The sequence below is a fragment of the Pelobates fuscus genome, chromosome 13 (assembly GCF_036172605.1).
Source record: "Pelobates fuscus isolate aPelFus1 chromosome 13, aPelFus1.pri, whole genome shotgun sequence".
NCBI lineage: Eukaryota > Metazoa > Chordata > Amphibia > Anura > Pelobatidae > Pelobates > Pelobates fuscus.
Window position 1 is genome coordinate 9,447,180 of NC_086329.1, and position 144,179 is coordinate 9,591,358.

The following is a 144,179-nucleotide window of genomic DNA, read 5'->3' on the forward strand; positions in this document are numbered from 1 at the left end:
CTGAATGCAGCTAAATCGCTCATCTAACTACACTGGATATCCTATCACCTAGTCCGAATAGCTAACTACAGCTTAGACAAGATCCAAAATAGAAGAATGGATGGCCCAGACGGACTAACTGGCACCGTAGTCATAAAGGCTGGATTCCATTTCTGCACCATCTCCTGAAGATTAGCCAGCCTCCAAAAGGGTTTCTGCAAGCCATTCTGTGCACGCACTACCTCTTAAACATTCTATCTGACATGTAATAGAGAAAAAAATAGAGAAAGTCCCCGAGAGGGACTGAAACGTTGATCTCTTTATTTTTAATTGTGTTGGAATAAACTTTGGACTTTTACCAAGAACCTTGAGTGCAGCCACCTTTACATTATGTTTGGATATTAAAGTTCTGGTTATATTGCACCCGGCCATTTTATTTATAAAAAAAATAAAATGAAAGACCTCCTATACAAAAACTTTTATTGTGTTTATTTACACTTAGATGTATAAATGTAAACATGTCTTTAACTTGAAATTTGTTGCAGATTAATACTGTCATATTACATTACAATTTGTGAAATAATTAAATTATATTCACAGAATATACATTCACGTGCATTGAAAGGGTGGGGGCTCTAGGTCAGAGGTATAGATACTGTGCCGTTTGGTCTGCTGCGACTCCGCGTGTGAACCGTCGATTCTGCGATCTCCTCTGTGTGTTCTTCCGCCTTCTTTTCCTTTAAACTGTTGATGAATCGAAGGGTGACCTCATCCCATTCTTCGGGAAGAAGCATAAGCAAGAAACCAATGCAAATTATAGTGGTTGCCCCCAGCCTTACAACGCTGAAAATGACTTCATGCTTGAGAAGGTCGATGGCTGTAGAAGGACATGGACCATAAAGATTTTAAATTAGGATGACTGAAACTGGTAATTATGGAACAGCAATAAATCATACGGTTATAGGAAGTGGAATTAAAAACACATAGATCAATTTCCATCCACATTTAAGGGCAGCGGAGTCTTGCGCTATGAAAAAAAAAAAAAAAAAAAATCCAAATAAAAAAAAAATAAATAAAAATGTCAAGACTTGTTGGAATAGAATTCTTAGCGGTTAACTAGTAAAACCAGAGATTATAGGGTCTCTGGCTAAATGATCCCAGATTGAAGCACTTTGATTAAAAGACTGGACTCATAATGGACATCCATCAAGCTTCCATTACTACATTCAGACAGCTATGGTTTTACAATCTAACCACTGGGAATTGTATCCCCATAGGTTGTTGGCTTTCTTTTTATATTTGCTTTTGGGAGTATTAAGTGGTCTCTTTATTTAACCTTTGGCCATTTTTCTATTCTATCTAATTTATGTTTTATTGACACACTTCATCCATACTACATTGATTTCTGTTCATTTCTATAATTGCCTTTATTATGGTTTCCCTTTGGGGTCTGTGACCTGATAGCTTGGCTTTTTAGCAAATCACTTTTCAGTTTATCGACCCCATCGAATTGTTAGGTTTACTGGTTGTTGTTTTGTTTTTGTTACTGAATATTGCATATATATATTATTTTTAATTAGATACTCCATTTTCTGTTTACTTTATACTAAAGGTTTGGCTAATTTTGTCAAAATCCAGTTCAGACAAGGCACCGCCTCCTTATTGTTTCTCTCTCTTCCTTAATTTGTCACAATGTATTGGAATAATGTTTTTCACTGTATGCCATCTGAAACCATTCACCCTCACTGCCAAGCAAACGATATCAGGCCGTCTGGCTATGCTGTCTGCTTTAGCCTTCCTTGTGATAGAGGAGCCCTTACTCAGAGACAAAAACCTACAAAATGTCAGATTCCGGCCACACGGCCCTTTCCTGAGCTAGCTCTGGTAAATAAACTGGTATCTGGTGCTGAATTGTCTCTCTAGCTCCTTGTCTTACCCAGATAGTAAATCTGACACAATGAATGCAGCAGATTGTACAGAAAATTAGCTTCAACCTTGAAAAATGGGAGAAGGACGCTTGGTAAAGCCTTGGTGAATTATTAAAAAAAAAAAAAAAATACCTGCATTTCCTGGAACACTTAGAACCGTTCCAATCGATATTAAAATTGGATATGTGAGGACGACTCCAACATTTACTAAAATATTGAAAGCTGCAAAAAATAAAATAAACATATAATGAGATATTTATCATTTTCATTATGTTCTAAACATTTTGCTCCACTATATATCACACTTCATCAAATACAATTACTGTTAATATTCTTAAATGCTCCCAGAGTAATTCCAAAAAAAGGTTATCTACTAAGCAGCAAGCCTAAATCCAGACCTTATATCTGAACAGAGTCCAAACTTTCTGTTTGTGAACGGTAATTGGATGCACATTCAGAGCTTGGCTCAGGGTGGATACATTTACTTTAGAGGAATTCTGTGTCTGCTACAATATGATTTCAATGCAAGTTGAATTGATAATTGATGGAACACCCGCATCGAAGCTGAATTCTAAAAAAATATCCCAGGTGAATAATAACTTGGCACACCAGCTGTATAATTAATAAAACCATTTAAATATCCATGTAGGGGGGTGGGCTGGTGGAATGACACCCTTAAATGTTCCTCGAGGCATAGCAGGGTGTGCGTTTAAATGACAAAGTGGAGGATCCCAGGAAACCAGAATTATTCAGGAGGGGGGCTGTAAGCTTCACACTTTCACTCCTAGTCCCCCCCCCTGCTGTTTATAGTATTAAACAATCAATCTGTTTTGTTCTATTGATTTGGACACCAATGGAATAGTGTGGGAGTGTGATGTTGGCAATGTAGGTAGTGTGTGGGCTCGCAGGAAACTTCTGTTTTCTAACTTGTGCTTTTTCTAGGCCAACATTGACATATTTGCATGTGGAGAATTTGTCAATAAACTATATTTAAAAAAATAATTGTGTTAAAGACCATAAGAGGAGTGTTTTCCAATGGATATTATTACAAAATGTAAAGGGATACTCCAGGCATTAACACAAATTTAAAGTGTCATGTTAATGGCACTCGTTGACTTGGGGGGGCTGAAACACCAAGCTAGTCATCCGGGGAAATAAACCAATGACCCCTAGTATTAGAATCGATTTGCATTTGGCGCATTAAGCAACTAAACTATATAATTGATTCTTCTCTCATCTCTCCTATTTCCTATTTTATGTTAAACAAAGGTTTTCATTGGGCATTTTATTGTGTGTCTCAAGATTTCTCAACCATGAAGTCAATTAGAATTTCTAATTCTTATTTTGATGTAGAGAAGATACTGATCTTGATTATAACAAGTACAAACAATGAGTGCATTCATTAAAAAACAAAAGCCTACCTAACCAGAGGCCGGCAACTCCGCACAGATAGCCCCATGGCAATGAAGATAACGAAGACCAGTACTCCACTTTGGTAAAGTAGAGGATGATGGGTGTGCATGAAATAAAAATGAGATTGAAGAATCCTAAGGTGGAAAAGAAGTGTGCAGCCTCACCGAAGTTTGCCGTCCCGAGGAACATCTTAAACAAAACCTGTAAAAGAAAATGGAGTTAAATTCTGTGCTGGCCACGTACATTCAGTATTGCGTACTATGTGTATAGTTTGTTGTCGGGCACAAAACAGAGAAACAATGTATCTGTTCTGACAGTTTTGGCATTTGCCAAATCTGCTGACCATACTGATGTGCTTGCAAATGAAAGAGCAGACATTAGGTTATATTATCCAAGATTGAAAGATACAGAACCAAAGGAATCAACTCTAGTTCCACTAGGGGGCTTTCCAATGGGGTTTTGGGTGATGCTGGAGTCCCCATGCATAGTGTGAGGACATCCAGCGTCAGGCGACCAAAAGTCACCCAACAGCCCAGAAGGCCCTCTAGTGGCTGTATGGTAGACAGCCATTAGAGGTGGAGTTAACCCTAGATAGTAATTATTGCTTAAAAACGGCAATAATTAACCATAGTTAGTAATTATTGCTTAAAAACTGCATTAATTACTGTTGCAGGGTTAAGGAACCTGGGACATTGCACCTAGACCACTTTAATCAGCTGAAGTGGTCTGGATGCCTAGAGTGTATAAAATGTATTTATATAAATCTTTAAAATCGATGTCGACTATTTTGAGAATTTGTGGCGCTATGTCAATAGCTAGCTTAATAACGGTTGACAAAGTTTCATATGGGCACGGCATGTGTGTTCTGCTTCACTGTCCGTCATTCTCACATTCATTTTATAATGTGGATTAAAAATTAGAAAATTGCATTTCAGGACTGTAAGCAGTGAAGTCTGGGATGTTCCAAAAAAAGCATGGTATGTTGGTTACTGAACTACATGTGCAATAATTTAATAGGTTTGTTTTTAGTTCTGTTAATTGGCAAGGAAGCAATAGCCTGAGCAGCAGTGAGTGGCTGTGATTAGCTGAGTGTCAGCTGACCGATTCCAGCCTATCACAGTGCCCATTGCTGGTATGAATTGGTATGGCTACAAGGAAGTGTGTAATCTCTGCTTTAGCCACACCTTCAGTAGGGGCTGGACTGTGAGCAGACAGGGAGCCTTATTTAGTGTTAAACTGCTCGAAAATGGAGGGACAGGGACAGTGACAGACTTCAGCCACTAAATAACCACTCCAATGAGATTAAATGGTTTTAGTGCCTACAGTGACCTATAAATGCCTTTGTTTACAATTTATGGCTACACGGAAAGCTTTATGAGCCTTTAGCAAGATGTGTTGTGGACTCATTTGAGATATCCCAATTTCAAAAATGTGCGTCTTTTACTGAGCAAACCTCCGGAGATTTATTTAAAGGGAAACTCCAGTGCCAGGAAAACGATCCATTTTCCTGGCACTGGAGGGTCCCTCTCCCTCCCACCCCCCAATCCCCAGTTGCTGAAGGGGTGAAAACCCCTTCAGTGACTTACCAGGGGCAGCGACAGGTCCCACGTCGCTGCTTCCTCCTCCCCCGCCGGCCGAGGAGACCTTATACGCATTAGCGCACCCCATAGGAAAGCATTGAAAATTAATTTCAATGCTTCCCTATGGGGAATAGAGCGACGCTGGAGGTCCTCACACAGCGTGAGGACGTCCAGCGACGCTCTAGCACAGAAAACCTGTGCTATGAAGCAGGAAGTCCCTCTAGTGGCTGTCTAATAGACAGCCACTAGGGGAGGACTTAGCCCTGCAAGGTAATTATTGCAGTTTAAAAAAAACTGCAATAATTACACTTGCAGGGTTAAGGGTAGTGGGAGTTGGCACCCAGACCACTCCAATGAGCCAACGTGGTCTGGGTGCCGGGAGTGTCCCTTTAACGTACCTTGAGCAAATAATTACAAAACCTGTGTCTACATGCTTTTGAATAAGAGTTGGCTAAAAGCAGTAAAATGAGGAAAGCTGGATGTTGTATTAAATATGAGACCTTCGCAGCGTTTTGAGTTCTGATTCTCATTTGGCAGATTTTCAATGTAAAATTTGATCGCTTATGACATTAAATCTCAACGAGATCATAATATTTAGCACTTGCTGAATTAAACATCATTCACCTCTAAGCATTTGTGTTGTGCACAATATAAAACCTGCTGGGAGAATTTAACATGCTGAACAATTTGCATATTCATTTTAAAGTCAATGTGTCAATATGTCAAAGCAGAATTTCAATAAAGTGCATTTAAAAGGCAAATAGGCCTACAAACAAATATTGTATTTAGTCAGTGAAGCGGTGATCTGAAAAAAGGATAAAAATCAGTACCCTGTAACTGGGTGTCCTTTTAACCCCTTAAGGACCAAACTTCTGGAATAAAAGGGAATCATGACATGTCCCACATGTCATGTGTCCTTAAGGGGTTAAAGAGATGTCATCAAACAATGACACTTTTAAAATGCACAGAATCAAGTGGCATATTTTGTAAGGGCAATCATAATGAATAGACCACATTACCATGACAACATCATTCAGAAGAGGGCAATGTGTAATTATGGCACTAGACTTATAGGGCACACAGTGTTGGGGGACTATCCACATGAGATTAGGGGGTAAACCAGCACCCAGAATACAGAGACTGGTGTTCTCATCAGTCCATAGTAGCTACAGTGTCTGTATTTGGTCATTGGACCGTCCATGTGATTAGAGAGTTACATAATGTGCTTCTCTACAAATGCGTTTACAATGGCTGCGCGTTTACCATGTATGGGTGAATGGGTGTTTACCATGGATGAGCGTTTACATTTGATGTACATTTTGCAATGGATGCGCGTTTACGATGGCTGCGTGTTTACCATGGATGGCGTTTACATTTCATGCGTGTTTACCATGGATGGCGTTTACATTTAATGCGTGTTTACCATGGATGGCGTTTACATTTCATGCGTGTTTACCATGGATGGCGTTTACATTTCATGCGTGTTTACCATGGATGGCGTTTACATTTCATGCGTGTTTACCATGGATGGTGTTTACATTTCATGCGTGTTTACCATGGATGCACTTTTTGCAATAGATGTGCATTCACAATGCAGTGGACACTAGACTTTTGCAGAACACTGATAGGAGCATTCTCATGACATTTGGTTCACAGATCAAGTGAGTAAAAGTAACCAATAGTGGGAAATTCGGGAGGAGTGGTAAACATATATAGCTATATATCTCTATTGGTCACTTCTCACTCGATATGTGAATAAAATCATCATTCAGTGGCTGTCCCCTAGTAAGCAATTAAACTAGCATGTTTTGGCCACCATGCTAGTAGTTATTTGCTCGGTTATACATCCGTATGGCAGTTTTGATATACGGAATACGACCGAACAGCCAGTCGGTCCAAATTCGGCTGAATCGCAATTTGGCTAAATCAGAACTCGGAAGTCAACTGGACACCACTGTATCCTGTGCTTCAAACATGTACGGCTAATGAATATTCTGCTTTTACAATGCTACAACAATGCCAGGGTTATTTTATAAATTCAGTTGCTTTACTAGAAGAGTGGCTGGTCTAGGAAGGGCACTTTCGTTTTGGAGTTTAGAATCTTCTTTAGCAGAAGTAACGAGGGATTAGCTTTGCCCTGTGAGAGTGGTGAGAAAAATCTTTTGCGTGATTTTCCCATTCTGCAAATTCTAAATTACGTTTGTATTTCCACCTTTTCATAAAATATTTTAGACTCCTTTTTATCTCACTGGTTAAGCAACAGCCAACACCTGACAATATGACCAGGCATGTGCATTCTCCGAAGCCGTGTATTTACACTTTAACCAGCCGATTGGACAACTGGTCTCCATTATTTATTTACAGTAAAAATGCTCATTTTACTGCTAGGCATGTAACAGACCCAGCTAGCTAGACCGTCCCTGCGTGTATATCCTAAAGAAAGAGAAGATTAATAGCTTAATTTTTTTGGTTGTGCATCATTGAGGTTCTAGTGCTAGTTTGTAAACTAGAAAACAATGGTGAAGCCATTTCAAAGCCCCGTCTTTTTGGTACAAGTCACTTGCCAGTTTGTCCTATTTTCGCACATAGCTTTATAATCCTTTTCTTACAATCATCGTTTGGTCAGACTCTCTGGGAAAATGTATCAAAATGTTCTGAATAGTGGTGAAAATAATGTAAAATGAGAAGAGTGACCAAGAGCATAGATTGACTATGTCCACTGGTTTCCAGGGTGATTTTTCCCACTTTTCAAATTTCAGATTAGTTTTTAGAACAGAGCAGTGTAAGATCTCTCGCTTGCTTCTTTTACTAAACCGAATGAACGTTTTTACATTTTGTGTTTTAAAACATAGGACTAATGTATCCACTTCAATAAATGCCTGGCACCATCATGTTGCTTCTTGAAGATGGCCGTTCTGGTTAACACATCATATGTGACATTAAGGTGCATTGGGCAGCCCTAGGATTTGTGAAATAAGTTTGTAGTTGCTATTTATGTATTTTTGTACATGGAATAAAATTGCCTTTTAGGCTAAATGTGCGTGATAGATCATGAAATATAGATTACCTTGTACAACGCTGATGCCGAGGCAGACCCAACAGCCAGCGCTACGCCAATGATTGAATCGCCGTGGAAACCATCAGCATACGCCATCATGACAATTCCTGTTATTGCCATTATTGTAGCCACTATCTGCACCAATAAATTAAACAAACACATTGAGTCATTGACATTGAATCCGCTATTGTAAAGCAATGGAATGTATGGAAAATTATGCACTGCGCATGTGATAAAGTAAAGAATTCCAATTACGCAGGTAAATTGCAAGTGCAGCGCTATCCTATACCTTCAGCCCCCCAGATGTTTTGGACTACATTTCCATTAATGGTCTTGCACCCATAATGCTGGCAAAGCATCTAGGGAGATGTAGCCCACAACAAGGGCCAAAGGTTCCCCACCCCAGTTATAAAGGGACACTGCAGACCCCTAATGCAAGAATGTGTTTTTTTTTGGTTTTTTAATTTTACAAAAAGTGCAGATTTCAATTGTCACATTAATAAATTATTACCCCCACAGACTGTCATTCAGCCACCCAGTCCTGTTACTTCCTGGTTTGGTTAGCTCAGTGGAGATAAACCCAAGAGGTAGCAATTGCCTAGAGCTCCTGCCTTGTAAAGACTTCTCATTGAGCTTAATTGTGTGATTGGACAGCCACAGAAAGTGTGGGTGGAGTTAGAAGGGGAGGGCATTAATTTAATGGTTTTTGTATTTGGGTAGAGTAGTTTACCTTTTTTTTTTATTTTTTTTGATAATTCTTTATTTTTGTAGTGCATAAGCTTTGAACAGAAGCATGTGAGGTACCCCAAAGGCAATCCTCCAGCTGATACTTAACAGTTGAACATAAAGGTACAAGTTAAATCTGGCACATTTTTTATATAGGGGTAGGGTGGGTGCTAAACAATATATGTTTTCGTCGCTTAGGGTGCTTAGGTATGCTCAGAACACAGTATATCAGTGCTTTACTATCTGGTTATGGTATTAGTATGCTGTGTCACAAACTGGTGTGTGCATATAAGCTAAGTGTAGGGTTAAGAGTTTACAGCATTTTCAGGTACATGCAAATAGGCTATATGCTGCAGGGTTGGGACTCGTAGTGCTATATGTTTGCTAATTCCATGCTTATGGCAGGTAGGTGCCTATATCCATGTATACATTGCAGCGTTATAAGTTTTACCATGCTTGCTTTTTGCCATACTATGCTTAAATGACCATGCCTACCGGGCTTGAGTTGCGAATGTGTTATTAGCCCTCAAAGTTAAGGCAAAGGCAGGGATAAACATGGTGAAGCGGGAACACATCGCTAGCTATGGCATTCTGTATGTATAATAGGTGCGAGGCAATGTTAAAGCTATCGCCTATAGTATGTCGTCAGGTGAGTGAGATGAGAATTTTAGCGCCTCAACACCGGCTACTAGTTAAGAGAGCCTCATCATCAAAAAACAATATCACAATTTTGGACACATTAGGCGCTTTCGGTATAATTACATTTAAGCTGGTTGCAAACGTAACTTAGACTGTGCCGGTTAGGGTTAGACTATAGATTAGTCTAGGCACTGTATTTGAGAAAAAATTCCCGAGGGAGGCTCCCCAGGTAAATCAAGCTAAAGTCTCTCTAGGAGAACAACATAAAATAAAGGAAACATGCTAGTAAAGTTAAATTAAACATTTGTTACTCAGTCCTTGTGCTCAGTGCTGCGGTTAGCCAATGCCTCTCTGAGGTGCCCCACTTTCCTGCCAAGTTAGTCTCTGGTGCTGGCCTTGATGCCTCGCCGAGATGGGTCCCGCGTGCATGGTTTGGAGTGTAGGCAAATTTGTTGATATTTGGATGCATCTCCTGTATGACCTCGGGATCCGATATGAGCTGTGCGTCTGGTTCTTCGTTGTGGTCAGAGCTGGTTGTGGTGAGCTTCTTGTTGTGTCTTTCTTTGCCTTTCTTTTGTTGGGATGTCTGGCAGGGTACCAGTGGACGGTGCGCTGTTGTAGTAAACCGGGTCTTTTGAGCCGCCATTTTCGGGCCCCTTGTGTCTTAAGCGCCATGCGTTTGCCTCGTGGTCGTGAAGGCTGCTTGTGAGGTAAGTTTTCTCTTACTTCTGGCGACTGGGCCTGTTGCTGCCTGAGTTCCAGCTTTCTCCAGAAGGCATTGAACAGGCTATCCAGTCTAGCTTTGAGGTCCCAGTTTGCTTGTGAGCACTTGGCATCCGCCATTTTCTGTTTCGTCGTGACTGTCTGCAGCTCGATCGGTGACTGCTTATATGGCTTGAGGAGCAGGGTTGCCTCCCTGGGGTGGACCGGGATCACCCCCGCCGGTCCCTGGGGGGGGGGGGTAGAACCCCGAGGAATCCTCACCGCCACTGGCAGGCCGAGGAGAGCGGCCGCCTCTCCCCCTGTCTGCCATCCGCAGGCCACGATTGCACATCTCGGGCTCCCGCTCCCAGAATCTCTCGGGTAAGGTGTCTAGGGGTGCCCCAGAGCCCCCTTAGTTTGAATTGAGCTAAGTGGTGCTTATTCTAGCGCTGCAGCGTCGATTTTCCTCCAAAATCCCCTGAAGTAACGGGAGCCCTGTGAACATGCGGCCGTTCGGCTTGCCGGACAGACTCCGCCCCCCCCGTAGTTTACCTTTTGAGGTGATATACTATACTTTTATAATTTTAACTTTATATGTGCTATGAGAATATCCTCCACTATAAGGACTGCCTGATGTGCCATCACTAAACTATATCCCTAGGTGGGGGATCATTCCACCTAAGTGCTTAAGTTGGAGCTGAATTGAAGCTCCAAAAAAGTATACGTGTACATCTCGCCTATTTCATTTCCTCTATAAATATCATCTACTACACTATCAATTCCTATCTGTTCCTGTTTTTACCGTTAAATACACCTTCCAAGGAATATCAAGGTACCCAGTCTGGAGACAAGTCCAATTTAGCTGAACTTTTCATATAACTGACTCCTATAAGCTATTCATCGGAGATATCCAGCAAATTAGCTAATGATTTACAACAAATCAAACTATAATAAGCCGAATCCACATTAAAACCATTACCAATCTTACTCTAAATAACAATGTTTGTTTTGTGTAGCAATTAGCACTAAAATTGTTGCACCATTGACGTATTTATTAAATTACTGCTAAACTGTTACTTTTTTTTAACCATAGTGTAACAGTGGTTTGATCCAAAAAATATGCTAAGCTAATTCTTTTTTCAATATTCAAGTCCCAGCAGCCAGTGGCAGTATGTGCGTATCTTGCAGAATGTCACTTGGATATATTGCTTTTCTTGTATCTACTTATTATATAATTATCAACTTATGACCTTGGGCATGGTTGCTACAAATAGCACTGAACATCCATTCTGCCAATTCAACACATTTTATAAAAGTGGTAGTATGTGTAAATAAACATGCACGTTTATCTACATATATAGGTTTATGTTTAAATATATTATGTTTAAATATTCTGATTTCCAAATTTAACGTGTTCCCTTCGGACTCGACCTTCCATAAATCTCTACCATTACCTCCTTACTAATGGCCTTTCCACGTTTAGGTTTAATACCGCAGTCCCTCACTGTTGTGACATAATTAATCTACTTCCCATGCTATATTGACATCGTCATAATTCCTATCTCCCAAGTTGTATTATGTAAGTAATTCCATAACGTTAATGTAAACAAGGCCCCAGACATCGATGGTACACACCCGATGATAACCGGGACCTTAGTACAGAAATGGCCAAACCACAGTTTATTAATCTTTCAGGATTCTATTCTATTAGGAATTGAGCTAAATAATTATATGTATAAAAAATATAGATATGGAGCCCTTATTTAATTAAAAAAAAACATGTTAGAACCTCTTACAGATCACAACCTGTGCTGAAATTTCACGTTTATTTTTTTCATTTAAAGTTCTGTACAGCTCTGGATTTTTTTAGAATATTTAAATTTTTTTTTTTTTTTTTTTTACATTTCTTTATTTTTACGAAAATGTTCCTAAATAAATATAGCAGTCTAGGCAATAAATAGGAATTAATTTCCTCTATTCTGCCTAACCATGACAGCTCAGTTTCCTTCCAAGCCCTAAGCTTTTTTAAATTGAGTGGCAAGTGCTGAGTAATTGAGCCTATTGATTTTTGTGCAGTCCAGAGATAGTCTTACATCCAGATAAGTTTTGTTCTTTGCCTCCCAGTCTAGTTTGCATTTCTCCTTTGTTAGATTTGTGTCTCTTTAATATTTGCTTTATAGCCGGAAGGTTTACCAAACTCCTCTACTAAATGAAAGAGTTTCGGTAGTGATCCGGAAGGGTCCGCAAGCACAGGAGCACGTCGTCAGCATAACGTGTGATCTTAATTTCAGATGTATTAATAGTTATTACTTTGATATCTGTGTTCTGTTTAATCACTATTGCCAGAGGATTAATGGAGAGGACATACAATAGTGGGGCTACAGGACAACCCTGCCTAGTCCCATTCCGAATTGGAAACCAGTCTGAATGAAACATAGGACCCAACACTTTGGCTTGCAGGTCCCCATATAAAGCCACAATGTAATCTTTGAAGGTGCCCCAGATGCCAAAGAAGCCCATGACCTCCTCCAAATACCTTCAGCCAATGCGGTCAAAGGCTTTCGCTGCATCGAGGGCAACCAGAGCGAAGGGTAACGTATGCTGACTTGCGTTGTGGATAACATTAAGAATTTTCCTAATGTTGTCCGACGTGCTCCTACCCTTCACAAAACCAGACTGATCAAGATAAACAATATCTGGTATGACCCCCTTAAGCCTGTTGGCCGAGATTCTGCAGTACACCTTTATGTCTAAGTTGATGAGTGATATTGGCCTATAGCTGAAGATCTGAGCAAGGTCTTTGTCTGGTTTGGGGATTGGTATAATGGATGTCCGAAGCATCTCTGGTGGAATTTTTATAGATCTTGCAAATGTCACGTCCCCCACGCCTCCATACAGCGTGGCTGCATCCTATCGATGCGGTCACGCTGTTAAAAATAATAAAAACTTACCTAAGGCAAATCAGCTTGCCATTCAGCACCCTCGTGGAGCGATCCCCGACTGGTGGGGCGTTCTAATGAACGCTGGCTGCTGCGGTCCCAATCAACTATGTAGCCCCGCCTCCGTCCTCAACAAAGAATGGTGCCGACGTGCGTGTGACATCACGCAGACTACATGCACGCACGTTTAGGGGTCAAAGGCTATGTACCACCAATCATAGCCTTAGGAAAGTTATTTAAACTCAAAATAGCATTTGGTCAGTGCCCTGTCGTAGTTTCCACTAGTTGGTTAACAGAGAGTGCGTTCCTATTCTAGTTATTTTTGATATTTGACTTTGGCTTGTATTTTGACTTCCCCGTATTTCTAGTATCCTTGACTTTTGGCTTTTCTCATTGTGTCTCTTTCTGCGTCCCTGACCTCGGCTAGTATTTTGACCATTCTTTATTTACGTTAAGTCCGGCCATTCTATGGCCCGGTATCGGGGCCGGACTGGGAGAAAAATTCGGCCCAGGCATTTTTTTATCACAGCGGCCCACTAAGAAGGGGGCAGGGCAGAGAGGGTGTGTTTTGTCATCACCAATGACAAACACGCCCCCTCTCAAAGTGAGCATGTTGGTTCAATGCTCTTCCAGGGCAGACCATGCGTAGAACTCTGCTAAAGAGCTCTAGCGTGAGAAAAAAAGCCCTGTATTTGTTCTGCACAGTGCAAGCAAATTTAATAACATGCTTGCACTGTGTTTCCTTGCAACTTGTCTCTGGTGTCTCTATAAATGGATACCAGGAGACAAAAGGGCCAGGAAAGAGTATTGTGCATGTGTTTGGAGCCTGCTTGAGGGATTGTGTATGTGAAGAGTGAGCTGATTGTGGTGTGGTATTGTGTAATAAGGTCGGTTTTAGTCATGTTGTGTTTTTGGTGTAATGTAATGCATATGTGGCTAGGGGCTGTAGAGAATGTGTGTATAGGGGATGTAGTAAGTGTGTGCATACAGGCTATAGTGTGTGTGTGTATAGGTGATGTAGTGTTTGTAGGGGTTGTAGAGAGTGTGTGTTTAGGGGTGTAGTATGTGTTTGTTTAAAATGAATCTAGTGTGTTTTTATAAGGGATCCAGAGTGTGTATTTTAGGAATGTAGTGTGTGTATAGGTGGTGCAGTGTGTGTGTGTGTGTGTTTGAAGGACCCAGAATGTGTAGGAGATCTAGTGAGTGTGTGTATATAAGGATTCAGAGTGTATAAAGGGATCTAGTGTGTATATATGATCCAGAGTTGGGTAAGGGATCTAGTGTGTGTCTGGAACGTAATGTGTTTAGGAGTGCAGTATGTGTGAGGGGTGCTGTAGTATATAAATATATTTATATATATATATTATAAATATGTTCGGAAGTATTGTGTGTGTGTTTGGTGCAGTGTGTGTGTGTGTGTGTGAGGGGTGCAGTGTGTGTCTGTGAGAGATGGATGCTGTGTTTGAGTGGTGCTGTGTGTGTGGGTGCTATGTGTGTGAGGGTGATATGTGTGTGAGGGTGATGGGTGCGAGAGTGCTGTGTGTGATGGGTGCGAGAGTGCTGTGTGTGATGGGTGCGAGAGTGCTGTGTGTGATGGGTGCGAGAGTGCTGTGTGTGATGGGTGCAAGAGTGCTGTGTGTGATGGGTGCAAGAGTGCTGTGTGTGATGGGTGCAAGAGTGCTGTGTGTGATGGGTGCAAGAGTGCTGTGTGTGATGGGTGCAAGAGTGCTGTGTGTGATGGGTGCAAGAGTGCTGTGTGTGATGGGTGCAAGAGTGCTGTGTGTGATGGGTGCAAGAGTGCTGTGTGTGATGGGTGCAAGAGTGATGGGTGTGAGGGGTGCTGTGTGTGATGGGTGTGAGGGGTGCTGTGTGTGATGGGTGTGTGATGTGCGTATAAATGTTCGAATGGATTGTGTGTGTGTGTGTGTGGAGGGGGGGTAAATAAACAAATACAATTAAGTAGGCATTACATTTAGTCTGGGAGGGGGGGACCAGCGCGGTGGTATATTTGTAATGTTAGAATCAGATCTGAGAAGCGTCTTATTCAGTCTCCAGTTGTTTCTAGTTTTATATTCAGAGTTGGTTTTTATCTCTAATAGAATTGGTGCATGATCTGACCATGTTATAGGTCCTATTCCCGAGCTATTCCAAAATGTCTGCCCTGTTCAGAAAATAATCGATTCGTGTATATGACTGGTGGACGTTTGAGAAGAACAAATAGTCTCTCTATCGTCTGGATGCTGTGTTCTGCAACAATCGTGTAAGCATTTTTTAATCAAAAAGTTCTGCATCATAGATGCTCTGGCCTTCTGGGTTGCATCATTTAACAACAATTTATTACTGTTCCTATCCATTTTACAGTCGGTAATACACGCGGTCAATCTTCTGAATAAGACTCTCGAGAAACCTATGTGGAAGTTGGTTAGGAGCATAAACCTCATCCAAAGTGTATAACCTGTCGTTAATACGTACTATCAGTATCAAGTATCTTCCCATTGGATCACTCCCCTCATATACAAGCTCAATCTTCAGAATACCTGAGAAAAGGATAACTACCCCTCTTTTTTTATTTTTCCTCTTCAGACTAGAACTATATATGTTTGAAATCTCCACAGCCTAGAAGGAGATCGACCCAATGGGTCTCCTGAATGAATCCTATATTGATTTTACTATCCATCAACAATTTATACAGATAACCTCTCTTCTGTCCTGAACTTGGGCCCCTGACATTTAAAGACAGTATTTTAAGTGACATTTGGCCAGTTTCCCACCCCCACCTTTCTCCTTCCCAGCCGCCCATCACAGTCATCTATCCAAACATACCCACTCATTCAGTTTCCAGAAGACCACATTCTTGGCCTCTGGGAAAGCAACAACTTCCTTTAGTCTAACTGTATGGGGGGGAAGGAAGAAAAAAAAAAAATAAATATATATATATATATATATATATATATTCTCCCTTCTTTTTTCCCTTCCCCTATATTTTGCAAGTTAAATGTCCCACTCATTTAATTTCTCCATATTTCTGATTTCTTTAAAAAAAGTGTGATTTACAGGACAATCAAAGGTTTACAAGAACCATATACGTAACTTGCCTGGAGACACAATGTTCTAATAAAAATATCTGTGCAGAACCATGCACGTAACTGATTGGTATACCCACATTATACAATGGATAGTCTTTAATTCCATGCAGAGCAATGCGTGATCCTAGCAGTATCACACCTGCAATTAATAGTATATATGGTCTCCATATAGTCTTTATATAGCACTGCATTAGCAATATCAGCCTTTATTCAGAGGAAAAAGAAGGGAGGGCTTACAAACGCTGCAGATAGCTAGTCTGTAGCTTTTGCAATTTTTTTTTTTTATATATACCCCGATCGAAAACATGTAGGCACAAATACATGAATTGTTTATTTTGTGTTATATCTACTAAACAGTTAAAAGAAAAAAATGGGAAAAAAAATCAGTGGAGTGTTCCTTTACCAGAAATATTATACATTTGCTTTTTTGTCACGTTAAGGGGCAATTTTTCACCTCTTAACTGTTGCTAAACACTGTGGCTGAAATGTTACATTTCGCCTACCTTTTATTACTCCTCAAAATCTACTTGCTGTGAATTAAATAAACCTATTTGGAAACAAAAACTGAATTTGCATTTAATTTACATTTAGTAAATACTCAAACTGGGTGTCGTAGAATTCACATCTCTCATACAGTTTGTTCCAATCACAAGCAATTGATAATAAGTAATAATATTAAAAATGTATTGATCGGCATAGGGGCGGCCATGGGCTTAGAGAACGAGACTTCTCATTCTTTTGTGCTATTGTTTTAAATCAAGCATTTCAAACTCAAAGGCTAACACGGGCCAAATCAACAAGGTTTAAGTTTATGTGGGCCGCAAAAAACAAAAAAAGTCTTCTGTTTTCATAGAAATGTAGGTTTTTTTAGAAAAGTACAGTATAAAAAAAGTCGCCTAACTGACATTGGATGTCCTCACGCTTGTATGGCTTAAAAGTAAACAAAAGAGTGAATTAATATTAAGGAGACGTGCATTTGCATATAACCAACATTTCAGTCCAACTACATTGACATATTAAAAGTTTGGTAATGGGACTGAAATGGTGAATGTATGCTGATGCACAGCTGTAAAAAACCAAATGAAGTTCTCTTGTTGATTTTGAAGTCCTATGCGTGTGTTCTTCACTTTGGCTGAGATCCCTGATGATCTCAGCCAATCCAATGCTTTCCCATAGGAAAGAATTGGGAGGCTATTGTACATGAGTGGCATAAAGCTGTGCCACCAAACAGCATCTCCATGGGGAACGTTCAGCCCCTCCATGCCGACCCAATCTAATACACTGTCCCCTCCCCCCCCATTCTAGTACATTGCCCCCAAACCCAATACACTGTCACCCCTCCCTCCACTCTAATACACTTCCCCACTCCCACATCTCTAATACACTGACCTCCCCCAATTTAACACACTGCCCCATCTCACCACTCTAATACACCACCCCCCACCACCACTCTAACACAATGCCCCCTCTATCCCCAATTTAATACACTGCCCTCCCCTCAATTTAAAACACTCCCCCCCACCACTCTAATACACTGCCCCCCTTCCTCCCCAAATTAAGACACTGCATCTGCTATCACCACTCGAACACAATGCCCCTTCCTTCCCCCAATTTAACACACTACACAGAAAGGTCCGCCAAGCCCCTCTTCCCCTACCTTACGATGAGCCAGCTCTGCAGACTTTTTAATTAAATATGCAGAGAATGCATTTTGAAATATTTATTTGTGATGTCTGTCTTTAGCTTGCTATCCCAAGGCTACAGCAACCAGGAAATGGCTTAGGCATTTCAGCCAATCCCTGATGTTCTGTTTTTACCATTGGGGAATTACTAAATGTGAATTATACCTCCTGACAATCATTCTCGGTGCTTTAATTTTTAAGCTCTTCAAAATGTCTACCGTGACATCTGCAATTGGTTAAATAAAATGGAACAAGAGTAAAGACCTTTCATTTTCTCTCTCTGCTAGAAAATGTTGCAATCATCTAGAGATTTTTTAAGAATTTATAAATATTACCTTCCAAGGCTAAAACAGATTTCAGTAACTGACTGCCGTTTTATAGCATTATGTAGATATTGCACTAAAATAACTCCTACAGGTAAAAAAATCAATAAAAATACATAAACAGATTTACCTTGCATCACCTGCCAGTATGCTCTTTTACAAGTTCTTTCATTATGCTCAATGCAGCAGCAACAAGGGAAGGCTAAACAATGAATCTGATCCTATTTCTGGAAATCTCTGTGCCGTAGTTTTATCAGTTTCCTAATGGAAATTTGAGCTGGAGGAAGAGCTTAAGTCTGCAGGTTTCACCAGCAGAATTGATTTATTTATTTGAAATGCAATATCTGGACAATATGCAGCATTAATGGACCACTTTAGGCACAGAGACCACTGCATTGCAGGAATACGTTTTCTGGACAGCCACTAGAGGGTGCTTCCGCTGCTATAACAGTCAGACTCTGTTATGTAATGTTCGACATCCTTATACATTGCATTAGGACACTTACCATCCTTTAATACTTCACTATGAGAAACATTTGATTGGACAAGCGAAGAAAGAGCTTCTCGGCCCAATGCTTCTCTTTGAGATGCATTTTAAGGTTTCTCTATGAAGCTGCCTAATTCACCTTTACTTCTTCTTCAACTGAACTTGCATAAACCACATTCTAACCTTATGGTATTCCGTGCTTCTTGTATAACCGCTTTGCCATCGAGGGAACATTATTTACCACAGAAATAGTTTCCCTGAAAGATACTCCTGTTAAAGTCTGCTAAGATGACCAGCGTTGGGCTCAAATTACAATTCCTTAACTTGTGTGTAGATGTACACTGAACAAAATTATAAACGCAGCACTTTTGTGTTTGCCCCCATTTTTCATGTGCTGAACTCAAAGATCTAAGACTTTTTCTATGTACACAAAAGGCCAATTTCTCTCAAATATTGTTCACAAATCTGTTTAAATCTGTGTTAGTGAGCACTTCTCCTTTGCCGAAATAATCCATCCATCTCACAGGTGTGGCATATCAAGATGCTGATTAGACAGCATGATTATTGCACACGTGTGCCTTAGGTTGGCCACAATGAAAGGCCACTCTAATATGTGCAGTTTTATCACACAGCACAATGCCACAGATGTCGCAAGTTTTGAGGGAGCGTGCAATTGGCATGCTGACTGCAGGAATGTCCACCAGAGCTGTTGCCCATGAATTGAATGTTAATTTCTCTACCATAAGCCATCTCCAAAGGCGTTTCAGAGAATTTGGCAGTACATCTAACCGGTCTCACAACCGCAGACCACGTGTAACCGCACCAGCCCAGGACCTCCACATCCAGCATCTTCATCTCCAAGATCCTCTTAGACCATCCACCCAGAAAGCTACTGCAACAATCTGTTTGCATAACCAAAGAATTTCTGCACAAACTGTCAGAAACCGTCTCAGGGAAGCTCATCTGCATGCTCGTCATGCTCATCGGGATCTCGACCTGTCTGCAGTTCGCCGTTGTCGTAACCGACTTGAGTGGGCAAATGCTTACATTCAATGGCGTCTGGCACTTTGGAGAGGTGTTCTCTTTATGGATGAATTCCGGTTTTCACTGTACAGGGCAGATGGCAGACCGCGTGTATGGCTTTGTGTGGGTGAGCGGTTTGCTGATGTCAACATTGTGGATCAAGTGGCCTATGGTGGCGATGGGGTTATGGTATGGGCAGGCATATGTTATGGACACCGAACACAGGTGCATTTTATTGATGGCATTTTGAATGCACAGAGATACGGTCACGAGATCCCGAGGCCCATTGTTGTGCCATTCATCCACGACCATCATCTCATGATGCTGCATGATAATGCACGGACCTATGTTGCAAGGATCTGTACACAATTCCTGGAAGCTGAAAACATCCCAGTTCTTGCATGGCCAGCATACTCACCAGACATGTCACCCATTGAGCATGTTTGGGATGCTCTGGATTGGCGTATACGACAGCGTGTGAATAATATTTGAGAGAAATAGGCCTTTTGTGTACATAGAAAAAGTCTTAGATCTTTGAGTTCAGCTCATGAAAAATGAGCGCAAAAACAAGTGTTGCGTTTATAATTTTGTTCAGTGTATGTTTCCCCAATCTACAAAGCTATTGGATACAGAAGCAGTCGATCCACTGAGAAGCATTGGATGAAATGCTTCTTTTAAGTAGAATTGGCCACATTAGTTCTCATGTTGTGTATGATGACACTGAATGTGAAGCCCTTCCTGGTTTCTCTAATGCATGGCTGTCATTAGGTATGAAGTGGTTTCAGTGCTAAGTGTCCCTTCAAGAGTCACAGTGCATATAAGCTTCAGTAAAGGGGGATTCTTATTGTTGTGCAATGTTTTAGAAACAAACTAATGAGATTAGGAGACTCAAGCTGTTGGAGAAAGCTTTCAATCCTGTGTAGAAACATTAAATTCTATATCTGCGTGACTGTGTATATAAGTGTGTGTGTATGTGTATATATATATATTTGATTACTCGAAGCACAATTCATAAAGTCAATACTTAGAAATATAGCAAAAAATGTACATCTTTACCCGTACGCCCATAAACTTGTCTTTCAGGACAATCCACGACAGTAAAAACATAAACGCTTTGTTGCAACAGAAGAGAGCGGAGACATCTGTGGCCGTCAACTTTCTCAGAGCCAGTAAATAGAGGTAATTTGTCAAAGTCCATAAAATGGAAAAGGGGGCAGTTCTTTTAAGAAAAAGTTTCAAAGTCAGGCCGTCTTCGCCAAAAATACGGCTGCATTCCCTAAAAAAGTAAAAATAAAATGATCAAACAAAACACATAGTAACACGAGTTTAAATGTATACAAAGAAACATGTCCGTTGTCCTATTTGTATCGCTAAATAAATATAGGGCTTAGGCTTTCCAGACCCAAACATCATTTTAGCTTGTGAAGTGGTTTATGTGTGAAGAGTGTATCCTATTTTATTCATTTTACAAAAATGTTAGACTTCAATAGAAATTGGCACTTGTATCAATTAACCCTGTTACATCCCCTTGGCTGCCAATCAGACAACTGATTCTGTTACTTCCTTTTGTTTAGCTCAGTGGAGCTAAACTCAGGAGGCCGCACATGCCCAGGGCATTGTATTGCATTGGCAAGTCTGTGATTGGACAGCCACAGAAAGTCTGGGCGGGGTTAGAAGGGGAGGGCTTGTAAAGGCTGCAGACAAGAGATCTACAGCTTTTGTAGACTATTTTTAGATAGCTACGGTTGTTTTTGTGACTACAGTATCTCTTTAAACTCCTGGGACCATAACCACTTCATAGTACTGTAGTCGTTCTGGTGCTTGAAGTGTTCCTTTCACTGTTCTATGAAATGTCTCAAAACGTAAAACCTGATGAGCACGGTTTTATTTATTAACTGGAATAGAAATGGAATCCCAAGAATTGGATTGCCAGCACAATATTTTGTACTTCAGTACGGTTGTGTTTTTGTCCTTGCTTGACAATGAAAGTATCCCTAATGAAAGCACACGCTGAGTAATAAAACATGTGTGGCCAAACAAACAGGAGAGCCTTTTGAGAATACTGGTGAGGATGTGAGATTTGTTGCTATGGACCGTCCGCAATGCCTTTATCTACTATTGGCAGACCAATGATAAAAACATCCTTCTCTGTCGAAATATTGACACAGTAATATGTGTTATTATACACTGAATAGAAAGCTTCCCACAAGCAAATACTCCAAATCATGTGCTCACTGTAGTGAATATAATACTTTGAAAATCAGCTCATCTGTATTTGTTTTTTTTATTTTAACACAAACTCCAATGTGTAGGGCAAGATATTTGTGGGAAACATTTAACCTGTTCTGTTAACTTACAAAAAAAAAAAAAAATTATATCCTCAAAAATTGCCTTTCATACAGTAACGTTGTGCTACAGATCGAGTGAGAGCAGAGGAAGCAATGTAGTCACCTTGCTTCCAGCCAGCCAAAATAAGCCAATATGAGTTTGGAAACATGACCTCATTCTTAATTATATAATGTTATCCTTTGATATATGGTATAAAAATTGCAATAATATTTAAAACACATGCACCATTTACTCTGCTACCAAAGCAGTATAGAACGTCTTAGCACAGCGGTACTTTTACAAGTTTTTCAGATTAATTTCTAAATCGGACAATTTGTACAACTGATGTCTTTGAAAAGATTGTGTGACATTTAGGATGTCTTTGTCCTTTCTAGAATTACTCAGAGTCAAGAGATCACAAATAATTCTACGTATGTAAATATGGAATAGTGCTACATATGCAATCACAGACTGGTTGTTATGGTCCCCAAGGGTTACTAAAAATCTGTTGGTTTTTTTTTTAGATATAAGATTGTCTAAAGACTTGCTGCAATCTCTGCTCAGAAGGTACAAGGTAAATACTTTTAACAGATTTCAATATAACCCGGGTCTCGCTAGTTAGAAGTATTTGATGAATGTGTTAAAAACTCTTCCAAACGAACATGTTAATAGAATGTAAGAAATGTTTGACATTCCGTGAAATGGGCAGCCAATCAGGAGAGAAAGGGAGCAGGTGCATGCTGGGAAATATTTATTAAATATACAAACCTTTTTTGTAAAATTTTAAACTTCTCAAAAATGTTCAAGATAAAAATTAACAAGTATGGCAATAATAACAATGTATCGATTTCATTTTCTCCTAAATGGATTGAAAATGTTTTTTCACGCTCATGGACGTAACGTAACTTCAGCGTATAAACTTTTTTTTACTGTTATACAACTTAGCGGCGCTTGTCTTACGAAATTTGGGAAGAGAGCGTTTCAGAGTTATTTGCTAAAGTGTAGAATTCCAAACTAATTCAAAGAGAATTTCACATTTCAGGCAAAAGTAAGCAAATATGAAGCACAGCTGATTTAGATATTTTTTTTTTCCAATTTAGCTACTTTGGCCTTAGATGTGAAATTTACTTTGAATTCTCACTTAAGTTAATAGCCCTGTTGTCTCTCTTGCCCGGGACTAAGCCTACGACTTCACGAACATTTATGATGACACGTTTATTCACTAAACTCCAATCTTTGATTGCCTGTACATTGAATAGGCTCCTTGCCATTGTTCAAAATGTATAGATTGTATTCAATATGACTTGGACTTGCAGTTATCCTGTATTCAGCTATCATAAAAATAGAAATAATTAAAAAAAAAAAAAAAACACCTTACCTGATTTTTTGGAGAAGAGATTGCTTTTCTTGTGCTGTCGCTAGGTGTCCGGAATAATATACAGGAAAAAACATAATGTTCCAATTTGTTGAGAACCAGGTCATGAAGAAAGGGCAGTAAAAATTTTTGTATGTAATTTTGACGATCTGTGTGGTTCCAACCCAGGAGAATGAAACCGACAGAATAATAAGGAATCCCCAGGCGATTTTTAGAAATGTTGAGGTACATGACTGGCAACGGGACTTTTCGTGATTTTCTGGGCAGTTTTCTGTGTTGGCCTGTGCTCCTTCACCTCCTGAAAACACAACATCAAAACAAAACAAAACATTTTAATTTTCAAAATGTAAACTAATCTGTAGGCAACAATCAACAATCTTCCTAAATTGGCTAATTATAGTTATGGAAATTAGATTAAACATCCTGAGAAAAGCTTTACTGCTAAGATGCTCATAATTAAAGGAACACTCTGAAGTAGTTATGGTAATAGGACTGCCCTGGCATCCCCTCCCCCCATTGTAAGTAGTCAAACCATTTTTCAGTTATTTTTTATTTGTTGTCTGCCGGGCGCCTCTCCCTGTCTCCACTACTGACAGCAGTGAGCTGAAAGTTCATAGGAAGAAGCTTTCCTTGGCTCTCCTGACTAAGCCCTGAACTGCAGGTTGTAAAATGGTTTGACCCTTTTTGAAAAATTGAAACTTTTTTTCTTTTCTTTTTACGAGCAGATAAATTGATCCGCTTTGTGTGCGTTTTTGTAGAATCTGGCACTGTTCTCATCAGCGGTCTGTGAGCTTGGTGTAATAGAAGGGAACATATTTCCTGTGATCATTTAATTACGCAATCATGTTGTTCAGCAAAAGTCAATAGCAGGGTGATACAAATACATAAAATGTTTTCTCCAGAGATGCAAACACGTGTAGCTGCCCACATAAAGATATGTTTTTTCCAATTGTGTCCTAATAAAGTGACTATATAGTGACTCCAGGCAGAGATTCTGTGATCATTTTCCAGATAATGTATAGAGGGCGAGTTATTCTTTTTATCACAATCGATGTTCACAGACCCAGTAAGCTAACATACCATCAGATATACTATTTCTTTATTTTATTTGTGCAAGGGTTCAACAAGTCATGCTTATCATGCCACAACAGCAAGGAAGACATGTAATGAAACATCATGTTACAATAGTCAGGCATTAGAGGGTTCTGCACATTTTATATATAATTGTCGCTTATCAAGTAGTTTGTCAGATCGTCTTATCTGAGAAGGTGTGATACAGGGTTAGGTCAAACATTACAACTTGAAACAATAACAGGTTAATATCATAGATTAAGTTAATGATTAGCTATTTAGTAACCACTGGGTATTTACTTTTATAGAATGTAGAAATAGCTTATTTGAGTGGCAGTAGCAAGTAATATGTTTACATAACATGACTGGCATAAGTTAGTAACAGGACATTGAACAACATCAGAACAGGCTGATATGTCTACCTATACATGAGTTGTATGCTAAGTTAAATTGCAGGTACCCAGCGCTAGTAGGATATTGGGCATTGGGGTCAGTACTTAAGATGTACTTACATATACAAGGCAGATATAGAGCAAAAAACAAGAAAAGCAACATATGTAAAATCAAAGAACTTTGCTCTGTCACTGTAAATAGAGTCCAAAGTAGGTGTTAGACTCCGGTAGCCAATTTAAAGTAGTCCCCTAGCCGACTCCAGATCTCAAGACCCGCTGCCTGGTTGCAGGGATCTGCTTGATGGTATGCTGTAGCCAGTAGCTCTGTATGATGCATGAGGTCTTTGCGACAGCGGGATCGGAGCTCCGTTCCGGCGAGGTGGACTTGCTATCGTGGGGTAGCCTGTGTAAGGTGTTGTGTTGCCTCCAGGATCTTCCCGGGTGAGGGCACGCTTCTGGGTGCTGTCGGCGGAGGAGTTGCGTCTGCCTGTGATCTCTCGGCCGTGTCCGGTTCTTATTTGACGCAGTGTGCCGCTGGTGTAGAATCGCCTTTTCATGCCTCACAGGTGAGTTTAATGTCACCGGGCATTTGCTGTGATGGGTCGCGGCCTTCAACCGTGTTAGTCTCTTGGGCTTTCGGGCTCTTCGTTTCTGCCGTCCACAGTGCCGTTTGAGGGCTTTATTCGCATGAGGCGGTGTGCACTCTTGTTGGGACTTAACCGGCAACACTGTGATAGGTTTGCATGCCTTGGCCTGTCGTTCCCTGGTTGTTATAGTCCTCCAGAACCTGGCGAATAATTTATCTAGCTTGGCCTCGAGGTCAGGCTTCTCCGAGTCTCGAGTACACGTGGCGGCGGCCATTTTATCTGGCTGCGCTGCTTCTCGTTGCTCGCTGGGTTCCACCCTTGGGGCTCGGGCAGGAAAATTGCCCCTCAGGGCTGGACCGGGATGACCCCCGCCGGTCCAGGGGGGGGAGCAGGGCGTTGGTGGGTCTGTACCTCTAATGTTTAGGCGAGGAGAGCGGCCGCCTCTCCCCGGTTCCGCCATCTGTAGGCCGCAGCTATCCACCCTGGGCTTCCGATCTCCAAAACACTCGGTTCAGGTATCAGGATTATCACCAGGTCACCCCTGATATAGGCAGTGCACCCCGGTTTGCTTAATGTCTCGAGTTTTGCGAATATCTAGATGAAATCGGCAAGTAGAGCAGGAGCCCAGCTATCATGCGTCTGCTCAGCTTGCTGGCTTGGCCCCGCCCCCCCCAGATATACTATTTGCCACTTGCAGGAACTATTACATTACAGAATCCAATTTTTTTCTCCGAAACCTCATAAAATGTAGTAACTAGACTCTGTGATTTGTTTTGTTACGAACAGCAATTTTTCCAAATTTGGGTCAATTGGGAGATCGTTAGAATTCACAGTTTCTGTACCACTGTATAGACTGAACATCAAACAAATCACTTGTGCCATGGACAAGCATGTTCGTTTTGATTTGTGATTTTAAATTCTGCTACGGGTATCAGAAAAGCGACCTACTTTTCTACCCTACCCTTACCTTCTGTGTCACTATACCCCACTCCCTCTAGCATGTAAACTCACAAAGCAGGGCCTCAATCCCTCTGTTACTGTGTCACTATACCCCACTCCCACTAGCATGTAAACTCATTGAGCAGGGCCCTCAATCCCTCTGTTACTGTGTCACTATACCCCACTCCCACTAGCATGTAAACTCATTGAGCAGGGCCCTCAATCCCTCTGTTACCGTGTCACTATACCCCACTCCCTCTAACATGTAAACTCACTGAGCAGGGCCTCAATCCCTCTGTTACTGTGTCACTATACCCCACTCCCTCTAGCATGTAAACTCCCTGAGCAGGCCCTCAATCAATCTGTTCCTGTGCGTCAAACTTGTCTGGATACAAATACGTGTCTGTTAGTCCACACATTGTACAGCGCTACGGAACTTGTTGCCGCTTTATAAATAATAATATTGTGGAGGTGGGGGGTGATGAGCAGAAAAAAAATCAAATATTTAAAAAAAAAAAACTATATATATATATATATATATATATATATATAAAATTTAAATGGAAATCTATAGACTCACAGACCACTTAATTTCAATGAAGTGGTCTGGTTGCTGTATTTGTCGAGAGTTAACCCTTAAAACATTGCCATTCTAATAAATATACAAATGACCATCATACATGCATGGTATTTGCTGAGAGTATTTCAGCATACTAATTCAGTATTTCAATACTTTATAAACCCAAATCACATTGCAGAAAACATAGAAATTACGATTTATCATGTATAGTGCAGCTCAGGCAAGTGAATTATCCTCGTTCTTTAACCTCATATCCTAAAGGGTAAGAGGTACTAGAGCGTGTACAAGCTCCGGTTACAATTAGTGAAATTAACAGTTTCGTTTATTGAGGTTTGGACTTTATCTGTGAAATATATTTTGAATAACATTGACCCTCCGGCTGCTGGGCAGCAATTTCTTTTATATGAAACACACACTCGAATGCAAGCACTAGCTCCTTTTAATATAACTGCAGTTTGTGGTTGTAATAGTTTTTTTTCATAGCTGTTGCGATGCTCAACCGCTTGGAACATATGGTTAAAAGGAAGACTACAAGAATAGTCAGACAGAATACTGAAAATTAGTGGCAACAGCAAGAAGTCGCACGCCTTCATCTGGTATTTTAGATAAGATGAGATTGTACATTAACTTAATCCCATTTTCTTTCAATTTCAATTTTTGTATTTTTTTTTTACCACTATGTAAACTTAGATTAATGTAGATTTTGCACATCAGCTTAATATAGGCGGTGTAAGCGTAACACGCCATTCAGTTGACTTTATGAAATAATGCTGAACGCATTTTGATTATATACAGGCAGGGTCATCAGAATCATAATGTATTGGTTTGTTTATTTCTACTAAACCTTAATATAAGCCTAAATCAATGTATAACTCGGAACAACCAAGTTTACCCTTCCAGACACAGAACTTAGAACCCCGAGGTTTGAACAGGTACTAGAATGGCCATGTGTTCTCCCTGACATCCCCTCTTCATGGCACTGTTTTTAAATTGCACATATACTTTTTTTTCAATTAAATCCCAGCTTGCTCGATTGCGTAATTTCCATTGTGACCCACTCTTCCCAGTTCCCAGGTTGGTGTAATTTGCAATAAATCATTCATTCAATCAATCGTACTTTCTAGAGCCCAGAGTGATGCAAAGTCATTAAGCGATAACCAGCCATCATATTTCCATATTTATATCCAATAGATAATTAAATTCTCAGAGTGGAAAGGTATTATCCAGAATATATACTCTATCAATATGATTTGCAGAATAATTAGAGGTTCTACAATGTGTTTATTTTTGTAATGGAAATTGAAGGGAAAATTTGCAAAATACAAAATAAAATAACAGAAAATAATGAAGATCTGTCGGAGATGGGATTTTATTTAAAAAAAAAAAATATATATATATATATATTTTCCAGGTGTCGACACCCTTTGTCTAGGGGTTTAGTCTTTATATCTGTGTTCGGCATTCAATGAGAAGTTACTTTTTTTTTTTTTTTGTATAAATGAAGGTTTTATTACTGTGGGATGGCCAGGCCATCCCAGAGTTTGAAATCGGGAACTTGCGGAGAGATTTATACGTTTAGGGTGAAATAATGGTACAAGCAGAATGAAAGCTCTAGGATCCTTCCTTCCATCCTGGATGGAAGAGATGGAACATGCAGGAACTGGATTTGACTGTAACCGAGACAGAATATTTATACAAAATGTAACACTCGATCACGGGTCCTGAAAACATTATAAGATCTCATGTCTTAATATAAAAGTAGATGTAAATGTGTCCTCTTCAAACACCGGCTGTGTGATCATCTGTGGAATCTGTGACCTCCTAAACAGATATCTTATAGTGTCATCTTCAACACTGTAGACACTATAACAACTTCTGATTTACGTTTTTTATATTGCCATAAATACGCCCCCTTTGTTATTTCTTCCACTTTGTTTTTCTTTTTTTGAGGGATTGAAAGCACGGCTTCTAGCCATGCCCGCTGATTTGGAGAGTCAAGAATTATAATTCTTGGCTCTTATGCCCACTCACACCATGATTTCAACGCGCTGAGCATGCTGATATAGACAAATTGGGGCCTGAGCTCATCGAGAACGAGGGCCTATAATGTGCTGTGCACTGCACACTCCTGTGAGAGCAGACCACATACTCGTCATTAACTATCCATCATTGCCACTGTGAATTGCAGGAGAATTGCTGGAGATAATGATTATAATCTAGGCAGAAATTGAGTGGCAAGTGAACAGCTTGCGATGTAGCGTTCACTGGTTTTCATAGAGAAGCATTTGGCGGATCATGGTATTTGCCACTCATGCGCTTTTTATCCACAATGCTTCCCTATGAAGCTTTGGATTGGACCAACATCCTCAGACTTGATGACTTCACAGAGGGCAGGGCTGAATGCTGCAAGAGATCTGCTATTGGTTACTGAATAAAGATGTGTAAAAGTTTAATTTTTGGAACTATGAATTTAAAGGAGAAGCAAAAATTATATTTACTATAACTGACACACGAGAGACACATAGCTGTTTTATTGTATGTTACACCATGTCGAACTACAAACCCCCATACAGCAAGGATTAACACCGCATTAAACCAGAGAAATAGTATTATTGTTTTGTCCCTCTTGTCACTAAGCCGAAGGTGAGTATGACCTCTTATTGCCAAATTATTTAATATGCTAGTCTGTTTGTTCAGAAATAAAATTTAGTGTTTTATTGCACGAGGACAAATTGACCTTCTGAAAAACCAATTTGTTATGAACGGCGTTCTGTTCATTAAGCTGAATGTGCTACCCAACAATATGCTCATGACCCCAAATTACTAGCTTTATAGAGTTTGGGTTATGAAACTGACTCTGGTGATTGAAATCAAGTTCCACAGTAATCTGTCTGCATTCCAAATGGCTAGAGGACATTATCGTAGTGATTTTGCTATTTATTGCTATTTTTTTTTTAATAGTAGTAACAGCTTTGGCAGAAGATGTTCTAAGAGTCTTGGATGTTCTATTCTAGAACACAGAAGACCTTTGGACACCTGATTTTCAGATGCAAAATGGTTGCAAAGATTCTTGGTCTTTGAAGAATAAATTAGACTAACAGTGTACTGGAGAGCAAAAGGTGTTTTTGGCTTACTGTGATATTTTCTCCAACTACAACAATATTCTAGCATTGTGTTCTTTGTGACATTCCAGAGCTTTGTCCATAGTTCATACAAGAGTCTAATCAACAGACCTACGTAATTATAATTTGAGTCTTTTGAATGGTTTAAAAAACGAGCTTGTGAAATATATCTTTTAAAAAAAAATCCCTAGATTTATAATATGTATATATGAGTATTTATGTGATTTCTGTAGTCTTTCTGTGAGATAGAAGCTTCCCTTTTGTTTGACCACGTTTTACTGTATATTGACTTCTCTTTGCTCCTACCTATTTATTTGATTTTATTGAATAGAGTTGGAATGCCAACACAATAAATGCCATTGACTCTGACTCTTTGACAATATAAGGAACTATTTAGAACGACAAATATTAGACTGAATATACTGCTATCCCCAGTAGTTATTTTGTTTATTTATTTTTTAATCCTACCTGAACTGATCTGCCCCATCTTGGATGTGTTGTGCTCATTATTCTCGAGGGTATGCCTACTTTCCATCTCAAACATAGGAGTAGGGGAATCTTCGACTGATGATAAATGGCACATCTTCTTTGCGGTGCTGTTGCATGAGTTGGCATATGGAATTCCAGACAGACACCGTGAAACAGAAGATTTTGATGTATCTGAGAAGAAAGAGTTGGAATGAAATTGGCCCAGAACATTATGAAACATCCTTTTCATATCTGAACACTCTTAAACAAAGATGAGCATTGGTCTCCCATGTATATCATCTTGAATACACGCACCCCACCTGTTAGGACGTCTAATATGCTCTTGTTATATTTTTACTTTCACTCACACAAGTCAGTGAAAGTTTATTCTTGTCCAAAGGTGAGAAGAAATGGTTATTAGATAGTTGGAAGAGTTTGATGGACTTGTAGACATTTGGAAGTTGGGAATTTTATCTTCTCAGGCTTGGGCACAAATCAGGAGTGTATCAAGAGCCACAAAATCTCACAAGACGAGTGTGTCAAACTTCACAAACTTCAGTAGAATCCACATCAATTTCATGGTGTTTAAATGCCATTATTATACAATGTTACAACATTAAACAAAATAGGTTGCAAAGAATTGCACGTTTCTTCAAAATGTCTTCTTAGTTTTGTTGTGGTACAAACAAGGTTCTTCAGAATTTTCAGGTGCGGTGTCTAAAGATGCAAGCACTCACATATGCCATTTTATTTATGAATTCATTTTTTAAATTTCATATTTAGGCTTATTTCGGCATCTGGAATTTTTTGTCGTCTCAAATAAGATAAATATTTTCGGTCAGTTTTGCTGATTTGTCTATTTACATTTACATTCGTTTGTGGTGAAGAGAAAACTGTGGAACTTTTCCTGGACTATTGCCTTTATAAATATCCTATTTATTCTAATATCAGAATTTTGAACATGGCCTCAGTATGTGTATTGGTAAACCATATACTGCATCTCATTGTGGTGTGTGTATATATATATATATATATATATATATATATATATATATATAATTTTATTTTTTTTCCCCTAATTAAACTAAAAATGTAAACCTAGCGTTATATATGGGATCCCAAACCGTTTGCTGCTGGTGTCCAAACTCTTCCGGGATTTTTTTTACTTCTTTCTGGTGACGGATCTGCTAGAATGTTTGAGTTTCTGTAGTGAGTACCTTAACTGTGATGTGCCAGCATTCTTCAAATGCCAAATATAATTGATGAGTGGGCACAGCCAGAGACACTTGGTTCCCCAATAGGCCAATACGTTTAGATTAACCTGTCAATCTATATTTAAACAATGTCTAAACGTGTGAATAATAGTCATATTATCATAAAAATATATTTGTATAAATAATTTTACAGCTTTTTGTATTTCCCCATTATGTGCTTAAAAGTATGTAATCTCGTAAAAAGGTTATAGTGATAGTAGACGTTTTGAGAATAACAAAGACTATCTTTTGTCTCTATACAATTTTAATATTATTTCCTACATGGTTTGTGACATGTGATCTGTTCAGCAAAATTATTATAAAGGATTCAGTTACTGAACATATATACTTAATACCTATTTTTTAAAATGTTTTCATGAAAATGATTTATAGATCTACTTGTATCAAAAATGTTTTTTGGTTCCAGGATGCATTGCCAAGAGGAATACCCCGGCCCTCACATTAATTTTCATTTTTTAACTCTTTCCTCTTCTAAGCCATCCTTCACCACAATGCAAAGTCCAATGCTACTGTCCCTCCTGGCAGGAAAATGTTTAAGATTCTAGAGGCACGCAATTCAGTAATCTATCAACGCTCTTTGATACTGATGTTGCTAGAAGCCCTTTGGGAATGTCATTGCCTGCTCTTGAAACAGTAAATTTGAAGTCTGTATCTCTACAGAATAGGTGAGCAGACATGCTTGGTCTAATCTATGCATGCAAAACACTAGTCGCAGATGTGAAGAGGCTGAAAGTATGCTAGACGATTGGGACAATTTTTTTTTGCCACAAAGGAACTGCAGAAATATCAATTTAAATATTAAAAGTAAAATTTAAATGTGGAATAAAGTATATTCTCTAAATGGCGTCTGCTTGAAACTTCAGGCAATTCCCACACTTAAATCTAGTTAACCTGCAAGAACTGGCAATGCAAGTTGAGCTTGATCTATAAATTATATGAATGGGAATTAATTAATATTGAGCAAACTTTCTCTCTATCGGGGTAGACAAATCCGACCAGTAGTTTGCCTCCTGTAAGGCTCAACTTGACTACTGAAGGGACCAGTTTGTCAAAGCAAACTCTGTGATACCTCTAAAATATTGCCACCACCTATGCATCCAGCCCTGAAGCAAAGCAGGTATTGGTAGCGGCATATAAATGTGTCTATAAGAGTGAAGGAATAAGAACCCACAAGACCCTTGGCACGTAGGTTTTGGGTTTGCCCCACCCATTCTTCAGATATGGATGGTAAATGAGGCCGAGCAAATTCATGATTCTGGGGACCTTGTCTAACCCCTGGGCCCTAGATGGCTGTCTAGAGCCACCTTGAGGGCTATCCTGCTGTGTCTCTTAATCAAATTGACATTTACTTTGCGGTTATCCCTCATGCTATACCTACTGGTCATACCACAGTCCGTTTTATTATTTCACTTGTTATTGAATAGAATTTTGGCATGGGCCAATCCATCATAGGAAACTGATAATAGTGTCATATTTCATTATAAGGGATTTGTCACCACATTTTAAAGGTTATTCCACATCCCTGATCTGCTTTTGCTGCAAAATCACTTTTATGTCCATCAAACTAAGCTCTAGCACGCTGGATGACTATGCAATAGCGTTCTATTGGGCATATCGAAGGACTTGGCCATTTTTAAGTCTATTTTGGAATGAATCATTCTCTCTTTTGCCTACTGACTTGGAAAACTTGCCTCACAAACAGCAATACAATTATTAGAGAGAGATATAACAAAAAGGAGTCCATTTAAACTTGCTTGTACTTTTTCACCTCTGTGTCCAGTTTACCGTCATCAGAGAAATCTATGAAATTAAGGATGACATGTCTTCTATGTGAAGTTAAGAAAAGTCATTTTTTTTATTGGGCAGTGAGGCTATCCTTTTAAAGCCTTGTCCAATTAAGCTGGGCAAATCCCTCTGGTATGCAAAGGAAAAGGTGCTTGCTAACGGAACCCTTAAAGGTAATCAGTAAGCCAATGCTGTGACATTTCACAGTATAAAATATAGTTTTTATTGAAATAATTTAAAAACAAGACAGCCAAACCACAAAATAATTATGAAGGCAGCACAAAAAGTATAGACTCTTGCAGCTTTATGCATTTCATATGTCCACTCTACACTTTATCGAAAGCTGAGCTGGGCAACTTCCTCACCTAAGGCCACTAAAGGGCCTTTCCTTGGTGTGTTGTCTAAGACCCCTAACACCAATAACAGTTCCCTTCCTTCCTCCTTTTACCTTTTCATTCTGTTGACCAAGTTGTTTTCATTCAAGGAACTAGACTCTGGGGTCAAAGAAATCTTTGTTGACCAGGTATTTACCGTAAGACCTAAAAATATTTTTTATGAACGTATTACACACTTTACACCTAGCTATGTTTACACATGATCCAGCACAACTTTAAATGTCTATAATAGTTCTAACTAAAGAACAAATCCTCGTATAGGTTATTACATCCACGTTGTGTCTATTGTTATTGGACCTGTCTTGGGTGTAACTAAAAAAAACAACAAAAAAAAAAAAAAAAAAACTGTTGACTTGCATAAGGCACATATCATGTTCCTACATTCCTATCAGAGAAATCCCCATACTGATAATATTGTCTTTTTCCTGTCCAATTCACAGCAGTGCAGTGAACGATGTATTTGATAAAAGAGAAGCCGTCTACTCCACTATCAATGTGCTATAGACCTCCTTCTTGGTACTGTGAACGTATGGACAAAGTATATCTCCTTTCCTTTTGCTGCACATGCAATCAAGAAGGGAAATATAACGGATACACTAAAGACTGAGGTTATCCAAAATCCTCTTTTCCTGCTGGGGCTGGGTTAGTTATTGGATTATTTTTCTGTTGCCAAAAAGAGGCCGAGGCTCAACACTGTGCATTGACAACAAAGGCTTACAAAAATATATTATCTGCAATGCCTGCCACAAACTGTTGAGAAGATAACTTTTTCTACAGATACTCAGAGAAAATGGCCTTTATTGTAAGGGATACCTATTTTTGGTTATAATATCTTGGCTTCTAAAGGTACACTTGGGGTTATTTATTGAGTGAGAATTCAAAGTTTACATCTCACGAAAATATTCTCCATAAAAACCCAGAGACAAACTCCTATTCCTGGTTTCCATTTTTTTCTACAGCACTTCGTCACCATGCAGCAGCTTTACCAAAAAAAAAAAACGAAAAAAACTCAGATCCCTTTTAAGAGAGTTTTGGTGTTTTTCAGTATAACAAGATAGAAAGGATTATGTTGTTTGGTTTGCACCCAAAGTAAAGTGTAAAACCAGTTACCCTATGGCTTATTCCCAAACTCTTTTTAAGAAATCTTACTGTGAGGTTCAGTGAGTGTAGTGGTGGGAAACAGATTCTTCCACGCGTTATACCAAACGAATTGTTGTGGAGTTAGCTAATCAGTCTTAACAAAGTACATCCACTGTTTGACAACTGTTACCCTGTGCTGAGTTCACAAGGGACAATGCCCCAACCTATTCTATATAAAACTTTGGTTTCATCTATTGGACCTACCAACCACCATTTCTGACCCCGGTATTCCAGCTATGGACTTGAAGAAAGATTTGCACACTTGTGTGCGTCAAACTTAACCTTTTTAAATCCCTGGTTATTATAACATAATTCAGGTAGGCCAGTAATGTTCTGACCCTCTAGGGTTCTTTGTCAATCCTGGGTTCTCGAAATCCTACAAGCACGCAAACAGTGCGATATAAACGTGTGGTTAAATCAACATTTAAAGTAACAATACCTTTCACATACTTAAGTGCTAATAATTTCCTGGTTTACAGTATTCATAATACGGTAATCTATGTGTAATGCTTTTCAATAAATGAATACAGGTTGTTTGATGCGCTTCAGCATACCAGATCATACCAGGACATAGAATACGGTTGTCTGCTCACTCACAACTCATTTGCTTTGTTTCACTGGTCCTGGTTTGCTATACATTTACAAATTACTCTGGCATCCTAAAATTGGCTTCATATAATCTGTCATCTGTCTTTTAACGTATTACTTGGGCTTTACAATAAACACCGTAAAATAAAAGGGAGAATTGTGTAAGTCGGAGTCCGTCACAATGTAACTGTAATGTGACTGTGGGTCGGAGTTGGTTAACGTTCTGGTTCTGTATTTTCAGCAATTCTCACGTTAGTGTCCGTTACTCCTTGAAACCAAGATTGGCACACTGAGGATATCGCTGCTGTAAAATTGTCTGCTGTGTTTCAATTAAGGATTTAAGGATTTTTAAATGGTTTTGCAAAAACAAGATACTCTTTCAAGACCACAGAATTTGGACTGTTCACTGTCTCTCACTGAGACTTATTTGGTTTTTAGGTTTTATTGTCAAGTGGTTATTATTATTATCCATAGGGCTACTAAACTGGTTCATGGATTGCAGGATAAAACTTACATGGAAAGGTTAAAGGATCTTAACATGTATAGCATGGAGGAAAGACAAGACAGGGGGGATATGATAGAAACATTTAAATACATAAAGGGAATCAACACAGTAAAGGAGGAGACCGTATTTAAAAGAAGAAAAACTACCACAATCAGAGGACATAGTCTTAAATTAGAGGGACAAAGGTTTAAAAATAATATCAGGAAGTATTACTTTACTGAGAGGGTAGTGGATGCATGGAATAGCCTTCCAGCTGAAGTGGTAGAGGTTAACACAGTAAAGGAGTTTAAGCATGCGTGGGATAGGCATAAGGCTATCCTCACTATAAGATAAGGCCAGAGACTAATGAAAGTATTTAGAAAATTGGGCAGACTAGATGGGCCGAATGGTTCTTATCTGCCGTCACATTCTATGTTTCTTTGTTTCTATGTTTATTAATCCTGTAAGGCAGTCAATGACTGGACGTCGGGCTGGGGACATGAGTTATATATATATGTGTGGTTCAATATTACATTAATAGCTGCACCTGGATTTTATAAAATGTGTTTGTTTTCCCCCCCCAAATTCTTTATTTTGACTTTAAAGGTGTCAATTTTGTCAAGGAAATACAGAAATAAGAACAAAGTGTGGGGAGGTTAGACCTTACACAATCCAAAAAAACAAAGGTTGTATATCCTTGTCAAACATGGAAGATCAGCCGTGGTATGTTCACGGGGCTGGGAGTTGCGCCATGACAGATTGGCGTGGAGATGAGACCCAGGGTAGTTCTGAAAACCAAAACTCTTACTTGTGTGTTAGGGAGTTGTTAAGGAGCCCCTAGGGGAAGGCGTTCATCAAAAGTAGTGATTAGGTTTCTGTCTTGTGAAGGTAAAATGTGGCTCTGAGGGAGGATTCCCCTAACCTGTGATAAAATTAATATCCGTGTATTGCCATTTTCAGAAGATGAGAGTACAAGGACTTCAGTTGGCAGTGTTAAATTAAGACATTTTCAAAATGTATTTATTTAAGTTGCCACTTCCATTAGTATACAAAAAACTCCCCCTCCTTTATAAGAGTGGGCATAATATTATATTGTTTGAGGAGAAGCCAGGATAAAAATGTTGCAGTAGTTGGTTAGGGGTATGTGGATTCCTGGTAATCTGGTTATCTGAGGGAAACTTAGAACCAGGGCATTGGACCAATACATTGGTGCAGTTCATTCAGAGAGCTTGGCAAAGTGTGTAAGTGTGAGGTTCTTTAAGACGTGGAAAATGGTGCCTAGCTGACATTCGATCCACGATTATATAGTGTGCGTTGGGATAGATTGAATAGTCAAGAGTATCGCACACAGTTTTGTGGAAAGAAGAGGGTCGGTGAATAATTTTTAAGGAGAGGACTATCTTGTCTGACCCCCCTCTATAAATCAATAGTCTGTGTATTCTTAACTTTTTTTTTGTTTTGTTTGGTGGGGGGAAAGGATGGATTTATCACGAACAGCTCAGGCCATCAACCACCATTTGTTCTGTTCTGTTAATTTTAGTCTATCGTGCTCTATTTAGCATACTATTAGGGAGAAAAAGACATTCTTTGTGAGAAAATTAAAACATAACTTTTGACACTCACCGACGAATAAAAAAAAATAAAATCTGATCGTCCATTAATTCATGAGCCCAGATCCATTGATGGATTTTGATTTGCATGCAGGCGTGTCTAATCATCAAATAAATGCACTATTATTGGTTGAGGGCTATTAAAAATATTGTTTGAGCTATACATTAAATTTAATTACTAGCAGTGAATGTTCAATCAAGTGTTCGATACGGGATATCTTATTCCTTTAGGTTATGTAAACACAATGCCAAAGTAATAAGCAAAACCGATCCACCTAGCAGCTGTATAGATTGCTTGGGGTATCTTAGCCCAAAACCGATCCACCTAGCAGCTGTATAGATTGCCACAGGTATCTTAGCCAAAAACCAATCCACCTAGCAGCTGTATAGATTGCCACAGGTATCTTAGCCAAAAACTGATCCACCTAGCAGCTGTGTAGATTGCCACGGGTATCTTAGCCAAAAACTGATCCACCTAGCAGCTGTGTAGATTGCCACGGGTATCTTAGCCCAAAACCGATCCACCTAGCAGCTGTATAGATTGCCACAGGTATCTTAGCCAAAAACCAATCCACCTAGCAGCTGTATAGATTGCCACAGGTATCTTAGCCAAAAACCAATCCACCTAGCAGCTGTATAGATTGCCACGGGTATCTTAGCCAAAAACTGATCCACCTAGCAGCTGTGTAGATTGCCATGGGTATCTTAGCCCAAAACCGATCCACCTAGCAGCTGTATAGATTGCCACGGGTATCTTAGCCCAAAACCGATCCACCTAGCAGCTGTATAGATTGCCACGGGTATCTTAGCCCAAAACCGATCCACCTAGCAGCTGTATAGATTGCCACGGGTATCTTAGCCCAAAACCGATCCACCTAGCAGCTGTATAGATTGCCATGGGTATCTTAGCCCAAAACCGATCCACCTAGCAGCTGTATAGATTGCCACAGATATCTTAGCCCAAAACCGATCCACCTAGCAGCTGTATAGATTGCCACGGGTATCTTAGCCCAAAACCTATCCACCTAGCAGCTGTATAGATTGTCACGGGTATCTTAGCCAAAAACTGATCCACCTAGCAGTTGTATAGATTGCCACGGGTATCTTAGCCCAAAACCGATCCACCTAGCAGCTGTATAGATTGCCACAGGTATCTTAGCCCCAAACCGATCCACCTAGCAGCTGTATAGATTGCCACGGGTATCTTAGCCCAAAACCGATCCACCTAGCAGCTGTATAGATTGCCACGGGTATCTTAGCCCAAAACCGATCCACCTAGCAGCTGTATAGATTGCCATGGGTATCTTAGCCCAAAACCGATCCACCTAGCAGCTGTATAGATTGCCACAGGTATCTTAGCCCAAAACCGATCCACCTAGCAGCTGTATAGATTGCCATGGGTATCTTAGCCCAAAACCGATCCACCTAGCAGCTGTATAGATTGCCACAGATATCTTAGCCCAAAACCGATCCACCTAGCAGCTGTATAGATTGCCACGGGTATCTTAGCCCAAAACCTATCCACCTAGCAGCTGTATAGATTGTCACGGGTATCTTAGCCAAAAACTGATCCACCTAGCAGCTGTATAGATTGCCACGGGTATCTTAGCCCAAAACCGATCCACCTAGCAGCTGTATAGATTGCCACGGGTATCTTAGCCCAAAACCGATCCACCTAGCAGCTGTATAGATTGCCACGGGTATCTTAGCCCAAAACCGATCCACCTAGCAGCTGTATAGATTGCCATGGGTATCTTAGCCCAAAACCGATCCACCTAGCAGCTGTATAGATTGCCACAGATATCTTAGCCCAAAACCGATCCACCTAGCAGCTGTATAGATTGCCACGGGTATCTTAGCCCAAAACCTATCCACCTAGCAGCTGTATAGATTGTCACGGGTATCTTAGCCAAAAACTGATCCACCTAGCAGCTGTATAGATTGCCACGGGTATCTTAGCCCAAAACCGATCCACCTAGCAGCTGTATAGATTGCCACAGGTATCTTAGCCCCAAACCGATCCACCTAGCAGCTGTATAGATTGCCACGGGTATCTTAGCCCAAAACCGATCCACCTAGCAGCTGTATAGATTGCCACGGGTATCTTAGCCCAAAACCGATCCACCTAGCAGCTGTATAGATTGCCACGGGTATCTTAGCCCAAAACCAATCCACCTAGCAGCTGTATAGATTGCCACAGGTATCTTAGCCCAAAACCGATCCACCTAGCAGCTGTATAGATTGCCACGGGTATCTTAGCCCCAAACCGATCCACCTAGCAGCTGTATAGATTGCCACGGGTATCTTAGCCCAAAACCTATCCACCTAGCAGCTGTATAGATTGCCACTGGTATCTTGGCCCCTCTATTCACAAATTAACTTCTATAAATTTAGGAGTACAGAGCACATCATGATAACAGACATATTTAATGTTCAATATTGGTATTTGACTACTTGCTGGCAAGTTAATGTATGGTTTTAGGGGTTTTGGTCTAAACTGCAATTCGTCCAAATCTGGGAGGATCAGGTGATTAATTGAATTTCCAAATTCTGAGCCAAAATGTACCTGAATCATGAACCAACTAAAATGCGCAATGGTCAAGCATGTTCTTTTTGGTTCAGGATTCTGCACACACACAAAAAAAAAAGAATCTCATGGGGAAAAAAAACGATTGGCTAGGGAACAGTCACTACATGTTGAATGGACTGCAGTACACTGGCCCATTTTGAACCCTTAAGGTTCCGAAATCAGTTTTTCAACACCAAAATTCTACTACCACCACTGTATCTCAATTTATTATCAGTCCACTGTTATATAAAGATACTGGCCCTGAATTTTAGTGAACACCCCCCTCCCCCCCAAAAAAATCCCATATAATAACGGTATACAATAACACTGTGACAAACAAAGAAATCAAAAATATCCTAAAGTTAATATACACGGATGCAGTCTATATTAATCTACCTGCCTTCAAACAAGTTTTAGCTATTAGAAGCTTCTATGTATCCAATTACCAGACAGAATCTTCTTCAATGCACAACGATCAGCAGAAGTTAACTCTCGGAACAAGTGAATTAATAACCCATGAGTAAATCACATAGCAATGAATACATATAAAAACAGACACGTGGGCAGAGTTTATTGCTATATAATATTGCCATTGTACTATATCACCTTTAAAAATCCATATTGTCATTTTAATATTTTTTTACAGGTTTGAAAATGAGTAAAGGATGTATAGAACATGTGTCCAATGTTATGCTATATGACTGACAGTCTATTTTGTTCCGCATACATGTACGATCTATATATATATATATATATATATATATATATATATATATATATATATATATATATATATATATGCAGATTGCATTAATTTTCCTGGCAGCTGGTGTCCTGACTAACAGGCTATCATGAGTAAAGTCACTTCAAAAGAAAACACGCAACACAATTCCTAAGCCTCTAATAAAGTCTTTTATGTGCGAGTATAGAGCGGCAGTCGCGGCAGCCTTCATAGTTCACATCCCCGCAAATAACCACAAGGTTATACGGGCATCCACGTATTATTGCTACAGTTTAATAGCAGCTATTTTCTTCTTCGAGCTTTCAGACTGACGTCAAGTTTGTTGTCACAAGAGACAAGACTTGAATATTCCCAGAGAGCCGACTGCAGGTTCCGTGCCTCATAAAGCACAGTTTGATCAGACAGATACTGTATTTACCTGTAGCAAATTCACAGCTTTAAAAAAAAAAAAAAAAAATACTCACCTGTTTAAAGGCGAGACATTATCGTGCTTGTGTCTCACTTATTGTCTAATTACTGCCTACAAGATGCCCTAGGCAAGTGAGCATACTATCAACTCCCATTTTTTTATGGACCCAGGACATACTTGAAAACGAGAGAAATCTCAATGTACCCATCCTGGTAAAATATTTTATAAATAAATACATTTTCTATTCTCTTTTTCCTCAGCATTCCATTCTCAAGGTTAATCGAAGAACTCTGCAGCATCACGTAAAAAGCATGTCTTTTTTTTCCCGTTACAATATATTTGTTTAATAAAATATGTCACAGCCTTCTCAACATGATTTCGATACTTCTAACATGTAGGCTGAGACCTTTTGTTTATTGCATTTATAAATTCATTTTTTTTTCTTTCTATCCATCACATGTTAACGGCACATTTCAATATGCAAACCTCTTCTTCCTCAAATACAACGTTATCTTTCAAAAAAAAAAACAAAAAACATTATCACCATACATTGTATGGTTTTCCTAACATAAATGTTTGGCACATTTTTTACTTTTCTTTTCTAGCTTATATTTTAATTGTTCTACAGCACAAATTAGATCATTAAAGACCTATAACACTTTAGTGATAGACAAACACACACATAAACAAATATATAAAATAACATCTCTCTCTATGTATCAGTAAATAACTTGAATACAGAGATGTTGGCTTTTAAAGACTTTTTGTTATTTCTATCCATGAAGATGTATAAATGCAGTATTTACCATCTATGATTGCTGCATGTAATTCTGAAACACTGAAGGACGAGACCGGAACCACTTTAGCAGAATGTTTCTTCATTCTAAGTGAAGTTTTTTATTTTTTTTTCTGTTGCTCGATTTCACACGGCTGGATTCAGTTCTCCTGCATCCTTGGCATTGCTTCTAGTCCAGGAGTGTGCATTCATACTGCCTAGTACCTACTTGTCGTTTTGGAGATGCAGTGGTGAGCCAGGAGTCCTGATTCGCTGTTTCCCTGGGAAACCATTTGCAACACATTCAAACAATTCTTGACCTGTGCCAGCACTTACCAGCATTCAATTGTTCGGCTCGGCAGTTAATGTGCAAGACGTATTAAGCAATCCTACCTATTTTTATATTTTTTTTCCCACTAGCAGATCATGCAGTCTCTCCGGACGATGGTGATGTTTGAGCATAAATGTCACATGTTTGTCTGCAACAAATGGTATGTCCTTTGTGACGTCTAATTGTCCTGATTTTATTTATGCAAAATAGTATTTGTACATAACATCCAGTACCTGCATTATGTAATACCATGCAAACTTCTGTTCCTTAGCAGGGAAAGCCTCTGAAAGTAAAGGTGCATGGTAATTGCCATCACAGCAGGCTGCGTGAAATCCCTTTTGGCTGCCGAACGAGCCTGAAACACAGTGCTCCGTGATGCGTTGCAAGTCCCAGTGGACAACAAAAAAAAATATGTGGAGTGTTGTGTCAATAGCTGAAAGATCCGTTGTAATCTCATGTGCTCTAATATGCTAATTCCAGCACTGGTACTAAAGGCAGAGAGAAATTAAAATTCAACAGCTGTAAAATACCTTGGTGCACTCAGTGGTGTGTGAGATAGTGCAGGCTGTTGCCGAATGCCTATTATCTCCTGTTACAGAACCAATTCATTCGTGCAAAGCCCAGCTAAAGCTAATGACTGATTGGTAAGCTCTGTTTACGTGCAGTGCTTTAGAGATTTAAAGATTTTTTTTTTTTATCTTGCCAATCAGAAAAAAAATAAAAATAGAATATTCCTGCAAATCCATTTGTGGAATAAGAGCCACATAATTACTGGAATCCAATTCATATCCACTGAGTATTGCACTTTTCCCAGTTTTATTCGGCATAAAGGGTATTGCCATAAATAGACCAAAGGTGCACTCTAATATAAATAGAGAGGAGCGTGACATCTCGGGCTGTTTACTGATAACATTTAACAAACAGACTATTAGAAGTCTGTTCAAAACAGACCAGCAATTAGTGCGGTGGACGGAGATTTTACAGCTGGTTATGCATAAAATTGGCAGGATCCACAGTCAATCAATCCCATCGTTTTTCCCATTTATCCGGCACATGTTGCATTAGATTGTTAATAAGCATGGGTTGCATATAAAACACTGTCTGAAAAGTGAGACTATCGCTCCAGATGGGCCATCACACATTCATGCTGTGCTCACATTACATTAATGTTGGAAATCCCTCCCAGCACCCTAATTAATGTACCGTTTGTGTAATTTTGTAAAAAAAAAAAATGTAAACATATAAAAGTATAAAGTGATCTCTTGGATCAAGTACAAGTTATAGGATTGTGCTGAGTGAGATTAAGAATAGAGTGGCTATTTCTATAGATTTATCGTCACCAAATTATACAGAAAACACTCCAAGCACCATAACCACTATAGTCCAGTGTAGTGATTATGTTACCAGGAGTGCGATGGTGTGGTTTTAATACAAACATTTTAGCACATTTTAGTAACTTCCCTGGGTCCCACCACTTCCCAGTGGATACATCTAATGTTCTCTAACAGGAGATGTCAGATGTCTCTCTAGAATAAAGCACAGCGAATGTCTGATCGCACTCATTGTCTGAGAGCGTTCTGCTGACGCGCTGAGCCAATGATTGTAGTCCTGTTTTGCCCTGGATTCCTCTGTAGAGCAATCTGGATTCCCAGGCTGGAGACGACCAGATGCAGGGGATGCAGACACAGGGACGCGGCTGGACTGAAGTAAGTTCACAAACCATACCGAAACAACAACATCTTACAGTGGGATGGTGCCAGGGGACTCCAGACACAATAATAACTGCAGTTGTTATGGTGCACGTGATAGAAGAAGGGAGTAGCTACCCCCGTTCTCCATCACGTACTCCTTTTTTGTACTGGAACAGATAGACTCAGATTTGGGTTATCTGAGCTGCCTACACCATCCAACTATATGCGCTAGAAACCTGCCACCTCTAGAGTGGTTATGGTGCTTAAAGTGTTCCTTTAAAAATAAACCCCCAGTGGTCAACTTAGATTGTAAAAAGAGGTGTCATGAAAAGTACCCTCCTGTATAAACATGATTTCTGATCCCAGGGGTCCAGAGAATGGGGAGAATGGTGTGAGCATGTTAGACAGTCAGCACCTTTTGTTCATCCTCCCTATAGGACTCTAGTAGAAGGAATGGGAACTCGCACTTGTTTTCCCACTAAATTAGGGAAAGTGAGAAAACTCTGACTTGGATTAAGACTTGTGTTACACACTCAGCAAATTTTCTTCTATAACAACTGCAATACCAGCTACTGCACGGTCTGTCAAACACCCTGTCTCAACTAAATGTTGACCATTCTATAATGCTCCATTTCTTCTCTAGTTGCCGATAACTATTTATTGGAAACTGTATTTTTAGATTGCCGGCTTGGTTACTCCCCATCTCTAGTCTCTGTTAACACCACTTCGGATGTCAATACTTGTTGTGTTGTATTGTGCTGTGTTGTGTTGTATTGTGCTGTGCTGTGTTGTGTTGTGCTGTGGCATTGTCCCATGTTGTGTTGTATTGTGCTGTGGCATTGTCCCATGTTGTGTTGTATTGTGCTGTGCTGTGTTGTGTTGTGCGGTGGCATTGTCCCATGTTGTGTTGTGTTGTGCTGTGGCATTGTCCCATGTTGTGTTGTATTGTGCTGTGTTGTGTTATGCTGTGGCATTGTCCCATGTTGTGTTGTATTGTGCTGTGTTGTGTTATGCTGTGGCATTGTCCCATGTTGTGTTGTATTGTGCTGTGCTGTGTTGTGTTGTGCTGTGGCATTGTCCCATGTCGTGTTGTATTGTGGTATTGTGCTGTGTTGTGTTGTGCTGTGGCATTGTCCCATGTTGTGTTGTAGTGTGCTGCCTGTGGATTATGTTGGTGCTATATAATTACTGATGATAATAAATGTTGGCAGTTTATCTGTAGCTATAGGAATACTATAGGTGAGTAAGTCTTTATTTTTTATTTTTTCATGTTGCTGAGTAGGTGATTATTCAAAATAATGCCTTTTGTTCTTGGCTTTAATTATTCAGTCCGTGTTAATTTTACTCTCGATTTTCTTTGAGAATATGAATGAACTCTCCATTTTCAGGTCATGTAGTAGCCAACATAAACAATTTTCTGCCCAAAATGCCCATGTTGCTTTGATGTGCTCTGCTTCAGTTGGAGAAAGTTAAACAGTTGCTAACATTTGACTAGACCATCTGATATTTTCTCAATATTGAACACGTAACCACTTGTAGACTTCATAGAATTTGTAGTATCTCCAGGTGTCATGGATCCCGGCATGGGTGCTCGTGTGACCACATCCGATGGCTGTGGCCTGCTAGTAATACTACAGGATACTTACCCACATCACGGCAGATTATGTCCAATGAAATACATTTTAGGGTTATTTAAACCTCTAACTGTCTTTTATCAGTGCCTTGTTGTGGTTTCCACTTGCTGGTTATCTGAGAGGGCATTCTTATTTTTATTCTGGTATTTTGATCTTGGCTTGCTCCTGACTATCCCTAATTCTTGTACCCATGACCTATTGGTTTTGTCTATTTGTTTATGCCTGACCTCTGCTTGTTACTGACTATTCTTATTACGTTAAATTCGCCCATTCTAAGCCCTAGTAATACATTTATCTAATTTAGTATTTTTTCCATTTTACTTGATTCTGTGGGGTTGGCTACAGTTTCATCCTGACACTAGCCCAGTGCGCTTCTACATTTCAAATTCCCATTGGGGTAGGCATTGGATTGGTTGAGATCATCAGAATTGTTGATCACAGTCAAGAAGGTGGGACCAGCCTTGGAGAAAGCAGCACGGCGTGGGAGAAAAGATCAGAAAACCCCCTTTTTAGTCCTTGGGGGGGGGGGGGCAGTCACCTAAAAAGTTACTAGGACTGTATAGCACAGGTGCAGGCAACCTTCGGAACTCCATATGTTGTGGACTACATCTCATTTGATCCATTGCCAGCATTATGGCTATAACAGATGTAGTCCATAACATCTGGAGTGCCAACGGTTGCTTACCCCTGCTATAGCGTTACTACACATTTGTAATCCATACACTTTAGTTAGTTTGATTATCACAGTTTTCTCTCTTCTTTTGAAAACCAAGGTAGTGAGTGATATATCGTCTAGAAATACTTAAAATGTTAATTTGTTTTACTTAGGAAGAAATGTATCTCATATGGGTACATGAAGCATTTTATTTATATATACAATGATGTTGTAAACCACTTCCTGGTGACCTGTTTATTAACAGAACTCTGCAAAGAACAGGAGGTCATCCGTTGAGACTTGGAGATAAGAGGTTTTGCCTACAGAAAAGGGTTCTCTACAGTAAAAAACAATAAAACATGTTGAGTTCTCCGTATTGTGTTAAAATGGTCGGATAGTTGTTTTTTCTTTTGTTTTTGGAAAAGTAGGATAGAGTGTTTAAGAATATATATTACTTAATATGTGGGATTAATGCTTGACGTTAATTCAAGGAGACATCTGATTCACATTTCTGAAGTGAAGAGAATTTAAAAAAAAAATTGTAAATCATATGAAATAATTGTTTTTTTTTGCTTTAGTCTTCCCCGCCCCCAACCTACACTATTATATAAAGATATATATCTGTGAATGGTATGAATGTGTTCAAGTGTTGTATGCTGTCAGGGTTCTCGGGGAATAAAAGGTCTATGGCTAGCTGGACTGTTTTCAAATCCTCTGTGGTCTACAGAGTTTATAAGAGTCTTCCACATATCCTGTTGTTTTTTTTTTTTTTTTTTTGTTTTTTTTACAGAGGTTTTTTCTTTCTTTTTTTTTACGAAAAATGATAGACAGGACTCCTAACAAGTGCATGTTGGAAAAAAACATGCTGTGTACCTAATATAGTTGTGTAGAAATGTGCTCATGTACTGGGGTAATAGTATCATCTGAAGATAACTTTGTGGCTACATCCTTGTATAAGCTTTCATGCTGTGATGTTAACTATGTTTGTTTGTTTTTGAAATAATTGGGGGGGGGGGGTTTAGTCTGAGTTCCATCTTGTACAATACGACGACACATACTTGAAAATGGTCATTGTGCCTTGTTGATATGTCTCATGTTTTTTCATGTGTAAGGAAATTTAGTATAAATACAAAAATGAACATGAAGCATTCTTATCGAAGTGCTTTCATGGGCAAGTTCCTTTCACAGGATTTCACATTTTAATTTTTATTTTTTTAAATCATCTATCCACTTCAAATCGATACTTACGTGCTCATAGTATGAAACATTTCGTGATTCCAAGCAACCCAAACTCATTTTACCACTATCGAGTTGATTTTATTGAGCATATTTACGTTCGACTATGTTCCGTACCTCAAATGACATATTTCACCTTCTGTTATATGTTGTCGCGTTTTGTTTTTCTTGATTATTGTTTTTTTTGTTTTTTTTACTTTTGAAGAGAATATCTTTTAAATCTTTCTTGTACATTTTATCATACTTGCACCTGGCTAGGTCTGTTTTTTTGTTTTTTTTTCTTCTATATCATCATCTGCAATCAACTTAGTGTTCACAAACATAACAAACTAATTTGCTCTAGAATTGCAATTGTGTTTGTTTTTCTTATCATGCAATTGACTTCCCCAGATCCTTGATCAGCATTCCATATTTGATTAACAATTTTCATTTTCTTTTAATTTTGCTGGAGGCATCAGCATTAATTGCTCCAATACAATGCTAGCATTAGTTTTATTTTAAAATCGCTATTAAACGGGCATCTAGTCATAAATTGTGTCATCCATAATATTACATTTTATCACTTCTGAAATTAAAATATTACTTGATAGAAACACTCTTCTAATACTAGTTGAACTTCTGATAGTAATAGGTTTTTGTTATTCTTTAGTGTTGTAATAAAGAAAACTCGTGTAATTTTTTTTAGTTTTATAGTGTATATTGTTTTCTGTGCACCTTTTTCCAGCTTGCTCCTTCTCGCACACGGTCTTTGTATGTAAACCATTTCTCAGTCACATTTTATCTCTGGTTCAATGTCTCACTACATCTCATTTTCTCATGTTTGAACTGAACTATTCTTTCTAGGTTCTGCCGCTTCTAACATTTTTGTCTCCTTTCCTTTGTCATGTCTTGCATTTCTCCTCATTCTGAAACTCTTGGCTCGGTGTCGGAACGGCCAGATTCGCCAGTAGGCAGGATAGGCAAATGCCCAGAGTGCATGGCTCCTTGATGTGTCCTATTGAGTACATTAAAAGTGCCTTTGTTGATATATTTTCTGGCTTTGTTTGTTGCTCTACATACTGCATTTCTGGAGTAAGTGCTATATCCTGTTATGAAGGATGAAGACAGATTACACTTCAATAGCTCTTGTGTAACTACCTCTGAAATGAGCTTTTCGTTAGAGCCTGAATGTCCACATATTTCTTTCTGAGTCTGCTACTGTATAGTGAAAATATGAAACCAAGAGGGATGCACTCACCTGGACATGCATTCATTATAAGGACGGGAAGTGAGTGAGCGAGTGCGCTGGATTGTATATTTTGTATGTTGTATGAATTGTCCCCAGCAGCACCCTATAATGTATGCATGTTTAGGTGAGTGCAGTCCTCTTGGTTTTATTTATATATTATTATTATTATTATTATTATTATTATTATTATTATTATGTTATTATTTATATAGCACCATCAAATTCCGCAGGGCTTTACAGTGGGTGGACGAACAGACATGTAGTTGTAACCAGACAAGTTGGACACACAGGAACAGAGGGGTTGAGGGCCCTGCTCAATGAGCTTACATGCTAGAGGGAGTGGGGTATAGTGACACAAAAAGGTAAGGATAGTATTAGACTAGTGACAGTTGCAGAAGAGGAATCATTTGGAATATATTTGGGATTCCAGGCCAACTCCTTGGTTTTGCACACTCCCTGCTGTCACATGTGCCTCATCCCAGGATCCTATTTAGCCTTGACCTGCAGAGAGTCTGATGAGGAAGCATTTCCCCAAGTAAGTGAATTAATCTCCTAAAGGCAGGCATTAGGCTGTTAGAGTAGGACCTGCCAATAATGGGGCACATTGACGTTGTGGCAGGCTTATGCAATATATACACTGTAACTAAACCCCCACTGTTTTTTGCCTAGGTGAGGTGTTTTTAAATAAAACTTAGCTTCTGTGAGCTTTGAAGTTGCTGTTTAGTGAATGTGTTGGTGCGCTGGATCTTGTGTACTTTATTGTGAACCAACGAAACAAGACTCGGTATGTGATGTTCTCTTTAAAGGATACTCTCTGAATTTGGATAATAACAGGCCACTATGTGGTGCTGTAAAGGGCTTGTAAAGGAGGTGCACTGCTTTTTACTAACCTGTATCAACAAGAGCTGTGTATACTATGTGTATCTAAGTTAAAAAAATCTGTTTGAATGGAGAGCAAAGAATGGAGTTTGTACCTTCAACTTGCAGGACTTAACGGATCTGCTGCTAATGTCTTGGTGCCAGATACCACATGTCTTGTGGAATCCATAGCTGGACGTATCAGAACTGTTTTGGGAGCATGAGGGGGATCTACACGACATGAGGAAGGAGGTTATAATGTTGTGACCGATCAGTGTATATGTGTATGGGTTATATACACACATTTAACAGTAGTTGCTAGGATGCAGCAAATTACTTGTATATGCACACGGAGGTAATCTTCTATTTTGAAAGAGTAGTGAGTTTAATGAATTTCCCTGTTTGACCACGAATGGATGAGTTGTAATGACTGAGCTGCTTATTAATATGCAATTATACGATACATTTTATATATTTATAGTAATTCTGTTATTGTGAGTTATCCTGTGTGTGCTCGAGGGATCACCTAGGCTGCCCATTCCGGAGCTTCATCCAGTTATGTTTGTTTGGTTTTGTACAGATTAAGAATTTCTAAAGGTATTTGGCATATTTAATACCTCTGAAATGTATATTTGGCTGTTGAATAGAGGTACCTGTTATCAAGCATTATTTTATGAATGGTGGGTGATTCACTATCTACATCCTGTTCCAAATTATTATGCAAATTCTATTTGTGTCACAAAGATTAAATATTTTGTTTTTCAGTTTAGCTCATGGATGGCATTGTGTCTCAGGGCTCTTTTGATCACTGAAAACAATCTCGGACACCTGTGATAATTAGATTGCCAGGTAAGCCCAATTTAAGGAAAACCTACTAAAGGAGGGTGTTCCACATTATTAAGCAGAGCACCATTTTCATGCAATAAGGGGAAGAAAAAGGATCTCTCTGCTGACGAAAAGAGTGAAATAGTTCAATGCCTTGGACGAGGTCTGAAAACATTAGATATTTCACGAAAACGTAAGCGTGATCATCGCACTATTAAGAGATTTGTGGCTGATTCAGAGCACAGACGGTGTCAGGCCTTAAGCCTCCCGATGTCTCCTCATGCTTCCGGGTTTGACGGAGCTTAGCCACACCCCCATTGACGCGGTCTGCTATTTAATGCGACCGCACCAGCTGATAGACGCTGGATTATTGAAACGCGTACCGCACCAAATTCACCGGCTCACATACCTCGCTGAAGACGACCACTTACAACTGGACCGGACTGGAGGAATATTCAAGTCCCCAGCATCTCTCCTCATCACCGACAGGTGCCTGCTCTCTCTGCAACCATTCACTGAAGCAACCGCCTCAGAGGAGAGCTGGGGACACAATCCCTCTACTTCTGAAAGTTAAGTAACTCACAGTCTCTGAGATAAGAGCTACCAATGCTAAAGCTTTATTTCAAATACTAAAGTCTGCTATCAAGTTGTCCAACAAGCCTGCTACAGCTTTCCTCAAATCAAGTATTATTCAAGTTCAGCTGTACCTGTCTTGCTACAGATAGTCTTATTTCTTCATACTAAAGTCTACTGTCAAGTTGTCCAGCAAGCCTGCTACAGCATCCCACAAAACAAGTACTATATAAGTTTTGCTGCACCAGTCTTGCTACAGATAATTCCAATGTATACAATCTCTTATAATTTGAACTGTTAACAAGAATAACGGACTCTAATGAATTCTGAACCTTGTCATTGCTAAATGAAACAAACCGTTTATTATTTAAAGAAACAGTACCTGTAATTCTAGAACTGAAGTCTCAGTTCCATCTAAGTGTCTTAATAAAATATCAAAGTCCTAAGAAATCTGCAGTTGTGTTCCACATCATTTACTGTGAACGGGACGGGTTCATGCAGATAAAGGCACATTGAGGAAGATTTCTGCCAGATCCATGCATCAGATCAAGAGAGCAGCTGCTAAAATACCATTACATAGCAGCAAACATATATTTGAAGCTGCTGGTGCCTCTGGAGTCCCACAAACATCAAGGTGTAGAGTCCTCCAGAGTCTTGCAACTGTGCATAAACCTTCTATTCGGCCACCACTAACAGGGGCGGGCTGGGCCGGGGGGCAGGGAGGCAATTGCCCCCCAGGCCGCCCGAAATTCTTTTAGGACCGGCCGTGGCGGGCCGGCCCTTTAAATGCTGCAGCCGCCGAGCGCTCTGTAAAGAGCGCTCAGACGGCTGCAACAGCTTTTCCCTCCCTCCCCTGTAGGTGGCCGAGCTGCACTCCGGTCCGCGGTCCCGGCCGGAGTGATGGGAAGGTGCACACTGAGTGTGCACTTCCTGTCAGTCCGGCCGGGTACAGGAAACAGAAACTCCTGTTCCGCGCGGAACAGGAGTTTCTGTTTCCTGTACCCGGCCGGACTGACAGGAAGGTGCACACTGAGCACCATCCTATCACTCCGGCCGGGACCGCGGACCGGAGTGCAGCTCGGCCACCTACAGGGGAGGGGGTAAGAAGGGGGGGGGGTGGTAAGAAGAAGGGGGGAGGGAGTAAGAAGAAGGGAGGGGGGGGAGTAAAAATAGGGGAGGGGGGAAGTAAAAAGAAGGGAGGGGGGGAGTAAAACGAGGGGGGGAAGTAAAAAGAGGGGGGGGGAGTAAAAAGAGGGGAGGGGGGAGAAAAAGAGGGGAGGGGGGAGAAAAAGAGGGGAGGGGGGAGAGTAAGAAGAGGGGAGGGGGGAGAGTAAGAAGAGGGGGGTAGAGTAAGAAGAGGGGAGGGGGGAGAGTAAGAAGAGGGGGAGAGTAAGAAGAGGGGGGAGTAAAAAGAGGGGAGGGGGAGAGTAAAAAGAGGGGAGGGGGGAGAGTAAGAAGAGGGGAGGGGGGAGAGTAAGAAGAGGGGAGGGGAGAGAGTAAGAAGAGGGGGGGAGAGTAAGAAGAGGGGGGGAGAGTAAGAAGAGGGGAGGGGGGGAGAGTAAGAAGAGGTGGGAGAGTAAGAAGAGGTGGGAGAGTAAGAAGAGGTTAGGGGGGAGAGTAAGAAGAGGGGAGGGGGGAGAGTAAGAAGAGGGGAGGGGGGAGAGTAAGAAGAGGGGGGAGAGTAAGAAGAGGGGAGGGGAGGAGAGCAAGAAGAGGGGAGGGGGAGAGAGTAAGAAGAGGGGAGGGGGGAGAGTAAGAAGAGGGGAGGGGGGAGAGTAAGAAGAAGGGGGAGTAAGAAGAAGGGAGGGGGAGTAAGAAGAGGGGGGAGTAAGAGGGGAGGGAGGAGTAAGAAGAGGGAAGAGAGGGAGTAAGAAGAGGTGGGAGTAAGAGGGGAGGGGGGAGTAAGAAGAGGGAAGAGAGGGAGTAAGAAGATGGAAGAGAGGGAGTAAGAAGAGGGGAGGGGGGATAATAAGAGGGGGGGAGTAAGAAGAAGGGGGAAGTAAGAAGGAGGGGAGATAAGAAAAAGAGGGGGGTAAGAAGAAGAAGGGGGTAGTAAGAACAAGAGTGGGGAGTAATTAGAAGAAGGGGGTAAGAAGAAGAGGGGGTAAGAAGAAGAGGGGGGTAAGAAGAAGAAGGGGGAGTAAGAAGAAGAGGGGGGAGTAAGAAGAAGAGGGGGGAGTAAGAAGAAGAAGGGGGTAAGAAGAAGAAGGGGTAAGAAGAAGAATTGGGGTAAGAAGAAGAATGGGGTAAGAAGAAGAAGGAGGGGGTAAGAAGAAGAAGAAGAGGGGGTAAGAAGAAGTAGGAGGGTTAAGAAGAAGAAGGGGGGTAAGAAGAAGGGGGGATTAATAATAAGAAGGGGGTAAGAAGAACAAGGGGGGAGTAAGAAGAACACAGGGAGGAGGGGGTGTAAGAAGAACACAGGGGGGGTGAGAACACACAGAGGGAGGAGTGAGAAGAACACAGGGAGGGTGGAGGGGGGATGAGAAGAGCACAGGGAGGGTGGGTGAGTGTGAGAAGAGACCGCTAGGGGAGGGTGGGGGAGAGGAGAGACCACTAAGGGGCAGGGGAGAGCTCTAAGGGACAGAAGGGACAGCTCTATAGGACAGGGGGCAAGACAGGGAGCTCTTTAACACTACGCGCACACACACACACACACAATCCCTATACATACGTATACATACACAGAAACACACAATGCACCCCTATACATACACAGAAACACACAATGCATCCCTATACATACACAGAAACAGAACATGCTTCCCTTACACACAGAGAAACACACAATGCATCCATTGCACACACACAATGCAACCCTTACACACAAAGACAATGCATCATTTGCACACATACACAGAAACATACAATGCAAACCCTTACACACACATGCAAACACACACACACTGTTTTCTTACATACACACAGAAACACAATGCATCTCTTACACTCAATGCACACACATACAGACACACACCTTGCATCCCTTATGCCTACAAACACAGATTCACACAATGCATCCCTCACACACAACCAGAAACACATAATACATCCCTTATACACAAATACACACTGCTTCCACTACACACAAACACACTGCATCACCTGCACAAACTGGTATCCCTATACACTACATACCATAAGCACACATATTAGATAACACATAACACATCCCCTACACACTCCACTCCCTGTGAGCGAGCTCATGGGTGGGTGGAACATATAAGTGGACTTATGAGCGGGCCTTATGGGCATACTCACCGTCAGGCACTGGGGCCCAGACCATGAGCTGTGTAAGAGGCCCCCAAAAAATGGAGCTGCTTCCAATTCTCCCAGAACGTTGAATTTTGTGACCACAGTTGCAAACAGCCTCCAGAGGTCCTGTTCTACACCAGACCAGTGGAGCCAAACTGCAGCCCATCATCATCCTCTTCTAATTGTAAGTAGGCAATCTAGTATATTATTAGTGACACTAATCTATAATTTACCTCACATTAAAGGGACACTATAGCTTAATGAAGTGGTTCTGGTGTCTATAGCTGGTCCCTGCAGGCTTTTTAATGTAAACACACACTGTGTGCAGCACTGGCGTTAGTTCATATGGCAGATCATATGGGTGGGGCATTGTGATGTCACATGGGGGTGGGGCGGCAAATTTATATTTTGTCTAGGGCGGCAAAAATCCTTGCACCGGCTCTGATCCTGGGCAGGTGCACCAGTCTACTGGTGACCCACAGGAGGGGAGTGCACTGATTGCACTGCACTCTCCTCCTGCCCAGACCCGTCTTGACCGCAGTGCAAGTGCCCTCTGCCCCTAATTTACAGTGGCTCACACTCACAACAAGCAGTGCCTGGAGCCCTTTGCAGAGACGGAAACAAAGAGGTTCTGCGGCAGCTGGCCGTCCTGCAAGCATTACATTAAACAGCTGTTCCCCATGCAGCCACAGGTGGCGTTGTGCTGGGAGACTGTGATTACTCTTCACTTCCTCCCAGCCTACAGAGCAGCACATGGGGGAGAGAGGAAGAGGCATGATTTAATCTTGAATAAATCCTCTAAGCAAACCTTTATAAATTTGGGGGGATCAGCTCTGTTTCCACAGTTTATTGGTATTTACTCTCATCTCAATATTAATATTGAGGGATGTCTAAGTAGTAACATCAGTGTGTGTCAGCAGGGCCAGCCCACAAGGGCCAGCTCACAAGTTGGGTACACCAGCATATTTAATTTAAACGATTCGCTGGTGGTCCACTGGTGCGCACCAGCAGTAGGTGCAGTCAGATCATATCCTCTCCCTCGTGGTTCCGGCGCTCAGTTAGTGAGTCAGAGCACAGGCTCAGAGATTCTCAGCCTGTGCTCTGACAACATTGAAAGTCAGAGCCGTGAAGGAGCGGGTATGGCAAAGAGCTACTGATTAGCATAACATCAATATCCGTTATAAAACCAGAAAAAGGTGGGCATGGATGGTGAACTGATTTGGTGGCGCAATGGGCCACTTGACTGGTTTTGCCCCCCAGGCCTTAGGCTGCCAGCCCTCCCCTGACCACTAACCAATGCTCACAAGCAGAAACGGCTGCATTGGGCAGAAAAATACATGACTAATTTTCAAACAGTCCTGCTCACTGATGAGTGTTGTGCAACCCTGGATGGTCCAGATGGTTGGAGTAGTGGATGGTTGGTGGACGGCCACCCTGTTCCAACAAGGCTGCGACGTCATGCTGCGAGTCATGTTTGGGCCAAAATCATGGGAAGAGAGCTGGTCGGCCCCTTTAGGGTCCCCGAAGGTGTAAAGATGACCTCTGCAAAGTATGTGGAGTTTCTGACTGACCACTTTCTTCCCTGGTACAGAAGGAAGAACTATGCTTTGCTTTCCGTAATAAAATCCTCTTCATGCATGACAATGCACCATCTCATGCTTCAAAGAATACCTCTGCATAAATGGCTGCTAGGAGAATAAAAGGAGAGAAAGCCATGGTGTGGCCTCCATCCTCCCCTGACCTCAATCCTATTGAGAACCTTTGGAGCATCCTCACGCAAAAGATCTATGAGGGTGGGAGGCAGTTTACATCCAAACAGCAGCTCTGGGAGGCTATTGTGACATCTTGCAAACAAATTCAAGCAGAAACTGTCCAAAAACTCACAAGTTCAATGGATGCAAGACTTGTGAAGCTGCTATCAAATAAGGGGTCCTATGTTAAAATGTAACGTGACCTGTTAACATGTTTACAAAGTTAAAATGTTGTTATAAGTTTGATTGAAATAGCTTTTGATTTCAGTAAATAAGCTGCAAACACAACAAATGACAATTTTCAGTTCTTTACAACCTATAAAGTGTTTTGAAACTTACTGTGCGTAATAATTTGGAAGTGCATTGTACGTTTTTTATGTTTAAGAAAATACTGTTATCATTAGGAGGTTTGTTCAATAAAATTTGAATTGTACTCTTAATAGTTGATAACATGAGAATTATGCTGACTGTTATTTACATCAATTATTTAGGTAAATGAGAAAAATATAATTTGGAACAGGGTGTATAGGCACGTGAGAATTCCATGTAGCCTAAAGTATCTAACATGAGCCAGCTGTCAAAGGAAGTTTTCCAGTAGATGTTTGCATGCAAATTTAAAGAAACCAAGAGAAGCAAACTGTGCCACTATCTTAAATTTACAGTACTGATGTAGTAGTTATGGTGTCAGGATTGCTCCGGAACCATTTCGGTGTTTTTTGTCAAGATATTTGAACGCAATTTGAAAGCTTACCTGAGTCCCGCCAGAGCTTGTTTATGGATTTCTTAACACATTGCTCATCTTCACATGGAATGCACTGATAGCAGTTTCCTGATTTCTAATAACTGCGTTGCTTTATATAAAGTCATTTGATTTACGGGCTTGGGGTTTGGGGTTGAGGGTCAGGGCGGAAAGTAATTCTAGCTCCTGACTGTGTTACTACATCGGACATATAAAAAATGCGAGACATTTATACTTTTATACACATTTGTATTATATTAAAATATTGCATTCATTAATAGATCTTCTTTTAATTATGTGACCACTTCTATTTTATATTCTAAAATGTCAGATTGGCGTCAATATGGCTGCTTTGTGAAGGCGGTGATGATAAAAACACAGCAAACTGTATTCTGCACGTTTGCTTAATGTCCAGAACACATACATTAGCTGCAGGTACATGCATTTAAAAAAATAATTACGCGTATATAGGGAGGGGGTGCACAATTTTGCATCACATCATTTCATTATTATTGTTTTATCATGCATCATTGTCTGTAATTTTAGAAAAAGGAAGACTAGCAGAGATCTATTTACTGATTTAAGAAGTAAAACCTCTTATGGCCAATGCGATGTCTTCCGATGTGCTCAATGTCTGACAGCCCGAGTTGTCTCATTACAGTAATGGCTCGATAGTCTCATGCCTAAGTGGAAATCCAGCAATAATGTAGAATCAGACAGATATTAATGGAACAATTTCGCATGCCTCAAAAACACTAGCTGAAAGGGACATAGTGTTTTCATTCTCAAACAAAAATGAGTCACCCTTTCAATGTAAATATTCATGATGTCAAATAATATACTCATTTTCATACAGATTATTGGTATAATCTTACAATGGAATAATTTACAGTCTCATTGCAGTGGCTATCTTAATGGGGAACAAAACAACCAGGGCAAAATATAACTAGGGGGAGAAAGACAAAAATAGATTATAGTTGGAGGAAATAAGAGTATGCTAAAAAGATTGGTAGGGAAGTGTCAGAGATTAGATCTGTTGATTTACTAAAAACAGTTATATAGCAATATAAGCTACTATTCAGGTATGTCACGTTGAAACCTTTAATCGTCTCTGTCCCCCTCCCACCCACCCACTCCCGAGTATTTCATAACGATTAAATGATAGATACTGAGACAAAGTAGACATTGCTGTAGCTCTTTCTATGGAGGATCCCTCATTGTCACTGGGATCCTCCATAGACCTCGATGCTGTACTCTTGCGCATGCACAGCGCTGGCATCTGTTCCTGGCATCTGAAGAGGACCGTATGGAATAGGATAGTGGCACCCACGAGGGGCATGTTAAGGTAACTAACACCTGCCTTTGCCTGCTCCCTGTGGGCGCTGGACCTCAGAAGCGATTTCACCCATGGGGGTCTTTGCAAATTATACAAAGACCCCAGGCAGTGACAGAGCAGCTTTAAAGCATCTGTTTTCTTCCAAGAAGGCAAAAAACTCAAATTTAATCTATTTCCAATTATGCCATTAAATAGAGAAAACCATTCCTTCTTAACTCCAAACTGGCAATCCGATTTCTCGAGAATCAACAAGCTGTTAATATAGGCGATCGTTGTAATTATAGCTCTGAATACCTACGTTTTCTCTTAAAAAAAAAAAAGTACAAACAAAATAACCATGTAGCCCTTTAATGTGTGATCGAGAAGATAAAGACTAGAATTCTATAAAAAAACAAAAAAAAACCTGGATCAGTCGGGAAATGAACACCAATTGGGAGGTTTACTCTCAGAGTCTGGAGTTTGCTTAATGAGTCCCTATCAGATCTAGGTGCTCTGCTGTAAATATTGTTTATTAAGATCAATCATATACTGCATTACCTCTGGTTATAACGTGCAGTTTGGAACATGCCTCGGGGCATTTGAATTGGCCTAAAGCTGTGACCTTGCCTCAGACTATATCCTGCATGTATCGGACCTAATATTTTTTTACTTTTATTTTAATGAAAGTTAGTCACCTGTTATTCCTCTGCTTATCTCTGTATTATTGATGTATGCTACATGAATACATTCTAATTCTGGAATTCGGAATCTCATGCATTCAGCCTTGTTGTGCCTCCGTCTAAAAACTTCTGTGGTTTTGATATGTTCATTTTATGGACTGTGGATCCTGTGGTTAGGAGCTCCAAATTTTGTAGGGTGCTCCGGCGTGGTCTAACAGAATAGCAGTACTCTGAGCCACTTATATTTTGTTTATACTTTTTGGGGCATTAAAGGGAAACTATAGTGCTAAGAAAATGGTTGTTTTCCTAGCACTATAGGGTCCTAAATCTCTTCTCCCTTCCACCCCTACCCACCTCGGCACTGGGTCAGGCTTCACTTCCGCTTCTCCTCGGCCGATGTCAGCCATCGTCGGGGACCTAGGACTGTGTTCGCTCAATGCTTTCCTATGGGGTTTTAGGTGATGCTGGATGTCCTCTGCAGAGTGTGAGGGTGTCCCGCGTCAGGTGACCAAAAGACACCTAAAGACCTGGAAGCATCGATAGTGGCTCTCTGGTAGACAACAACTGGAGGTGAAGTTAACCCTGCAAGGTAATTATTGTAGTTTATCAATCAGTCAATCAGTCAATCAATCAATCAGCTGAAGTGGTCATGGTGCCTACAGTGTCCCTTTAATGAGAAACTGTTTTCCCCATAGTTTGCTTATGACTAAGCATATCTAGTATGAAACGTACCAGGCAGACTGCTTGTATTGTTGTTTTTTGCTGTTTGTCACGTTTGCTGCGTTATATAAGGTAGTGTTGGATTTTTAATAGACAATATTGAATTTGGACAACTAGAGATGTCTGTAATTTTTACCACTTGGCACACCATTCGATTTCCCCCCCCCCCCCTCTAACTGGGACTGTGTTTTAGGACCTAAGCAATGTAATTGGAACTTGACTATATATCTGTTACAGCTCAATAAAGGGAACGTGGAGGTCTCCTAATAAACCTGTTGATATAATTTTAAAATGTGATTCGTCTCATTAGTGAAACAGTGATATTTTGTGACCTACAAAGCCGTGAGCTTAAGTACGCCACAATATGCAAGGGGTGCGTGATTAACAGGGATTAATTATGGCTCAAGTATTAAGAAGAGACACGTTATTATAAGAGCAGAGTGCATTAATTCCCTATAATTAAACATCTCTTTAGCACACTTTGCAGACACAGTATGGTTTATGTTACCGCACGCACATACACCTCCTCGTCTTTCTTTCTCTTGTCCTTTTCCCCCCCAGGAATGAGGGCATGAGCTGATGACACAATGTATTCTTCTTATTCCTCCCCCCCACCCCCCCAGCCTGGAAGAAACTTTAACGCTATGTTTCACAGGGCATTCAGAAATGAAGCATTAAAATACAACAATTTACTCATTTACAGTAGAACACTCACAAAAGTGTAGCATAATTTATTAATTAGCAATTTGGGCTCTTTCGGGGCCTCAGACAAACCACTAGGACAATCTGTTCCCTTGGTGTAGTTCTCAGAAGTGATGGTTTCTAATAATCCTGTCTCAGCGATGATGACCTGCACAGATTTCTATTACTTCTTTCACCCTCACAGGCACAATGCAGAAGGGGTTAAAAGCTTTTAAAATCCAATTGCTTTAATAACATAGTGAAATGTTTTGTACAACATGGCGGCCGTTCGCATGAACCAAACCCACGAATAGTCCCAGCGGTACTTAGCCGCAACCACTATGGAACAAAATTTGGCAAGAGGACTTCGTGGGTTCCCGGTCACTTCAGCAGAATTTAGCCGCGAATGTTATGGAACTGTTTTCAGCATGAGGTGACCGTGCGGTTCTCCGACAACTTGGTTTGTGGTTTTGAACCACTTTGAAATCAGCCAGGAAAGCACTTTTTGGAGTGAAGGTGCCTGAGACTAAGGGGAACAAATGCTATCTAAGAGCCAAGCGGAGCACCCCATATTGCTGCACGAGCTCCCGAAAGTAAAGTTTAATTTTTAACACAGTGGCGTTTCCCCTATACTGCATGGATCTGAGCGCTATTTGGAGAACTTGGGCGCTCGGATCAGGGCTATTTAATTATGTATTATTTGTGAAGATATTTTATGTTTTTATTATGTTGTGGGGTAATTTTTTGTTTTTATATTTTTGTGTTTGCCTCTCTGTTCCTGGGAGATAATTAGCTTACCGGTCTTTAACGCAATTCTCTCACAGGATTTGGTACGTTTACTGACACTAGTACTCTAGGATTTGGTACGTCTATTGACACTAGTACTCTAGGATTTGGCACGTTTACTGACACTAGTACTCTAGGATTTGGCACGTTTACTGACACTAGTAGGGGTAAATCCATTAAAAAAAATAACTGTAATTACCAAAGCGGTAGTTTGAGTGCCGTGATCAACAAAACCAAACCAAAAATCAAGTGTGTGTACCATTAAGAAGTTACATTTGACAAAGTCCAATGTATAGGTCTCCTTACACCTCAGTGATTGGGATGGAGGTTTCATGGGTAATGTAAGTGGAGAATCACTCAAAAATAGCATTACACAAAAGCACTTTGGAATATATACCATCAAGAAACAAATAATGAAAAAAATACAAGATATCTAGGTAGAAGTGGTGTTTGTCTGGATATACTGTAAACAGTACATTAGGGATATAGCAATAGAGGACTACTATTATCTACAGATTTGCATTGTTATAATCTACAGATTATTACAACGTTATAGAAATGTTATAGTAAAGTTGTTTGACTAGCATAGGATAGCTTGTAAAAATAAAATAAAAAACACAATCAAATAAAGTTAAGGTAGATTATGCCCCAAGGCCAGATAGCATATATGTACCGTACGCTTGTAGCTTAAAATTATTTATAATCGACAATTATCTTTTCTGGTTTGGTGCCAAAGGAGTTTCATAAAAGACATTGATACCAGGAAATTACACATGAGCTTTGTGTCTCTGTTAGAGACATTATTTAAAAGCCTATTAGGCGATTGCATTATGGAATATATATTTTTTTAAATAATATCATTAGGATGGGTAAACATTAAATTTTTTTAAGTTATTCTATTTTTTGGGGAAAAAACAAAAAGCTTGCTACGTATTTTAATTCAAATTAGTTTAAGGAAATTATTAAACAACAAGGATTTGGAAACAACTGTAGACATTAGATTTGGCAGCTATATGCAACGTACGCGAGTATGTAAGTGGCTGCAACTCAGCTATGATATAATATTTGGTTTTGATTGACAAGAAGACATTTTTACGTTTCCTCTATAAAATAATGGGAAGAACCCAACCTAAAATATCTAGTACAGCAAAAGTGCTGGGGCATTCTTAAATATGTTAATGGAAGAATTGAAGTTATTAACCCCTTAAGGACCAAACTTCTGGAATAAAAGGGAATCATGACATGTCACACTTGTCATGTGTCCTTAAGGGGTTAAAGGCGAGAAATTCTGATATTGTCAAAACAAAATGTATCAGAGCGAAGATATAATAAGATCATTTTCTGATGAGCAAATTACAAAACACAAGGACTTGTGCGATGAAACTTGATGAGAGTATGTATAGTTGCGTGAGCATAATGGATTCTATTAATTCACAATAGACTTGTAAACAGAGTTTTTTGGTTTGTCTGAATTCTGTCCAAGTATTGTCTAGTCTGGATAACTGGAGGTTAGTTTACATATTAGTGTTATTATTTTAGGTGTCAGAAAATATTTGATGTTGCGTTGAGGCCAACTACGTTTTTAGAACCCTACCTGGTGTGAATCACAAACCGGGTAATTGACTATCAATGTGAAAGACAAACATTAGGCAACATAAATTACTGCATCGTATCACATTTTCTTTAGTCATTAGAATTTCGGCATTTTGAGAAATAAATAGACATTAGGAAGTCTGGAGATACGGTGACGTTGCAAAGCATTTCAGCAGATCTGAGAAGGTTGACAGCCTTTGAACCTCTGGATCTCTGTTTTGCCAGAAGGTAAATATATGCAGGTGCAATTCTAACAGTTCCACTGAGAGAAGAGGTGATAGACAAACTGTAAGACTTCTGTTTATCTAAAAAAAATTTAAAAGGGAAACAGAATGCTAAAATGTGCTGTCATACAATTCTCCAGTCATTATAAGAGCACACTAGCTCATTCTCCCAAATCTTTGTTTATACTGCACTGCAGCATTCTAACATTTTGTACTCCATTGTCTTTGATGTTCTAACAGACACTGTTACAATTGTTTATAAGAAAAATACATCTAGAAATCTTGTTCATCTTTACAAACTATTAGGAATTCAGTGTTCGCCCAGGAGAATATAAATACGCTGCGGATGTTTCCATTTTGGTATCTTTACTTTAAGATGATATATTATTATTATGCTCTAATTTTTCTAAAACTATCGCTGTGAAAAAAACAAACAATATTATGTTTTCTAAATTAGTTTTAATAATCTAGATCTGACATCTTGGCATCATCTGACAACGTTGAGATTATGGTTGTTAAAACCTGCCCCTTCATCCAGAATCATACCACCTATATGCAAATTAACCTCTCCTTCATAATGTCACAAACCTTTTATTATCTCAAGCTGTTTTATTTGCCCCATCCTCTCCCTCTCTACCAAAGTTATTACTGTTATTTCACTGTCCACATTGCCACTGCCTCCATATATTCCTTCCCTCACATGTTACCACTGGCTCAGTTTACTCCCTCCCTGTCCGTGTCACCACTGCCTCCATCTACTACCTCCATGTCACCACTGCCTCCATCTACTCCCTCCATGTCACCACTGCCTCCATCTACTCCCTCCATGTCACCACTGCCTCCATCTACTCCCTCCATGTCACCACTGCCTCCATCTACTCCCTCCATGTCACCACTGCCTCCATCTACTCCCTCCATGTCACCACTGCCTCCATCTACTCCCTCCATGTCACCACTGCCTCCATCTACTCCCTCCATGTCACCACTGCCTCCATCTACTCCCTCCATGTCACCACTGCCTCCATCTACTCCCTCCATGTCACCACTGCCTCCATCTACTCCCTCCATGTCACCACTGCCTCCATCTACTCCCTCCATGTCACCACTGCCTCCATCTACTCCCTCCATGTCCATGTCACCACTGCCTCCATCTACTCCCTCCATGTCACCACTGCCTCCATCTACTCCCTCCATGTCCGTGTCACCACTGCCTCCATCTACTCACTCCACGCACATGTCACCACTGCCTCCATCTACTACCTCCACGCACATGTCACCACTGCCTCCATCTACTCCCTCCATGTCACCACTGCCTCCATCTACTCCCTCCATGTCACCACTGCCTCCATCTACTCCCTCCATGTCACCACTGCCTCCATCTACTCCCTCCATGTCACCACTGCCTCCATCTACTCCCTCCATGTCACCACTGCCTCCATCTACTCCCTCCATGTCACCACTGCCTCCATCTACTCCCTCCATGTCCATGTCACCACTGCCTCCATCTACTCCCTCCCCGCCCATGTCACCAATGCCTCCATCTACTCCCTCCATGTCAACACTGCCTCCATCTCTCTCCATCTCCATGTCACTACTGCCTCCATCAACTCTCTCCATGTCAATGTCACCACTGTCTCCATCTACTCTGTCCATGTCTCCACTGTCTCCATCTACTCTGTCCATGTCTCCACTGTCTCCATCTACTCTCTCCATGTCTCCACTGTCTCCATCTACTCTCTCCATGTCTCCACTGTCTCCATCTACTCTCTCCATGTCTCCACTGTCTCCATCTACTCTCTCCATGTCTCCACTATCTCCATCTACTCCCACCATGCCTAGTCACAGCTGCTAAATCCTTCCTTCACATGTTACTTGCCCTGAATAACTGCTGCAACTACTCTCTCCATTTCTGCCCCACATCATTGCTGCCACATCTTCCTTGCTAATGTCCCTATTGCCCAATCCTACCCCTCTTTTAACTTATGCCATGCACTCACCTCAAATCACTTAAACTATAACTTTTCCTTTGTTCTGCAGGAACCTCATACTGTCACAAGTCAGTGCAGGGGCATTACCTGACACAACTACGTAGAAGTTACTTATAAAGTCTACTGCTTAGAGCAGACATGTCCCTGACTCTCACACATAACCTGACCCTCGTGACAGAACAGACGCTACCTGGCCAAGCTACTCAAAGTCATTGGTACCAGTCACTTAGTTGGAGAAAAGAGAAAAACGGGAAGATGCTCTAATCTCCCGTCATAGGCCCGAGGGCACTTGCAAGATTTGCCAGATGGCCAGTCCAGGCCTAATTAGATGTTATTACAGTCTGTCTGCATTGGCCAACAGCAAATTGTGAGTAAATAACTTTATAACCGTGCAAATAATATTCATAAATTACAATTATATTAAGATATTGGCTGATCTCATGTTAAATACGCACTACAGGTATTTTGATGTTTCTTTTTCCTTTAAATTGAAGCTTTTACTGAATTTTAACAGAAAACATATGAGGGGGTGACTGCAAAATAACAAAAATGTGCCCAGGAATTGCATAAATTAGTTGTGGAATGCTGTTATGTAGTGTTTTATAAAACCTCTAACTCTGGGAATTGTGTGAACTCACAGTGAATCTCAAATTAAAGGCCAAAATAGCCATAAGCCAGCTGTGCTAACATGTGTAGACCACTTTGAATTCTCACTGTAGTGAATCCCTCTAACTGTTACCATTGCTCTACTTTCATACTTAGATTGGCAAGAAAGCGGGTGAGGACCGGCTTAGGGTACAGGGCATACAGTAGGATGATGTTTGGTGTAAATGCCCACAACTGGTATTAATCCCAGGCAGGTCCTCCCTGTTTATAGATCGGAGAGAATTCTCCAGTCTACTAAATGCCATAAATTAGAAAATTATTTAATTGAATTAGTCCAATTCTGCTTCTTACAATCCTGATCACTTGTTTTGACTGGGTGCTACAGAGATTTCGCTTTTCAATTATTACAAATTCGCCAGATGGTATCTCCCAGAATCCCTACTGCATGGCAGGAGAACAATTTAGTCAGCAGCATTTACGGTGGAACACGGCCCCATTCTATCTTCCTCTGAAGTCCCATAACTCATTACAGAAGGCATTCTCTGTGACCTTGCCTGAGAGCCGGCCTCGGTGATGCCTAAACGAGTCATGATTGATGGGCTACTTCATTAAAAATTCCTGGAACAAAGTATCTTTCACTGTTGATTTGGCATCCGCAGTTTACACTTTCATGGCCAATATCTGTGTATTTCCATTTGCAGTGTAGCCGAAAAGTCTTGAAATATTTTTCAGCTAAAAACAAGCTTTTACAAAGACATTAATATAAGCATCATATAGATTGGATTATCAATTTGTTGTTTTGCTATATTTTCTTCAGACCTCATTTAAATTCAGACTTGAGGGCAAATATAGCCAGCCTTGATGTTTAGTCAATATTGAGACTGATTGAGGAGGACCATGCAAACTGTAATTTACAAATCTCTGCACTGTTAATGCTAAAAACAAATTGTATAGGATCTGAGCTCGCAGTACTTCCTATCTGCCACTAGGTGGACTTGTCGCCCTATCTCAGATTACAATGCATGTCAGTATCAGGATTTATGAGAACAATGAATGTCTACTGGAAAAAATATATTGTGTCTGTGATGGAGAGGCTTTGAAAAGAGGGTTAATTGGAAAAAAGGCTAGTGCAGTCAAAGTTCCTTGTCTGATAACTGTGACCCAAGGCAGTGTGCTTTCTGGAGATTGTCTTTCTATCTGGAGAAATGTAGAACTGGCATTTTTTTTCTGCTTTTTAAATTAAATTAACTCATATTGACAGATAAAACTTATACTGTTATTTTTAAAATGCCAGATCTGCTCATTCCTTTATTTACAGCAAATTTTGTAAACCAAGGGTCTAATAATAATACTCCCATGAATTAATCCATTGTGGAAAATGTAAAGCGTTGTGAGATACGTATCAAAGTATTATGATTACCCAGTAGACTTGTTACTTATTTTCGGTGTCCGTAGCAAGTTGAAGGGATAAGAGAAGCCTTCAGGATTCAGTTGAGTGATCTTCCATTCTTAGAGAAGCTACGTTACATTTGAGTCATTTTCTTGAAATTTAAGCTGAATCTCATTATGAAGAAATGTGTGGCTATATTTTACCATTCTGAGACTAAGGTGAGATTGTAGAGTTAGTGGTATCCTAATGAAAAAATAAAACCAAATAAAATAATAATAAACATTGTGTTGATAGAATGAGTAGGTGTAAATAAACTAAAAGCTTATTGGTCGATACAAGTAGTGTCCACAACTAACCTGTAATGAACCAATACTAAGGTTAATTCCATTTTTAAAAAAAGTTAAGTTTTTAAAAAAAAAAAATGACCATTAGAGTTATACTAAAATCCTCCAGTTATATGAAGTGTAAGTTCACCTGCCACGTCAAGGAAAACCTCTTAGGTGAGTCCTACACTAACTGATGAGTTCTATAGTCATTCCTGCAGCCCAGGACTAGTGGGAGTTTGGGCGCAGAGCTTAATTTTGCTGATCAGTACTAATTCCATTTCAAGTTTAGCCACTTTTTAGATTGTGCATGGTGAACAAGTTTGGTTTGGCTGAACTGATACATCTAAAAAAAATAAAATAAAAATGTTAGGGAGTTACCATAGACCAGCAGCACATTTGTTTGCATTGCTTGGAGTGCAGAAGAACTATGTGTGGGAGGACTTTTCTGCTCTCCCTTGTCTGTCAATTCTTTGACATGGACTCTATGCCAAAGATGTGACTGACCGGTAGGAGAAACCCCTATTTAAAAAAAAAATCCCCCCAATCCATAGATTTTATATTCTTTAAGAAGAACTATAAGAATTATAGAACTATAAAGTTTCTAATTTACTCCTTGCCAGTTTGAATAGATTTGATTTATTCTCAAACAGCAACACAAAGATATATTTATGAATATACATTGACAAGCTCCACTAGCACACACACAATGCAGCTCCCTCACATTAGTCCCTTGTTTACGCCAGCCAGGTTTTATAAAGAGGAGCAAATAATGTAAGTTTCATTCTCCCTGTAGCCATCTGTATTCTGGCAGATCATTTACTTTCCTGAAATACAGCAGAGGATGTGTCCAAGTCCCTCCCCTATGCAACATATCTACAGCCAATCACTTTGCTAGAACTAACGATGCATGCACCACTAATTATTCATTCCAAGTTCCCCTCGATATTCACACCTCTTCATGCCAATCATGGGAGCTAGCATTTTAGTGGCAAGTTAGGAAATCTATAGCTATCCATCTTGTGAATCGTTTAAATGCTAGAGAAATATGGAATCCTTAAACCAGTTTTGGCACCCCGAGGGTAAAATCGTATTAAAGATATATGAAGGAACATTCACAAGTTAAGCATTTTTACAACTCAGGCCTAAGATTACCATATCTTTGGTAACTGTGTATTCATCTCATGCACATCAACATGTTGATTTATGTCTGAATATTTTCCATGTAATGTGTGCTCTGCGTGCTTGTTAAACTTTGTGAGGGTGTATTGGGATGTTACTGCAAGTTATGTTTGCAAGTAAAGCGTTCATTCAAAATACACGCAATCTAAATTTATTACGATTTATTTTTCTGAGCAGCACAATATGCACATTCTCTATTGCTTAATCATAAGAAATACTTTTTTTTTATTTTACGGTTTGTGAAAAAAAACCTTCTATAGACAATATCTGTGACTTTTGTGTGAAAATTGTGTGGGTTTTGCCCTTCTTCATAGTGTAGCGCAGAGAACTGATTCATCATGTGGAGTTTAGGTACGGAGTTCATTCTAATGTGAGTGACCGTTTCTGCCCAGCAAGTGTGCACCGATGGCCAAACTAAAACAGTACTTTAATACTATCTGCCTTTATATCATACCATCCTTGGGATTTATAGTTATCAAGGTGCACAAGTAATACGTGCATTAAATAGGAAGCTCTGTAATATAGATCAATACTTGGGAAACTAATCCCTCCCGGTTTGTTTCTTCTTAAGGTGTGATAATTTAACACCTATCCTAAGTTTTTTGTTTAGCCAAATATATTTTGAGAATATATTTTTAGCCAAATATATTTTGAGAAAGCAACATTTAGGCAAGGTATCGACACTTTTAAGGGAACCATTCTAAAGAGATCTATACATTTAGGCAGAATATAGGATTTTAAGATGTTAACTTTTCCCCACCAGGAGATTTCCATATTCTTCCATGTTTTTAAAAGATGGTTGGTTTCCCTCAGAAGTGATAGAAAATTTACTTGCATTATTTCATTAGGGTTAGCTCTTATACTGATTCCTAAATATCTATATTTTCTCTTTACCCATTTGAAGCTAAAATTGCTATCAAGATGTTGTTTTCTCCATGCTTAGTATTTTTTTGTCAAATTACAAACTATAATTCTGTATTATTGACATACAGTAACATTTTTAACTGAAGAGGGGTTGGCCATCAAAAGAAGTGTCATCTGCGTATTGGCATATTTTAATTTCTGTTTCCTTTACCTTAAAGCCATGTACATTTGGATTTGTCCCTATGTCCATGGCTAACAGTTCTGCAGCAATTACATAAAGCAGCGGAGAAAGAGGGCATCCTTGACGGGTACCATTGGTTATTTCAAACCATTCTGATTCAATTCCCTGACCCACTACTCTGCCAGAGGGAGAAGAATACATCGCTGGTATAGCGGAGAGAATTTTCCCTGAAAGTCCGAAAGCCTTTATTGTGTATTTAATAAAGTTCCAATTGACCCCATCAAAAGCTCTTTCTCCATCCAAAGCCATACTTAGAAAAGGAATTTTAGACGCATGAATTCTTTGATATATATTTATAATTTTTCTAATACGATTAATAGAAGATCTGTCAGGAATGAATCCTACTTGGTCAGGAGCACTAACAGTACTTTAACATAGCTCTGAGGCGTACCACAATGCATGTGGAATGTACGGGTCTTCATGGGCTTTTAGGAAAAGAAGATAATTTAATGGAGGACATTGGTTTCTCTTGCGCAAAACAATTGGACAAAATGTTAGGAAAAAATCTTGTTGACATTTTACACGGATATTGCGAGGCACAGATAATCTGCCTACATCTAACTCTTATATTTCATGCAAATAGCTTGGTGATTGGTTCCTGGGCATGCATTTTTGTACGCTTATTTTATTGCAAAACCTAATTTGTTTCTAAATTATCCAAAACTATCCAGTCTTGGATGGTAATAAAGACTATGTGGGTGCCAAGACTTGTTATATAACCATTTAGTATCCCCTTAATTTAGCTTATCCATACTTTTGTGAATGTATTCTTGTCTTCTCAGCTTCGTAATAGTTCTTATGTTTAATACTAAGTTGCACACTTATACTCTGTTTACGAAATCTTTTATTAACAAATGTCTACACACATTTTAATGCTCCACCCCTTCTTTTGACAATGCAGTTTTCAGCATCCCCCCCAAGAACAAGATCTTCCATTCCCCTTATTCTTTTTGTAGCCCTTCTCTGCACATTTTCCATATGCATAATATCTGAAGAAAAAATGTGTGGTTCTGTATCAGAAAGTACAGCACTTTATGTAATGGCTTGCAGGTACTAGGTTACATTTTTTCTGGACCATTCAGTACTGAGTTAAAGTACTCCGTGTGATTAGGAGCGCTCATATGCCCATCTCAAAGTAATCTATCATTCAGAGGTAAAATGTAGTAAGGGATTATAGCAGTGATTTGTAGCCTTTACCCCACACCATAAGTCGAGACAAGAGGTAGAGATTAAACAGAATGGACTTTATTGTAGAGGTATTTATAGCAGAATAGGGTCATTAGCATACAGTGGCATAATTAACAGTACATACAGTTACCCTTCAAGTCTTCTTCCCATAACTCCTTGCCGAAAACTACCCTCAGCTTCACTTAAACAAATATTTGGCACCTCTTTGTCCATGTAGCTCTTGTTAACAAAACATGTGGATAGAATACAAAAAGTATTTGTTCTCGATTAGAACAAGCAAGAGGAACCCCTGCCTTGCAATTCTGGGTCAATGACACTTTACCTATCAAACGTGAATATCAGTGATCTAATATAGTGGAGTCCCTCTCCGGAGACCCCATTACCGTACCTAGTTTGTGTATTATGTGTAAATAATATGGCCATGGTCCATTAAATAAGAAGTGGGACTGGTACTCCACTTTTGTCCAGTTTCTAAACTTCGAACACTCTAAAGCAGTATCCAAGAATAGTGATGTACCGAACTGTCCGCCGGCGAACAGTTCCCGGCGAACTTAGCGTGTTCGCGTTCGCCGCCGCGGGCGAACACATGGGCGGTTCGATCCGCCCCCTATTCGTCATCATTGGGCAAACTTTGACCCTGTGCCTCTCGGTCAGCAGACACATTCCAGCCAATCAGCAGCACTCCCTCCCTTCCACACCCTCCAACCTCCCTCCCAGCATCCATTTTCGATTCATTCTGAAGCTGCATGCTTAGTGAGAGGAGGGAAAGTTTAGCTGCTGCTGATTAGATAGGGAAATTGATAGCTAGGCTAGGGTATTCAGTGTCCACTACAATCCTGAAGGACTCATCTGATCTCTGCTGTAAGGACAGCACCCCAAAAAGCCCTTTTTAGGGCTAGAACATCAGGCTGCTTTTTTTTCCCCCTGTGTAATGTAATTGCAGGTGCCTGCCTGCCAGCTTCTGTGTGAGGTTCACATTGGATACTGTGCCTACTTGCCCAGTGCCACCACTCATATCTGTTTTAACAATTGGTTAAGCTTTAGATTTAAAATAAATAATTTGTTTTCACTGTAATAGAAGAGCAGTTGCCTGCCTGCCAGCTTCTGTGTCAGGTTGGATGCCTTGCCCATTTGCACAGTCAATGCCACCACTCATATCTGTTTTAACAATAGCTTAAGCTTTAGATTTTAAAGAAATCATTTTTTTTCACTGTAATAGAAGATCAGTTAGTTGTCTGCAAGCGTCTGGGTGTCAGGCCTACTTCAGCGTGTGCTCTGCAGACCTGTGCCAGCGTGCTTTGACAGTTGCCAATCATATCTGATGTCTCTTTAGCGTGCTTTTACAAAGAAAAAAGGTTTCCAGTGTAAGCTAATAGCAGCCAGTCAGTGTCCTTCAAGCGGCTCTGTCAGGCCTTCCTTCAGCGTGTGCCCTGCACAACCCTGCCAGCGTACTTTGACAGTTGCCACTCATATCTGGTGTCTCTATAGCGTGCTTTTACAACCAAAATTTTGTTTCCACTGTAATAGAAGAGCAGTTGCCTGCCTGCCAGCTTCTGTGTGAGGTTCACAGTGGATACTGTGCCCTCTTGCCCAGTGCCACCACTCATATCTGTTTTTACAATAGCTTAAGCTTTAGATTTAAAAGAAATAATTTTTTTTCACTGTAATAGAAGAGCAGTTGTCTGCAAGCGTCTGGGTGTCAGGCCTACTTCAGCGTGTGCTCTGTAGACCTGTTCCAGCGTGCTTTGACAGTTGCCAATCATATTTGGTGTCTCTTTAGCGTGCTTTTACAAAGAAAAAAGGTTTCTAGTGTAAGCTAATAGCAGCCAGTCAGTGTCCTTCAAGCGGCTCTGTCAGTCCTTCCTTCAGCGTGTGCTCTCCAGAACTGTTCCAGTGCACATTGCCAATCATATCTGGTGTCTCTATAGCGTGCTTTTAAAACCAAAATTTTTTTTTCACTGTTATAGATTGAATAGCAGTTACTTGTCTTCAAGCGGGTGTGTCAGCCCTACAGTGTGTGCTCTGCAGAACTGTTCCAGTGCACATTGCCAATCATATCTGGTGTCTCTATAGCGTGCTTTTAAAACCAAAATTTGTTTTTCACTGTTATAGATTGAATAGCAGTTACTTGTCTTCAAGCGGGTGTCTCAGGCCTACAGTGTGTGCTCTGCAGAACTCTTACAGTTCACATTGCCAATCATATCTGGTCTCACAGTAGCTTGCACTTATAGTACCACTAATCCCCCAAAAAATGACAGGCAGAGGCAGGCCACCCCGCAGGGGCCATCGTGGTCGTGGTGCTGTGATTCCCTTTTGCCCTAGAATAATGCCCAGTTTTCAGAAGCCACGTACCCTGAACTTGAAAAGTTCTGAGGACATAGTTGACTGGCTAACACAGGACACCCAATCTTGTACAGCCTTCGCTCGGAACCTTGACGCACCATCCTCCTCCAGCTTAGCTTCAGGCACCTCTCAAGATACCACTCACCCGCCTGCCGCTGCCACCACCAAAACTAGCACCACAGCCGCTTTACTTGGTATGTCAGAGGAGTTATTCACACACCCGTTTGAAGAAATGAGTGATGCGCAACCATTATTGCTAGAGGATGTAGATAACAGGGATATGTATCAGGCAGGCAGCATTAAACACATGGAGGTACGGTGTGATGATGATGATGTTGTACCCGCTGCTGCTTCCTTTGCTGAGTTGTCAGATACAAGCAAAGCGGTTGATGATGACGATGCGTCCATGGATGTCACGTGGGTGCCCGCTCGGCAAGAAGAAGAACAGGGCGAAAGTTCAGATGGGGAGACAGAGAGGAGGAGGAGACGAGTTGGAAGCAGGGGGGGGTCGTCGCAAGGAGCTAGTGGCACAGTCAGACAGCATGCATTGGCACCCGGGGTCAGCCCGACAGCACGCCAATCAACGCATGCTGTGTCCACCACCAGAATGCCGTCATTGCAGAGCTCAGCAGTGTGGCATTTTTTTTGTGTGTCTGCCTCGGACAACAGCGATGCCATTTGCAACCTGTGCCAAAGGAAACTGAGTCGTGGGAGGTCCAACACCCACCTAGGTACAACTGCTTTGCGTAGGCACATGATCTCACATCACAAACGCCTATGGGATCAACACATGAGTACAAGCAGCACGCCTACTCTAAGCCGCCATTCTCCTCCTGGTCTCGCATCTTCAGCCACGTCAACCACTGCTGTCCTTCTTGCCCCCTCTCAACCATCCGCCACTCCGTCTCCCGCCTTGAGCAGTTCCCGCTCATCTGCCCACAGTCATGTGTCTCTCAAGGACATGTTTGAGCGTAAGAAGCCAATGTCACCAAGTCACCCCCTTGCCCAGCGTCTGACAGCTGGCTTGTCCGAACTATTAGCCCGCCAGCTTTTACCATACAATCTGGTTGAGTCTGAGGCGTTCAAAAAATTTGTAGCTATTGGGACACCGCAGTGGAAGGTACCCGGCCGGAATTTCTTTTCACAAAAGGCAATCCCCAACTTGTACTCGATTGTGCAAAAGGAAGTCATGGCATGTCTGGCACACAGTGTTGGGGCAAGGGTCCATCTGACCACTGATACCTGGTTTGCAAAGCATGGTCAGGGCAGGTATATCACCTACACTGCGCATTGGGTAAACCTGCTGACGGCTGACAAGCAAGGAATGCGTGGCATTGCAGAGGAGTTGGTGACACCGCCACGAATTGCAGGCAGTCCTGCTGCCACCTCCTCTACTCCTCCTACTCCATCCTCTTCCATAACCTCCTCGGCTGAGTCCTCTTGTGCTGCTGTGTCTTGCTCCACATCAACGGCACCCTCCCAGCTCCCCAGGTACTATTCCACATCCCGGATACGGCAGTGTCACGCCGTCTTGGGTTTGACTTGCTTGAAAGCAGAGAGTCACACCGGACAAGCACTCCTGTCCGCCCTGAACGCACAGGTGGAAAAGTGGCTGACTCCGCAGCAACTGGATATCGGCAAAGTGGTGTGTGACAACGGAAAGAATTTGATAGCGGCATTGAAGTTGGGCAAGTTGACACATGTGCCGTGCATGGCACATGTGTGTAATCTGATCGTACAACGCTTTGTGCATAAGTACACAGGCTTACAGGACGTCCTGAAGCAGGCCAGGAAGGTGTGTGGCCATTTCAGGCATTCCTACACGGCCATGGCTCACTTTGCCGATATCCAGCGGTGAAACAATATGCCAGTGAGGCGCTTGATTTGCGACAGCCCTACACGTTGGAATTCCACACTCCTAATGTTCGACCGCCTGCTCCAACAAGAAAAAGCTGTTAATGAATATTTGTATGACCGGGGTGCTAGGACAGCCTCTGGGGAGCTGGGATTTTTTTTGCCACGTTACTGGACGCTCATGCGCAATGCCTGTAGGCTCATGCGTCCTTTTGAGGAGGTGACAAACCTAGTCAGTCGCAACGAAGGCACCATCAGCGACATCATACCATTTGTTTTCTTCCTGGAGCGTGCCCTGTGAAGAGTGCTGGATCAGGCTGTAGATGAGCGTGAAGAGGAAGAGGAAGAGTTGTGGTCACCATCACCACCAGAAACAGCCTTATCAGCATCGCTTGCTGGACCTGCGGCAACGCTGGAAGAGGATTGTGAGGAAGAGGAGTCAGAGGAGGAATGTAGCTTTGAGGAGGAGGAGGAGGAGGAGCAAGACCAAACACAACAGGCATCTCAGGGTGCTCGTTGTCACCTATCTGGTACCCGTGGTGTTGTACGTGGCTGGGGGGAAGAACATACCTTCAATGACATCAGTGAGGAGGAGGAACGGGAAATGAGTAGCTCGGCATCCAACCTTGTGCAAATGGGGTCTTTCATGCTGTCCTGCCTGTTGAGGGACCCTCATATAAAAAGGCTGAAGGAGAACGACCTGTACTGGGTGTCCACGCTACTAGACCCCTGGTATAAGCAGAAAGTGGCGGAAATGTTACCGAATTACAACAAGTCGGAAAGGATGCAGCATTTGCAAAATAAATTAAAAAGTATGCTTTACACAGCGTATAAGGGTGATGTCACAGCACAACGGGAATCTAACAGGGGGAGAGGTGGAAGTCATCCTCCTCCTCCTCCTCCCACGACCACGCCGGCAAGGACAGGACGCTTTAAAGACGTGTTGTTGATGGAGGACATGCGGACCTTTTTAAGTCCTATGCATCGCCACAGCCCTTCGGGATCCACCCTCAGAGAGCGACTCGACCGACAGGTAGCAGACTACCTCGCCTTAACTGCAGATATCGACACTCTGAGGAGCGATGAACCCCTTGACTACTGGGTGTGCAGGCTTGACCTGTGGCCTGAGCTATCCCAATTTGCGATAGAACTTCTGGCCTGCCCCGCTTCAAGTGTCCTGTCAGAAAGGACCTTCAGTGAAGCAGGAGGTATTGTCACTGAGAAGAGAAGTCGCCTAGGTCAAAAAAGTCTAGATTACCTCACCTTTATTAAGATGAATGAGGGATGGATCCCGAAGGGACTGACACTGGGCGATACATTCGATTAAAAAAGGCCTGATGAGATGAGCTGCCTTGGGCTAAAAATGGTCCACACGCTGCTGTATTTTAGCTCTGAATGACGTTTGACTTGCGTGACTTATCCGCCACCAACTAGGGTTCAAGCCGCCATGTTTTAGGGCACTTTCTGCCTGTGAAACAAACATCAATTTTTCTGGCTGCTGCTACAGCAGCGGCTGCAACAATACCAAATTTTTCAGGCATGTGTACATGCCTAATTTTTAGGCCCACTGGTGCAGCACTGTGGCTTCAAAAACCAAACCAAAAAAAAATCCTCCAAGATGGCACCAATATACCAGTGGTCTAAGCAACTTCCCACCTTGGCCTAAAAAGGGGAGGTGATTCAACAATTAAAAATCTCTGCCATTTACACGTCCACTGATAGGAGACGCGGAAGGTATTAAACTGATATGAACAATACTAAACTCACCACTCCTATCTGGTGGCACATTAGCTTGCCCGCGCAGTGCCACAAATTTCAAGTAAGAGGACCGACCAAGCATCTTAGAGAGAAGGATTGGCCCATAACGTTGTCAAATGTGACCGGACAGGGAGGGGGTAACCCTCAAAGTGTAAAGTACAAAGAGAGAGAAAAACTGTCCTTAGCGGGGAACCTGATAGAGGGATGTTCGTATCAAAAGAAATATAGAACAGGTCTAGTGTCTTGTCCCAAAAGGTATAACAAGATCATACTTTAATAGGGTAACAAAAATGAACGCTAGTTCTGAGTAGTAGTAGGTACTGGTTAACTCGTGGTTGGCAGCCAGACCTACTAGCAAAAGACAGAGCAAAGCGTGTGGGTAAGGGGGTTGGTGTTATGTTAGTATAAATACCAAAGTAACATAGTACCAGACACATATAGAGATAGTATATAGAGAGTAGACAAATAGTAATAAAAAACCATCCTATCCTAGCCCATATATTGATCCACAATTGGGGTCAGTGGCAGTAGGGAGGGGAGGGCGAGTAAGGAGTAGGGAGGAGGGGGTAAGCGAAGCTAGGTAAAGCAGAAAATGCAGTGCCTAGAAGAGCAAACTTAAATCTCGTGTACTAATAGTGGTTGACCACTAGGGGTCGCTCCAGAGCCAGTAGCTGGCAGGCCCACCAGAGTGACCCAAAAGTATATATATATTTGTGGATATCTATATATCAATAACGGTTCAAACCAGTGTCTGACAGCCACAAGTGGGGTATAACGAGTCTGTCACTCTGGTATTGATCCATATACTGACTCAATATCCAGTGCGTGGTTAGTTACCAGTAGGGGTCGCTCCAGAGTAGGTGTCAGATCTGGTCAGCCTGCCTGGTTGATACAATAGTATCCAATGTAGAAGGATATACAAGTAACGGTTTAGACCAATGACAGACCCCAGTGGGACGTAACACATTTGTTATGTACCCTGTTAATCCTATGTGGCATCTGATAATGCTAGTAATTTGACAGGATATTAGCAGCGGTACTGTTCATGGATTTGCTTCGTTGACATGATAGTGTCAAATGTTGGTATGTATACAGGTATAAGCAGGGACCCGTGTCCAACAGATTACGGTAAAAAGTAATAGTAGTATTAATAATAACGGGTCTGTCGCTACGGTGCTCAGCCTAATAATGTCCTGATACCCAACATTGGAAATGAAGCGAGACCGTGATGTGAATTTGCAAGTTGTTTGAGTTCGCTGTAGGTCCAGTGTGTCAGCCCACTATGCTTGCAATTTGTAAAGATCCTAGCAGTAGTTAGAATAACAGGTCTGATTCACGTGCTAGACAGTCTATACTTGGAAAAACCCGAAAAAGGAAAAGTGCCTTCTTGGGCACTGGTAATAGTAAAGTAGAGTGCCAGGGAAACGGCACAATAGTTGATAGAAAAAGAGAGAGTTATGTACACTGTGAGATAGTTTGCATGACTATATACCCAAATCGGCATATAGATTGCTTTCCGATTGAATAATGTCAAAGTGTCAGATCCCCAAGATAAGTGTATCAATAGTGTCCTCTTATTAGCAGGATCGGTCAGTTCAGCTATGTTTGCTGCTGTGCGGTAATAGAGCCCGATTGCAATGTGCCGGGTTCTGGAGACCGATCATAAGGTATCTGGAGGAGTGAAAACTTTTTTTCGAGGGTGACGGAAAGCAGTTAACGGTCTGAAAGTTATGTCGGTGTAGACCCGACGCGCGTTTCGCCGTGTTTAGCGGCTCGTCAGGGGGAACTGTCTCCCTCCAGTGGTAGAGTTTAAAAATACCGCCCTGGCAGCTGATTGGTCGGATTTTCGGCTGCCATGCGATTAGGTGCTACGGTGGCTCGCTGAGGTCAACAATGTGGAGAAGTCACTGTGTTTTAGTTACACACATGTGCCCTAATTTTTCTGGTATTAGTTTACATGCTAGTCTTTAAGGTTGAAGCCTTACCGGAAAATATTATTGCAATTTATGCAGTATAATCCTTTTAGGGTGATAAGTGGTGACTAATGAATTCAGCATCACCACTTGGGGATGTCATATTTAGGCATATTGTATCGCCATGGTGGGTGATACAATAAAGTTGCAGAGCATGAGTTTTTGATACAGCGGTCTAATAGCGATCAATGGTGGTTTTCTTCCTGAAATTTATAGGAGTAATGCCGGTCCATGGTGTTATCCTAATATGACAAATTTTATTTTACCCTCATACTAAGTGGTACAATGAGGTTGTCAAAGAATGAATTTTTAGTTTTTTTGAATTTTTAGTTTATAATTTTCAAAGAGTGTATTTAATTATTGAAAAGGTGGTGTTCTTCTTTTCAACTTTGAGATGTTGGGGATAATGTCGGGCCATATGGTTAATGGCTCGTGTTTAGCCGTGTAGGGTATATAAGGATACCGTTACAAGAGACCCCAACATTTTCGAGGAGAACCAAGAAGTGGGGGGAGTGATTATTGGTGTTGCGTCACCCCAAATTACTGATGAATAAAGGGGGTGTAGTTGAAATCTTCGTTTAGGCCATGGGGAGCTAAGGTTTTGAAGGTGAAAATCCAATGTGATTCTTTTTGTAGTAGGATTTTGTTAAAATCACCTTTTCTTGGGTTGGGCATTAATTTTTCAATGGCCTGGAACCTTAGATTGTCACAGATGCCATTGTGAAAATTGATGATGATGTCGTGCTACTGTAGTTGGAGTAACAGTATTTTTGATGGAATTAATGTGCTGCAGGACCCTCCGTCTAAACTGTTGGAAGGTTTTTCCAATGTACTGGATCCCACAGCTACATGTAATCAGGTATATCAGTCGGGTGGTGCCACAGTTTACCAGGGCGTTCGTGACAACACTGATACGTGTTTGGGTGGAGGTCACTGATTTAGTTGGTAAAATGTACTGGCAGGCCTTGCAGTGGCCGCATTTATACGTCCCTTTTAGATCTGAAAGCCAATTTGATGGTGCTGAAGGTGAGGAGAGATGACTGTGAACCAATTGATCCTGTAGGTTCGCTGGTCTCCTTGCTGTTAAGGAGGGGTGACTGGGTAATATTTTATGAAGCGCAGGATCGTGTTGGAGAATAGGCCAGTTCCTTTTAAAAATGTTGGTCATGCAGTCCCACCCTTGGTCAAAGGTCGCTATGCATCGAGGGGTCCTGGAGTCTTGTGCGGGTCTGGTGAAATGAAGGCTGGTGTGCCGATCTGTGCCACGAGCTCTTTGAAATGCCCGTTTGAGAACCCGATTAGGGTATTGTAGTTCTTTAAACCGGGATTTCAAGAGTTGGCATTCCTTGTAGAAGGTCTCATCTTTGGAGCAGTTGCGTCTTGCCCTAAGGTACTGCCCGTAGGGGATAGATGCTTTCAGACGATAAGGATGGTGACTGGTCCAGTGTAGTAAACTGTTAGTAGATGTTTCTTTCCTGAATAGTTCAGTCTGGATGGTCCCATCTTGTTCCAGGATGATCTTGAGATCCAGGAACACTAGTTGATGCTCATCAATTACGTGTGTCAGGCTGAGATTAATGTCATTCTCGTTTAATGACTTGACAAAGTCCTCAAACAGGGTTACAGAACCTGTCCATAGGAGCAGCATGTCATCTATGTACCGGTGCCAAGTTAAGATAAATTCATGAAACTGGTTGAATTTGGTGGTTGTGACAATATGCTGCTCCCACCATCCCAGGAATAAGTTGGCGTATGTAGGTGTACACGCTGTCCCCATAGCAGTGCCGGAGATCTGGAGGTAGTAGACACTGTTAAACACGAAGTAGTTGTGTGTCAACACAAACTTGAGTGAGGCCAAGATGAAGTCCTTTTGTGCATCATTGTATGAGGTGTTGTCCTGAAAGAACCTGCAGGCCCTCAATCCCATATGGTGGGGTATGTTTGTGTAGAGAGAGACCACATCTAGACTGGCCAGTTGTGTATATGGGGGGACAGTCATGTCCTGCAGCATGAGTAGAGTGGACTTGGTGTCCTGAAGATATGAGGGTAGTTTTAGCACCAGAGGGTGTAGAATTCTTTCAATAAATTTGCTCAGACATTCGGTTAGGCATTTATTGCCTGAGACAATCGGTCTCCCAGGTGGTGGTCGAATGCCCTTATGTACTTTTGGTAGACAGTAGAATGTCGCAATGGTTGGATTTCTATTTGGATGCAGAAATTTGAATTCATCTTGGTTAATGATTTGTTGGCTAAGAGCATCATTCAAAAGAGTTTCGAGTTCATTAACGTAGACATTGGTGGGATCTGAAGGAAGTGTTCTGTAGCATGTGGTGTCGTTAAGATGGGAGAGGCACATGAGGACATATTCCGTCCGATTCAGAAGCACGATGTTACCGCCTTTATCGGCTGGTTTGATTATGAGGTCGGGTTGTTTTTGTAGGTCTTTGAGGGCTCTGCGTTCTGCAAAGGTCAAATTACTTTTCCTGTGATTCACACTATTAACAGTTTCAAATTCATTAAGTGACATCTGGAGAAATAGGTCGACGTGAGGGGTATCCAAAAAAACTGGGGGTGAAGTAACTTGGTGGCTTGAAGTCTGTAAGTGGTTTCATAGGGTTATTCACACTAAAAAGGACCAAGCCACCGCGAATGAACTAGGTCTATCTCTTCAGGACTATGAAATGTCCAAAACATTGGACAGTCTCCTACAGGAGAATAACCCTATGAAACCACTTACAGACTTCAAGCCACCAAGTTACTTCACCCCCAGTTTTTTTGGATACCCCTCACGTCGACCTATTTCTCCAGATGTCACTTAATGAATTTGAAACTGTTAATAGTGTGAATCACAGGAAAAGTAATTTGACCTTTGCAGAACGCAGAGCCCTCAAAGACCTACAAAAACAACCCGACCTCATAATCAAACCAGCCGATAAAGGCGGTAACATCGTGCTTCTGAATCGGACGGAATATGTCCTCATGTGCCTCTCCCATCTTAACGACACCACATGCTACAGAACACTTCCTTCAGATCCCACCAATGTCTACGTTAATGAACTCGAAACTCTTTTGAATGATGCTCTCAGCCAACAAATCATTAACCAAGATGAATTCAAATTTCTGCATCCAAATAGAAATCCAACCATTGCGACATTCTACTGTCTACCAAAAGTACATAAGGGCATTCGACCACCACCTGGGAGACCGATTGTCTCAGGCAATAAATGCCTAACCGAATGTCTGAGCAAATTTATTGAAAGAATTCTACACCCTCTGGTGCTAAAACTACCCTCATATCTTCAGGACACCAAGTCCACTCTACTCATGCTGCAGGACATGACTGTCCCCCCATATACACAACTGGCCAGTCTAGATGTGGTCTCTCTCTACACAAACATACCCCACCATATGGGATTGAGGGCCTGCAGGTTCTTTCAGGACAACACCTCATACAATGATGCACAAAAGGACTTCATCTTGGCCTCACTCAAGTTTGTGTTGACACACAACTACTTCGTGTTTAACAGTGTCTACTACCTCCAGATCTCCGGCACTGCTATGGGGACAGCGTGTGCACCTACATACGCCAACTTATTCCTGGGATGGTGGGAGCAGCATATTGTCACAACCACCAAATTCAGCCAGTTTCATGAATTTATCTTAACTTGGCACCGGTACATAGATGACATGCTGCTCCTATGGACAGGTTCTGTAACCCTGTTTGAGGACTTTGTCAAGTCATTAAACGAGAATGACATTAATCTCAGCCTGACACACGTAATTGATGAGCATCAACTAGTGTTCCTGGATCTCAAGATCATCCTGGAACAAGATGGGACCATCCAGACTGAACTATTCAGGAAAGAAACATCTACTAACAGTTTACTACACTGGACCAGTCACCATCCTTATCGTCTGAAAGCATCTATCCCCTACGGGCAGTACCTTAGGGCAAGACGCAACTGCTCCAAAGATGAGACCTTCTACAAGGAATGCCAACTCTTGAAATCCCGGTTTAAAGAACTACAATACCCTAATCGGGTTCTCAAACGGGCATTTCAAAGAGCTAGTGGCACAGATCGGCACACCAGCCTTCATTTCACCAGACCCGCACAAGACTCCAGGACCCCTCGATGCATAGCGACCTTTGACCAAGGGTGGGACTGCATGACCAACATTTTTAAAAGGAACTGGCCTATTCTCCAACACGATCCTGCGCTTCATAAAATATTACCCAGTCACCCCTCCTTAACAGCAAGGAGACCAGCGAACCTACAGGATCAATTGGTTCACAGTCATCTCTCCTCACCTTCAGCACCATCAAATTGGCTTTCAGATCTAAAAGGGACGTATAAATGCGGCCACTGCAAGGCCTGCCAGTACATTTTACCAACTAAATCAGTGACCTCCACCCAAACACGTATCAGTGTTGTCACGAACGCCCTGGTAAACTGTGGCACCACCCGACTGATATACCTGATTACATGTAGCTGTGGGATCCAGTACATTGGAAAAACCTTCCAACAGTTTAGACGGAGGGTCCTGCAGCACATTAATTCCATCAAAAATACTGTTACTCCAACTACAGTAGCACGACACATCATCAATTTTCACAATGGCATCTGTGACAATCTAAGGTTCCAGGCCATTGAAAAATTAATGCCCAACCCAAGAAAAGGTGATTTTAACAAAATCCTACTACAAAAAGAATCACATTGGATTTTCACCTTCAAAACCTTAGCTCCCCATGGCCTAAACGAAGATTTCAACTACACCCCCTTTATTCATCAGTAATTTGGGGTGACGCAACACCAATAATCACTCCCCCCACTTCTTGGTTCTCCTCGAAAATGTTGGGGTCTCTTGTAACGGTATCCTTATATACCCTACACGGCTAAACACGAGCCATTAACCATATGGCCCGACATTATCCCCAACATCTCAAAGTTGAAAAGAAGAACACCACCTTTTCAATAATTAAATACACTCTTTGAAAATTATAAACTAAAAATTCAAAAAAACTAAAAATTCATTCTTTGACAACCTCATTGTACCACTTAGTATGAGGGTAAAATAAAATTTGTCATATTAGGATAACACCATGGACCGGCATTACTCCTATAAATTTCAGGAAGAAAACCACCATTGATCGCTATTAGACCGCTGTATCAAAAACTCATGCTCTGCAACTTTATTGTATCACCCACCATGGCGATACAATATGCCTAAATATGACATCCCCAAGTGGTGATGCTGAATTCATTAGTCACCACTTATCACCCTAAAAGGATTATACTGCATAAATTGCAATAATATTTTCCGGTAAGGCTTCAACCTTAAAGACTAGCATGTAAACTAATACCAGAAAAATTAGGGCACATGTGTGTAACTAAAACACAGTGACTTCTCCACATTGTTGACCTCAGCGAGCCACCGTAGCACCTAATCGCATGGCAGCCGAAAATCCGACCAATCAGCTGCCAGGGCGGTATTTTTAAACTCTACCACTGGAGGGAGACAGTTCCCCCTGACGAGCCGCTAAACACGGCGAAACGCGCGTCGGGTCTACACCGACATAACTTTCAGACCGTTAACTGCTTTCCGTCACCCTCGAAAAAAAGTTTTCACTCCTCCAGATACCTTATGATCGGTCTCCAGAACCCGGCACATTGCAATCGGGCTCTATTACCGCACAGCAGCAAACATAGCTGAACTGACCGATCCTGCTAATAAGAGGACACTATTGATACACTTATCTTGGGGATCTGACACTTTGACATTATTCAATCGGAAAGCAATCTATATGCCGATTTGGGTATATAGTCATGCAAACTATCTCACAGTGTACATAACTCTCTCTTTTTCTATCAACTATTGTGCCGTTTCCCTGGCACTCTACTTTACTATTACCAGTGCCCAAGAAGGCACTTTTCCTTTTTCGGGTTTTTCCAAGTATAGACTGTCTAGCACGTGAATCAGACCTGTTATTCTAACTACTGCTAGGATCTTTACAAATTGCAAGCATAGTGGGCTGACACACTGGACCTACAGCGAACTCAAACAACTTGCAAATTCACATCACGGTCTCGCTTCATTTCCAATGTTGGGTATCAGGACATTATTAGGCTGAGCACCGTAGCGACAGACCCGTTATTATTAATACTACTATTACTTTTTACCGTAATCTGTTGGACACGGGTCCCTGCTTATACCTGTATACATACCAACATTTGACACTATCATGTCAACGAAGCAAATCCATGAACAGTACCGCTGCTAATATCCTGTCAAATTACTAGCATTATCAGATGCCACATAGGATTAACAGGGTACATAACAAATGTGTTACGTCCCACTGGGGTCTGTCATTGGTCTAAACCGTTACTTGTATATCCTTCTACATTGGATACTATTGTATCAACCAGGCAGGCTGACCAGATCTGACACCTACTCTGGAGCGACCCCTACTGGTAACTAACCACGCACTGGATATTGAGTCAGTATATGGATCAATACCAGAGTGACAGACTCGTTATACCCCACTTGTGGCTGTCAGACACTGGTTTGAACCGTTATTGATATATAGATATCCACAAATATATATATACTTTTGGGTCACTCTGGTGGGCCTGCCAGCTACTGGCTCTGGAGCGACCCCTAGTGGTCAACCACTATTAGTACACGAGATTTAAGTTTGCTCTTCTAGGCACTGCATTTTCTGCTTTACCTAGCTTCGCTTACCCCCTCCTCCCTACTCCTTACTCGCCCTCCCCTCCCTACTGCCACTGACCCCAATTGTGGATCAATATATGGGCTAGGATAGGATGGTTTTTTATTACTATTTGTCTACTCTCTATATACTATCTCTATATGTGTCTGGTACTATGTTACTTTGGTATTTATACTAACATAACACCAACCCCCTTACCCACACGCTTTGCTCTGTCTTTTGCTAGTAGGTCTGGCTGCCAACCACGAGTTAACCAGTACCTACTACTACTCAGAACTAGCGTTCATTTTTGTTACCCTATTAAAGTATGATCTTGTTATACCTTTTGGGACAAGACACTAGACCTGTTCTATATTTCTTTTGATACGAACATCCCTCTATCAGGTTCCCCGCTAAGGACAGTTTTTCTCTCTCTTTGGACCAAGCATCTTCTTCCATCTCCCTGTTACATAAATCAATGCCATATCCATAGAAATTGTACATAATATCCAGGAGAGTTTTACAGGGCCATATCTTGTCGCCTGTTGAAAGAGGTGACCTTGCTCGGGTCCCAGGTGTGCGGTTCCTAAAATGGCTGCCATATACACGTCCACTGATAGGAGACGCGGAAGGTATTAAACTGATATGAACAATACTCCACTCCTATCTGTAGGTCCGTCCCATTGTGATTTATGGCCCCCACCCACCGCGCAGTGGTTGGGGAGGACAGTAGCTCCCCCCAGTGTGTATCATGGGCTTTGAGGACAGGTGTCAATCCATACCTGCCAAGTGACCCTATGTAGGAGGAACAGTCCCTATTCTGCTCTGTGTCAGTGTGTATCAGGGGTTTTGAGGACAGGTGTCAATCCATACCTGCCAAGTGACCCTATGTAGGGGGAACAGTCCCTATTCTGCTCTGTGTCAGTGTGTATCAGGGGTTTTGAGGACAGGTGTCAATCCATACCTGCCAAGTGACCCTATGTAGGGGGAACAGTCCCTATTCTGCTCTGTGTCAGTGTGTATCAGGGTCTCTGTGGACGGGGAACAGTCTCTATTCTGCTCTGTGTCAGTGTGTTTCATGGTCTCTGTGGACGGGGAACAGTCTCTATTCTGCTCTGTGTCAGTGTGTATCATGGACTCTGTGGACAGGGAACAGTCTCTATTCTGCTCTGTGTCAGTGTGTATCAGGCGCTTTGAGGACAGGTGTCAATCCATACCTGCCAAGTGACCCTATGTAGGGAGAACAGTCCCTATTCTGCTCTGTGTCAGTGTGTATCAGGGTCTCTGTGGACGGGGAACAGTCTCTATTCTGCTCTCTGTCAGTGTGTATCATGGTCTCTGTGGACGGTGAACAGTCTCTATTCTGCTCTGTGTCAGTGTGTATCATGGTCTCTGTGGACAGGGAACAGTCTCTATTCTGCTCTGTGTCAGTGTGTATCAGGGGCTTTGAGGACAGGTGTCAATGTTAGGTGATTTCTGCCCTTTATGGATTAAAAGCAGACTCTGCATCAACTGTGTAATTTTCCATGGGAGTTTTGCCATGGATCCCCCTCCGGCATGCCACAGTCCAGGTGTTAGTCCCCTTGAAACAACTTTTCCATCACTTTTGTGGCCAGAAAGAGTCCCTGTTGGTTTTAAAATTCGCCTGCCCATTGAAGTCAATGGCGGTTCGCGAACATTTGAGGAAGTTCGCGTTCGCCGTTCGCGAACCGAAAATTTCGGGTTCGCGACAACACTATCCAAGAACATACCACGTCTAAACCCCTTTATTTCCTTATGTGGAACCATATTAATCATCACTGCATTTCTAAGTTTGATACATTCACTACTACTATATCCCAACCAGTACTTCTCCATAATAAAACCATGGTGATTCTCACTAATGCAATTGTGTAAATGCATTCCTGAGTAATAACCTTGTGTGACTACTTCTATTTTGAATTTGCTAGCCAAATGTTACTGAGAACAAACATTTTTATTTTTGTTTGTTTTGTCTTATTTCCTTTGCAAATCTATGCCAGAATTGCCGGCCTGGCACCCAGAGGGACCTGGCACCCAGACCACTTCATTGAGCTGAAGTGGTCTGGGTGCCTATAGTGGTCCTTTAATTCAATTGAACCACCTTTTGTCATTTAATGCATTTAAGCTCATCAGAATTTCAGCCTTGCAAACGATTTGGGGAAAGTAATTCAGACAACCAAATTAACCGATCACTGTACTGCTAAATATATACATACATGTTCATTGTTCCACTTTATTGTATTGGTTTCAGTAAAAAATTACTGTGACCAAATAGTATTTTACCATTCAAATTCAGTCCACATTTGGGCAATTGTGAGCGCTAGGCTGCATATTTTAAGCATTTGGTCTGGCCGATTGCTGGTTTAGTTCATGGTTCATTGATTTATTGGTTCTCCCCCAACTATAAATTCCCTTTCTGGTTTTATTATTCTCCTTTATTGTACAATTATCTGCATTCTAGAAGACCAGAATGATACTTTAAAATAGAACCCTGTTCTCTTTTTATTTTTTCATTGGGAGCACTTACGTGTTAATATTTTTTTTTCCATTGTTCTTTTAAATTTATATGTAAGATTTAGCAAATTACATCACAATCCAGTTCAGAGAAGTCAAAGATTGCAAATGGTAAAGAGAAAGAGACATTGTTTCATTTCTGCTGTTCTCTCTATATTGACCGCCAGATGGAAAGGGCAGAATTTATAACAATGATTGGCAGGGAGATATGATGGAGGCACCCAGTTGCAGGATAGACCGGTGTGGGCTTCTACATTTAAAGGGTTACTATGACCTTTGTCAAAGTATTTGTAAGCGTATAATGCCCCACCAGGCACTATAAAAATTGGCCACCTCATTTTTTTGCCATAAAATAAGTTTTTACTTACCTGGGTTCCAGCGTTAGCGGAACTCCCTGCTCTGCTTTCGACACCTCTTCATGGCGTCAAGGTAGCTTCATGAGGTCTCGTGACAGGTTTCTCATAGCAAAGCCTGTGATTGTACAGTTTCGTTGGCATAGAGCGTATTCACGCATCTGAGCATTCAAGGGGACGGAAGAATGATACTATTTTGACAATGGATGGAGGCAGATGGAAGGGAGGAGAGAGCAATCTTCTCCTTTCAGGTGCTCTGCCTGCGAATGAGAAGATTATCACATCAGTCTCCAGTGCATGATCTGTGCTGATGACAGATTCAAAATATGCACAGAATTGACATTAGGCAGTCCAGAACAAAGTCACATGTGCTAGGGGTGCAACTAGCCCAGGCACACAAGTGCAGATAATTTGGTATGTGTAGCGTTTCAAGCTGAAACACTAGTCATACATACTCTTACCACCATAACCACTTAAAATAACTGACGTGGTTGGAGTAACCCTTTAACTTTATTTCTCACGTTTTGCACACGTATGCGCTAGATATGGGAATAAGCCAACATAATATTAAAAATCCTGGTAAGAGTCAGTTACTTCTTGCAAGGTTACATTATTTTCATTATAATTGCTTGAAGCAAAAAACAGAAATAGGTGGCAAAATATATCCTGTAAAATATCTGATTTATGGAATACATGATAAAGATTTATTGCAAGGCAATACAAGGCAGAAAATACATCTGTGTCCAGTTTATATAACTCACAAGACAAACGTTCACAGAATATAATGTCAGTGTCCAGTTTATAGGGATAGCAAGCTATCATTTCAGTGACTTTATCATCAGAGGCTCGTTTATAGGACAAGTAGGGGAATCGGAACAGAAAATATACTATTTGGCCAGCTGGAGCTTGGTGTATTAAAAAATTTAATTTTTAAAAATTCTTTATTTCAATTACTTGCAAATAGATATTTAATTACTTTATCTTCTTTGTATACTAATAGTGTGGTAACAATACTATACATGATTCGAAGAAATTGGATTTCTAGCGCTTGTGCATTGGCTGCTCGGACTTCCCACACCAGAGTCTCTTTCTTCTGGCTGTAGCTAAATGTAAAAAGGTGATGTAGGGTAGCAGTGTCTTCAGTAATGTTCTCAAATCCAGTTGAGTATAGTGTGATATGAAATGATAAGAAGATAATAAAACAAAATCTAGTGTAGTATTTTCAGTGCTTTTGATATTCGATGAAAATAAAGAAATACTTACAATTTTCTGGAGCTTAAAATCCGCTCCAGATGTGTTCACTTGAATGGTATGATCCCCGTCTGTGGATGTGCTGATATAGGTCCTGGTCCTCTGTTAAGAGATATCCTCAGGCCTATCAGCGTTGGGCAGCAATTACCAGTTGCTGGAGATGTTTTCTTTCAGCAGCACAGGTACACCAGCAGAGAAATATAAAAACTGAAAATAGTGCTCTCTTTATGATAAATAGGAAATAAAAAGGAAAAAAGGAGGTGTACTCACAACAGTAGAGCAAAGTGAAGTTTTGGTCAATCCTATAAAGATTAGGTGGTATCTTCCCCACCTTGGAAATTGAAGTACGCGATCCTCCAGGTAAAATCTTCTGAGATAAAATCAGGAAGGTCCAAATAAAGTAAAAACTAGTTTTATTGGTAAACAAAATAATAAAATCAATAATATAATGTAAAATACCAAAATAAAAACCACTAACGCGTTTCGCCCACTACTCGGCTTTCTTAAAGTGTTAGAGATAAGGATCTGTCCTTTTTAAGCCAATTAAAAAAAAAACCAGTCAGATGATGTCATAAGTTATGTGACCAGAAATATTCATTAGTTTTAAATTATAAAATAAAAAGGAGTAAGTAGCTTTAATAAGGAGTACTGATATGGCCACTGTGGCCATCCTCTATACTATACATAAACGTTGAGCAATTTTTAGGAGCAATCTAGTTTCTCATTTTATTTACATTTTTATTGTGCCAAATGTTACTGAAATAAAGACACTATATATATATATATATATATATATATATATATATATATATATATATATATATATATATATATATATATATATATATATATATATATATATATATATAGGTAGAATAGGTAGCACTCACGGTCTTCAAGTTAAAAATCTTCTTTTATTGTGCAAGTTTAAAACATAATGCCAGGATCGACGTTTCAGTCCTCTCTCAGGACTTTCATCAGGATCAAAATTTTGATCCTGATGAAAGTCCTGAGAGAGGTCTGAAATCTGAAATACTACATGCAATGCAGCCTCTGATCGCTATGAGATGAATCTAATATAAACACGTATAACCCACTTAATTGTTCTGGAGGGCAGATTTAGAGTTGTGACTGAAAGACCAATGCCTTCATGTAACTTAAATTAGAAGGTAGATAACCTCACCAATGCATCGAACAAAGAGAACTGGCAATTGAGTCACCTACAAAGAAAAACAGATGCAACGTCAGGATTACTGATAAAATGTGAAAATAATCACTTATTTGACCTGAATTAATTATCACATCAAATATCAGACATGCCGTCAAACCGTAAGATCGCGATGTACGTGTAATAAAGCTGGAATTGATACATACTTAAAAAACCCTGTAATCCATATTACCATAAGAGCCATAAACCATTCAAAAATCATATAAATTAAAATCCTATTTAGTGAGCATCTACTTTAACCGTTTGTTAAATCCATTGACAGACATGAGAATTGAGTGTTCGTCTGGTTTAACTAACTTTGAACGAATCGAGAAGGATAGTTTGAACGCGGGCGCTCGTATATTTAATCGCATGAGTTTGCAGAGCCTCATTGCGGTTCGAGTGTTTGTGCGGCTATTGTCTAAGTTTGTGATTTAGTTCGTGAGAATTAGGTAATGTATTTCGTGGGGTTTAGATAATGTAACAAGCGATATGTGCGTATGAAAATATTATTGCCGAATGAAGCGCATGAGGCCCGAAAGGCTAGGTTCCTCACGATTGTCAGTCTTCCTTTGGTGGGCTCTGGGGGCCCGTTCGCGGAATGAAAGACTATCCTTACAGCGATCAGATTGTTTGATTCAAATCGTTTGCGAGAACCAAACCGTAGGTGAAAATGCAGGAACTTCTCCAGAGGTCTGCTTCCTTATCGCCTTCACCCGGAAGAGGATCTCCAAGAATACAGCTTCCTTCGAGAATACGGCTACAGGAAGGGGAGACCAGGTAAGCATTCCCCTGGTGTAGAAGGTAAGCAAAATGGCAATTTGCACCAACCGGAAGTCGAGGTATGCAAATCGCCAGACTGAAAACGATAGTGAGGAGCGGTCTGTTGTCCTGTAAGAAGGGAAACCAAGTCCCTCCCACAACTACAGGCCCAGCCTTACATATATCGTATATATAAAAATGAAGTACACTATTGGTATACAAATAAGATCAAAATAATGGCACATCTAATAAAAATCTAAAGGGGGTCCCAGAGCTACAAATGTGAATCAAATTAATGTTCAACAAACACAATAAAAAAGGGAAAAAAGAAAATCACAAAACTAGAATGTTTGCTAAAAAGTACTAAGATTTTGAAAACCCTGCTTTCACCATAAAAGAAGCAGATCACTTTGAAACAAAAGTGGTATTCAGTCTCCCAAATTCCAGACAATTACAGCTATAATGGAAGTATATCAAAATCCTATGAATGCGTAAATTGTATAAACCATTCCACTCGATCTGAAAGATAAATGAGTCCTCCGTAGTACTTTCTGCCATAAATCACTTAACTTCAACACAAATAAAAAGACTTGATACTAAATATCACACTTGGCCATCGGGAGACACAACTTCTCCAAACAAGAGCTCTTCTCTTTTATCCCCAAACTAAGGAATAGGTCCCCTCAAGTGCCAATGTTTCAGGAAGGCTCATCCACTGCAATACTAGGGGAAAGTGGCCGTCACTTTGAACCAGTGAGCATCAAATTCACCTCCATTTATTTGTATTACAATTAAAGTGACACTGTAGGCACCCAGAACACTTCAGATCATTGAAGCGGTCTGGGTGCAGTGTCCATATTGCACTTAGTGCTGCAATGTAAAACGTTGCAGTTCCAGAGAAACTGCAATGTTTACATTGCTGCTCTAAGTCAACCAGACAGCCACTAGAGGGCTTCTTGGTTTGAAACAGACCTTTGGTCTGCTAAGTGATGCTGGACGTCCTCACGCTCTGCATGAGGACCTCCAACGTCAGATATTTTTTCCCATAGGAAAGCATTGATTTAATTGATTCAAAGCATTGGCGCCCGCTTGTTGTGGGATGTCAGAGGGTGTGGGACATCGGTGCTGGGATAAGGTAAATAAGTTTTTTTTTAACCCTTTCTTCACTGGGGAGGCAGGGGGAGCAATAGTGTCAGCAATACAGCTTTGTATTCCTGGCAGTATAGTTTCCCTTTAAGGGGCCACAATTCTTACTCATGAAATCCAGATCATGGATAGATCCACTTCAGCAGAAGGGACCGTTCAAAGTACACATTATTATGGTTTTACATACCCTCTCCTTTTAACAAGACGTATTGCAAATAAACACGGCGACCTAGAAAAGGCCTCTCTAAATAAATTGACATATTGCGCATATCATGAGCAAGTAAGCTACAGTCGTGCAATTTACGTGTCAACAGTTAGTAAACGATAAAATGTGGCTGAAGCTTTGGATTTTACACAGACAGTAAAGTTGCTTTGTCAGCATAAACTGGCTGGACAGAATTCAATCCTTGGTTTTCGCTCTTCCAAATGTAATTTGCAAATTTTTTTTTTTGCAAACAAAATTCAGATGAACAACTGATATTTTTAACCCATCACTCATTCTTACACCAATCTCCCAAGCTGTGAGATGGGGAATATATATATATTTTTTTTATTGGGGAAGACCCCCATATCCCTCACTATTACCAGCACGTGTGGAGTTATTTAGTAGAAGTAGCAGGAGGTTCTTCTCAATGTAATTAGTAACTTTAACCCCTTAAGGACACATGACATGTGTGACATGTCATGATTCCCTTTTATTCCAGAAGTTTGGTCCTTAAGGGGTTAAATAAAAATGGAAGTGGTTGGGAGCATACCATCCCGATTCCTCCTTCCCTAAGCCCTTTGCTCCTGGTGGACTGGAAATCCAGTGGAATTATTGGGATAAGCTAACTTTAGGCACAGGACTTAAATGATTTGCCCAACAGAATGCGTATTTCATAAACATTCTAGAACATATTCTCTCGCTAAATAACTTGACTATATCTTACAAATAATAAAATAATAGACTGCATTACAATCCTAAATCAGTGAATGGCTGAAAATGTTTTGTTGCTTTCGGCCGGTGACGTGTGTCCCTTATCAAAGTGATGATCGTCCAAATTTCAAGAACCCTTTTCTGCCACCTTCAGGAAGCCAGCCTTATTTGTGAGTTCACAATTAAACGAGCACTCATTGCACCATAACCACTATAGCATTATGTAGTGATTATGGTGCCAGGTGTGCCCTGATGCTCCCCCTTTTGAAAGTAGTCAACTATTTTTGATTGGTTTGACTCCTTACCTGGGGCCAGAGAGCACCATTCCCTACCTCCACAACTAATGCCAAAGAGCTACAGGTCCTTAAGCAGGAACTTCTATTATCCGTCCTGCGCTAAGCAGATCATTGTCAACCAATGAGCCAAGTTCAAAACTGGTGGTCTTGGTTTAGACAGACAGCTTCCTGCTCTCCAGTATCTTTTGTGGATGAGGGGGGAATTAACCTGGCAAAGTACAGGTAAAAAAAAATAAAAAAAAAATCAATCCAGTCTAAAACAGTTTGACTTTTTACAATGGGGGCACTAGGGTACTCCTGGCACTGTAGTGGTTATAGTGCTAAAGTGTTTTAGATGCCATGTATACATCAGATCTGCTATGGGATTCGAGCCATGTCACAAAACACAGTGGCAATGTATTCAACACATCCCCTCACCACAGCAGTAATAGCAGACTGCAGCCAAAAAAGTGTCTTAATTTATGAAAAATAGACTTGTGAACCAATTCTTTTTCAGCTGGTACAAATCGTACAAACAAATCATTCAGGCGTAGAGTGGAAGGAATATGAATCGATCTACCTGTGGAGTTCATTGAATAATACAGGTAAATCCCAGACAGATCGGATAGATGTTCAAAAACAGAGGATGGCGGTTAGATGATTTGAATGATCCGTCTATAGCCTTAGATTGATAAGACAAATATCAAGCCATAATGATCATAGTAGCCATACAGTATTTATAACCTGAATTTTGGAGCATTGTATTCCAAAACTCTGCCGTTATTACGTTAGCAGAGGTGGGCTGGTACGGGCGTTCAGAGGTTGTAGGTTGCAGCCTCATGTCACCATTCTACTGCTGCTTAAAGCCAGTAGGAGATGCATTTGGGTATTTGCAGGGAAACCAACCTCTTCAAATACATTTTGAAAATTTTTTTGCAAACTTGTTGCTTTGTATACACCTACAGATGTCTGCATTCTATTATGTGACAACATGACCTTTAACAAAAAAAAAATAATAATTAAAAACACAGTAACCTATAAATAGTTAATCAATCCCTTTGGATCACTTGATAAATTATGAAACATAACTTCCTGAATAAAACAGAACAAATATAAACAGACAATACACAATGTAATAAAGTAATTATTAGCTAACAAATTATTCATGGACCTTTGGTTTGTTTACAAAAACAAATATCTGCATACATGACAGTCCGGTTTACAATATGCGGATGCATAAATTAGGGAGAAAATTTGTTTTGTATTAATTCGGACCTTAAGAATTTTATCTGTTAAATTCTGAAAAAAAATTTAAGTAATTTACGAAATTTGGAAGCCAATTTTCCCCTATGGGGAATGAATGAAGGTGTCAGTCACAAAGTTACAAACGACCAATTTCGAGCCAGCTGCTAGACTACTGAAAGATCAAAATTAAGATGTCCCCCTTTGTTAAATTTGTTCTTTCAGCTGTTTAGTAAGGATACCAATTACCAAATAAGGAAACTATCTGCTAAACACTGCCTTCATTTGGTATTAATAAATATGGCAATCCCATGTAAGGGTATGAGTTATCTGCTAAACTGCCGAAAGAGCAAAATTAAGAAGCCCCTTCCGTAATATTGCTCTTTCAGTTATTTAGTAAATAGCTCCCCCATGAGGATAGTAATTAGGAAGTTACCTACTAAAAAGCTGAAAGACAAAAATGAAGAACGGTCCTTTCAGACTGCTATACTAAAACTCTGCATGGCTGCTAAACCACAAACAGCCAGTTCAAATAATTTAAGAGCCTTCACCCATGATCACTAGGTCCTTTGTTTAGTTTTATAGCCTGCACTCGTGGGGCATGGGTGTGGGCACAATGTTCCCCTCCAGTTACAATGACCTGGCACCCTCCTGTGTCAGATCCCCTTTATTGCATTAGTGACTGGGCAGTTGCTATTTTTCTGTTAGGGCCCATTGACGGTGGATGGGAGCCCTAAATGAAATGAAAATGGGGTGTGCACATATTGTCCCTTCCGCCCCCCCTGCCCCTCCTTAGCAGTGGGTGTGGCTAATAATAAATCTAATTCCTCTCCCCAGTGACTTGTCCCCAAGCTCCCCCCCCCCCCCCTTGGTGAGCACACAGATTGGTTGGCTTACAAATCAGCCAGAGTGATCTGACTAACATTTCAAAGTGTGGGAAGGCTTTTCCTGCCTTGTTGTCACACTGATTGGCAAATCTGTCGAATGGAGCGTGCAAGATTAAATCTACTCTCACCAGTATAAACAGAATATTCAAAGTAACAAAATGGGACCAGCGCACAGTGAAAGCATCATTTTAGACATCCAAAGGGGTTTTATCTCAAGCCGTAAGTGTATTGAAACAACCGTGCAATGAGTAGGTGTGTCACCATTTGGAATGGAACCAGTTAAAACATAGAAACAGTAGCACAAAATGTTTATAGTTGCTAGGGAACACGGTGAAACAATAAAAAGGGACCACGTAATCTGTAACTTTTTTAGTTACTAAGCAAAACAATTTAAAATGATCAAGTGCATCAGATACATTCTTAATTAGTGCGTGATTCAACATAAAGCCCGTATATAACCGTGTGTTCGCTTTCTTCCAATTCTGCTAAGCCACAAAGTCATTCCAGGGTAACAAGTTCAGAAATGTGTTTATTCATCTTAATACAGAAAAGAAAAGCCGTAATCATCGGAAAGAATTTAACGACAATATAGAGATACATGCTTACGTGGAAAATCATAGTGTATATATTTAATTGGCTACAATTTGCACATTTTAGCTAGTTCCTCATCATAGAAACATAGAATGTGACGGCAGATAAGAACCATTCGGCCCATCTAGTCTGCCCAATTTGCTAAATACTTTCATTATTCCCTGGCCTTATCTTATAGTTAGGATAGCCTTATGCCTATCCCACGCATGATTAAACTCCTTTACTGTGTTAACCTCTACCACTTCAGCTGGAAGGCTATTCCATGCATCCACTATCCTCTCAGTAAAGTAACACTTCCTGATATTATTTTTAAACCTTTGTCCCTCTAATTTAAGACTATGTCCTCTTGTTGTGGTAGTTTTTCTTCTTTTAAATATAGTCTCCTCCTTTACTGTGTTGATTCCCTTTATGTATTTAAATGTTTCTATCATATCCCCCCTGTCTCGTCTTTCCTCCAAGCTATACATGTTAAGATCCTTTAATCTTTCCTGGTAAGTTTTATCCTGCAATCCATGAACCAGTTTAGTAGCCCTTCTCTGAACTCTCTCTAAGGTATCAATATCCTTCTGAAGATACGGTCTCCAGTACTGCATACAATACTCCAAGTGAGGTCTCACCAGTGTTCCGTACAATGGCATGAGCACTTCCCTCTTTCTACTGCTAATACCTCTCCCTATACAACCAAGCATTCTGCTAGCATTTCCTGCTGCTCTGTTACATTGTCTGCCTACCTTTAAGTCATCAGAAATAATCACCCCTAAATCCCTTTCCTCAGATGTTGGTTAGGACTCTATCAAATATTCCACTCTTTTTTTTTTTTTACATCCAAGATGCATTATCTCGCACTTATCCACATTAATATTGTAAAGCGCTACGGAATCTGTTGGCATTATATAAATGGCGATAATAATAATAATAATAATAAATGTCAGTTGCCACAGCTCTGATCATTTTTCTAGTTTACCTAAATCATTTGCCATTTGGCTTATCCCTCCTGGAACATCAACCCTGTTACATATCTTAGTATCATCAGCAAAAAGACATACCTTACAATACAATTTTGTATTCCTAGCCTGTAGTTTTCCCTTTAAAACAGATTTCAATGATATGCTTTCACATACTGATCAAAACACATCCTTTAGATGGAATGTCTTATCAACTTTAAAATTCAGCAACCCCTTATAACATACCTCAATCACTTTGTCCCACTAGTTATATTATTTGTTCTGGAAATGTAACCAAAACACATAAGAACCAATTCCAAAATCTGATATTGGTCCTATATGGGATTCAAAATTCCCTTAAACAGGAAGTTACTAAGTGTACGTCTCTCTCTAGATCCTTAAATCACAGCAGAGGGAGTAATTGCGTTCTTTAAAAACAGCAATCCTTCAACTCTGGAAATACTAGTAAAAGTCACACACTTCAATTTCACAGATTTCCTTACATTCTGCTTTAATAATGGGGTATCCAAAACTCAGACACATTGGCACATGCGCCCACTGCATCCACACAGAATAAAAGATTCCTTCATCCAACTCTAGAGCTCTCGTTTATACAGCTCTGCTTACTGCAGTATTTATTACATCATAACTATTGTAAGGTATATCTTTTTGTATTCTCCTACTCCCCTTGTTATTTTTAATATCTTCTTGTGTTTTATTGAGCAGGGTCTATATTTGCAGTGGTCTTTTCCCCTGGTATTGTTCGGTATTTTTCTCCTTTCGGGTTATGCCATTGTAAGTATGTAGACCACTCTGGTGGTGTGGGTCTGTGCTCTATTAATAATTTATCTCCAGCAGGTTTTTTTTACTAAGTGAGATTTCAAGGTGAATTTTAAATTTAAGGTCAAACTAGGAAAATTATTGGTCAGTTCTGCTTTGTTTAGTTACTCTGGCCTTTAATTCCAAATTCACTTAAAATGTGCTTTGAATACTCACTTTAGTAAGTAGCACTGTTAGACTAGTCAAATTAAAGGAACACTATAGTCACCTAAATAACTTTAGCTAAATAAAGCAGTTTTAGTGTATAGATCATTCCCCTGCAATTTCACTGCTCAATTCACTGTCATTTAGGAGTTAAATCACTTTGTTTCTTTTTATGCAGCCCTAGCCACACCTCCCCTGGCTATGATTGACAGAGCCTGCATGAAAAAAAACTGGTTTCACTTTCAAACAGATGTAATTTACCTTAAATAATTGTATCTCAATCTCTAAATTGAACTTTAATCACATACAGGAGGCTCTTGCAGGGTCTAGCAAGCTATTAACATAGCAGGGGATAAGAAAATCTTAATTAAACAGAACTTGCAATAAAGAAAGCCTAAATAGGGCTCTCTTTACAGGAAGTGTTTATGGAAGGCTGTGCAAGTCACATGCAGGGAGGTGTGACTAAGGTTCATAAACAAAGGGATTTAACTCCTAAATGGCAGAGGATTGAGCAGTGAGGCTGCAGGGGCATGTTCTATACACCACAACTGCTTCATTAAGCTAAAGTTGTTCAGGTGACTATAGTGTCCCTTTAAGATGTGAAAGGATCCATTCTCTGGCCAAGGATATGAACATTTCCAAGTTATATGTGACCACTTTTGCATATATTGGACATAGTGGGTGCCCTCTTCTGGACTCATAAAATAAGCTGGTGAATCAAGAGTCACTTGGGTCTTTCTCCTTGACCCCTTCCTATACTGCAGTTTGTACAATCAAGCTTTGCACAAAAATTGTCTGACTGAACCATTGCACTTAGTTGGGTTAACTCTTTTTATATGAATCTACTCTCAACTGTATTTACTAGACTTGGGCATTTGTTTTGATAGAATCTTCAGCAATTCGTACGAAAGACTAATACAAATTACAACAATGAAATAAAGAAAATTATTTATGGGATAAAATGTAATCCATGCAAGTCATCCCATGCGTGATTTGTTTGTTTATTACAAGGAGGAAACTAGAGTCTCCTGCCTCCCTCCTCGTAATATATCAAATAAGAAGCTTCCTTAACCCCCCATGCCCCACCCCCCCACACTATAGAGGTCAATATGACTTCCATATTAGTATAAGGGAGGTAAAAATCCTGCCCCTATCAACTGTGCCGCAATTAGCGGGCATGTCTACTAAACCGCAAACTGTCATGATTTAATGTAATAAAACCACACTGCAATAAAAAATAAAGTAATATTAAAGAATCCAGAAAACAAAATGCTATTTAACAAAATAGGGTATGTCAAATTCTGAATTAAGACCAAAGGTCCTTCTTGTCTCTAAATGAAAAATCTACTTGACTTCTTGGTAGTCCAGAAGTTGCTGTGAATTGCCATCTCTTCTAGGTGGATTTTTCATTTAAAGACCAGATGGTCTTTTGGTCTAAATTCAGAGTTTGACATACCCTATTTGGTTAAATGGCATTTTGTGTTTTTGGATTCTTTAATATTCTTTTTTCTTTTGCAGATCAAACACCGGATGCAGGATACACAGTTGCAAACTGTTATTTCCTTAACAGGTATTCTATGATTAAGTGTGGACATTCCACACAATACACATGAGGAGGTGAGGAGATGTTTGTCACTCTAAGGTGCAATTCCTATTATTATTTTAGTGTGGTACAAATGCATATGAATCCATAACAATACTATTTTATTAACTATCCTATGAACAGATGAGTCTCCTTTGAGAAAACTCACCAAGTTATTTCCCCATGTTATCATTTAAGTCCTCTATGGTTGATTGGACTACACAAGTCTGAGTATACTCCCTCGGGTACTCTCATGAGATTTAGAATTGGAAAAACTGGCAGATAAACACAACGAATGTGTAAACAAACATCTTAGACCAGGTCACACAGAATTAACTTTCTCTCCTCCCTTTAAGACCTCCCTCAAGACACTCAAATATTACACCAGAACCAAGTTCTAATGGTATGGCTTACCTTTTATGACTGGTCATGTTGCATTTCTGAGGGTTATGCAGGAGTAAGCATGGTAACCTTTTCGGTGATATACCAATCCCGGACGAGCCCCAAAACGGTTCATTTTCTTCCACTTCTGGTAAGGCATAAAGTCAGACCAGAGTAAAAGGTTCAGAATTTTTTTATCTCAATACTGAAAAGGAAACCTAAAATCAATGGGAAGAATCCAATACAGAATTCTGACTGGGGGCGTTTTCTATGACATTATATAAATGTATGAATTCATAGAAAATCATGGTGTATACATGCCATTGGCTAAAACAATTAGCCCATTCTAGTTCCTCTTCACATGAACAAATTCTTAAACTGTTCTTGATGACAGAGTAATAAGCAGAATCAAGTTCTGAATGATAACCAGAACCAACGTCCTCAAAATGTTCTCTTGGAACACACCCCTTTCTCACTCACTTTCAGGGCTCACTTCACCCATACATCTTCTAAAGAGAATAAGAAGAGCAAATTTTGTATATTTTTTTTAAATTTAATATGTCTGGTTAGAGCAATGGAAGAATCACTGCCTTTGACTAGGATTCAAACCTGTGTTTCCCAGTTCTGACAATCTCACCAGTAAGTGTCCCATAGCAAGACACCAAACGATAAATATCTAGTAAGTGGTTGTGGTGACAGTCCAGGCACTGGAAGCCCTACAGATGTGGAAGGGGTTGTGGTGGCAGTCCTAGCACTTGGAGCCCACTGCCCATTACTCTAATGGACAGGAGGCTCCCAGTGCCAGGTCTGCCACCACAACCACTTACACATCTATCAGGCTCCCAGTGCCATAAATTAGCTTATTGGTCAAGATTCCGGTCATCATTCATGTCATTTTCCCTCCCTCTCTCTTGTTTTGCCAGTTTTTAGAAATCCGAAGCACTTCGGACATTCGTAATCATCCGAATTCCACGAAATTCGGCCGAATGTACATTCGGAACTAAACGAATTGCACATGTCTACTATATAGAAAACAGAATATGGGGGGCGGGGCCAGGCCGCCATGCCGAATGGTCGCACGATAGTGCAGCTCCTGCAATATTTCCCAGGTTTAACACAAAAACTCGACTTTATACTTACCTGGCAACGACCAGCAACGGCAAATCAGCGCAAGCAGTCACCCTGGTTCCGAGGAGAGGCTTGCTGTGAAGTTCTAGTCCCTTGGAGGGGCGCTCTCCGTCTTCCACGATGGAGGCCGCTCGGGCGGTGAGTGAGGTGGACGGCCGCTGCCCAGCTATCCTGCCCACCAGCGGTGTGAGCGAAGCACAGAACTAGGAGGGTCTGGCCCTGTTCCCCCCCCTCTGGGCCGGTGGGGGTGATCCCGGTCCCCACCCTGGGCCTGCCAGCGCGCAGAAGTTCCTGCGCTCCAGGCTACGGCAGAGCTGCCTATACACGCGGAGGCCGCAGCCAAAAATGGCGGAGACCGCATGGCGAGCCACCCAAGAATGAAGGAAGGCGGACACACCCGCCACAAACATTCAGCGAGCCGATACGGGAGGCAAGAAAACTGGCAAGTACCTGATCAGACCCATTCTGGGACCAGCCAAACCGGGACGAGGAAACCGGGGCCACGTTGAACCACCGAAGGCAGCAACTTAAGCGGCTGGCAGAGGTCGGCACCTACAAGCTACCACTAAAGCACGACCAAATACACAAATGGAATGTGCACCTGTGGGACGGGACCCCGGTGACGAAAACGTACAAGCTGTTCCTCTCAGATAGCCGCTCAGAAACAGAGATCCATAGACTGACAGCCCGCGGCGTCGAGAACTCACTGGGGAGACAATATGGCGGTGGCACTGGACTGAATCACAGGCACAACAGCGGGAATATTACCCTGCCACACAACCGGACCGCAACCGACACGACAGCCCCCGGGTTCTTGCCCCTCTGCCGACAATATATCACCTAGGTAGATCTCATGCCATACAGCCCTGGACTTTCATCTTGCTGGTTTAGGGTGGGCCTGGGGCGGAAAACCTTACACATGTTTGATGCTCACATTTTTGTTTCATTAATTTAAGCGGACAGCTCTAGAGGCAGCATGATAGCACTTTTGTTTAGTCACCTAGGAGACTGCAATCAGAACCTAGATATGTTATCACAGCATGTAAACCATAGAAACTACAGAGCTAGCCAGAATCTAGACTACTAAATAATGTGACAAATAAGCTACTACTGAATAACAAATAAGCTACTACTAAATACTACTACTAAATAATGTGACATGTAACCGTATCCATGCATGTTTAGTTAATACGCTACACGTAATAGACGCTACATCAAGAATAACAATGTTGAACGCAAACTAACCATAAAATTGTGCACGTACTAACATACCCCTTGTTAAGCATGTTTATGACAAAGCTTGGGGAGTGCCGTTGGGGTACCCCATGCGAGTTGTTCCTGCAATTGCACTGCAAAAATAAAGAATATAAAAAAAAAAAGAAAACAGAATATGTTGGCTCTATATATATACACTATTGTGAGAATAATTTCATTAAACCCCTTTCGGTCTCCCCTAACAAACAACCTTCGCTCTCATTCATCCAAACTTCAACATATCGCATTAAGTCAACAGACTGTAAGCTTGTTTGAGAAGGGTCCTCTTCAACCTATTATACCTGTAAGTTTTCTTGTAATTGTCCTATTTATAGTTAAATCCCCCCTCTCGTAGTATTGTAAAGCGCTACGGAATCTGTAGGCGCTATATAAATGGCGATAATAATAATAGAAATAATCTAGTCCAAGCTGTAGAAAAAGCAATGACTGAAGCAGAACAAAATTTAGCATTTTGGAATGACAGAGTCAAAGGCCAAGGAATTTAAGAGAACACTCCGGGCACCATAACCATGAAAGAGTTAACATGTTGTGCTCTTTATAGCTGTAATTGATCAGCCATTGCCCCTATGATGGAGAGAAAAAACCTGTGTTATGGTCTGAAGATTTTTAGAAGTAATTTTTTTCCTGACTTTATGGGCTACACACATTTTTACAGCAACAAATAAATCATTCATCCCAAATAGCTTTACTTCTGTGCCACCTTGCAGTTTTCTTACTTTTTATTTTTTGAAAAAGTAGGGTTTTGTGCATTATCCTGTATCTAAATTTCAGAGAAACGTTAGTTTATATGGGGTATTACATTTTAATGTATTTCTTCTAATCACCTTTTGCCTAATTTGTAAATGAACCATATTTTAAGGATCTATAACAAAGTGTTTTCAGCTGTGACTTTGCACAATTTTTAAAAAGAACTCTTTATAATTAAACCGTGATGCAGCAAAATCAAAATAATGCGGAACTGCAATGTGAGAATTGCTGACTTCTATGCTTTATGATCTATTAGTAGTCACCAGTTTCCTAAAAATATTCTCCTGCCTTTTGGCATGGAGGAAATCATCGGATTACTCACTGTTTTTCTGAGTCAGTTTGGCATCGGGAGGCCCACATTCTGAATAACAGTAGTCTTAAATATTTCATTTTCCCTTCCAGTAGATAGTAACCAAATTCTGTCATCTACAAATATAATGCAAAACAATAGTTCCAAAATGGTAACTGAGCACAAAATCTTTAATTCAGTGTTTTAATAATTTGTTCTAACTTGTTAACTTGTAATGAAACAAAATGTGAATATTTATTTTGAAATGTTACCCAATTAGCAGCTTTGAATGAGGGGAAGTGCTCACAATTAGACTTGTTGTAAATTTTGCAGAGAGGGTTTGTTTTTAGGTCAATTGATTTTTTTTTTGCCCAAATCTACTCACGATTACACTGATCCCATCCTTTACAGTTTGACCATTACCAGATCTTTGAAATATGGCCCTAAAAAGGTTAAACATTCGTGTTTCAGCAATCACAAGTTAGACACGTTAACTAATGGTTCATTGTTAATTAATTAGACTAATCAGGACAAATAAGCAGTGTAACTACAATGTACTGAAAATATATAGAATATAAGGAATACAGCTGTTCCAATCTATAAATGAAAAAAAATAACAGTGTAGTACAGTATGGTATAACCGTATACTGTGCAAATCTAGATACACTCACAGGATTGTTGTCAACAGTATCGCCTCTAGATGGCTCTCGCTCCTGGCTGTAGACTCCACCAACAGAAATGCTTTCATGGACTGAGTAGTAGCTAAAATCTGCTTTATTTTTCAATAGAATGTGTAATACAAATATACAAAAGGTGTAGGTGTGTATATATATACACACACAACGAAGAACGAGTGCACTCAAGAGGACTTAGTAGAAAATGTAAATTCAATTTATTCACAAACGTGCCAGTGATAGGTTCAACGTTTCAGTCCTCGCAGGACTTTTATCAAGTATATATATATATATATATATATATATATATATATAAAATGTAAAATAAAAACAACCAACACATTTTGACTTCTTCTGAAACCAAAGCATAAAAATAAACTAGACCGTATAGCTGTATGCTCTATATCCTGTATATTTTGGCTGTCCTATAAGGGGGTATATTCTGGGCTATATACTCTGGGGATGCTGCATTTTGAATGTATCAGACAAGTGTATTTAATCCACACCCAGTACGTAGGGTGAGGGTTGTGGGTTGTTTTGGTCTATAACTACAATACACTACACATTGGATAAACATTTGCACGATGACTGAAATGTCCATTTAGAAGTTCCTTGAAAGAAAAGACACAATGTCTCTCATTAAACATGTTAATGACACACCTACCGCCTAATAACATCACAGGTTAAAGGTTATGTGGGTTGTGATCATTTTGAAAAACATCTTGCTTTTCCAGCAAAAAGTCAGGAAGCACTCTTGATGATTTACCAACTTTGGATTTTAATATACCTGAAAGGCGATTAGGTTAAACAAGAAAATGAATAGAATTACAGCATAAATGTATTATTTGTGTGTATCCCCTCTACAATGATGTTGGCACAATATAAATACTAAATAATAATATAGCAGACGTTACTCTCACAAGTCTAATTCCCAGGCTGACATTTTGACCCCATTTTAAAGGGGCACTATAGTCACCAGAACCTAATGTAGTTGTTCTGGTGTGTATAGCCTGTCCCTGCAGGGTTATTAATGTAAATGCTGCCTTTTGAGAAAGTGTTTACATTACTGCCTAGTAACACCTCTAGTGATGGCCACTAGGGACGTTTCTCCACTCTCTGCATGGAGACGGTGAACGCTCTCCATAGAGAAGCATTGATTCAATGTGGACTGCGGCGCATGTGCAATAGGCTCCCAATGCTTTCCTATGGATTGATCTCAGCCATGGAAGCAAGCGCAGTGCAGTGAGGGAGGTGGTGGTTAAAGCTACCTGTTTACGGTGATCAGAGCGGGGCAGGAAACCTAATAATTTAACACTATAGAGTCCAGAATATTTATTTGTGTCTGTGGCGCTATAGTGTTCCTTTAAATAAGGCATTTTCTAAATGTTTGTAAAAATCCTAAACACTGAAAAAACAGAAAGCAACATGGTGTGTGTATGTGTGAATGCGATTTTGTCTAAATGCGTCAATTTTAAATTTCACGTGGCAAACCTATCGCATTTCACAAATTACTGAGATATTTCAAGCTAGAACTTACACTGCAGTCTCCAATGGGTATTCAGGGTGTAGATCTTGTTAGAATCAAAATTGAATCACTTTGCAATTGAATTTGTTGCTAAAGTAACAGTGACAAAGTGAAACGCAGAAACATGTGCCAAAACAATTAACTCAAATCCAATACACACTGGACCAAACTGAACGCCTCCGTGGGATTTCACTCCTTTGGAGATTTGTCTTAAATTTATTTATTACTTTGTTCATATTTCTCACTAAATACAGATTATCGTAACACTGGAACAGTGGTTTTACATGTTAAAAACCAGACTCAAAACCTCAATTTACATTCCTTATACTTCAAAATACAGACCAAAAAAAACAAAACACATTTCTAATTTGACCTGTTCGGATAACCAAGCTCTAAACAATCCGCCCTTCTAAACTATTCGATTAGGTTTTTCTTGATTTTTTTTTTTAACGGTTTAAGAATGGTTTAACCCCAAAAGGTGAGCCAGCACCACGGCCTCCTGGCACCATAACAACTTAATTTGATGAAGTGGTTATGGTGCCCAGACTGATCCTTTATCACCTGTCCGTTATTAATTGCTGGTTTAATTCGATTTACTGCTTACAACCCCATCAGAAACACTACCAAGCTGTGATATAACCATTACACATTCTTTAGGTGCCTCTAAATATTTTAACATTTCCATTTAACATTTTCACCTTCTAATCTTTGATTGTGTGTGTGTGGGGGCACCTGTCACCGTCACAATTTAATGAGTCAAAACAATCTTTGAATGGCTTGACACTTGGGTTCCCTCTGTTCCAGCTTCGTTTCACTGATATCACTCAAGTAGAAGTCCTCATTTCACTATAGAAAAATCTTTTTTTTCCCCCCAAACCCCTGATAGAATACATTGGCTGAGTTGAGTCTGCTGACATTCTCAACCAAAGAAATCTGTAGAGAAATATGGAGAATTGAGAACGTTATTGTGGAAGTAGGAACGTATTCCACTTTTTTTGATATCTATAAAGAAGGGTTGGACGGTTGTCACCCTCCGATAAGTGTTAATACATTAAAAACAGTTTAACTCTTTGCAGTGGTAGGGCATCAGGGTGATTGTGGCACTGAGTGTCCATTTAATTGTATGTAACAGTGAGATATTTCTAGTCAATTAGTAAGCAGTAACTACAATATTTAAATGGTTACCCAATTCATCATAACAAATACAGCCCACTTTAGTGTTTATAGTGCTATGAGTACCCAGTAATGAGGCAAACCGTTTTACAATGGTCTGCTGCTGAGAGTTGTACAATGCTCATTAATTGGCTAAGAGTGTCCACTCTCTCAGCCAATCACCTTCTGTGCATAGATATAGACACATAATTGACCATAGCCAGCCCAGTACTCTTGTTCCCCAACACACCTCCGGCAGCAAAGCGTTTAAACTTTGTGCATCTTTTCATAGTAAAGTGGTTATGGTATTTGGAGTAACCCCTAAAGGTACAACATGTCCCAGGTTTTTCAGCCTTGAAGTTGTTTAGAATTATTTCTTCCATTATCATCCACATCCATTTAAATGCTAATGTGCTACCTTGGCTAACCATTTTTTAGAGTATGGCAACCATACAAATTATGAAAATGGCTAAACTCAAATTCTGATTAAATACAAATGAAGTGATCCAAGTTTACAGAGCCGATGATAGTCCTGTAATTCTATCACAAAAGTTAGAGTACGCACTGTTTTCAATGAATCCAATACATCAGGATATCTGCTGTAACTTTGAATGAACAAGCTTTGTAACAGTTCCTAGAACTTTGCTGACCAAAGAAATTGTGATACGTGTGGCAATATAATATCACGGGATTTTGTATTGCACAGTCCTACTGAACACAATAGAGAGAGCCCACAAAATATAGATTTGTGGATACTATTAATGGATGTGCTACATCACCAAAAACGAAAGAATTTCCTAAAAAAACATTTCTGGCCATTCATCATACACAGCACACTGTAAATCTGCTAAAAACTGTTCCTTCGGACCATTAACTCATTAAGAAACAACACTATATGTGCACTGTATAGTATGAGGCATGTTTACCGTCCCTACTATTTATCTCCCAATTGGAAACTGATGGCCTTGGTAACAAGACTAGAGACAAAGAGCGGAGTAGAATAGAGCACCAAAAAGCTATTTCCAATTATATAAAACATAGATTTACAATTATAGTAAGTTTCCAAGGTGATAAAGTGTACTAAAAAAATTAAACATTTCCCTTTCTTATGAAAGAGTTTGTTTGGGGGGGAAGGGGGAGATGACTGTAAAAGCATATTTGTTATGTTAAACAAGTGAGTACTGAGTGATGACCTTGTCATAGTTGATGACCTTCTTTCTACATCTATTCTGACACACCTCTTTATCTATCCAACAGAGCCTTGGAGATATGTCAGAATTTCAGTCCATAACCAAACAAATATCAAACTTTTTTTTGCAGACAAAATTCTGAAGAGTTGAACTGCAACATGTATGCAGTTCAGCCTCTCCCTCCTCCAAAAAAAATAATAATTAGAATTTTCATACAACATGGGTCAGCCAAAATGAGTTTTTCTATTGTGCACAAGCATACTGGGTAGTGACCAGTCAAATGGTCCACGGTGGATCTTGGTGAAGGCTTTGTAGACATATTGGACATGCGCAGCTATTGCCTCAATCTTCCAATCCAGCGATTCTCTTTGAGAGCATGCGGAAGCTGGAATCAGAATCCTTTCAATACCAGACATAAAAATAAATTCAATTGGATCAATTGCAGATAGAAGACTCTCACGTGGCTGTATGACTGACAGTCACTAGTGGGGTGGTGACTGGGGGAAAAAAACTGCCTCATTTAACAGAAACAAAGTTTTCAATCATAAGGCTGTACTTCTCACCCAACTGCTGTGAATGGGAAACCTCATTTTAGCAGGATTCTTGTAAATCCCTTTATTGTTTGTGTTAATGAGTTGCTTGTTTGTAGCTCAATGCTAACAGTAAGCCTTTTTTTTTTTTTTTCTTACAGAGGTCTTGGAACTGACTGACTCCTGTTGGATGACCGGCTATTTGAAGTTTTTATACCTAGAGCAACTGTTTACAGCCTATCGGCATCAAAGAGGACAATAAAAATCAATTCAACCACTTCAGAGATTTTTGGGTTTTTTTCAGGCGAAGTTATAGTTCTACATTCCACATACATCTTGGACCACTATAAAAGTTATTTGAAAATACAGACACGCAGTAATGCACGAAAATATTATTGTGATTGATTAATGTCTGGGGCTATAGTTACATTTATAGGACAGCAGACAGACCAAACTGATAATATTAACGAGTTTTACCTGCCAAGACACACAATGACATCTACACAAATCGATACGTATTTACACGGACAGGTTTTGTTCAGTCAGGTTGACAATGCAGTAGCTGAAATCACTACTGATGTAACCTACCGAATTGGTTGGTGAAACATGTCTTCCATAGGATTAACATTGATTTCGTCATGTTCTACCTGTCAAGGAAAAAAAAAAAACCTGATGATCTGAATAGATTTATTCCGCATTTATGTAACTGTAGAGCACAGTTATTTTAGAGTGTATATATATATATATATATTTTTTTTTAAATGTCAACAACTAGCTACCTCTCTGCAAAAATAAATGATGATAATAGGAGCGCTAAAAAGCATTTCAAAAGGGCAACATACCTCCTTTAATAAATAAAATACATACATTCTAAGTTGCTGGTAAGACCACACCTTGAATATGCTGTGCAATTATAGGCACCTGTTCTAAAGAAGGATATTGTAGCACTAGAAAAAGTGCAGAGACGAGCTACAAAATGAATAAAAGGAATGGAGCATTTTAGTAATGAACAAAGGTTAACAAATGTAAACCTTTTTTAGTTTAGATAAACGTTACCTCAGAGGGGATATGATAGCATTATACAAATATATCCGGGGCCAATGCAAACAAATGTCTGGAAATCTATACATAGGACAAAAGGGTCACGTATTTGGGCTGGAAGAAAGGAGATTTCATCTAAGGCAAAGGAATGTTTTTTTTTTACTGCAAGAACAATAAGGATATGGAATTCTCTGCATGAAGAGGTGGTTTTATCAGAGTCCATAAAGATGTTTAAGCAGCAATTGGATAAATACTTTCAAAAACATAACATACAGGGATATAATAGAATTAGTGGGGTAATAGCTTCTTAACCCCTTAAGGACACATGACATGTGTGACATGTCATGATTCCCTTTTATTCCAGAAGTTTGGTCCTTAAGGGGTTAATTAAATCAGCTGCTTAAGACTTACGTGCTTACCCCAAATAAAACAAATCGCCACACCAAACAGGATATGTGAGAAATTATAAAAAGTTAACTAGATAGTGATAATTGCTAGAATACAAAAACACTCCGAAAACGTAAAAAGGAGACTGCAAAGCCAAAAGATACTTATACATAGAATTGATGTCTCCACTGTTACACAGCACAGAATCAAATCTGCACACGTAAAAAAAGAGAAGAGACAACAGATAATGTTATTAATCAAATACCTTCAAATTAATATTATGTGATTCCCACTCGCATCCTGACTGCATAGCTCAATAAACATTGCCGTCCTACAAAAAATAGCTACTACCTCTTGTATTATATGACTAACAATAAGCGCTTTGTATGTCTGTAAAAAGCAGCATTAAAGTTAACATTCCTGACTAATTGCAGAATGCGGCTCAAAATACCAGTCCCTACTCAACATGTGCATCGTTTGCAACTCATTCCCTCCTCTACGGACATCATCCACCGGATAGTGTTTACATTTTGCAGCTTGGACGTACGCCAACAAAAAGAAGAAATATTCACTTTTGTAGCGAGGAAATTCCCGTTATTTGCCAACGTTTTAGCAAGTACCGATTTGTTGGTAAACATTGCGGAAAACCATTCAAGCCATAAATTGTTTTCAAAAGTTATGCAATATGTAAGTTATGTACTATTTAATGGTCACCTGAGAGCAAGCTTTACATAAAGTAAACTTCAGAATTCAGGAAATGTAAGCTTCAGCAGATAAGGAATTGTTCCATAATTGCCTGTCTCAAAAACGGGTGCTTATTCAACATAGGGTATTAACACAGTGCTTTATATTATTACAAATAATAAAGGTAGTCTAGAAAAACATTAGCAATGCTATATAAAATTGCCCTTTATATATGTCAATCTCTTACAACAATCCTCACACACTGATCTAGGGCTGTGTGTCCCAGGACAGGATGCTATGTAAATCAAACAACTAGTGGAATTTGTTTTTTCATTTGTTCCGATGAATCAATTCAGACAAAATCAAAGCTTAAGCAGTAAAAAAAAATACAACTCGACACATGTATAAGTTTCATTGTGAAAAATTGAAAATTGTTACGATTTTCCCCAAGGAAGCTTTGATACTTACTGAGCTTTGAAATAAGAACCGCAGCACAGCTTTTTGTGTCGGACTTTTAATTACATCCATTAAGGTACAAACCATTTGTAATGTTTGCCAGGTTCTGGACTATGTAAATCATTAACTAAGCATGCTCTCTCTCATGGATACTCTATGGTCGAGTAATAATGGGACAAACTCCAGATTGCTCGATGTCTATTGCAAGGGTCCTCTCAAGTTTGGCTGGAAACTTATCTCCCCAGAGAACAACCTCAACTGGAGAAGACTTTAGGATACAATGCATTGAAACAATATAATTCAAGGATGCCTAGCAAGGTCTTTAACACACACAATTCAGAACCACTCCTGATTAATGGGACATCAAAATCCATTTCCAGAAAGCTCAGTTACTTGTGAGTGTGCAGATGGCTCTAATAAACCCATGAAAGCCAAATTACAATACAATACTGTGGCACCTTTAAAACATATAATTCTATACTTGACTTGCAACATTCACAGAGTCCCTTAATTACAACAAATATTTGTAGTCAACTGTGTGAAAATACAAATGCAATATAAGAAACAGCCAAGGTTAATGAAACGATACCAAGGCATGGTCCTCAGTCAGATACCGATTGACTTAACCCAATGTTCCGAACTAAAATCAAGCTCCCAGCATACCTTAGTTTATGTAAAGCGTTCAAGGCCCAGCTTCACAAGCAAAAAATAAATAAATCATCATTCATATTGAAATAGGCAAATCTCAAATATATTAAAAATCCAACACTAGTCAAGGCCTGCGTAGCAGCTGTCTAGACGTATAATGCAAACCCCTGACAGGTCTACATCTCCCGACCTCTGCCTTTCTCCTACCTTGGCCTTGTGACCTAGCATTGGCCACTGGGTTGTATCGTGGGAAACAATTTTCTCCTCCACTTTGCCAGTACCACAAAGGGATGCATTTCCTAACAGTAGTGGAGCTAATGTAAGTACCAAAAATGTATACAAAATGCACACAGAGACCAGAGTACAATTTTTTTTTTAAACTTGAAAGGACATTAAAATCATTTGTCCTAAGAAGAAAAGAAAAAAAAAAGTTGTATATAGTCTGTATATACACAGAGTTTGGGGAGGATTGCCAACGGTGAGGATTTAACTCATGTAAGAACAAACAATGCTATGATTCTGTCAGAACAAACCAGGTTTAATCCATTCTATATCAAAATGAAATAACTCACTCATTTAACTATTGCAGTCTACAAAATAAACAGGGCATTCTGTTCTAAAACGATCTTTACGGACCAAACTGTAAACATTAATGTGCACAGAAGCATGTATAAAACCCCAAGGGTGGTATACACAGGTAGAGGGTGGTACAAAACAATACAACCTGTATATGGCTGATCGTGAACGTGGAATCTATTAAATGGCAAAAATAAATTTTGCTCGTGGTAGAGAACTTACAAGAGAGAGATGGTAATCACGCCTGTCACCCTGTCAGGGGTATTATCCAAATGAAGGATCAGATGTATATAATAGAGACTGGATAGCAGTGGAAGCAGGTGTCTGTCTCGCAGTATATGGAGAGGAGAAGTTCCAGATTCAATCGTTTATACGGCAATATGACTTTTGCTCAGGAATAAAAGAAAAAAGAAATAGTGCAGATTGTATAAAATTTACAAAATGTATTACAAAGATTGCACTTACAAAAAATCAGTGGTAAAACAGCATGTCTCCATAATTAAGTTTTGGCCCGGTCTCCAGATGGTAATAGAAAGATCCCAAAATGGAGATGCACAAAAACAATAAAATAAAATAGAATGGACTATAATAACAGTACTGGTGATGAGCATAAAACGTCCAGAGTGTAAACATTAATGGGTCACGCCAGTTCCAGCAGGCAGTCTGAAGTCTGGTGCATTTGCGCACACATACTACCACCCATAATACCATAACTACCATCGCAGATCTCAAAAAGCAGCACAGAGCAAGTAAGCACAAACATGTGGAAGGAAGACACCAACTGCACATGTTCTGCATATTAATGCCTAGCCTTCAAAAGGGATCCAGGGCTAAACTGCAATATAGAAACAGTAATATGTGTGGCTTCGCAAGGTCACATCCAATATTTTTGACGTTACTGGGGGGATTGGACTAATGTCCCAAATCTGTGCATTGTGTTTAAATCAGAGTAGTTCATATAGACTATTTAATTTCTCTGTTAGTCTCTGAGGTTCTAACTCAGCCTTAGGCTGCAGTTAACTTTGAAATTGCTAAAAATCATTCAAAACACAATTTAGTAGAAAATTAGATATGTGTTATCAGGATGAAATTTATTTTTATTTAAAAACATGTACCTCCCTTGCCAGCTAAATGAACATGTAATATATAAACCAAAATACCGGTAACAGAAATGAAAGTCTCTAGCAGGAAATCACTCCAACTGTTAAACAAATAAATCCCTTTGTGAACTTGAATTGATTTGTAACATGTAACTCCACAGGCTGCTTCAATAAAACGTGTGTTTGGAAGGCTTGTCGAAAATCTGGGATATTTCCTGTAAGTATATGATATGTGAATAGGAAAAACAAAAGATAATCTATTCAATTCCTTTGAGTGGCTTTTCTATTTCTTTACAGGAATCTTGAAAACATTTTGTTTCAGAATGATACAAAAACAACAGAATTTATACACATTACACACAGATAAACAGATCTTATGGGGCCGTGTGTTAAATGCAAATCTATTTCTTCTTATGAAATAGTTAACAAATCTAGAATTGATGGATGTAATTGGGTTACTAATTTTAGGGTCAGGAAGCAATCATTCTGCTAGCTAACCCATGAAATCTTAATATTAAACACACACAAAGATGCCATTAAATTGGGAGTATACAGTATCCTTGGAGATTATTGGTATAGCGTGTATACAATGTTAATAAGTCATTATCCCAACCTTCTAATTGTTTTCATTAGAATAAATTAACCCTTAAAAACTGTTTGATTGTTCACAAAAGAAAAAATAATGGACTTGAAGGAAACTCCATTGCATTGTTCCATAACCACGGAGTCCTGAGCCCAATAGCAAATTAAATGACAGAGGTGTCATAAGATATCCCTTCCTCTCTACCCACGAAGAGCCAAAATCAAAATGAAAGCTATGGCCAGAAACAAGCACATGCTGCAGAGTCAGGTAAACAATGTGAACCCACCTTGCTACATCACTCATAGAGGGTTGAGTATCAAAGTTCTGTTTCCCAACATCCCCTGCAAACGGTCACCTGGGGGAGGGAGTGGTGCCTGGCAGAGTCACTGCACTACTGATCTTTCTTACGATTACAGGCAGCTGCTTTGAAACTCCCGCCATATAAAAAAAAAATACATACAAAAATGCCAATATCATCCTGCCATCTGCCCCAGTTGTAGTGATCCAGGACTAAACAGCTCCAAATCTGGGTATTCAGCCCCCAATGCTGACATTACAAAACTCATAGAAACACAAATTGGGACTAATTGTACATAAGCTCTCATCCTCCTGTGATTATCACTAGATACAATCATTGACAGAAATAGAAAAATGCAATATAAAAAAAACAAAAATAAACTTTAATACTTTAATTAGAAAAATACATGAAATTATTGTTTAAGGCAAGGTAACATGTTGCCATTTATTCAATGAGCTGTAAGCCAAAATATAAAAAACAAAACTCAAAAACCTTGAGAACATCAATTTTCTAAGCGTCACTACCCTGAAATTTAAAAAAGTCTCTTCTCAACTCAACCACACTTAACAGTTTACAGAATGTGCTCCATAGTCTAGAACAGGGGTTCCGAACCTAGTCCTCAAGTACCCCTTAACAGTCCAGTTGTTTCTAAAGAAAAAAAAACACTTTAGACACAACAGGGTAATCCATAAATCCTGGACTGTTAAGGGGTATTAGAGGACTGGGTTGGGAACCCCTGGTGTAGAAGGATGGAGTGAAATCATTAACAAGAAAACAAAAGTGATACATTTATAGTTAATACATATGCAAAAGCAATACTGCGCCATCTACTATATAAAACACATGGATTTTGGCAGGTATTGAGTAGCTTAGTTCTTTAAAAGAAAATGAAAAGTCAAATTGCTGCTCTCAAGCCTCTGATCCCAGCTGTGGTCTGGTTAAATTTAGTAAATATCCAATTCAGTAGCAACTTTCTCTATTAAAAAGCAATGGGCATATTTAAAGGGGAAAAAAACACTTTTTGATGATATGACACTGGAGTACAGATTAAAAAAAAACTTTTCTTTAACATCTGTTATGTCCTCTCCGAAGAGCTCAGTATAAACTGTCAGCATCTTTTCATGATAATAATGGTGATTAAATGATCAACGATTTTACTTCTGGAGAGCAAACTGATCAGCATTATGAGTAAGAAGTTGTCAAGGTACTACATCAACACGCAAACTACAGGCAACAAGAGACTAAGCACGTATTACTGGTCCTTAGATTGGCCAGGCTTTACATAAGGTGCAAAGATGATAGTTCTGATAAAGAATAGCTAGTCCCGGAGAAAGATCAAGGTCGAGGATAGGAGAAGGTAGACTAATTGAATACCCAAAGCCAAGGTCAGGGATTCCAGAGGTAACAACAGTTAAAATAAGAGGCAAGTCAAACCAGAAAGACAGTAAGTACTATAAACACACTCTGAAGCTATTAAGACCACGACAGGACAAATATGTGATTGCACCACTGCAAACTATAATGAATACGGCGGTGATGCTCATTTTCATGTCCACCCGCACCTCCCCCCTCTGTCAGTCCCTACATTGGACTCCAGTTAGATATAGGGCTCAATTTAAGATTCTGGTGCTTGTTTACAAGTCCCTACATAATGCTGCTTAAACCTACATATCCTCCCTAATACACAAATATGTCCCATCGAGTCCCCTGCGCTCTGCCGAAGACCTACATCTATCCTCTGTCTGTACTCCCACATCTGATGCTCGCCTCCAAGACTCTACCTTTTCTGTGGAACTCCCTTACCTTCTCTGTTAGACTTTCACCCAATCTTTACTTTTCATCACTCCCCCTCCATCCCCCCCATGACTCCTCTCCTGCAACTGTCAAAAATAACCTAAATTCCCAGTGAATACTTTTCTAGCAACCTATTTCATTACCCCTACTCATACCCTTTGTGTAACTATACCCCACTCCCTCTAGAATGTAAGCTCATTGAGCAGGGCCCTCCACCTCTCTGTTCCTGTGCGTCCATTAGTCTGGTTACAATTATGTGACTGTTAGTCCATCAATTGTACAGCGCTTCGGAATTTGCTGGCGCTATATAAATAAATAATAATAATGAAAATGCCACATTAAAATGTAATCTAAAAAGCAAAACTGAAGAAAAGTATTCTTATTCCAAGATTTTTCGATTTGTTGCCAAGAGATCAAGAACTCCATCTCTTACATGTTATCCACAAACTAAACAGCAGAGTACAAAACTGTATTTAATAAGGGTTATATATCCTTGAGGAGAGCCAACATTCAATGCCACCTCGGATTCCGACACTGGGAGAATGCCAGAACATTGGGTGACAGATGCTTTTCGCTCACGATGCAAGTTTTATAAATTACATAAAGCCTCGAGGATAGCACCTGAATAGTAATATAAAGGAAGACTATAGATATTACAATATTTACCTGCCTGCTATTAAAAGTACACTTTTTTTGTGAATAACACAGATTATATCAACTTAATATGCACGGAAATAATTATTACCCAAAGAAGCAATGTTGTTTTCTCATTTGACCAATAGCATAATTTAACTCGTATGGTTAATTGATAGCAATGGTTAAACAAAAACTTGTTTAATTGCAAGAATTGCAAGTTCTCTGAAAATATTAATTACATAAATTTTAAATAAGTCAGGGCAATTCGAGTAGTTGGCCATACACTTTAATTTCCTATTAAAGAGAATTTCAGTCCTCCAAGGACAACCAATATATGAAATGGCCTTCATTTTTTGGCAGTCATAGTATGGCAATGCAATATGAGACTTTAGTCCAAGAATATACCCCTTATATGGTTTTGCTTGCACACATTACTGCTTTTGCATGATTAAGAAAGTAACTTCAGAGTTTTCACAAAACACTTAACTTTCCAAAAACCGCACTACAACATTGGAAGTAAGGCATATAAAACACAAATAAAAGCAAGGCAAAAACAACCACTTTAAATATTAGACAGGCACAATAGTATCCAGGTATTTACCTTTACCAGTGTATCAGCTTTGAAATACATTATAATCCAATTCAAAGATGAATTGATTTTATCAATCATACGGTATTTTAAAAAATGTATATCCCGTTTCTGACACAGAATAAAGCAACCAAGTATTTTTCTTCTTCAATTGTTTATTTTGTTTCATGCTCTATACTTTTTATAGCACTATGGAAGTTTAATCGTCCTATTTCAGCTGCCTCGTTTCATGAGAATACAAATTATGCTACTCTATAAAAGCTGTATATGGTTTAGGAAAAAAAACAAAAAAAAAAACAAGATTGAGGTTTCAAATGAATAATTGTAAAAGCCAACTATGTTTTCTAAAAATATTTTAGGTTAAAACAAACTGGAGAGTATAAAAGCCAAATTTAAATAAATCTGTTTTACATAGTCTGGTAATACAAATTGTCTGCAACCGTGAAATAAAATGCAATTCAGATGCCTATAGCAATAAATAACTCCAACCTTGATCTGTCTTCCATAGCACAACATAACACAACACATAATCTGGCAGTGAGATATGAAAACAATGCTACCCATTATGTAAAAGCATTTAGCATACATGAGAAAATAGATATTGTTTAAAAGTTTCACTGTTAAGTCATCCATGATTTCTCAGATTCAGGAATAATGCTTCTGTGCAAATCTTACATACATACATACATATATATACACATACATACATACACACACACACACACACATACTATGTGTCAACAAACCCCTGGGGAAGACAGCTCTCCCTTCCCTGTACAATCAATTTAAGATCCCTATGCACTATGTTGTACAGATCATGCACATAAATCACTAAACATGCCCATTTCTGAGGCTGAGCAGCTAAGCAATCACAGAAAGACATTCATAAACCGTGTTTTTTTTTCTCCTCTGCCAACGCATACATTATTAAAATCCCACTGCATTCTTAAAGTCACCATGCTATGTGACATCTATACAATGTCCCAGGTTACAACAGCAGTGTCACTGTCACAGAACGGACCGATGCAAGCCACATTTCATATTCTACCAACATTCCACAATAATAAACTTGTAGCTAAATATGATTCATCAGTCATCAACTCATGTTAATACATTAAAGATTTATCACTCAGTCTGCAATATAAGGAATGGATAATGCTTAGAGCTGCCTTACGTTTTTGACTGGAGTAGCCCGGATAGTAGCCATAATAGCCAGTGATCCTTAAGATTCTGTCTTCGATGGTGGCCACGCCGTTAGGAGCTGCGTTGACATCCATACAGAGAGGGAGCTGCAAGCCTGTATTAGCAGCCTGCGAGCTGATACAGTATCTATAGGCTGTAGTTACTGTCCCAAATCCTGACTGCACTGTCTGTCCTGCCTAGAGGCTGCTGCTGTCCAGAGTCCTGAATTACTGAGCTGCCGTTATCCTGCTGCTGTCCAAGGTGCTGAATTACTGAGCTTGCTTGATCCTGCTGCTGTCCAAGGTCCTGAATTACTGACCTGCCTTTATCCTGTTCCTGCTATCCAGGGTCCTGAATTGCTTAGCCCCCTTTATCCTGCTGCAGTTCAGAGTCCTGGATATATGGGTTGCCCGTTTGTTGCTGCTGTCCAGGGTCCTGAATTGCTGGGCTGCTTGTTGGCTGCTGCTGTCCAGGGTTCTAATTCTAGAATGTCTGTGTTCCCAAGTTCTGATTCTCTTCCAGTTTCACTGCTGTAGTACCCCTCTGTTTCCTGCTGGTCTCTCACTATGGTCCTCGCTGCAGCTCCACCACAGCTCCTCTCTGTGTAGGACAGCTTCACATCACTGCATTACCCCATAGAAACCGGCCTCTGTGTCACACAGACAGCACACATACAGAACTTCTCTGTGTAGGGTGAGCACAGAACAGCCAGAGGGCGCTCTGCGCTGCTCACGATCACTACAGATACAGCAGGGAGATATTACAAGTTCAGCATTTAATGAAGCAGATCTGGAGTTTGGTAAAGAAATTAAAATAATATTTAAAAAACGTATGCAGGACTCCAGGCATAAACAGATGAATAGGATCAGAGTCATCATCTTCGGATAAAACACAGAGAGATAAAGAGACAGACAAGGGATAGAACGATCATATGGTAGATTTTAACACTCTAATATATCAGATTAAATAATATGAAAGGTATTAGATTAGGTTGCTGCCTCCTTTCTGGCTTCATTTAGCTGCTACATTTAATTTACATTCTAGTAGTGTACCTATGGGGCTTGTGACTGGTGTAATGTAGCGGACGTAGTTGCCGTTGTATTTTAACACTGCGTTACTATTCTACATCATAGCGATTATTATGTATAAAAGCGTTTCAGGGAGGAAGTCGAAACAGCGGATACATCCATAATGCCTGTCTTTATGTATTAGAAATAGCCACTAGATACGCATCCTTGTGCGACAACTGCAGCAAAATAGAAAAGTGATCTAAATATTAGTCTCCGACTAGGGGCATGAAATGTTTATCTTTAATAGATCACTTTATTGCACTTAACGTTTACACCAGTCCATCTGAATGAGGGAATAAAAGTGACAAATGTGCTCCATGTAGACCTCTTTATACATGCTGTCTGCGGCAAAGGAAAAAAATAGGACAAATTAGACTGATTGCTATTGGACATTGTAACGTTTACAGAGCCCCCATTTATCGTGATAAAGCGAGAGCAATGGTTGGGCAAAGTGACTTCCTAATGGTTTCCATAGTGATTGTACCACACATCGGGCCCCAGAATATTGCCCATTTCCACCTTGATAAACAGGTGGTTTATTTTATTGTGCGCTGTATTGTCACTGCACGATTCACTGAGAACCTGTTTGCACCCTAGGATTGGACAGTTACATACTAAGTGAAAAAAGGGCAATTTGTCTAAACCATTTTTTCTGAAAATTACATTTAGTTTGGGACTTCCAGCAGCCATTTGATGGTTTCTGATTGTTCAAATGTCGTAATATTTTTTTTTCAGGGAAACAATATGGATAAACCAAATTACAGCATGAAATTGAGTCAGTTTTCTGCAAAATATATACAGAATATAAATATTATGTATATATTTTGTAGTACACTGAATTTTCCTGCCATTTGGTTCACAGATAAAGTGATAAAATGGAACTGAGAGGAAAATAGAGGAGGAGATCTGGATATAACTAGAGTACACAAAAAAGGCCAGCTATGATACCTACTCATAAAATCTGCAGTCAGACAACCTTTGACTTACATTTAAAGAAACCTCACCAAATCAGTCAGTCAGTCTGCTCATCTGGGAACGTCCATTGAACTCAGCCAATTTTCTGCTTTCAAATTACCCTGTGTACAAAAAAAAAAAAAAAACACACAACACCACCACAATATCTTCTTCATTGATTACTATACTTCACTGTACCATGAACAAGATGAAAAAAGTTTGCAACACAATCTGCAATACTGGTTTTAGTTTCGGGTTGAACATCCAAATACCATATCGCAGCATTGTAAACTAGCAGCAGGATATATTAAAGATAGATATTAAATAAAACTCATGATTTATGCCATAAAATACTTTTAACTTTTCAATTCCAGGCAACATCCTATGTTATTAAAGGGACACTATAGCAGTTTTGGTGTATAGATCATGCCCCTGCAGTCTTCACTGCTCTATTCTCTGCCATTTAGGAGTTAAATCAATCACTTTGTTTATGCAGCCCTAGCCACACCTCCCTGGATGTGACCCACACACCCTTCCTAAACACTTCCTGTAAAGTGAGAACTAGTGTTTAAGCTTCCTTTATTGCACAATCGGCTTAATTTAGAATCTCATATAACTTGCTCTATTAATAGCCTTCTAGACATTGCAGGAGCCTCCTGTGTGGGGTTAAAATTAGAACAACAGAACAGGAGATAGAAACTTCTAAAACAAATTAACATCTGAGTGAAAATGAATTCATTTTGCTCTCATGCAGGCTGTGTCAGTCACAACCAAGGGAGGTGTGGCAAGGTCTGAATAAACAGAAACAAAGGTGATTTAACTCCTAAATGGCAGATTATTGAGCAGGGAAACTGCAGGATCATGACACACACCCCAAACCTGCTTCACTCAACTAAAGTTGTTTTGGTAACAATTTCCTGTAATTACCTGGGGAGGGGGGAGGGGAAGGAGGATAATGCATGTATATCCTGGACTACATTATGATATTATTTTTGTGGCAAACACTGCTGTCTAACAGTTATTGGGCTAGCACAAATTCATTGAGAATTCCAGGTGAGCAGAACAATAACAGAATGACATTTATAAAATGGGATCTTTGGACAATACATAGAAGCTGGGGATATTAAACAAACAGGACAAATACTTTGTTTAGCTTGTTTGTCAGTGGGTTAAATTCTACATATTGACCGGCTGGCGATAATTGCGGACATTGTTTGAGTAAAATTTGAAGCAAACAAAAGACTTACTTAGGTCCCTTCCTATCAGAATGTGTTGCATGTTTTTATGTGATTTGAACACATTACTTGGGACTTTAGCCCCTGACCCTATATGCTCTATATGTAGCAAATATAAGGACAGATATACCAAGACTAAAATACAAATAAAATAAAAAAGTTAGTTTAAAATGCTATGAATAAAAAGGTAAAAATGTAAACTAATGAGTTAAGTGGGGGGGGGGGGGTGCAAATATAGACTATAGCACATGGTTTGTGTCATTCTATGGAAAACAAATAAACTGAACTAATTTAGCCAAAGCCAGTCTGAATTCTGGTTTTGGATAGTGTTATCAAATTCATTGAATAAGATGAGGGGACAAACATGGAGCAGAATGGGGGGTCAAGCTGGTGGACATCTTTGGGGGGCCTCCACTAAAGCCATGTATAAGGAGTTCACCCTTTTCTCACAACTCTTACTTTGACTTATTGCATTATGGGAGATATTGTTAATGAAATTACAGCTTCTAAATATGCTTTTTCCTAAACGGTTATAGAAGGAACCCACCTAAAGAAATGTAAGGAATACTACACCATTATTATTTAAACACCGTCTTATTTAAAATTATATATTTTTTTTATATCTGTTATTAGAAATAAACTTTGGTGAATTAAAGAAAATAAGTAAAGTTTTTTAATATAATAAAGTTTATTAGTAATTTATAATAATAGAATTAATTTGGTGCAAAACCAAAAAAAAAAAACACACAAAAAACAGTCTTGTATGAAAACCACAAAAAAACAAGAAAACACTAATAGCCCACATAGATTTAAAAGTTGTCCCAAGACATACACAAAGCTGAATGGCATTGGGTTTTGCTTCATTTTACCCAGTTCTGGAAACATAACTAGATTGCTGAACATATTATAATGGTGAAATCAGGAGATACAAATATAAAAGTGGAACCTCAAAGTGTGTCTAAGGAAAGATTCATTTTTAAGACCATTGGCTAATTACAGCATAATTAGGTGAATCATAACTAATTGTTAAAAATTGCAAAAAAAACATTGACGAGGCAGAAACATTGTGTTAACTTGTTGTGAGTAGTCGTGAAGTGTTACATGGTAAATATAAAAATAAAATTAGGACATAAGAAACTTGAGTTTACCGACTTAACCCAGAATTGTCTAGCACTGACAAGGGAATTGCAAATGTCATTCAGTAATACCTAGGTTGAATAATTTTTCCAGTTTCAATACTTTGGACTAAAAATGTGCAATTCCCTAGCTGATTCCCAGCAACTCACCCCCTAGATGATTTAACGCCAGTTTCAGGAGATATGAGGTGCCCAAAAAGTCTTTCACTTTGGCTCCTGGAACCTTCAGTAAACGTTCTCATCTTAACTAAAAGGTCCAGAATGAAATATAGACAGATACATGTGGAAGATTCTATACATGATGTAAGAATTCATTTTAACTGGGGCTTATGGTGCCATAGAATTTCTCAGGTGTAGGAGACAGAGAATGTGGAACTCTTCTTCTTGTTGTTTCATCATGTCTCTGCACAAAAGAATCTTCTAGATCATTCGTTAATACTGGGTCTGCTTCCTCATCTCTTCGAACATCTTCGCATCCGAGCAGGAACAGATTAAACAATCTGTCACAATTCAAAAGGCTCTTTGTCGTTTCTACCGCAAGAAGCACAGCAGCCAGTCCCACTAATAAATAACCTAAAATAAGGATCCAGTAGAAAAAAATTAAATAGGTGATTATATGAATTTCTCAAAGATAATGATGCTGAATGCACCCACCTCCCCCCAGTATCCATAATACCTTATACGGAATAGCAACATTAGGAGCACGGAACACACACACACACATGTATGTGTAAATGTTAGAGAATTATACGTGTCCCACCACATTTAGAAGAACAAAAATAAAGTGATCCCCTCACCTTTAAACCCCCGGCGTGTCAGTCACATCATGGCCTCTTGTCCACTCTGTCAGATCATCAATCCTGATCTCAGCCAATCCAAGTACAAATGCGTGGCAAATCAAAATGCAACACTAATAAGTCTCCCCATAGAGGTGAATTGACTCAATGCATCTCTATGGGGAGTGATTGGGGTCTCCATGCAATGTTCTGAACGTCAATCCTGCAAAGATTGCATGACTGCAGCCAGGAAGTCCCTCTAGTAGGTGTTTGAGTGACAGCCCCTAGGGGTGGTCATAGGGGCAACGTAAACACTGTCTGCACGGACAGTCTCTTTACCCAAGAACCACTATAGAAACAAGCTGTAGTGGTTGTGGTACCCCTAGAGTGTCCCTTTAAACTAAATTTACTTTGATCTTCGTTATTTAAATGGTTCCAATTTAAATGGTTTCTTACGCTATTTAACTTGACTGCCCAAGAAAAGTCTTTCCTGTGTACTGCAAAATGTACTACTCCAAAAATTATATAAACTTTAATATAGCAATTTCTTGTGTACTTAATACACACAGAACACTTTTCAACTCAAGGAAAAAAAAAAAGGATAAAATAAATAAAAGAAGTTTCATGTGTAATAACAGAAAAAAAATTAACCAACTAGCTAAAAGTTTATGTTTAAATAATATACTAGTATCATTTTTTTCCCCCCAAACACGGGGTGCATAGCGAGCACATAAATTTATTAGAAAATTAGCTGTTTTGTGTATAGATTGCTATCCAGATAAATATAAAAAACATTACAATATTGTAGATATTTACATATTGTTTCTTTTTCCTTTTGCTCTCCCCTTCTGTTGAAATATTGGGCTACTGAAAAGCTTCTGAAGGTATGCAGTGTCCTTTTTTTGCAATATTTCAATAAAGGTCTACAATATACATATTAGTAGACATGTGAGATTAGTTTAGTCTGATTTTGCAATTCAGAAGCGCTCAAATTTCAGAATTCTTTACAAACGGAAATGAAACAAACAGACAATTTCAGAATGAACGAAAAAACTAATTATTTTGGATAAAGTGTTAAGTAGATCACTCCCTGGTCTGATATCTTGATGAGGGATTGCAATAATTAGGGAGCGGTTTAGCAGTTAGCTTCCTTATTTGGGAATTTGTAGGCATTCATACGGCAATCCCACGCAAGGAAAGTAAATGAGAAAGCTAAAATAAAAATAATAAAATTCTTAATATTGCTCTTTTACCTTTTTAGTAGGGAGCTCCCTAATTTAGTATCATGTACATTCCATCTACCTATATGTGACTGCCATATTTGAAGGGGCACTTTCAAACCTCATACCTCAGTTTAGAAAAGGTGATTTACTCTCCTTTTTCTAGTGCCTCTAAATTTGAGGGGGGCTCCTCGCATCTGGTGCTGAACCCCTTTCCACCTTCTTGGCTGACATCATCAGAATGGATTATCTCAGCCAATCACAATGTTTTCCATTGGAAAGCATTGGATTGACAGAGCTTGTCAATTCTGATGATGTCAGCCAAGGAGGTGGGGTAAGAGGAGAGCCAAACACTGCCCTGACCAATCAACATCTCCTTATAGAGATGCATTGAATCAATGTATATCTATTAGGAAAGTTCAGTGTCTCCATGCAGAGCATTGAGATGCTGAACGTCAGTCACACTGTGCCGCACTGCCCCAGGAAGCACCTCTAGCAGCCATCTGAAGAGTGGCTACTAGAGGTGTCCCTAGGCTGTAATGTGAACACTACATTTTCTCTGAAAAGACAGTGTTTACTGTAAAAAGCCTAAAAGGGACTGATTATACTCACCAGAACTATATTAAGCTGCAGTTGTTTTGGTGACAATAGTGTCCCTTTAAGGGTACCAAATTCCAGAGGGAGTTTTGTTTAGTAGATAAACTATTTTGGTATCCTTAAATATGGAAATCTAACATATAAAATGTATGTGCTGCATGTATAATGTATGCAGCATGTGTGCATTGCATGTATATAGAATGTATTTGGAATACACAATAGGAAATTAGGGTCTTATCTTCTAAACAACTAAAAAAATGTTTTTTAAAAAGCCAGTTTATGAATTTTGCTCTCTTTTGTTTAGTATATAGCTTCCTAATTTGGTCCCCTTAATTATGAAAATATATATATATATATTCTAAATTCTGGTCTTCCAGCAGTTTAGTATATAGCTCCCTAACTTGTAGGATTATGTAGGATTAACATTTTTAAGGAGAGAATAACAAAATTAGGGAGCCGAAAACCCTAGGATAGGAGCAATAGACAAACCAAGAAACAGGAATGAGCGTCTATATTCAAGAGGCGAAGTTGAGATACACGGGCACAATACACAAGGTCAGCGGGCCCTAGAGTGAGAGGCAGGAAACGAACCCACTTTGTACACACTTATAGCGAAGTAAGGTACCCTGTTCCCATTTCCCCCCCCCTCCTTCAGACCCCCCCCCCCCTCCACCTATGGGAGCACAGTAATAACGATTAGGAGACAAATCATACAGACGAGCTTACGATAAGGCACCAGAAACGAGCACATGTGTATTCCGATTATGATTTCTGAAATTGTCTCACTGTAAAATGACTGTCGTAATATAAGTGTCTTCTTACCCTCCCCTTTTTTTCCTTCTGTACCCCAGTTACGATATTTGGATAATCAATAAAAATTGTCAAATTGAAAAAAAAAAAATTAGGGAGCCAACTGCTTAACAGAACCCACAAAGGGAGTAATTGGCATCTGAATTTTGGAAGCGATTTATATTTCCTTATTTTCTTTTGTTCGAAACTGATCATTTTTCTTTTATTCTGTACTAACCAAAATTTGAAAGTGAACAAAATTGAAACAAAACCCATGCGTATCCCGATATATAGGTAAACATAGAATTTTTGGCATACAGTAGGTGTTACAGAAATAGATAAAGAAAATTAGTCAAATACCTTGCTTATAGGTATTTTTAATGACCCAGATGGCCAGATATCTCCACTGGCCACTCCTCAGATGGCTGCTAGAGGTGCTTCCTGGGTCAGTGCTGCACAGTATGACTGGCATTCAGTATCTCCTTCCTCTGCATGCAGACACTGAACCTTCCTCACAGAGTTGCATAGATTCAATTCATCTCTATGAGGAGATGCTGATTGGCCAGGGCTGTGTTTGGCTTTTGCTGGCTCTGCCCCTGATCTGCCTCCTTGACAGTCTCAGCCAATCCTATGGGGAAGCACTGTGGTTGACTCAGACCACCACTTAATGTCAGCAGACATATCAGGGGCAGAACTAGCAGAGGCAGCAACTGCAGACTTGAATACAAGTAAGATTTTACTATATTTACGGAGGCAAGATAGGGCCGTGGGGGCTAGATGGTGGCTCTCACACTACAGGGTCAGGAATACATGTTTGTGTTACTGACCCTATAGTGTTCTTTTAACATATTATGCTGTAGGATCTGACTGAAAATAAAATATTGCGTCACAGTGTAATACTTTTAGAAAAACTTAATTTGGAACTCAACTGCAGGTGAAAGAATAAACGGGATGCTGTCACTTTAAGAAGGTTTGATTTATTGAAATACGTTATTTTCACTTTAACAATCTTCTGCAGCAATATAAACTGAAAAATATACCCCATCTAGCAATGGTAATCTTGTTTAGGATTGCTCCACAGAAAATAGCCTTCAGTAGCAATAATGAAATAAGGCAACTCCTTGATTAGGAATATAGAATACCGTCCATTAGACTTCAAATAATGCATAGGAGAAAGGCAATTCCTGTTTTAGGAATGTGACAGAGTCCGTTAGGTTTCAATAGTGAAATGTAGAAAATAAAGAAGATCCTGATTCGGATAGTAGTTATTGTCCTTTTAGACTCCAACAAATAAATGAAACAATTAGATACAAGCAATCAGCTGTAATTGAACTTTCAATGTAGCAAACAAGTGGTAATAGAATCCCAGAGGGCAGACATATGTATTCCCTTTATCCTTCCAATAACTTTAAGGTCTGATCCAATTATTAATCCTAGTAACTGGAGAACTCACTGAAGAACTTTGTTCCTGTGGATGCTGAGAATGGAAGTCCTTTCCAGTACAATAATGGGGATTGTATATGGAGGATTAGAGGAGATCGTAGTTAATTCTGTTCAGAGTCTGAGAGAGGAGAAGTCAGCGCAGTCAGGATCAGGTAAGAGGTTCGGTACACGGGTAATCAATAGGAGGAGCTCCATCGGCAATTTGCAATATGTAGGTAACAAATTGATTGAGCAATGTGAATGGGGCCGCAACTTCCTTTTAACAGGGAAGAACATGACGTCAGACGCATGGGCGGAGTTGGATCGGCGAGAACCTAGAAGTCATACAGGTAAATGCTGATCAGAGAGAAAGTAATATGGGGGAATCCTGACAAGAAAAGGTGCTGGTAGGGCAATGTAAACACAAGCAATTCTCTTACTCTACGTGGCAGAGAATTGAACTGTGAAACTACAGGAGCTTGAAATATACACTAAAACGACGTCATTAAGCTTAATTTGTCGATGTTTAGGATATCCCCTTCCCCAGCAGTAGGACTCTATGCTTTTTGAAGCTTCTTTTATGAGGGAGTTTGGCATCTTCAGCACAGTTTAAACATTGTTAGTAGTGAAAGGGTTAACATCAAACAATCTATTTACTGTGAAAACCACAGACGTCCTAGTTTAACCTTTATATAAATCAGAATTATTAAGTTGGGTTAACCATACACAAGGTGATAGAAATAATCATATTTTCCTGATAAACTGATGTGTGCTGCACACCTACCCAAGGACCAACCTCTGCTATACAAGGCTCCTCAAAGGCCACACACACATTTATCCAGTTACACATAATAAACCCTTCCAGAAAAAGAAATACATAAATACAAAATTAAATATAAATAACGGGCACTTTGATCCCAAACTTACAACACAAAAAAAATGGTAGGGTTGCATTTAAACTACCGGTATGTAATAAACATTGTTACCCTAATGAAACGTTCGGTAACGTGTTGGGCCACTCAGTAATGCGGAGAGTTCATGAATGTATCCCAGAGCTCCAAAACAGTAACTCACATGGCAACAAACAATGTGAATTAACGTATCCCAGAGCTCCAAAACAGTAACTGACATGGCAACAATGTGAATTAATGTATCCCAGAGCTCCAAAACAGTAACTGACATGGCAACAATGTGAATTAATGTATCCCAGAGCTCCAAAACAGTAACTGACATGGCAACAAACAATGTGAATTAATGTACCCCAGAGCTCCAAAACAGTAACTCACATGGCAACAAACAATGTGAATTAACGTATCCCAGAGCTCCAAAACAGTAACTGACATGGCAACAAACAATGTTAATTAATGTACCCCAGAGCTCCAAAACAGTAACTCACATGGCAACAAACAATGTGAATTAACGTATCCCAGAGCTCCAAAACAGTAACTGACATGGCAACAATGTGAATTAATGTACCCCAGAGCTCCAAAACAGTAACTTACATGGCAACAAACAATGTGAATTAACGTATCCCAGAGCTCCAAAACAGTAACTGACATGGCAACAATGTGAATTAATGTACCCCAGAGCTCCAAAACAGTAACTTACATGGCAACAATGTGAATTAATGTACCCCAGAGCTCCAAAACAGTAACTCACATGGCAACAATGTGAATTAATGTATTCCAGAGCTCCAAAACAGTAACTGACATGGCAACAAACAATGTGAATTAATGTACCCCAGAGCTCCAAAACAGTAACTCACATGGCAACAAACAATGTGAATTAACGTACCCCAGAGCTCCAAAACAGTAACTTACATGGCAACAAACAATGTGAATTAACGTATCCCAGAGCTCCAAAACAGTAACTGACATGGCAACAATGTGAATTAATGTACCCCAGAGCTCCAAAACAGTAACTTACATGGCAACAATGTGAATTAACGTACCCCAGAGCTCCAAAACAGTAACTGACATGGCAACAATGTGAATTAATGTACCCCAGAGCTCCAAAACAGTAACTGACATGGCAACAAGCATAGTATATGACTGTATCCAGAGCTCCAAATCAGTAAGTCACATGGTAACAATCAATGTGTAGGAATGTATCCCAGGGCTCCAAAGCAGTAACTCACATGGCAACAAACAATGTGAATTAATGTACCCCAGAGCTCCAAAACAGTAACTGACATGGCAACAATGTGAATTAATGTATCCCAGAGCTCCAAAGCAGTAACTGACATGGCAACAATGTGAATTAATGTATCCCAGAGCTCCAAAGCAGTAACTGACATGGCAACAATGTGAATTAATGTATCCCAGAGCTCCAAAGCAGTAACTGACATGGCAATAATGTGAATTAATGTATCCCAGAGCTCCAAACCAGTAACTCACATGGCAACAAGCAATATGTACAAATGTATCCCAGAGCTCCAAAGTAGTAACCAAAATGGTAACAAGCAATATGTACAAATGTATCCCAGGGCTCCAAAGCAGTAACTCACATGGTAACAAGCAATATCTACAAATGTATCCCCGGGTTCCAAAGTAGTAACCAACATGGTAACAGGCAAAGTATATTACTGTATCCCAGAGCTCCAAAGTAGTAACTAACATGGTAACAGGCAAAGTATATTACTGTATCCCAGAGCTCCAAAGTAGTAACTAACATGGTAACAGGCAAAGTATATTACTGTATCCCAGGGCTCCAAAGTAGTAACTAACATGGTAACAGGCAAAGTATATTACTGTATCCCAGAGCTCCAAAGTAGTAACTAACATGGTAACAGGCAAAGTATATTACTGTATCCCAGAGCTCCAAAGTAGTAACTAACATGGTAACAGGCAAAGTATATTACTGTATCCCAGAGCTCCAAAGTAGTAAAGCTCATGGTAACAGGCAAAGTATATTACTGTATCCCAGAGCTCCAAAGCAGTAAAGCTCGTGGTAACAGGCACTTAACACAAATGCAGCACAGAGCTCCAAAGCAGTAAAAAAAAAAAAAATAGACAAAATAGGGACTGCTTTGTCTTAAGTATTTTTCCTATGCTTGACTTTCTTCGACCAAAGGAGGAGCTCAAGTCCAATCCATTTCCTGTGGTCAGAAAACGTTTTCCCACAATACTCGGCCTCCTCTGTGTTCTTGCAATTCCTCCATTCTCCATTCCTGAAAGTTCTGTCATGCAGACTAAGAGCCGGTGAATTTACCAAATTTCATCTGAACCGAATGCCCACAGTTTGTCCATTCATGTTCGCATGAAATTCAGTATTATTTTTGGTTCGTAATTTCATTCAGAAGAAGGATCTGATCCGTGTTGCATCTTGCAGATGATTAGTAGAAAGCCCCCTAATTCACACCATATTAGGGAGCTATTTACTAAAAAGCTGAAAAGGCCAAAAATCAGTCTTTCAGCCAGTTTTACTAATTAGAAAATATTTAGTATTAGTAAATAAGGGCGTTTAGAAACTTGCTCCTGCCCCTACATGCTATGCACGTCTATTAAACAGTTTGCAGCCAGTGATAAGGGGGTAGGACCTACTGTCTCCCCCCTGCTCCACCCATAAAGACGCCCTAAGTGACTAGGTATCCCCAAGGGAGCCGGGGGGGAGACAGTAGGTGCCCCCCTCCTTATCACTCTGGGCCCCCACCCACCACTAAAAGGGGACAGAGGGGAGACAAACGGTTCTCCATTAACACTTAGGGCCCCCACCCGCCACTCATTGAAGGGGGTGGGGTGGAGACACTAGGTTCCCTGTTTAGTTAAATAATCCCCACTAATGGGGCATGGGGGCGAACTATATCCCCCCTGTGGGAGGACATGGGGGGGGAGTTTAGGAAGTGGCGGGGAGAAGAGCTACCCACGGCTTCTATTTTTACTAATTGCAAAGAGAGAACCACGAGACGGTAAATCCCTCCTTGTAATAAACTAAATTAATGAATGAAAATGGAATTGAAATTTGGTCTTCGCTCCTTCTTTGTAAATTCTATTCATTCGTCTTTTTGACTGATAAGCGAATAGCTGAAATTCCCGTCCAAATTTCGGACAATAGCGAATGCCAAAGTGTTAAACTGGGCTTGTGCTGGAATTCACAGCGCTATCTAGTGATGGCAAATGACGTGTCTGGCAAGAGTAAGATGGCGGCGCCCAGGACTTAGATCTATACAAGAAATAAATAGGTTTTAAAAAGAGGTGAAACGGGGGATATAAAGGGCGTAGATGGGTGAATAGGGACACAATAAAATGTAGTTGGGTCATGAGGGGGGTACAAAAACAAACGGATGTTGCCAGGAAAGTGCCGCTTTAATAAGGAGACAAGACGGAGGCAGCTCTTGGACAGAGTAAATAAAACAATGTTGGTTTCTACTTTTAATTTTATTTTTCGAATCGCAAACACAAATTGTTATATAGAGGAACCAATAACGCCTAACCCCGGTTTCCTGAGACGCTGGTAGGAATAAGGTAAGAGGGGCTGGCCAGTGACATGATCGCACTACTGGCTCCGAAATGTAAAAAAAAAAAAAAAAAAAAAAAAAAAAAAGGATGCGGGGAATGGTGGCCTGAGTAAATGGCACCAGACTGCCTGCCCATCACTCAGATCGGCCCACTGAGTGCAGGACATGCAGGGAATGCTGTCTCAGTGCTCCATGGAGGGACCTAATGTCATGAACATAGTGCAAGAACATCTTATAATGAGCTCAGGCTATGATTGTTGAGGATAATTCCCTGGTGTCGCCAAAAGTGGACAGTACCTGAAAAATCGGGACAGTTGGGAGGTACATAATAACATTAGTGAAAATAATATTGAAGTCCTGGAAAGAGAGAGAGAGCATTAGGGTGTGTTTACCAGGACAGTATGATAGGAAAAATTCATGAAATATAAATAATTTGTATTTACGCACAGGAATGTTTGTAGAAATATTTGTGCCCAGCAGAGTTAAAAATAAATAAATAAAGCTCCTGCAAATTGCCAAATACTTAGAGTTTTCCAATAATAGCTGCTGTGAATATTCTCGCTACAGAGACCAACGTGAAAACAGCTGTATACTTAGGCTAATTGAATAAAAAAATATATTTTAATTAAAAACGCTTGAGTGGATCTCATGCAATAGGAAGCTTCAGAATGTAATTAGTACATCGAGAAGTAATGCATTAGCCAGGAGAAAGTACAAAACTGAGCAGGAATCACAGAATTGGATACTTTCGTTGAAATGGACATTCTAATTTTTTTACTCTATAAATGTCATGAAATCCCTCAAACCCGCGATATCAATATTTCACACAGTACACACTTTAGTATTCTGTATATATTTACATTATATAATTTTATCCATTTTATTTTATTAATACTTTTTATTCATCCCCTTTTAAACATTTTAATTGCATTTTGTTCCAAAGAGGCTGGAAAGTGAGACATTATTTCAATTTAATTGCAGCTGTTCTGCAATGCCGTGCAGAGACACTCCAATAATCAGAGCTGCCTAAAGCACTCCAGCGGGCTGATATTCTTTAGGGTTTAACAGCACGTCCCCTTGTTCTTTTGTCTTAACTCCCCCAGTCATTAGTAGTTTAACCCTCTTGCATGTTTTTTTTAATAGCCCTCACCTACAGGAGGGGCTTCGGGGGGACATTAAGTCCACCCATTCATTTTATTTAATAACCCCCATGCTTTATTATGTAGATATCGCCAGTGTGGAGGCAAAGCGAGGGAGCAGGAATCCACTGGCTTTCTGTTTAGTAGACATGCCCCTACACACAGCACAAAAGGTTTATACTAATATGGGGGTCATATTGACTCCCCCCTAATCTTTATTTGTTGCTTGACTCAGGAGATCGCTTTTATGAACAAGGTATGCAGAGTTAATTTAACCAGTCGGGGGATTGCGAGAAGGAAGCAGTAGGAAGATTCTATTTTTAAATGATCTAATTACAAGGAGGGAGTCTGTAGCTACCTACTGGTAATTAAAACAAGGGCTGGACGAATTTGCACCCAACAAGCATTTAGGTGGGTTTTTAAAAAAAAAAAAAAGAAATTACAATCAATTAATTTGCGATTTGTATGAATGAACAAATTCCCCCAAATTTGGAATAATTTATATTAGTCCGAAAAAGAATGCCAAGTTCATATGATTATTAGTTTTGGTTACACTTTAAGGGTACATTAAACACTCCTTTGTTATGTCACATTACATCCTCACAAAATTCGAGCCTCATAGAGAAAAGTGTTCAAAAACAAAGGATTGTGAACCTTGGCTCTGACACTTTGCCTACTATACCAGCCAACTTTTTGGAAAAACACAGTCAGTAAATAACTAGAAAAATGTCGTCCTAAAACCATTTTAGTTTTTTTAAAATATTTTTTTGTACTTTATTATGATGACATTCAGACAGCCTAATACATCCCCTCCCCTGTCCCTGCCAATACAATATTCAAGTCCATATCGCATTCACCAAGGTGCAGCAGGAAAAGGCAGACTGGAAATTGTGTCCGTGGTGGATGAGGGATGTGTTTGTGACTTTATGTAGTGGTGGGGAAGGAAATCTTTCACGGCTTATTTTTAAAGTCTCACTTTAACCTATCATTCGGCAGCAGAGCAGCTAATATGGTAAGAGCTTACACCAGTTGTGCAGGGTACGGGACACCTTGTGCAGCCACCGGAGGACATCCCTGGGGGGATTCAACACCTTTATACACCATTATTTAAAAGAACACCCCTTTATCCATTAATAGGCACAGAATATTTTAGAGAAGGGTTAGGCAACCTTCAGAACTCCAGATGTTGTGGTCTACATCTCCCATAACGCTCTCGCAGCACTAGGAGACATGTAGTCCACAAGATCTGGAGTGCTGAAGGTTGCCTACTTCTAAATAATTTAGAATATAACTAATATTAAAGAGTAATGTCATTTATTAAAAGGAGCAAAAATATACCATATAAAAACAATGAATATGTCCCATCTAATATGAATTACCAAGTTAAAGGGACATTGGAATGAAGTGGTTATGGTGCTAGGAGGTCCTGGGCACCTGCCTACCTTCTGGGGTTATGCCATTAACAAATGGTTTAGTCTCAAAGTGTTCAAGCTTGTAACTGTCAACTCTGACCCTAAAAGTCCTTTCCAGTCAAAATGGACACCACCTATTAGTAGGTCCCCGTTTACAAAATGGAGTGAAAAATATATACTTTCCTTTTTCTCTCTGTTTTGTGAATAGGGTGCCTGGACCGAGGCTTCCTGACTCAGGTAAGAATAAAAGTAAAGGGTCAGAGTCGTTGGGCAATCGCGATGAAGACTTTGCATGCAGGTAAGCAAGCAACTGAGACCTCCTCGGATCATAACTTAATTCCATTGAAGTTGTTATGGAGCCCGTAGGGGTCCTTTAACCCCTTAAGGACACATGACATGTGTGACATGTCATGATTCCCTTTTATTCCAGAAGTTTGGTCCTTAAGGGGTTAAGTTCTGAAGGCCAAAGAAATACACTATGACATAAAGAAGTGAATAGTCACATTTAAAGCATTCAATGAAGATCAGCAAATGATCAGCAAATGTGAGCCACAGACATATAATCTGGCTGTAAGTACTTACCAATAACCATCACCTTGTAAAGGACTGGCATCTGTTGACCACTTTGCTCTCCTGGAACATAGTCTCCAAGTCCAACAGTGGTTAAAGAGATAAAACAGAAATAAACAGCATCTAGATATTCCCAGTTTCCCTCAACAAGATCAAATATAACTGCTGGAACCAAAAAGAACATGGCCAATATGAGAGTTATTAAAATAGGTGCGTGGATCCATTCCAGCCTTTTCTTGGAAACACGAAAATAAATTCGAATATTATGGATGGGTTTGTCACGAAACAATATGAGCATGTTCCGAGCGGTGATGGACAGAATGGAGAAGGTAAGTGGAATGCCAATCATTGAGTACATCAGACAGAATAACTTTCCAGCCCAGGAGATCGGAAAAGGATGTCCATAGCCTGGGGAAAGACAAGAAGGAGGAAAGAAGTCAATTACAACAATACATTAAACAGTGTCACTCACAAAACATAACTATTTAGTTCAAGAATTACTTCAAACAATTGATAAGATGCTGTTTTTGGTTAGTGTAACCCTTGCTGTCATGGCAGTGGCAGATCCAGGGGGGGGGGGGCAACAGGGCAATTGCCCCTACCCCCCCCCCCCCCCCCGAGAGCCGATGCTCCAACCAGCAGGGCCGGAGCTATCCAAGCACCAGCCCTGCTGGGTGCCTTCACGGACCGGAGGGGAGATCAGAGATCAGCTGGGCGGCCAGCACAGAGAGAGGAGGGAGAGGAGACCTGGGAGCTCTAGCTTGCAGCTCCACCGGGTCTCCTCTCGCGAGCACGGAGCGTTGCCATGGCTACACTCAGTTCTCACAAGAGTAAACTCTAGCCCAGAAGGTGCAGGCTAGAGTTCACTCCCCAATAGAACCGCCAGGGATTCTCCACGAGGACCACCAGGGCTTCAGAATTGATATCCCCCCTCCCTGTGCAAAGGTAAGAAGGGAGGGGGGATATAAATAATTTTATTTTAATTTTTAAAACAACTAACATTTTTTTTAATCAACCCCCTCCCCCAACTACACACACTGCCCCACCACACACACTGCCCCCACTATACCCCCATACACACACTTTTACCCCATACACACACTACCCCCACTGCACCCACTGTACCCCATACACACACTACCCCGCTGCACCCCCATACACACTTCTCCCCTATACACACACTGCCCAAACTGCACCCCTATACACACACCGCCCAAACTGCACCTCTATACACACACCGCCCAAACTGCACCCCTATACACACAATGCCCTCACTGCCCCCATACACACACTGCCCCCACTGCCCCCCCACACACACACTGCCCCCCCACACACACACTGCCCCCACTGTATCCCCACACACACACTGCCCCCACTGTATCCCCACACACACACTGCCCCCACTGTATCCCCACACACACACACACTGCCCCCCCATACACACACTGCCCCCCATACACACACTGCCCAAACTGCACCCCTATACACACACCGCCCAAACTGCACCCCTATACACACACACCGCCCAAACTGCACCCCTATACACACACAATGCCCCCACTGCCCCCATACACACACTGCCCCCACTGCCCCCATACACACACACACACTGCCCCCATACACACACTGCCCCCACTGCCCCCATACACACACACACACACTGCCCCCACTGTATCCCCACACACACACTGCCCCCCCATACACACACTGCCCCCCCATACACACACTGCCCCCCATACACACACCGCCCCCACTGCCCCCCCATACACACACTGCCCCCACTGCATCCCCATACACACAATGCCCCCCCATACACACACTGCCCCCCCATACACACAATGCCCCCCCATACACACAATGCCCCCCCATACACACAATGCCCCCCCATACACACAATGCCCCCACTGCCCCCCATACACACACAATGCCCCCACTGCCCCCCATACACACACAATGCCCCCACTGCCCCCCATACACACACACACAATGTCCCCACTGCCCCCCATACACACACACACACAATGTCCCCACTGCCCCCATACACACACACACAATGTCCCCACTGCCCCCCATACACACACACACAATGTCCCCACTGCCCCCATACATACACAATGTCCCCACTGCCCCCCATACACACACACACACAATGTCCCCACTGCCCCCATACACACACACACACACACACACACACAATGTCCCCACTGCCCCCCATACACACACACACAATGTCCCCACTGCCCCCCATACACACACACACACACACACACAATGTCCCCACTGCCCCCCATACACACACACACACACACACAATGTCCCCACTGCCCCCCATACACACACACACACAATGTCCCCACTGCCCCCCATACACACACACACAATGCCCCCACTGCCCCATACCACACAATGCCCCCACTGCCCCATACCACACAATGCCTCCACTCTACCCCCCCACACACACACAATGCCTCCACTCTACCCCCCCACACACACACAATGCCTCCACTCTAGCCCCACACACACACAATGCCTCCACTCTAGCCCCACACACACAATGCCTCCACTCTACCCCCACACACACACAATGCCTCCACTCTACCCCCACACACACACAATGCCTCCACTCTACCCCCACACACACAATGCCTCCACTCTACCCCCACACACACAATGCCTCCACTCTACCCCCACACACACAATGCCTCCACTCTACCCCCACACACACAATGCCTCCACTCTACCCCCACACACACACAATGCCTCCACTCTACCCCCACAAACACACAATGCCTCCACTCTACCCCCACAAACACACACAATGCCTCCACTCTACCCCCACAAACACACACAATGCCTCCACTCTACCCCCACAAACACACACAATGCCTCCACTCTACCCCCACACACACACACAATGCCTCCACTCTACCCCCACACACACACAATGCCTCCACTCTACCCCCACACACACACACACAATGCCTCCACTCTACCCCCCACACACACACACAATGCCTCCACTCTACCCCCACACACAATGCCTCCACTCTACCCCCCCACACACACACACAATGCCTCCACTCTACCCCCCCCCACACACACACACACACAATGCCTCCACTCTACCCCCACACACACACACACACACACACACACAATGCCTCCACTCTACCCCCACACACACACACAATGCCTCCACTCTACCCCCACACACACACACACACAATGCCTCCACTCTACCCCCACACACACACACAATGCCTCCACTCTACCCCCACACACACACACAATGCCTCCACTCTACCCCCACACACACACAATGCCTCCACTCTACCCCCATCAGGGCCGGCCTTAGGCATTTGGGCGCCCTGTACAAAAAATCTTCACAGCGCCCCCACCCCTCCCCCACTCCTTACCCCTTCCCACACACCCTGTCACACACACACACACACACACACAGGCAGGCAGACAGCCATACACACACACACACACTCAGGCAGTCATACACAGACAGCCACACACAAACACACACACAGACATAGAATGTGACGGCAGATAAGAACCATTCAGCCCATCTAGTCTGCCCAGACAGTCACACATAGGCAGTCACACACAAACACACACACACACAGGCAGACAGCCACACACACACACACACAGGCAGGCAGCCACACACAAACACACATACAAACAGTCAAACACACACAGACAAACAGTCAAACACACACTGTCAGACAGCCACACACACACACACAGTCACACACACACACACACACACTGGCAGACAGTCACACACACACACACACACACACATAGGCAAACAGTCACACACACACACATAGGCAAACAGTCACACACACACACATAGGCAAACAGTCACACACACACACACACACATAGGCAAACAGTCACACGCACACAGGCAGACAACCACACACACACAGGAAGACAGCCACACACACACACTCACTAACAGACAAACACACTCACAGACACACACTAACATACACACACACTAACATTAACACATTTTTTTACATTTATTTAGACACCCCTCCCAGCCTCCTTACCTTTAGGAATGCTGGGGGGGGGTCTCTTCCTCCCTGGTGGTCCAGTGGCTGCTAGGCTGGGCGGGCGGCTGGCGAGGGAACACTTCCTCTGTGCTGTTTGCTCAGCTCCCTCGCGCGCCGCAGAGTGAGGCTGGGAGCCGGAATATGATGTCATATTCCGGCTCCCAGCCTCACTCTGCGGCGCGCGAGGGAGCTGAGCATACAGCTCAGAGGAAGTGCTCCCTCGCCAGCCGCCCGCCAGCGCCGCCCGACCGCCCAGCAGCCCGGCATGTCTGTTAGCCGCAAGGCTAACAAGACATTTGCCTTGGGCATTTGGGGGCGGCTTTTTTTGCCGCCCCCTGGAAAATGCCGCCCAAGGCAAATGCCTTGTTAGCATTGCGGCTAACAGACATGCCGTGTGAGCGATGCGGCCGCAGGGCGCCCCCTGCACCATGGCGCCCTGTGCGGCCGCACAGCTCGCACACCCCTAAGGCCGGCCCTGACCCCCATACACACAATGCCTCCACTCTACCCCCATACACACACTTCTCCCCTACACACACAGTGCTCCCACTGAACTCCTATACACATACTGCCCCCACTACACCCTCATACACACACTGGCCCCATACACACAGTGTTCCCACTGCACCCCATATATACACTGCACTCCCATGCACACACTACACCCCTCATACAAAAACACAGTGCTCCCACTGCACCCCCATATGCACACTGTCTCAGATACACACACTGTCCCATATACATATACACACACCTACCTACCTAGAGGCCCCACCCCATACTACAGCCCCTATCCTGGCAGACCCAAGGTCAATTGTCCAACTGTTCTTAAACGGTTTGACTATTTACTCTGGGTGGGCACCACAGCACTCCTGGCACCATACCCACTACAGAGAGCTGCAGTGGTTATTGTGTCTGGATTGTTTCTTTAAATAATCTATGAGTGCCCATCCCGAGATAAGGCTCGGGATCCGCCAGTGTGTCATGGTGCCCCCTATCCTATTATAGAGAAGGAAAAAAAAAAAAAAACCTTTACTTCCGTCCCATTGCTGAAGCCAAGTTCTACTTGTAGCCCATCCGGCATGGAGCTTGCTGTGTGTGCAGACCACAGACACCAAATACATACAAAGTTAGCAATAGCCAGAACTTTTGTTCCCAGCTTGCTAATGATGCAACAAAGGCGCGGTGGAAAAAGAGTTACACTTCTGGCAGGCAATTGGTTAATATCCGTTTGTGTAGCATTTCATAGCTGCACACGCAGACCACAGGCACCTTGATCAATTTAAGTGGCTATGGTGCTTGGAGTAACCATTTAAACAGGATATCATTCAGCACTCCCAGACTTTAGAGCCCAACCTTACAGCATTCCTTCTGATACCCAACAACATTATTATTATTATTATTAGACAGATTATTAACGGCATTGCCGCGCATGTGCATTAGGTCTCCCCGGCCGGTGGGCGGGATCAGTCAGAAGGAGGAGCGGCGCGGAGGGAGAAGCAGCGATGTGGTTTTCACCCCTTTAGCAACCGGGGATTGGGAACCTGCAGTGACAGGAAAACGGATTGTTTTCCTGGCACTGGAGTTTCCCCTTTAACCGGTTTTACATACTAATGTTTGGGTTAAATGCATTGGCTTAGTGTCAGCCGATATTCACTGCCAAGGAATTAGGGAACGTTTTGACAAAGCTGGGCACCCAAGAACCCACCAGTGCCAAACTGTTTGAAAACTGCTAGACACAACTGTGGAATGATGTCAAGAGACCCCTGGCACCATAACACTGCGCCAGTCTGCAGTGGTTATGGCACTTAGAATGTCACTTTTAAAATCCAGAACTAAATGACCTCCAAATTTGTTGGAGGTCAAATGCAAATTATAAACCATCTTAATCCGGACACATTTCAGCTAGTCTAATTGTGGTACATATGGGTAGAAAAAATGTCAGAATTAGCACAATTTTAAAAACAAACTCGTATAGGGAAAATAAACTGGAAAGTAACGGTGGTGAGAGGGTTATAAAAAGAGGCTGCATGCCCTGTCCGCTGTTAACCCTCACACTGCCATCTATGGGTAAAGGACACTTTTAATTAAGAAAAGGATCATGGAACCTTAGCTTGTTTTATTACTTTAATTTGGTTTTAACAATTTGGCTGCTGGCTGCTGATGGTCATATATTGCGAACTACTGACCGCAGACAGAAAGCAGGTGAATTTATTTAGGAATTTTCCCCCAACTGGAACATATGAGTAAATCGAATTTGTAAGTTAATGGCACCTGTGAAAAGGAATTAACCAGCAAAGTTCACAGTTTAACCCCTTAACACCTGGAATGGCCAATTGTGTTTCCAGCTTAACTATTTTTGTGAATTTCCAACAATTTCACAGTTTAGCGAGTACATCCGGGACGTATTTACTAAACCGTGAACTGTTAAGAAACACAAAATATAGGTCAAAGTAGCGGATTTGAAGACATTCCCCAGTTTAGCCATTTGTCGTTTACTAACCAAACCCTCCGGGTTGAAACAGGCTGACATGCAATGATTGTTTTTCCAATTAAAAGAAGAAAAACAATCAACTTTTTATTTTCCAGTCATTATAGTGACTACAATTTGATATTCACTTAACATTCCCAAAAATTCACAATTTAGTGTATAACCTAACTACTTTAACCATCTGAGGGCAGTCTAGCTCCAGGTGCATATATCACAATGATTTTAGATATATTTCTGTAAAAAAAATATGTATATAAAAAAAAAGCCTCATTCAAACCTGCAGATACGGTAAATCTATTAAAAACAAAATCACAATGTCCCAAAACATAACATTTCCATTATTAAACCTTCGTGTGCGTCTCCAATGTATAATGTACAGCGACTGAGCCATTTATGGCTGAGGAAAAAAAGACCAAATAGAATTCCAAAATGTGCATAAAGCGATACTGACCTATGGTGGTGAGGGTGGTCCCAGCAAAGAAGAGAGAAGACACAAAATCCCATCTGTTCTCATAGCCGGACACATTGCGCAGGGCAGACACACCGAAGCTCTTGGCTACCATAGCTTTACGCAAAAAGTCTTCTAACTTCTGCTCAGATAGACATGGGTGAGCAGCTAGGAAGTCGTTCCACATATTCTCCACTTTAACTCTCAGGTCTTCCTCGTGAGGTTGCTCCAAAGTCGAGAAGACTAATCCTCCAAAAATTAAATAAAGTACATAGAAAGTTAGGAGAAGACAGTAGTAGAATGAGTGTCTGTTCACCATGCTTGGGGTGGGGTGGAGGATGGTCTCTGCACTGGGTTTCTAAATCCAGGCTCCTATTGTTAAAGTGACCACACTCCAATTAGACAAACTCCAGGTTTACAACAAGTGGTTATTTTCCACTCTTAAAGTTTACCAGAAACCAGTCCCTTTTCATACATTGCAGTCACATTGTTTGCTGGTTACCCATCATACGGTACTTTCCAAATCCTGGACAGGAGGATTATTACCCGCATGAAGATGCTGTTATGTTATGAGTTATCTTTGCTCCTCAGTTAATTGAAAGATTTCTAAACCACTGTTACTCAATTTATTCTCAAAGTCTGGGATTTTGTTGCAACCATTCAGGCAGAGTTAATGACTGCAGTGAGAATTGCCATAAATGCAAAGTGAATTTAAAATTTAAGGCCAAAAGAGTTAAACTGGAAAAGTTCTCCAGCTATGCATTCAGTTCGTCTACTTCGGTCTTAAATCTGAAATTCATTTTACATTTACTTTGAACAATTTTCAGTTAGATGAGTGAACCTGTTTCAATGCCACTCAGAGTTATGCACTAAAGTGTGTATTGTTAAAATCTCAAAGTGAATGTCAAATTCGAGGCCAAACTAGTCAATCTGAAAACACATCTGACTGAATTTTTCCAAATCCAATTCCAATTTGGCCTTAAAATTGTATTTCACACTAAATTCTCCACATTTCACAAGTTTGTGAAAATTCCTGTTACTTTAAGGAATTAAGGCGATATCTCCAAATCCCAGTGATTCCCTACTCAATTCTCCAGTCTCACCAATAGACCCCGTTTTGTCAGAATGCCCTCTGGATCAAAATTGAAAGATACCTAAATCCTGGACTGTTCGTGGACACGGCCGGGAGCCACTGCCCTAAGTCAGGGGTAGGCAAACATTTGCAATCCAGATAATTTTGGACTACATTTCCCATGATGCTTTGCAAGCATTAAGGTGGTTAAAGCATTATGGGAGATGTAGTCCAAAACATCTGGAGTGCCGATGGTTGCCTATCAGCAGGATAAGCAGTTGAAAGTAGTGAATTATGAGTCGACTTTAGGGCATAATATCAAAATTAGATTGCAATATTGGAATTTTTTCCCAAACTCGGCTACTTTAATCTCCGTTTCACCAGGTGGAT

The 144,179-nt window shown here is 40.6% G+C and overlaps 2 protein-coding genes across 5 annotated transcripts; both read right to left on the reverse strand.

Moving 5' to 3' along the window:
* Nucleotides 1-518: 518 nt before the first annotated feature.
* Nucleotides 519-119,557, reverse strand: SLC35F4 (solute carrier family 35 member F4). Of its 4 annotated transcripts, XM_063440380.1 has the most exons (8): nucleotides 42,230-42,533; nucleotides 30,428-30,619; nucleotides 23,272-23,566; nucleotides 20,622-20,841; nucleotides 7,968-8,093; nucleotides 3,329-3,521; nucleotides 2,040-2,129; nucleotides 519-856 (listed from the first exon to the last, which is right to left on the reverse strand). In XM_063440380.1, the coding sequence occupies exons 1-8, from the start codon at nucleotides 42,303-42,305 to the stop codon at nucleotides 615-617; spliced, it is 1,434 nt and encodes a 477-aa protein (XP_063296450.1). In that variant the 5' UTR covers nucleotides 42,306-42,533; the 3' UTR covers nucleotides 519-614. The 4 variants fall into 4 exon arrangements, with proteins under 4 accessions (XP_063296450.1, XP_063296451.1, XP_063296453.1 ...); XM_063440381.1 differs by lacking the exons at nucleotides 30,428-30,619; nucleotides 42,230-42,533 and adding an exon at nucleotides 118,922-119,557; XM_063440383.1 differs by lacking the exons at nucleotides 30,428-30,619; nucleotides 42,230-42,533 and adding an exon at nucleotides 109,544-109,583.
* A 3,435-nt stretch (nucleotides 119,558-122,992) lies between these two features.
* LOC134582842 (potassium channel subfamily K member 1-like) lies at nucleotides 122,993-143,053 on the reverse strand. Its single transcript, XM_063439505.1, has 3 exons — nucleotides 142,721-143,053; nucleotides 135,718-136,113; nucleotides 122,993-123,897 (listed from the first exon to the last, which is right to left on the reverse strand). The coding sequence occupies exons 1-3, from the start codon at nucleotides 143,034-143,036 to the stop codon at nucleotides 123,641-123,643; spliced, it is 969 nt and encodes a 322-aa protein (XP_063295575.1). The 5' UTR covers nucleotides 143,037-143,053; the 3' UTR covers nucleotides 122,993-123,640.
* Between the last annotated feature and the right edge of the window lie 1,126 nt (nucleotides 143,054-144,179).

Bases quoted from the DNA above. Each gene is read 5' to 3' on its own strand.
- LOC134582842 (XM_063439505.1), bottom strand. From the start codon at position 143,036: ATGGTGAACAGACACTCATTCTACTACTGTCTTCTCCTAACTTTCTAT. The intron at 136,114-142,720 runs GTCAGTATCGCT...GTCTTTCCCCAG, and splicing joins GACCACCCTCACCACCATAG to GCTATGGACATCCTTTTCCG. The intron at 123,898-135,717 runs GTAAGTACTTAC...TCCTTATTTTAG, and splicing joins TTACAAGGTGATGGTTATTG to GTTATTTATTAGTGGGACTG.
- SLC35F4 (XM_063440380.1), bottom strand. From the start codon at position 42,305: ATGAAGAAACATTCTGCTAAAGTGGTTCCGGTCTCGTCCTTCAGTGTT. The intron at 30,620-42,229 runs GTAAATACTGCA...CTTTCTTCTCAG, and splicing joins ACATGCAGCAATCATAGATG to ATACATCAAAATCTTCTGTT. The intron at 2,130-3,328 runs GTAGGCTTTTGT...TATTTTTTGCAG, and splicing joins AGTTGCCGGCCTCTGGTTAG to CTTTCAATATTTTAGTAAAT.